General features: G+C 41.8%; 5 protein-coding genes, 1 long non-coding RNA gene and 1 pseudogene across 21 annotated transcripts; 5 read left to right on the top strand and 2 right to left on the bottom strand.

Moving 5' to 3' along the window:
• Positions 1-1367: 1367 nt before the first annotated feature.
• On the top strand, positions 1368-12846 carry LOC121706516 (major histocompatibility complex class I-related gene protein-like). Of its 2 annotated transcripts, none has more exons than XM_042088333.1 (8): positions 1368-1750; positions 5443-5700; positions 7469-7705; positions 8153-8428; positions 10397-10534; positions 10645-10688; positions 11099-11142; positions 11298-12846. In XM_042088333.1, exons 2-8 carry the CDS (start codon positions 5475-5477, stop codon positions 11323-11325), a joined length of 993 nt encoding a protein of 330 aa, XP_041944267.1. In that variant the 5' UTR covers positions 1368-1750; positions 5443-5474; the 3' UTR covers positions 11326-12846. The 2 variants fall into 2 exon arrangements, with proteins under 2 accessions (XP_041944267.1, XP_041944266.1); XM_042088332.1 differs by having other exon boundaries at positions 1395-1750; positions 11096-11142.
• Positions 12847-16118: 3272 nt separating this feature from the next.
• card19 (caspase recruitment domain family, member 19) lies at positions 16119-20962 on the top strand. Of its 2 annotated transcripts, none has more exons than XM_042088356.1 (6): positions 16119-16450; positions 17231-17370; positions 17603-17759; positions 17879-17944; positions 19384-19449; positions 19796-20962. In XM_042088356.1, exons 1-6 carry the CDS (start codon positions 16393-16395, stop codon positions 19906-19908), a joined length of 600 nt encoding a protein of 199 aa, XP_041944290.1. In that variant the 5' UTR covers positions 16119-16392; the 3' UTR covers positions 19909-20962. The 2 variants fall into 2 exon arrangements, with proteins under 2 accessions (XP_041944290.1, XP_041944291.1); XM_042088357.1 differs by having other exon boundaries at positions 16136-16399.
• Positions 20963-22683: 1721 nt separating this feature from the next.
• Positions 22684-35403, bottom strand: ninj1 (ninjurin 1). 3 transcript variants are annotated; one of them, XM_042088360.1, is made up of 5 exons: positions 35039-35403; positions 29999-30236; positions 23463-23615; positions 23173-23187; positions 22684-22763 (listed from the first exon to the last, which is right to left on the bottom strand). In XM_042088360.1, exons 1-3 carry the CDS (start codon positions 35087-35089, stop codon positions 23473-23475), a joined length of 432 nt encoding a protein of 143 aa, XP_041944294.1. In that variant the 5' UTR covers positions 35090-35403; the 3' UTR covers positions 22684-22763; positions 23173-23187; positions 23463-23472. The 3 variants fall into 3 exon arrangements, with proteins under 3 accessions (XP_041944294.1, XP_041944293.1, XP_041944296.1); XM_042088359.1 differs by lacking the exon at positions 23173-23187 and having other exon boundaries at positions 22684-22764; positions 23460-23615; positions 35039-35398; XM_042088362.1 differs by lacking the exons at positions 23173-23187; positions 35039-35403 and adding an exon at positions 32786-32983 and having other exon boundaries at positions 22684-22764; positions 23460-23615.
• A 2852-nt stretch (positions 35404-38255) lies between these two features.
• wnk2 (WNK lysine deficient protein kinase 2) lies at positions 38256-79533 on the top strand. Of its 10 annotated transcripts, XM_042088230.1 has the most exons (30): positions 38256-38314; positions 41409-43107; positions 51357-51529; positions 51779-51999; positions 53676-53833; positions 54984-55072; positions 55551-55770; positions 56926-57196; positions 58380-58795; positions 60828-60980; positions 61251-61289; positions 61786-61953; positions 62421-62849; positions 63251-63538; positions 63976-64025; positions 65469-65631; positions 66132-66248; positions 66448-66618; positions 67123-67171; positions 67617-67805; positions 68277-69130; positions 69319-69376; positions 69494-69555; positions 70508-71118; positions 71485-71732; positions 72698-72904; positions 75331-75429; positions 76198-76239; positions 76760-77055; positions 77375-79533. In XM_042088230.1, the coding sequence occupies exons 2-30, from the start codon at positions 42442-42444 to the stop codon at positions 77669-77671; spliced, it is 6804 nt and encodes a 2267-aa protein (XP_041944164.1). In that variant the 5' UTR covers positions 38256-38314; positions 41409-42441; the 3' UTR covers positions 77672-79533. The 10 variants fall into 10 exon arrangements, with proteins under 10 accessions (XP_041944164.1, XP_041944168.1, XP_041944166.1 ...); XM_042088234.1 differs by lacking the exon at positions 38256-38314 and having other exon boundaries at positions 41428-43107; positions 75331-75405; positions 76198-76236; XM_042088232.1 differs by lacking the exon at positions 38256-38314 and having other exon boundaries at positions 41428-43107; positions 76198-76233.
• Positions 79534-85656: 6123 nt separating this feature from the next.
• On the top strand, positions 85657-101690 carry LOC121706486 (inter-alpha-trypsin inhibitor heavy chain H3-like). Of its 3 annotated transcripts, XM_042088281.1 has the most exons (21): positions 85657-85815; positions 87174-87337; positions 87503-87607; positions 88423-88585; positions 88699-88809; positions 89940-90068; positions 90204-90320; positions 90536-90704; positions 90821-90931; positions 91493-91674; positions 92469-92663; positions 92759-92892; positions 92990-93264; positions 94260-94310; positions 95805-95855; positions 99958-100032; positions 100423-100530; positions 100736-100910; positions 101002-101150; positions 101335-101413; positions 101500-101690. In XM_042088281.1, exons 1-21 carry the CDS (start codon positions 85744-85746, stop codon positions 101612-101614), a joined length of 2730 nt encoding a protein of 909 aa, XP_041944215.1. In that variant the 5' UTR covers positions 85657-85743; the 3' UTR covers positions 101615-101690. The 3 variants fall into 3 exon arrangements, with proteins under 3 accessions (XP_041944215.1, XP_041944216.1, XP_041944217.1); XM_042088282.1 differs by lacking the exon at positions 95805-95855; XM_042088283.1 differs by lacking the exon at positions 99958-100032.
• LOC121706555 lies at positions 100408-100807 on the bottom strand. Its single transcript, XR_006031078.1, has 2 exons — positions 100697-100807; positions 100408-100583 (listed from the first exon to the last, which is right to left on the bottom strand). It is a non-coding gene; the product is annotated as an uncharacterized LOC121706555 (long non-coding RNA).
• A 12945-nt stretch (positions 101691-114635) lies between the features above and the next one.
• The window catches only part of LOC121706475, a 13068-nt pseudogene continuing 5807 nt past the window's right edge, over positions 114636-121896 (top strand).

The raw sequence follows: 121896 nt of genomic DNA, 5'->3' as shown, positions 1-121896 counted from the left end.
ACACAATCATACATACACTCGGACAAAGCACTTCCATCTCCCAGCTAGTAAGCATTGATGTTATAATGCGCGCTTTTAGAGAACGTTTACATTACTGATAAATAGATACGCTTCAACCTCTATACCGCATATCGCGGCTTTGATTCCATGTTTAACTTAAAACCAATTTGTAGTGTTAACTTAACCCCCGTCTTGACACGCCTCAGGTCTGTACCATTCACAACATGTTATCAAACAAATCAACATCGCAACATGATTTAATAGCGCCGTCTTTGTGCAAATGTTTGTAAAGTCATTGTTCCCGTTGCGGCGGCGGGAAAGCCGCCTTTGCCAGTGACAGACACACTGCGCTCTGTCACAAGGCCAGTGACCCAAATTAGACGTTGCAAGCAGAGCTGTGAGTGCCTGACTGTTTGCAGTGTAAACAAGATGACCATTTGGGAGATTATGCTTAACCATTAATCTCATGCTCTTAGTCAGGGTATACAGTCATTTCTTTCAAAGGCATATCAGGTTGGACTGAAATTATTATGCATAATCTATCTTATATGTGGACTATCTGGTGAAGGACTGTACTGAATTTAATGGATAAAAATAATTTGTTATGCTCATGTCAGACAGTCCGAATCGTATCTGATTTAAGCATGGCAGGAACCGGAGTCGGACAGGGAAGGTTTTCTTTGTAGACATTGCACTTGCCATCAAAGGGCATTAGTTGTGGAGGAGACAAGTTGGGATGTTGATGTTTGGTGTGGTCAGACCCATTTACTTTACAGCTCCATACATGTTTTTTTACATATCAGGGTAAATCTTTTAAATGTAAAATCTTTATACCACATGTCCGGAGTACGTTTTTACAGGGATCTGTGATGAGATTAAGATTTTTTACTTTCTGTAACAGGAAAACCTGTTCATAACCATTGAGCAATTAACATTTGCTAGTTTGCATTTGGCTGAATACATTGGGGCCACATGACGGCAATTTCCTGGACTGCTTTTTGTTGACAGTCCACCCATCCACAAGGCGCTAACATACTCTGACCACTTGTGTGCCTTTGTAGACATTGCACTTACCATTCAAAGGCATTAGTTGTGGATGAAACAAGTTGTGATGTTGATGTTTGGTGTGGTCGGACCCAGTTATACAGTTCTTTATTTTCTTTTACATATTGGAGTAATTTTTTATGTAAATTCATACCACATGAGTAAATGGAACCAAACATCTAGAGCATGTGTATCAGTGAAGCCCCTCTTGAAAAAAAAACATTCAAGTCTTAGCAGCAGATATGTTGAACAATGTAAATGTTTCATTGCCTGCACAGTTTCCTAAGTTTTAAAGTCCTCTCTCCAAAAGAATAGCCTGATGTAGATGCTTCTCATCTTTTCTTTAGTGTGTTTCATCTAGTGAGGCAATGTGTGAACTCTGTGATGAGGCAGCATGCACGGAAAATAAACTCAAAACCACACTGACATAACCAGTTTTCACACGAGACTCTGAAAAGTATGTTTCAATTCATGTCTGCCCACCTTCCCTCAATGAACTAGTGAAGGCCTACTATCTCTGCCTTGAATCAGAAAATGGGTGTGTCAAGGTGGGACAGTCAAACGTATTTTAGAGGTAGGCTAAAGGTATATATCAAGTATATCATCGCAGCTGTATAAAGTATATCATCGCAGCTGTCAGTCGAAATGACGCTTAAAACAATCATTATTGTGCTTTTTTTCAGTTATTTACCCTTCTCTTCCCCCGGTGAGTTATATGTTCATTTATTTGTTTGTTTAGTTACGCCGCAACGCTGACCGAAACACTATCCACATAGCCCAGCCTACTTAACATAATCGTGGAAATGTAGGCCTAAATTAAGCATTTAGGTGCAATATGTAGGCTAAGTAAGGGGTAATGTATAGAACGCCGATCATTATTTGGAAAATAAGTCCCGACAGGGCGAACCGGACCCCGACGCGCAGCGGAGTTGTGAAGAGCCGTATAATAATGTAGCCTATAGCATAGGCAACATCAAACTTTTTCAATGAGATTGTAAGATTACTGTGGTGTCTAGAAGTCACTGATGCCAGCTACTTGTGTTTACATTGATAATTACAAAGGCATTCAGATTGCTGGTTGATATTTTACACTTATAACCACCAACCGTCAAGCTGGAAACGTGTCAAAAACAATATGCGTCATAACACACTGAGCACAGAGCTCACAGCAGCATAATGGGGCATTTTTTGTAACTGTATCTTCGCATTTCATTCTTTCCATCGGTTTTAAAAAGTATACTGAGTTGTCTTTGGCTCTGAATGGATTTGTACTTATGGCATCCTTACACCAAACAACTTTGACAAGATTTGGGAAAGATTCTTGAAAGATTGTAGTAGTAAAGATTGAATTGGGGGGGGGGGCATTAGTTAAAAGACTCCAATATTTCAAGAATCTTTCCCAAATCTTGTCAAAGTTGTTTGGTTTAAGGAGGCTATTAGATGTTCAGTGTCTTTGTTTTTATCATAAACTTGTATCATGTGACTTCCTTAAAACCAGTTGACCACCTACCTGTTCATACTTGTCATGTGATCACCTGTTAAAATGGCAACTTTTTTTGTCTTGCTTTGTCATTTTGTCATGCTCTGATGAAGGTAATGCAGAAAGGTGTAGGCATGTTTTAAAAGAATATTCATGTGAAATTAAAGGCTTTTAAAACATAGAACCCTCATGCGAGCCTCAGTCTCAGATGTTCTTCAAAATGTTTTTTAAAATGTTTTGAATCCCCAAACTGAATAGCACCAGAAGAACACCCAGTCTTATACCCTGGCAGAAACTTCCTGCAAATTGTAGTGGCAGATTTGTTATTATAGCTTGGTTTTAACATGTAGGCTACCTGCCTCTGCATTGCCATTTCTCTATTCCTCGGTAGCTCTGTCCTCATTCCATTTGTAGGCCTACCCTACTTCCTCCCTGTTTTTCACTCTCTATTGTAGACTACTGTATCCCTCAGTCAGGCTGTCTTTGCCTTGGCCGCTATTTTTTATAACATAACATCAGACCTTAAACGCAGCGAGAAGAATAAAGCCATAGATTAAGTCTCTGTTGCAAAATAATGTTGTGCTAATCAAACCATGGTAATTAGGACGGCAAGAAAATGTCCTAATCTAAAACAGTAGGCCTATATGTTTTATTTTGTTTATATTTTGGGACACTATTAAACTAACCATGTTTGTATATCATTTATACCTACAATAGATTAGCCAGTCAAAAATATAACCATATCAAGCTTAAACAAAGGCCTATGTCGTTTTTCTTTCATTTGATGATTTTTGGGATCAACACTTTGTGATGCAGCACACCCCCCTACATGATGTCATATGAATTATGTGATTGGCTATGACTTCAGTCACATGCCTCCACAACAAGGTCTTTGAACCAATAGCATTCAGTTACGCTTTTCAGGACAGAAAAAAATGCTGTTTTCTTATGCCGTCCCAACGCTCTTTACCTGCTGTTCCAATATACCTGAATTCACACCAGATAAATAACGATAGAGTAGACAACTGTTTCAATACCACATGTAAATGATACACAGTAGCCTAAAGGATAAAAAAAGCTAATTGAATTAATTCACAAGGTCAGTCTATATGAGCAAATCAATAAACTTGAATAATAAATAATAATAAAAAAGAGATGAAACTAAGGTAGCCCATCATAAGTTTCAGGGTGCATTCGAGATGGGCTTAAGTCTATCTACTTAACGTCTAATGTGATGTGCCGTGTCAGCCAGGAAGAGCAAGAAAAGACAGCAGGCAAGCCTTGACTACTGTACTTTTCTCCTTGCAGTCTACACCTTATATGACTTACAGTTTTTCTCTATCGCTTTTATGCTTGTGTCAACTCTGACATCATCAACTGTCTCCAGTGAAGATCCACAATGCAGAAATTAACCAAGTCACGACCTACAAGTACTTGGGTGTCATCATGATAGACAAAAACCTTTCATGGATCCCTCACATAAAATTTACCTGCAAAAACATACAACAGCGGATTTATTTGCTACGGAGATTTAGATTCTTTGGAGATAGCACCCAAATAATCTCCTTGTTCTTCACATCAGTGATCCAGAGTGTAATGCTTAATTGTAGCACAGTTTGGCTGAGTAGCCTTTTAGTCAAAGATAAAGCAAAGCTGTACCATCAAATTAAAATCTGTTCAAAGATTACCGGGATTACCTGTAGCACACCTCTTCCAGGAAGCCCACAACAAGAGCATGCTCAGATATATTTACACAGACACCTCACATGTTCTACACAGAGAATATCAGCTACTGCCCTCAAACAGGCGCTTTAGAGTTCCTTCTTTCAACCGCAACTGACTCAGATACTCTTTTATACATCAATCAATCATTTTGTTAAACCAGCAACATTAAGATCTAGTGCAATATATATCCATGGATGCAATGTCGAAAGTTTGGATGTATTGATGTAGCCTCTTTGTAATATATTGTCTTCTGTCATGCTTGATACTATCTTTTGTGGCTATGTTTCATGTTTGTCTGTTGATACTGTCATGTGTGGCTAAGTTTCATGTTTGTCTGTCGATGCTTTATGTCCTACATGTATGTATTGTTCCTGTCCTTTGTATACTGTCCTATACTTAAATGAGCTGCCCAGGGATGCAAAAAGAATTTCAGCACAAACTCACAAATAAAGTTGTATCGTAATTTTATCGTATCGTACATCACATTTTTAAAACCATTAATCTGAACAGAAGCACTCTAGCCAAAATGACACATTTCGCTTGCAAAAAGCTGTTGCTCTCTCTCAAATTTTGCCTTCAAACACATCCTGTCGTCAAATTTGTTGATTTGAAATCTGATCACTACGGAGCGCCCCAAAGGGCCATGATGGGAATTTGTTTTTAGAGGTGAAAATTTATTTTTAGAGATCCTTTGGCATTCTCTTGCAGTACTTTTGTCTTTTATGAGGGAACACAAAACTTATTGTGAAAGAATACAACAATTGTTTGAGGGAATGTAAAACTATTGTGAGGGAACTCAATAGGAGCTCCCTCCCTTTGGGGGCCTCGTAGATTCCCACGTACTAAGTTTCTATCTTTTAGTATTTCAAGTAGGATTAAATAAAGTCTTCTTTAATTTGCTAGGCCACATTCACGTCAGCAGCAGCAAATTCACTCATTCTCTCTTTACCTCTCTCTCTCTCTCACACACACACACACACACACACAGAACGGAGCGCACATCAAATTCATTTTCAATGAAATTGTCAAATGTATCACTTTTTGATATGTCTTCTATGTCCTTTTTCAAGCTAAAAATGGGTTTACACGCTTTGCAGAGTCACATTCTATTTTATACAGCATCCCTACTTTTTGAAATTGGGGTTGTATTTTCTTACGACATTCAATGTCTCTCATTTGTATTTTTTTTTTAGAAAACCATACCCTGCTTCATTGTTAAACAGCCATGTCAGGATTTGAAGGCTTTCCAGATTATATGGACATTGAAATGGTTGATGGTCAAGACTGGAGCCTTTATACCAGTATCACGAAGATGAAAGTCCCCTTGGATCCATTCGTGAAGGAACATCTGGATCCAAAGCACTGGGATAATAGCACTGAAGAGTCAGCTAGATTGAAGCTTGTAGTCACCGCCATATTTGATTTTATAAAATTGCACAACAATGAGACTGGTGAGTGGGCATATACAAATGCACTATAAGTACTTTCCATGCACATTACAATAAGTAAGTAACATGTAACATGCGACGTGCTAGCGGAGTGCCTAAAAACCCCCTTAGCTGTTGTAGAATCAGCGTAACCTACGGACTCGAGTGGCTTATTGCTTTTCTAAAACTGTTGCTATAAATACCTGGCTAAGTTTAAAACAACCTACGGCCTCTCGGGGCTTATTGCTTAATTCAATTTCAATTTAATTTCACTTATAGAGCACCAAAACACATGTCTCATGGCGCTTTACAGAGTCTTAAACATTCAGAGAGAGGAGTAACAGGGGTGAGGAAAAACTCCCTAGAATTGGAGATACATATAGGAAGAAACCTTGAGTAGATCCACGACTCAAGGGCCTGACCCATCTGCCTAGGGTCAGTTACAAGGCAGTATGGTCTGTATACATGATAAATGAATAGGTTATTTAGGTGTAGAGAATAGCACATATTGTTTAAAGCCACCTGAGGTATATGTTACAAAGAGGTAGGATGGTTACATAACCAGTATGATAATGCATCCTATTTAGTGTCAGAAAGTTCAAATAGTCCAGTGTAGGGAATGAATTGTCCATAGGGATTAGGAGTTGTTACAGGGCAAGCAGTGGGTGGCTAGGCTATGCGGGCCACGAATCCAGGCAAGGGGACAGCAACAGGCGATGGTAGGGCAGTCATAGGGATGGGACTTCAGGTGTGATGAGGGTCAAACACAAGGATGGATGATGACTGGTAATGGTTTACCTCACAAGTGAACTAAGGGGGAAGAAAGAGATATAGAGTGGGTTAGTATTACTCATGATGGTAAGTATTAATAAGTATATCAATGGTACTATTAAAGTGTTATACTATTGAGAGAAAAGGCAAGAGAGGGAGAGTTGAGAGAGAGAGAGAGGGAGAGAAGAGGGAGTTGAACGGCAAGACTGAGAGAAGAGGTAGGAGGAGAGTTGAGAGAGAGGGGGAGGGGGAGACTACGGCATGGTGAAGAGTAGTCAGCACTTAATCTGTGTTTCATTGAATTAGGCCCACAACACCTCTAGAAGGCTGGTACCCCAACGGTATCATGTCCAAGAGCTCCCACGTACAAGGCCCCAGAGTGTAGCGCTGTAGCTGCCTGGCTGCATTAGCTGCTGTAGCAACTCGAGATGTGAAACCGATTGTTTTCGGGGTTTTTTTGTACCGACAGTACTTGGTGACCTCCATAAACAGAGATCTATGTAAAAACTTGCCGGATTTCTCCTTTAAGTCCTGAGTAATCTCACTGACCAGGTGCTGCTGGGCAGGTTGCAGATCAGTGTGTTAGTGTATTCTCAGAGCATGTGTTTTGTTGACTGCAGCATGAAGGGAACAAATATAAAGTAAAGCAGCATTTATATTTTAAAGTTTTGACACAATAGAATTTCCTTATTTTAGAATAGTATGATATCAAATTCATTCAAGTAAACAGCATTTTTTTTTCAACAAAAGACTACTGTATCAGTGCCAGTGTTCCCTCGAATATATGTTTTGGTATGGTGAATAATTGTAAAGTGAGAACATTAGACCCCACATACGATCACAATGTGAACACAAATCTATGAACGTTTTGAATTCTTTCTCATAAAAATACCCACTGCAGAAACCCGTATAGACAAAACCTTTGTGTATTAGTTTGTCATTCAACTTTGTCAGTCATTTTTCACCCTTTAGTGTACATGATCTACCTTTTAATGTCTCTTTATATGCCTTTAATCTATAGCAGGAGCACATGTATTCCAGATGAGTATTTCCTGTTGGTGGGATGATAAGACTCATGCCACAGGTAGTAGTGAGGCATCTGTGTACGATGGACTAGACTTCGTATGGAGTGGACCAGTGGCTCATGTGTCAAATGGATTATCTGGCAAAGATGAGATAGAGCCAACATACCTGCAGGAGTGCTCTGGGCAGCTAAAGAAATATGTGACGTCTGGGAAGGAATACTTGAACAGGAAAGGTACAGTAGCGCTTACAATAGAGACACTTCATCAACCTATTTTAAAGGATTGTTTTTACTTATAAATGTTTAATAAATAATGACATCAAATATATGTTTGATAACTTAATTAAGTGCATCTAAAAAATGTATAATATCATGGAAAAGTTCATTTTCTGTCCTCTGTCCTCCTCACACAGTGTTGGAGATTTTTGCAAGTTAATTAAATGTATTAATCTATACATAGTTAATTTAATGATTTATGTATTAATATAGCATCATAATATAATATATTGACATGTGATTTGTATGCCAATGTATTAGTTGTGTAATATATAATCAATTAGTGACTTTGTGTATGTAAATATAAATATGCACATTAATAAAAAAATTAATTCAATTACGGTTCTCATGGTGTATGATTTTCTTTCTTTTTTTCATATTTCTCTTCATGTCCTGTTCCTCCAGTCCCCCCAGATGTCTTGCTGTTCTTTAGCTACTCTTCCAACTCTTCAGTGGTGTGCCACGCTACAGGTTTCTACCCTAAGAGAATGGACATCACTTGGAAGAAAGATGGACAGGTGATGAAAGAGGATGTGGGGCCGATACTGCCCAATGGGGATGGAACCTTCCAGATAAGAGCCATGATTACTGTGTCACCTGAGGAGAGGAAGAAGAGCAACTTCACCTGTGAGGTGGAACACGTCAGTGGACTGATCATCAAGACCCTGAGTGAGGAAAATGGTAAGAGAGCACTGGAACCTTGACTACCATACTATATGTTATTTCACACACTTGTCTGGTTTGAATGGACTCTGGCAATAAAGATGATGACTAATGGGCGTAAGGTGCAATGCAACGATCTATGTTAGTTTGTGGCCAATGCAGTTATCATTATCTCGCCAGGGCCAGGGACACATGTTGTCTAAATAGCAAATGAACAGGCGCCCACAGGCGTTACAATGAAAGGCACATCGATCACACATTGCTGTTTTGATGCCACAGAAAATGATAATGCCACTGATTAAGAAAAACCTTATATTATCTAAGTGAAAGACACAGTGTTTGTTATATGAGAGTTACCTGTGATCTAGCTAGTGATGAGACCTTAGTAAGGTGTCAGGATCCCCACCTGGGGCCTATTGCACAAAACTAGGATAAGGGATTAAGCTGGGATATCTTGGCTAAACTAGGGATTAAAATAAGGGATTAAGCCGGGATATCTTGGCTATTCTGGCTCAATTTATCTGTGATCCGGTTGCACAAAAGCGGGATAGGGGGCAGCAGGATATGTTATGGTATAAGTCACCATGGCGATTTATTCTGTGAAGTTCCAGGATCTATTTAATCTCATCCCTTATCTCAGTAAGCAGTCACCACAAACGGCCCACTACACATTGTTATCACATATAACTAGATTCACTGTCATAATTTAAACGTTTGTGATCATGAATTAACTTTTACAGACTCATTCCTGACCGGTCATGTGACAATGATAGATAGATAGATAGATAGATACTTTATTGATCCCCAAATGTGACGTCACGGGAGCACCGTAACCATTTTGCGCTTGGCGGTCGCGACACTAGTTGCAATATTCTCCTAAACAGAGGTGTTGCTGTTTGTTGCTGTTGTGAAAAGCCTATCACTACCTACTTTACACCGTAGAAGAAGCAATGAAGCAGCTCTAGTTGCCATGGTGAATCTATGATCGATGGCGAGTCTATTTGAGGAAGCCATGAGCGTGCACTTATCCAGGATAGGTTTCACCTGGCTTGATGAATCCGTGTCTGCTCATCCTGGCTTGGTCTTTGTGCAACCAATTAAGCCTGTGCGCTCTTGTTTTGGATCTACTGAGCGCAGCTCAGTAACTTATCCTGGATGTCTTAATTCTGCTTTTGTGCAACGGGCCCCAGGTTGTTAGTAAGTTTGTAAATTTGTAAAGTTTGTAGTGTCTTAATAAAGCATGTTTGTTGGAACTTCTGTTCTGTGTGAAGGAGTCTTGCGCTTGGCTCCTCCTGCAAATTCCTGACATAATGTGTCCCTGGCAACACAGTGAAAAGGCTGTGCTGGTGTGCTTGGATGAATGTCCTTAAGATTTTTATTTGAATGATATTGGGATAAGTGTTTTTTTCAGGCTACATGTATGTTTCCAATTGTATGCTCTTGTTAGTCATTGCTATGAAAATAAATAACTAAGTTTAAGACTTTTGTCGTTGCTCTGTCTGTACTCTGCTTGTCACACACTCACCTGTTTTAGCAAAACAAGCTTGATGGTATCCTGCGCTTAATAGACAGTTGCAGATTCCTTCTGCAGAGATGTGTTCACTCAACATCATAATGCCAAAATGCTGTGGTCCAAGTGTTCCATGCTCTTAAAGGGTATGGGTGATGGCACTCTCATTGGTTTAATGGATATTATGCCCAAAATACACCTATGATTACCGGTCATTAAGAAACATAAGAACACCCAAAATGTATTTAAACCACATACTTCAGACCATGCGTTTTAGATAATCAAAATAGGGCCTGTTACAGCACCCTCTCACTTTGGGGTGTACGTAAGTCAGATAGGTCAGAGTGCAGAGTCCTCATGAAAGATACAGTATCAGAATCATTATTTATAGTTTTTTATTTAAAGTACTGTATCAGTTGCATTTTTTATTTGTGAATTTTAATGTTCTTTCTGAAGTGACTTCTGATTTATTCCAGGTTCTTCGATTGTGATTGCGATTTTGGCTGGGATTGGGATTGTGGCTGGAATTGGGATTGTGGCTGGAATTGGGAAATTCTTTTGGACAAGAATGAGGACACAAAATGAGACTAGACTTGCACCACAGAGGAGACAAGGTGGGACTGGACTTTGGTAAACTTTACAATTCTATATTCTATATTGTATGTTTGTTTTCTGACTCTATTGCTGCATCAGTTGTAATGTTAACATATTTTTGTTTTTACAGACCAAGAGGCTGCCTCTAAATGCTGTGTGAAGTTCTCAGATTTGGTAAAACACATCTGTGCTTCTCTCAGTATCTCTCTATCTCTCTCTCTCAGTATCTCTTTTCTCTTTTTTGGTCAGCAAGGGAAAAACACCTGATAACTGGTCATTTAATGGTTCAGCATGTAGTTGTAGTTGTAGCCATGAGAGGGGCTTTAGTGCAAGCGGCAGCATGCATACCACATTCAGGTGTAAGTTCTCCAAACCCAAATTCTCCCCCCATCTTTCTCTCCCACTCCTATAAAAGAATATCTAGTAGACATCCAATGATGTAATTCCAAATGTATGCTTAGAAGGCAGGGGATCCTCTTATATCACTAGACTATAGCAACATATTCAAAAATATATAAATTCTGTTGATGCATGTTGGCAATCATTGAATCTTTGTTTTGGTGTTTTTTTTTGTTCTACAGCAGAATGGTACAAATGTCAGTGGATCTGATACACCTCTGATGACAAAGTATGTTTTTCTGCTTCAAAGTAGACTTATCACAGCTTTCTATCAAGAAGCTAAAGAGATGCTACATTATCCATATTTGTGTAGTCAATAATTAATTTAGTGTTCTCTGATTCTGTGAATTGCTTAGCCTAATGTAGTGTTTTAATTCCTTACAGCCCTGACAATATTCCGTGCTACTCCTGAGAAGACAGGATTTTCATCCACAAACCTGGTCTGAAAATGCCTTTTCACACCAGCCTGGCTGCCATTTTTACATAACACTGCATTTCCTCTGTTTTTCAGTTTTAACAACACAATTTTGTGAGAACTTTAGAGAGTGTGGCTCTTATATTTTTGTGTCTTTGAGCTCTTTGTGTCTGTCAGGATAGTGCTTGTGTCTTTGTGTCTGTCAGGATAGTGCTTTCTCAAAGGGGCCTCCAAACAGAGCATTTACTAGTGCTAGCAATTGATGAAATGGATTTTATAGGGCTGAAGATGGCATATGGCCACCAGCAAAAGGAACGGGCTGAGGGACCCAATTGGACTGCCATTCGATCATGGTTGTTATGGGGAAGTTTCCCTATAATAGGCCTACATGGGTGTATGTCTCTGATATGATGCCTTACGAGGCCCTGTTTTTGCCAAAAATGACAAACAGTGACATCAATAAATGAGAAATTTAGTCAGTCATCGGTTGTGACATCCACGTTTTGTGCCGTTTTAGCTGGGGTCAGTGAAGTAAGTCCCCCCACTCGGTGGCCATCTTGGTAACACACTTTGGGCAGTTATGGGGCAGCTATTCCTATTCAAGTGAATGGGGAGGCATACAGGAAGGGACAGGATATGTGTAGAGACTACTGCCATGTTGGCGTCATGAACTAACCCCATACATTTCTATGGAGGATTCTTCAGATCTGTAGGGAAATAGCTGCAGTAACTGAGAATACCATGAGCTCAGTTTTGGAGCTGAAGGTGCCGATGTTTTCATTCAGACTGAAATATCCAAAATGATAATATGGTTATGAAGATGTTCTGCATAGCTCTGTGCCATTTGCATGTTTTAGCACAAGCAGAAACGTTCACCTGTGCAGTGTCTGCATAGTTGTATGTGAAAATGTTTTATATTTTTTATTTCAATTGAATGCATCTATTTACATATACAACAGTGTATGTAAATAACTAAATATTTAAAATATAGCTATATTGCCCATCAGTATGATGGTTGCAGTGTAGGCCTACTCTGTTTTAATATAATATTTCAGCTATTTCAGCTGGGTTGTTGGGTACTTGAGATTTGGCCACTATTTATCCAATAGCAAGGAATTTGACATCTTTTCCTGTGTATACCAAAGAAAAAATGCAATATACTTAATTGTTTGTCATACACAAAAAAATTTGCTTTTTTTTACAACAAACTGTCTATTCGTTTTTTTGTATCACTTTATCACTGTCAGTGGAAAGACTCGTCCAGTCCTCTGTCTTTGCTTTCCTGTTTTTCACTAGGACATTTACACAATGTTTGTTAAAGTCTGTTGGTAAACAAAAAAAAAAATCCACAACCAAGACATGGTATTACCTGGGAAATACAGACATATATTCATAGCCTATATTTAAATAGTTTCATCACCAGTCATGATATATTACCTGGCAGTGTATTTCAATTTGTATGTTTATCTCATTTGTACTGTAAAGTTGCAAATAAAATATTAATATTTTAAATAGAAATGGGTGTATCTGGCTTTGTTGATTCTAAAAAAATATATAACATTATAAATATAAATTATGATACCACTTCAGAATAAAATATCACTGAATAAAGAATTCAAAGAAACACGTCTGTCTCTGTGTCTGATAACTTGGGAGAAAAACAGTCTGCCCTCTAGTGTCCTATTCTGGTCACTGCACTGACATAAGCTCTGTTTGCAATCACAAAATAAAGTCATAGGGCCCTATCATGACATTCTAAAGTGCATCGTCACTCGTCAAAAGATTGGTGCTGAAAGCGTGAGTGTCACGCCAGATGCGTGAGAGTTGGCAACCCTGATAAACCACAGAATCTTTCTGTGAAGAGCAATGAGGAAATACTGCAGGGTGCTCTACATTCCACTAATAGCCATCTGCTTCAGGCCCAGCATGATTTACACTAGAAATAGAAATTCCCTCCAAGGCTAAAGTAACACAATAGGAAGCAAAGTGCAATACCAGGTGTTTAGGGCATGCAAACTGTAAACCCAAACATGTCAAATAACTCAAAATAATGATTTAACACAACTTCATTGTCATTAATTCACTTCAAAATCATTGAGAAAGGAAACTCATAGCGATCATGTGAAATAATCAAATATAGTTGTCAGGGGAGCACTTTATATTAACATTGCATTTATTAATTTAGCATATATTAATTTAGCAGATATATGTATCCAAAGCGACTTACAGAACAGTTGACTGTGTGGGCTGACTGTACTAAAATGTTGATTCAATGGCCATGGATTGTGTCCTTAGTGAACTTTGACATGTACTAGGAGGGATGCATGTGAATGAAGTATGATAACCCTTATGGAGAGGTCAGTTGACCTACTTGACTATAATTTGTCTGTGCTCTCAATGTGAAACAGAATATTTAACAAAGTAGCATTGATTAGCACACCTGTAGATGTCAACAATTTAGGCTTTATTGTCCACTGTTGTGCAGTATGTCCTCCCAGCTGATGGCAGTTCAATGAACTACTATGTTGCTGTTCTTTGTTCATTTATGAGAAATGAAATATATGTGTGACCGACTTTCACTTCACTTGTGTAGACACTGTACACAACAGAAGAAAGACCCTGACTTTCACTTCACTGCTATACACAACAGAAGAAAGACCCTGACTTTCACTTCACTGCTGTGTAGACACTATACACAACAGAAGAAAGACCCTGACTTTCACTTCAGTTCTGTCTAGCTAGCCCTATACACAACAGAAGAAGGGCCACCACTGACTTTCATGTGGCAATTAATGGTTTGGTGATGTGAGATAGTTCTGACCTTTTTCTTTCAGGCCTCCAAAATAAGTTCAGAGATTAAAGCTCAAGAGATCGATTATATGATATGGTTGCAGAGCTGAGGTAAAGATGCACAGATCTAGAAAGAGGGCTACAGTAACTTGATTAAAGTGCATTAGTCAAAAGCACTGAAAGCAATTAAGCACTTGAGCAATAGCAATTATTACATCAGTGCACTACTACACTCCGGGGGCATGTTCATGAGCCCATGTTCATGCCCCTAGCAGCTCTAGTTGTTGGCTGCAGCAACACTAAGTAGAACTGATTGTTTTCCCGTACCAACAGTAGGCTACTCAGTGACTTTGAGAAACAGAGATTCTCCTTTAAGTTGATCTAAATGCCCGAGAGTGTTGTTGAGACATTGATCAGTGTTAATGTAATGGAGTACAGCATATTTCGGACAAATAAAGCACAATTTTGTTTCCTGTTTTGGTTGATTTGGCCTCTGCACACTAGCCTGGAAAATCCAGACCCTGATAATCTAGAAAGATTAAGGGTCTGGCAAAGAGCAATGCAATGGCCCAACTTGAGGGGCGGCAACAAGCATGCATTTAAAAATCTCACTGCACGCAATTGGATAACACTACCATGTTTACTTTGAATGATTTCGGACTTAAACGCAATGGGATAACACTACCAGACATCCCAACCTGCAAAAAGTCATTTCAGGGAGGTATCACGACCCCCCCCCCCCAAAAAAAAAACAAAAAAAACTAGCCTAGTCAGTCGGCCTACACCAAATAAGGAAGGCCTATAGATAGAAAATATTTAGATTTTGGTAGTCTGGTGTTTTCATGTAGCCTTGGCAACTAGCCTAGGCTATTGGCCTGAATAATATGCACTTAAACTCACCTCAACATGTCTTTTGCAATAATTTCACCTGGCATGGGCAATGCTAAAGTCACTGTTACAAACAGGGCAGCGTGCAAGACTAGGCCTATCATTATTTTTTACTCTTATGAGACAAGGGTAGCCTACATTTTCGTTTTTTTTTAGGCACTGACTCTGCTATGACGCTCTTATTCATACACTGAACTGATTAAGTTCGGGAGAAAAGAGATCAATTAAAGCCCGCCTACACTGAAAACTGATTGGTTGATTTAGCGAAACAGGCCAATCAGGATGCTCTCTCTCTCTTGGATGCGCTCAGGCACACACGCACCCCCCCCCCCCCCTCCCCCCTCTCTCTCTCTCTCTCTCTCTCTGTCTCCCGTCGTGTGCGCGCTACACTCAGATGCACACGCGGTCTCGAATGCTCGCTCTTGATCGCTCACTCTAGATTCCGGGATATTTTATCTAATTTGCGGGCGTCAGGGAGCCGCTATCAATATACGGGAGACTCCCGGAACTTCCGGGAGACTTGGGATGTCTGCACTACGACCAATGTGTACTGTCCTCCAACGTTGCGGCGCTGTCTTCATCAGTTTAGGTGGTTTCCAGGAATGTTGGGGGAAAAGTAACGTGCATCATTGCTCTTTGCCAGAGTGTCTCGCAGAGACAATTCCATTGTGTTCTCGCGGGAACTCTGGATTTCCAAGGTATCTGCACACTGCCACAGAAACGCATTTGTTGGAACAACCTCTGATGTGTGTGTTGTGTATGTTCTGTGTGAGTGTTTTGTGGTTGTGGTGGTGCTGTGTATGAGTGTGTCGGAATGATGTTGTGTATTATAATTTAGATTTTAGCACTTTACAGAACCGAGGGAATCCTGAGACAAGGGCTCTAGGCAAGTTTGAATATGTTGAGGCATTATCTGATTATGTGCTCATTTTCATACATTTTAAGTATGGAAATCTGAAGCATTGGCAGGGCAGCCAACATCAACTGAGGGAAGTGGACAGTAGGCCTAGGCTAAATATTTTTTTAACAAACCTAACTTGGGTGGGCAGCCTCGCTAATATTTCATTAGGCTTATTTGCTTCTGTTGCTTGCTGGTGTGTTTATTTATTTATGAATGCATTTAAATCCAAACTCTTAAACTTGTCAACAGAAAACAATTATATTTTGTCCCAATGTCCCGGAAGTTTGACTGAAGGACCTGAATGCATTTCTGGACTTGAACCATGAACCGATTCGACTGGACAGTCACTCACTTCGAAGACTCGAATCAGCAGCACGACTCTTATTTGCCATCTTGCCGTCTTTGCGTTACTTCCTGTTCGACCCTCCAGGCAGCTTACCATAATGGGAGTGTCAGAACAAAGGGCAGGGTAGAAGGAATCTGCAATGGGAGGTTTGTTTCGAATTTGGTCTCTACGAAAAACAGCGCTTATATTTACTTTGGGTCAGTGTTTATATGGCGACGATATTGGTAGGCTACATTGTGTTACATTTGTATCCTTTGTGCGTGATGTAAGCGTCAGCTAGTTACCCTTGAGCTCTCCTCCCTGCCCCTGTATACTTCAATAGTGTCAGTAGCCTAGCTCAATTTACAGTAAAGGTTAGTTAGGCTAGTAATTGAGTTAGTGGTACTTGTTTGACCAAAGTAGTTTATTGTACGTTGATCTTAAAGAGAAGCGAGAATGTCGACTCTCTTGATGTTTATCAGCCCAGCTGCATTTATGTCTTGCAAAGCAACTAAGCTTTACGTCTCTCCGTTTACGTGGACAACTTGGTCTTGTGGAAGGCAGAACCTCACAAGGGGCGTTTAGTTTGAACAGTTGTCGAGTGAAAGTCTGCGTGTCCGGAACGACCACCTACCTAGCCATGCTATAATTTAGTTGGTTGGTTGGTAGCTAGTAGAAGCAATAATATCAACACAAAGATGTGTCGCCAGATTCTGCGCTCCGAGTCTGCCCTTATTGCCCATATTATTGGATTTAAAAACGGTTGCCATCATCCTTTTGTAGTCTCCTGCTTATGTTATTGTTTATTTTTCATTTTAGAATTGTTGAATTAATTTCTTCTCAAGCCAGACAGGCAGTGTCAAAATCTTTTGCTGCCTCTGGTGATGTTTAATCATAGGTAGCCTACATTACTCACATGACCAATTAATGATTGTTCCACTGTTTGTTCCTGCTGCTATGATATAGCTTAATGTTATTGCATGGCTTATTTGTGTCAGAAACCTTCTTGGAACAGCTGCAAGCTGACAGCCGGTTCTTGAAGGCTGATCGGCGTCTAGATACAGAGGTAGTAGACAGACTCATCCTTCAACTGAACAGGATCTACCCCCAGGTTCTCACCGACAATGAGGCCAAAAAGGTATCACTCATAATCCTGTGAAGGATGTTTTTTTTCTTTCAGGAAGATGTAGCACATCATCAGCAGGTGTTCTTTCGAATTAATGAATGAGCCAGTTACACTGGGGAATGATTAGGGCCCAGACATGAGCCAGGTTGAGATTTTAGATACAGTACATCTGTTATTTCTTTGAGTATAGAATTAAGAGTGTGGCTGGCTGTGGGTCATTGTAACCTTTTCCAAACTGCTGCAGTTCAGGGATCTGGACGTCCCCACCTGCATTCGGCTGGCCGAACTCCTGACACACTTGCAAGTGAAGGGTGAGGAGGCGTGCCGTGAGTTCTACCGAGCGCTACATCTTCACGTGGAGGAGGTGTACTTTGGCCTGCCTACACGCCTCCGCCGTAGAGGTTAGACACTATCATTCTTAACAGGCCTAGTAGTTTGCTTTGTCTGTGTTTGTGTCTTGTATGCTTGTATCAGCTGAGTAACTTGCTTTGATGTAACTATTTGTCTTTGTTTTGTACAGAATCTATAGACCTAGTCATTAGTCCAGCATCCACCCCTAGACAGAGATTTGTGCTAAATGACAGAGGTAAGTACGAGTCATGTTTATTTTTTTATTTATCCTTTTACTACATTGATATTTTTAAAATCCTAACTGCCTCTCTACATCTTTCTAGCTACCATACCATACCAACACTTATTCAGTTGTCTATTTAGTATTTATTTGATCACTCCCTCAGTCTAAGCTACTGTGTTCAATGCATAGACTGTGTGTGCATAACCTGTGTATGTAAACATCTTTCCCCAAGTCTGAAACCTGGGTATTCCAAATATGTGGTTTTGTGATAAACCTGGGTAAAGTTAACTCAAATGAACGTTTTTGATAAAATAAACCCTGGGGTTTCTTTCTCTTGTAAGTCATAGGGCTCTTCTATTAGGAGATAGATTATTATATGTGCCCTCTTATTTACTTATTTACTTACTTTTTTGTTTACTTGAATGTTATGTTTGTCTGTAGACCTAAATTGGTAAAATAAGTCTTGTCTTCACCGTGGGATAGTGAGAAACGTAATTTCGATCTCTTTGTATGTCTGGAACATGTGAAGAAATTGACAATAAAGCTGACTTTGACTTTGACTTTGACTTTAGGAGATGCACCACTTAAAGCCCCCCCTGGTAGGATTAGCTATTTTTTGCGCTCCGCTGGAGAAGTTGTGCGTTTCGCTATTTCAAATTGGTGAAAAAACTAACCATAAAGCAAATGTGGATTTGTTTACAAGCTAGCGAAACAGTTAGCATAAGTTCGGCAGAACAATGTGGACGTTACAAGGGAAGAAACACAATTTAAAATGAGTTTCTTGTTTCTCACTTCTTTTACCAGTCAGTCCCAATGTTGCAAGGTTGGTTATCCGTCTGGGGACGCTAAGGGGAGCGGGGAAAGTCACCATTTTTACCAGAACAGGTTATTTAACCATCCAAATGATTTCTAAATGGTTTTATTACTGTTGAAAAATAGTTAAAATAGTTACCAAGGTCCCCTTTAAATTAGCCTGGGTGTTCCCATGCTGCCTTGCGCGCGATTTGATTCACGCTGCTAAGGCAGCCTGGAAACTACCGCCCTAATTTTTGCCTCAGATAGGGAACCAATCACAGATCAGGGGGGAAAGCAAGACGATGATGAGCTATGCACAGACGCATTTGATAGACATCCGTGGCACCCAATAAACGGATCTGGGCATTTTTTTTCAAATACGAGAAAATGAACGTTTGGTTCCCAGACCACGTCTCATTGAGAAGTGGTGGCGCTAACCAGGCTACCTTTAAATATGAATGACCCAGGTTTATCCCTGAACTACATAAACATCCTGCAATGCCTTACTGTCTACTTCAGACATTGAAAGTGGATTAGTAAGGACGAGGCTACAGTCTAGTAGCCATCTTCCGTTGGCCTTTTAAGAGTGATGTTAACACGGCTTGAGCTGGCTTGAAGCTCATGAATCGCTGAGCATTTGTTTTGATCCTTTCCAGGTCCTTTGTTTTTCCTAAGCTGCTTCAGCGTGGCAGTAGGTGTAGCGCTTCTGTATTACTGTGGAGGTGAGTCATGGCTTTGTGTGATCAATCAATTATGAGGTTTGTTTGGAAACACCCTGTCCAGTCAGTTTTGATTACGCAGAAAGCTGATCGATAAACTCGTGACACACCATATAGTTACCATGCTTTGTAGGTGCTGGCTAGATAAAAAAGCTGATCCCATTCATGGTAGTTGAGGCTGTTCGAGACCTCTTAACAGCAGATAGCTTTGACTTCTTGCTTTTTTTTCATGACTCCATATAAAAAAAGTAATATTTCATGCACAGGTTTTTCATACTGGTCTGCCCATGTATGAGCGCAAGGTCCGGGTTCGTGCAAAATGAAATCTTTCCGTCTCTCCCTTCTGCAGAGTCCAAAGGGGCAGGCGGCACCAGCAGGGCTCTGGGCCTGGCGGCTCTCGGTCTGGGGCGCCGAGTCCGGGAGGTTTTGATATGGTACACAGAGGACCCTATTCCAAAGTAGTCCAACTTCACGTTAACCAACAAAACATCCGATTGCACACAGGACACTTCCAAAACATCTCATGGTGTCAAATTTGTACCGAAATCAGGGGATTCACAACTTTTATGTCATATTTGCAATGCATTATTTGTACACATGCAATACATAGTATACTTTTTTTATGCATGCCTTGGCATTGGCTCCTATGATGGAGGCTCTTGTAGATTAGCACATTTCTGTAAGGTGTATGCCTTTTTCAATGCATAAGGGCTGTATGCATTCTTGGGGCAATTGACCTTTGTTTGCTCGGTTTACATAACTAATTGTAACAGAGAAAATGAATCATAGATTGTCTGCCTCATTATATTTTCCACTACATATTCTTAGTGGGAAGTGTGCTCTTGGGTTTGTTTAATTAGATATCTTTGACATGAAGGGAATGTATTTATTTAGAAATCCTATGGGTTGCATACCTGTTACTTAAACTTGTCTCGGAAAATCATTGGAGCAACAGTCTAACTAGAGAATATATCTCTGCATAACATGCTGCGTATTAAGATGGACTTTAATCTACAGTCCACTAAGTAGCTTAATCCGTCTTCTGCCATTTTGGACACATCAGAGAGAAACCTGAAGATGCCTTTTTATTTTAAATGTAACTTACAACCTTCTTGTACTAGTCTCACAAAGAAATGATCAAGGTCCAGAAAAAAATCTACTTTTTCATACTGTCATAATCCAAACAAATGCATAAACAATGACTGTTCAAGTGCAAACCTAGCCATACAAAAATCTTGCAGTGGAGTTTACTTATGTCAGTATAGTGGCAGGGACATGTCTTCAGTACAAGTTGAAGGCTTCCTTAATTTTCGCAATCAAAGTAGTTGATTCTTATTTATACAGTCTGTACTTCCATAACAGTCCTCTTGACCTGCAGGTGATTGCTCTTCATGGATTACATGCTCCTTGTGGCCTTAACCTTTTTCAGCTCTGGGCTGTCAAATATATATTTTTTATGTGTTTTCTAATATTTTGTTTTCTTGCTGACATTCAGTAAAACTACACACTACGCCTGGCTGGTATTCACATAATCATTATGTTACACCCCCTGTTCTTACAGTAAACTTGTATATGTTTATGTATATGTATAGATTGGGGCCCAAATAGAACGTTCAAGCATTGTTTTTGTTTACCTTGTTGAAAGGGTCCATAGATGACCATCTACAGTTAGCTACCAGACGGGTTACTGTGTGTCAGTATATATATGTACTATATATGTATAGTATATGTCTGGAAGCTGGAGTATTCCAAGAACAAGAAGTAGTCACAAGCCTGGCTGAATTAACTCAAGAGCATGTGGTAAAGCATCTAATAGAAGAGCACCATGGTCCAATTCTACCTGCAAAACAAACCTATAATACTGCTCTACTAGGTTTTCCCACTTACAAGGAGCAGGCGAGCAACTCACGTTTAGTTCACAGAGCATAAAAATAGTTTAAGAAGACTGATCTTATTTTTTTTTTTTCAAATGTGTGCATTGCTTTAACGCCTGGTGTAGCCAGTTTCATTGTCTGTAGTGGAAGCTTAACTGTTTCAGCCTACACTCTGCGAATGGAATGGAAGGCTTGTGACTAATCAACGTTCTGGAATACCCGCCAGCTCTTCTCTGGGCTGTTCTTCATTGTGGGACTTTTCTTTTTCTGCCTTTTGCCAGTGTGACTTCAGAGACAATAAAACACAAATGCTTGTATACATATAGTTTTGAACATGATTGCTTTTTTTACAAACTGTTTTTAACAAGGATAAATAGCCATACAAAAAGAATTTCAAACAATCACAAACATATTGGTGAGGCTGAATAATTTGGTCCATAGTAAAAAATAACTATACAGAAAATGTTATACTGTAAACTGTACAATAGAAAAAAATGACTGCATGATTTGCTTAGATTTGTAACCGGTGGTCTGTTTAAGGACTGTAACTCTGTGTTGCTTGCATGTACCTGGCATACGGTCTTAAAGGTGCAGGAGTACACACACACAGAATGGACAGCAAGGACTATGATGAGCGAAAATTTAAAGGAACCGTATGTAAGTTTGTGGCCAAAACTGGTACTGCAATCACTTTCAAATTACTGTAGAGCGGTGTATCCCCTCCCCCTCCCCTCTGACTGGCAGAACTGGCAACCCGGATGCCGAAACAGTACTGACTTTGTGATCAGTAGATAGGTGGAGGGTGGCGCATCAGGCCAAAACACAACATGACAACATCAACATCAGTTGAAGGCTGCAACTTCACTTTTTAAATGACAAAATCCTGGCTGGACTACTGTTGTCAGTGATATAAGTATTTGAAATAAACATATTTTCTTAATGTCTTGTGGCATATCAGGGCCATTTTATGATTAATTGAAATACATTTCTTACATATGGTTCCTTTAACAAACTTTGACAAACATTTTAGAATCGCAGTCTAAACAGTAGGCACACACTATATACACCGTAGGCTACATCTTTTCCAACAAATATTAATGCACAAATGTACTTGGTAACAGCACCTTAGGCAGTAGTAGTAGTAGAGAAGTCAAAATAAAACAACGTACATAAAAAGAAGGCAGCATTAAAAACTTAATATCTCCAATAGAAAATAAATATTTTCCTTAAAATGTATGTAATCTCAGTCATGCATAGAGGGTAGGGTTGGTAAGTGACAGGAGTTACAGTGTCCATGTAATGGCTATGATGCGATATGGGACAGGGGTATCTTAGGCTCTTCATTGCATTGATGAGTTTTTGCTGTGAGTCTTTGGTCTACAAAATGTTCAGTAAGTGTCCTTCATTCTGTCCGTTTATAGCTTTGTGTTCGTTTTTGTTTTTCCTGTGAGAGATAAATGTGATGGTTAATGTAAATTCTTAGTATATTTTGTATGTCCACCTAAAAACTGCTAATTACATCTATCAGCAAATATGTATAGTAAATTAATCTAAAAGAAATAAGCAGATAAGTGATATAAGATGAAGTGATATATTTAGGAACACTTCAACCTTTTGGGGAAAAAGCTTATTAATAGTCTACTCCAGATACAGATAAGAGAATACATAGGCTCCCCTTCTCGCCTCCCGTTCTCATGTTCCTTTAAATAAATTATTTAAGATTGGAGGCTTTTAAGTAGTATACAACAGTATACATAAAACAAAAATGAATCAATGTCTAAATGCATATTTATTATCCCTCTTTACACGACATACCGAAGACAAACAAGTGTCATGTAGGCTGTTGTGTTTACCTATTCATAGGTGGAACAACAGCCGTGGGAATATCCATGACCAATCCCACGATCACGAGTGCTATATTGCTTTTATACAACAATTCTACCACAAACTAAATAATCTGAAAACACCCCATTATTGTTTAAAAATGTTAATTTCGACATCGTTCTTACGCATCAAAAAATAGTTCCCTTTTCAATAGACAGCGTCTTGGTTGCTAGGTAACCAACATTCCAGACCCCTCGTTACGGGTCATGTGGTTTACATGTCTTCTTGAAAGAAATGTGGAAATCACATTCATACCTAGGGATATGCCTCATGCACTGACGTTAGGGCGCTGGACACCAAATGCCGTTATGAAGACGTTGACTACCACTATGATGAAGACCATTGCTGTGGTGATGTTCTCCAGTATGTTGAGCTTATAGTGCTTGCTCTCATCGTTAAGATTCCACTTCACTGTACGGAAAGACAAAAGGGACATTTCTTGAGGTAAGTGTTCTAGGCAAACACATTTTGATGGTATGTGGTCATGTGAACGTCAAATACAGTGGTCATTCCCACCAGTCATGCAAGCAATGCACTGTGTAGTTCTGTAAAATGGAACACCACTCCAAAATAAGCTTTTACAGCATATTTCCAACCATATCATCAAGAAAAAAGAAAACACTTGTCAGCAAGCTTTTTCAGTGCCAACAGCACTTTACTTGTTAAGTTCCCTTTTTTTAACCAAAACTCCTTACTGTTGTTTTAACACTGTCTTTATACAGTAGTAGATGTGAATTCAAATGTGGGATTTGGGAATTGATTTGAGATAAATTTTGGCTAAAAAATGTTTCATCTTGAGCATGGAGTTGGAAATCAGGGTTCCCCAAAAGTCAAGTTTGGTGACATACTGTAAATGTGTTATTGAGCACCGGACTGACACACAGTAACCCGTCTGGTAGCTAACTGTAGATGGTCATCTATGGACCCTTTCAACAAGGTAAACAAAAACAATGCTTGAACGTTCTATTTGGGCCCCAATCTACTTCCTCTGCATTAAGATAACATATGGAATGTTAAAAAGGAAGTGTTGTGGGGCCAACTATGATGCTGATAATGGAACTCTCTTGAAAGGGTCTATTGGCCTCAGGCCCTCCCATTGGTGGTACACTTTCTGAATGTTCCCCTACCCCCTTGGGGTTCCCACATTTTGAGAGAGAAGAGAGGCCGGTTCTTTTCAGTCGGAAAGTGGTCCTCGCTGTCTGCCCTGAACCCTTCCGTGTGATTGTGTGTGATTGGGGCGGTGGTAGTGTAGTGGTTAAGGAGCTGTGCCAACATATAGTAGGTAGTAGCCTAAAAAGTTGTGGGTTCTATTCCCAACTTTCACCGTTGTGCCCTTTCAGCAAGGCACTTAACCCCAAGTTTTACTGGGGACAATGTAATCCCTTGCAATGTAGTTCACATAGGTAAGTTTGGACGACAGTGTCTGCTAAATGAATACATGTAAATGCACATGTGAAAGACAACTCAAAACTAAAATGCCCGCACTGCCACCTCAAAAGCTGAACACTCCAATTGGCCGCTTTGCCTGCCTACTTCTCATTGAAAATGAATTGAATACTAGAGGGTGTCGCTTCTCATGTGAAAAGCCCTACAGGATTCCCACACATTTTCCAGGACATTTCCAGGAAATGGTCAGTGACAATTTAGCTGGTGGTGGGACAGACAGGAATTGCGCTATGCACTAATGTGTTTCTCTTTGTGGCATGCCTCTGCTCCGACATCCCCATTGCATGCCATCCCGTTTCTTAGACAAAGGAAGGGCTTAGTCATTCCACTAAATCGGAGCCCAGGTCTCCGAGGTGAAAAAACTACAGCCGGGACTGCTGTTTCTATCCACTACACAAGTCAGTGTCTTTCTCCTCAATGCTGCTGACGAGCTCATCCTCACGTTCTCTAGCGGCAGAACACAGCTCTTTTCTCTGTGCTTCTCCCATACTGAAAGGATGCAAGGATCCTCTGGGGACCATAAATCATGTCTAAGATGTAAATGATAACACAGAATACATCTTACAGTTCCAATTACAATATTATCAGAACCTTATTTCATTCACAGATTATTAACTGGTAAACATTTACAGTAGCCTATATAACGCCACTTGACATACCGTGATGTCATCCAATCAGCATGTCTTGTGCCATCATATGATGTGAGCTCGGATGTGTTCACAGCCTTGTTACATAACCGAGAGCAGCCTATTCAAAATTGTCTCATCCATAAACGGCCATTTCGATGTTAAAGAGAAACTATGCAGTTTTGCCAATTTCTTTGCTGTTTTCTTGCTTTTTTCCTCACAGGTTTCTCTGCAGAGCTCCCCCTACAGCTTCAGAGTATATATTTTACGACACTCCTCAATCAGTCTGCCGGGTTGTCTTTCCCTGTTCCTCCGACAATGGTTTACTTGCTTTCTGCTTTTTTTCGCTGGCTCTGCCATGACGAATCTATGAGAAACTCCATCGCTACCTTGTTCTAGCTTGTGCCTATGGTGTATGTGTGTAGTGCAGTACAGCAATTTGTTACATCACAAGGCTGCGAGACTTTCTGTCCGTCAGCCCGCCGGCCCAAAGTTGCAAGGGTGTTTTTTTTTGCTCACAGGCGCTAGGGGGAAGCGAAGCGGTCACCATTCGCCCCAGAAAAACTCATAAAACCATTCCAATGACTCCGAAGCTGTGAAGTTTATATTAAGCTAAACAAACGGCATAGTTCTTCCCCTTTAACATAATGCTGAGCATAATTTACCCTTTCAAATAACATTGTTTTCTGTTTTTGTTGTTTTCTGTTTTTGGGAGCTCTGATGGATAGCCTTGTAGAGTATTCTCAGTGAAAGAAAAAACAGAGGAGTGCAAGTACAGTAAGGATTGTTTTCCAGGTTTTGTAGGATGCGTGGGAACCGTGTAATTTAAAGTCATGTCATACAGTACATGCTAGGCATGCCACATAAACCAAGGTACTGCCGTAGTGTGTAAGTTAGATGCACACATTGCATGCTCTTATCTGCTGTGCATTATAGCAATGGTAGTGTCCTTTTCCATTATCGGGTCATAGAACATTTCAATGTAATTTGAATAAATTTGTGAAAAATGGATCTAGCAACGGCTTTGGAAACAAGATTGAAATGTGAATTTTTGTATACCATACTTGGATTGATTAAATAAATGTTGGAAATAAAAAGATAACAATATCAAAAAGGTATTCTGACTAAAAGTATACCTTGCTTGTTGCTTGCTTGCTGTGCTATTCCTTGCTAGTTTTATACATTATACAAAATTCCTTGCTATTTGTATACATTTCAAAAAAGATTACCTTGCTGAGCATAAAATGTATTCTTGATATGAAAATGTTCATGCTATAAAAATGAAAATGTGTAAACTATAATCATGTTTAAAAGTATAACTCTGCTTAAAGTATAATCATGTTTGAATATAAGAAATATAATCATCCTTGTGCAAAAGAAAGTGCTTGTGTGAACATTTGTGGGTAGACCGTTTGACAAGCTAAATGTCAAACAAACCACAGAAAAACATACTCAGAAATAATGTAGGGGAAATCGTACACAGAAAAAGCAGAACTGTGGCAGACATCAGGGAAACTGTCGGGTCATAGCACGGTCAAATCACCTGACTGTCTGAAAGCTTTGTAAAGAAAAAGGACTGTATAACATACAGTCTTGTGTATCTTATATTTTTGTACTCTTTTTTTTTTTTATTCTTGAAAAATAAAGTAAGAGCTCATGTTTTTCCCTCCTTCTGTCTGACAGAAGGGGGAGCTCCCAGACTGCATTGACAAAAGGGCATTATTGTAACATGTTGGCTGAGGTGTTTTAGCCGTAGGAAATAAACATTTTATTATTCCAACTGGTAGATTAGGTGAATAATAGGCAAATGTTTCTAGGCTAGCCTGTAAGAGTTTTGACGGTTTTATAATTCTAAAACCTTTTGGTGAATAATAACACAGAACCGAAAAAACAAGAATGGGGGCTAACTTTTTAAAAATGGAGTCATTAAGTAGTTGATTTCCCAGCCCTAAACATTTTGTGCATGCCATGTGCATTTTTAGTATATTTTTTGGACCTTTTTTGTCTTTTCTCAAAAACATTAAATAACCCCTCTGCATGAAATTAGCTATAGTTATAAATAAACTTGGCTTGACTTTGTTCAGATAGCCAAGAAACAAGTGTGTGAGACAGAGAGATGGGGTGGGATCGGAAAATGACCACGGGTCAGGTTCGAACCTGGGTCCCCTAGCACGCTTGGACTCGAATGGTACTGTAGCCACTTGCACCTCAGCTTTGAAATATGAAAGCATGGCATTCGATTCAATCGGGATCGATTCGGAGATTTTGTTTTTAGGCCATATCAATCACCCAGCCCTAATCCAGGGCTGGGAAATCAACAATCAATTGGCTTCACAAAATGTCAATTTTGAAATCCCATAAAAAATGTACTCCAGATGTGATGGAATTTAAAGAGAAAATAGATTTTCATAAAAACAAATTGATTTTAATAATAAAAATTAATCTCAGATACTGCATTGCAATTAATCTCAGATACTGATGCAATGCAAATCCTCTGGACAGTGATGAAAATATTTTGGTGAATCCAGGCTAATCTGTTAGCAAAGTGCGTGTCAGTCTGGAAAAGAAATGTATTGACATCTGTTTCCGAAACACTTAAAACCTGTAACAACGTATTATTTCTTTGAAATTGAGTAAACTACTGCATTTAAAATCATCGTTTATAAGAAAGATGTGATTGCTGCTTTTCTGAAACAATTCTGTTAGTTTAATGCACCAATTTCATGCACCTTTTAACTGCACTGCTGCTTATGTCCCTGGAGGTTGGAAAACGGGTGTCAATGGGATCCTTTCCAGACTTGCAGAGCAAATTCAAATTTGATTATACTGTAGAAACTAGGTGCGTCTGGTACACCCAGGCTACTGAGTAGAGCTTGAACTTTTAATAATACAAGATATGTTGCGTAGTGTGAGTGCAGGAAAATGTCTTTGTGCAAGCAGTCTGTTGAGGCCAATGATGACAAACTGACTTTGAGTGACTATTGTTAGTTTGGTGGATCTTCCTGACTTCAAAAGAAAAAAGAGCAGTCAAAGTTCACTCAGGGTCTAACAATGGACCCCTCTGCCTGTGCACTGAGGTGGAACAGGACAGAAAGGGAGACCTGGGCAAAAAAGGAGGTCAGATTTATGGCCTTAAACAATGAGGACTAGTTTCCTAAGCAGTCCAGACGTGTTAAATTCTAAAAGTTGAAATGGACAACTCTATTTAATTCAATCCAAAGTTGCCTCAATCCTTTACATAGAAGGTATTTGACATGATTACAAACAAAACGCATTGATGTGATTTTGACCCAATCCCAAAGTGAGCCCTGAGGACTAAGGACTAAAGACTCACAGACTTAATTGATCTCAGGTGCTAAGTGAGTGAGTGTGTGAGGCCACATGGGCTCAGATTGGTATAAATGGAATTGGGACAGCACTTCACAAGATCACATGTTACCATGGTGACGTTTAATAACAAAGATGTTGCTGATACTTGCACCATGCACGTGTCGTGCTGTTCTTTACCTTTGTAATTTATGGATTTCCCTATGGTCTCCGCGGTAAAAGTCAAAACGCTTTGAACTGTGGGTAATTCCCTTTGGTGAAGTCTGCACTGATGCCGACTCAAGGAAAGGGCTCGGTAAGTGTGTACTCAAACCCTCACGCCCTTTGAAATGCGACACTGGAACAGACCTAAGCCCTTACAAATTTCGCGAGAATGCACAGCAAAGTCTGAGTCTGTGAGTTCGGACTTTGGGATTGGGCCATTGGGTATTCTTAATTTTGTAACCCCTCCCATCACTGTAGGAGTCTTTTCCTCTAGGACATAGCTCATTCCATTAACTGTAAACAGCTGAAAAGTACACACCACTATTGTTCAGGCCAAATCTGTGCCTGTTCCCTCCCCCTCACATTTCAAATATCCACTTATTTTAATCAGAACAGATTCAAGAAGACATTTTCTGTTCTCAGACAGCACCAGTAGGCACAGCCTTATATTGCCACTTTTCCCTAGAAGTCAAAGGGGTTGGTCTGCAGTGAGATGGATGAGACTCTACTGTTTCTATTGGCTGTACTTGTGCACACAATGACCATCATGTTTACAAAACCAGATGGTGAGCGGGGCACATTAAACAAATGTGGTGAGAGGACTTGTGTACACACAGTTTACTTCTGGGACAGAAAAAACACATTCCAAAGCTCCACAGACCTTTCTCACAGTAGCCATTTTAACTACTCGAAATAGTAAGGCAAGCACAGGTGTTACTAATCACACTAATGAAGACTCTCTGATCATTTAAAGTGCTCCGCAAATAGGCACCGACATGAGTGCCATGTCACTTCAACACACATCAACGCCAAAATATGTGCGACACTGGTGTGTGGGGTTGTATTGAAAGCAATCTAATGTAGCCGCATGTCGAAAGGGGACTGTGCCGCATTCATGTCGGTGCCAATGTGCAGAGCGCTTAAGTGTAGCAAGATCAGAACCTTAATTAATGTCATTAGTAACACCCATAGACAGTAAAAGACACCTGGGCCTGCCATTATCGTACATTTCATGTCAAAAATGGCCGCTGTGAAAACACTCCATCCACGCTGATGATGGCCTAGGGCCGAAATACCTATGTTTGCTGAAGACATGGTCCGAAAAAGAATCGTTTGAGAATGCGGTTTTCCACTTTGTTGAACATTAACCCAGTCCCATCCCGGAACCCACCCGCCCACTCACTGACTGACCAATGAAGATGAGTAGCACGCCCACGAAGACCTGTAGGATGAGAGAGATGCTGATGAGGGTGATGAGGGGGACGTAGAAGGTGAAGTCGGGCCCCTGCTCCAGTACGGCCTTGAGCTGGGACGCGTTGGCCATCAGCAGCGCCACGTCCAGCATGCTCTCCGCTGCACTCTTCTTATTTGCGTAGTGGTTCATGTTCAGAGGAGCAGCAGAGCGTGGCCAGCGCCCTGGACGAGGAGGCTGAAAGAGAGAGAGAGAGAGAGAGAGATGGAAAGGGAGAGAGAATTACACAGAGAGAGAAAGAGAGGGGGTATTTCGCTTATTGTAGTTATATTTCTATAACAAGTTTATTATTGATTACCAAAAGTTCTCTACTGTATGAATCAGACATAGAGAGGGCTAATAGTCTGTCAGTAAAACAGCAGTTGTGTTTAACAGTTCTCTACTAGAGCACGATCGATAAATATAGATATTATCTATATTACTGTAGTTATTTGCTGATCTATCGGTATCTGCGTTTATAATGGCCAATTATTATTTTTAAATTACAAAGCTTAATTTACCACAAAAGCGTCTGCCAAATCCCATAACCATAACCATTAAGTAAAGGAAAGCCAAGTACTGATCGGACATCTAAATTTCCAGTATTGTCTTTCCATTGCCATGCTGCGAAATTGTGGCAGCTAGAAATAGAAACAGTGCCTATTTTCCACGCGACACGCAAGCATGTTGGAAGTGTTTCCTGCAGCAGTGCCGCATCAGAGATATTTCTGGTATGAATGCTCACATGAAACGTGACGCAGCAGTGTCACATTGTTTAATGCTACTAACGGTAAAAAACCCCCATCATAAAGCATCAATTACATACCTTGAAAGTTATCATGGCATTGGTCTTTATCAGATTAGACCTGATGCTATTATTCATAATAATTATTTCATAATTTAGCCTTTCATTAGGATACCAGATACTTAGGCCTATTTTAAACACAATGTCCCACCTTGATCAGAACTTTTCAATATTGTAAATATTCAAAATATCTATCATCGTGCTGAATGAGTACAGTAGATGATTTATTGTTTATTGGTTTTTCAAATATCGAAATCGGTATCCGTCTTTAAAATCCCATATTGGTCGGGCTCTATTCTCCACTGTTTGAATCAGACATAGACAGGACTAAGATTGTAAAACAGCAGTTGTGTTGTATGCTGGGATCTGCAATAGATCGTAATGCTTCAGAGGAATAAGCTTAGTCATTATAATAATTTACCTGGGGATATTAATGAAATAGTCCTTGAATTTACAACATTCATATATTCGTAAATTTGCAATTTAGAATTTTTTTTTAATTTGTACTGAAATATACCAAATGTTATCTCAGCCAATCTTAGTCAATAGCACTAATTTACTAGGCGGAACAAAATTCATCTGGCGAGAGTCAGGTTACTAATTTACACCCCAACAACTACTGCCAATGCATCTGTATCAGTGGCAGAAACTCGTCTTTGAAAAAGGGGAAGCTGTAAAAAAAAATTCAATGATTAATTATTTTACAGTATGCTATGTACAAAGACAAATAGAAACTAGCTGCAGGCTATTGCTGACAAATATATCAGAATTTGAGCTGCAGCTTGCCTCTCAATTTCACCTGCCAACGCACCGCAAAGCACTGAACTTGAAAACTCTCCCTCCGATCAAGACATAGTTTTAAGGCTGTCAATCAGAGTCCAGCCACTTTGACAGTTCCTCCTATCATCACCCAGAGGCGCAGCGTCCGGACCATCCTGCCTCATTCACTCCCAGAGACACCGGGCTTCCCTGGAAGTGATGATTTTGGGGTGTTTGTCCAATAAACGCAATGTAATCAGCCCATTCTGAAGTACCATTGAAAGTCCAGTGAAGCTGAGCCTCTATGGGTTTTTAAATGGATCGTGTCGTCTGAGCAATGTATGAGAAAAAATTGCTATAGACTACCGATGTATATTTATTGCTGAACAAGCTAGACATGAACACATTCTAGCATAACCTACACTAGTTGGATTAGTAATATAAATACAGTAGGTTAGTTATTGACAAAAGTTTCTGTGATATCTTAGAGCAGGCAGAGCCCTTGCATCTGTATTATAAATATGGTCCTCAAAAGGGCCACGAAGTGATTTGATCTAGTGTGAAAAGTCCACTGAAATAGCAAGGTCCAAAGAACCGTGGTCTGTCACTTGAGCTTTGACATTATGGGTTTTGTCATCATGTTTTTCCCACTGTGATTTCAGTTATGTGTTATTATGTTATGGCCAAAAGGGAAGTTTGTACTCTATGAATTCCACTGGAAACTTCACTGGGTATTTTTAGAGGAAGTAAGAAAGCGCTGAAGACATCTTTCGCAGGAAGTAGAAGAGCCCCATGACCTAAGAGGAAAAGGGAGGGGTGGATGTGAAAACCTGAGCCTAACTTATTTCCTTCCTTTCTCTGAGAGAAAGGGTTATGGTGGTACCAGCCCTTTTTGGTTTACTTTGAGCTTTACATTACATCTGGAAACTACTATCTCATGACATGCATTCTCAAATGTCCCCAAACAGATAACAGACATCTCATGTAACTAGTTAGCTATTCACTTCAGGGTCATGTTTCATTAATTAGACCTACTCGGGTGTATTTCACTCTACAAAGCAGCTTAAGTCTGCTAATACAAACTGAGGTATACAATTTTATGACACAACCATGCAACCATGCATGTCTGTGACCTTACATAAAATGTCCATGACCTTATAAATACAGCCAACGCAATACATACCAAAAGGAGACCATCAGGTGCTTCATTAGCAGTGAGGCTAAGAGGCTAAACCCACGGTAGGACAAAAATTCTGGTGATGGTGTCACCATTTAAACATTCCTTCAGATCGTTCTCATGTGTTTTTCCTGTTTTTTTCTGTTTCCTCAGAGAGAAGTTGAATGTGCAGACCTAACAACAGGGGCCTTGTGTCAGCCTTGGTAGCAGCAAAAAAAAACGTGGACAGACGGTCCCTCATAATCTCCACAAACACAGGTCCACTCCCTTAGACACTGTCTGTTATCTTGGTCTGGCTCTCCACTTTCTCTCGCTTTCAGCCCTACACTCTTCCTCTCTGTGGTAATTCAACCGCTTGACTTATGCCTCTCTCTCTCTCTCTCTCTCTCACACACACACACACACACACACACACTCTCTCTCTCTCTCTCTCTCACACATACTCTCTTTTATTTAGTCTGTTGTAAAGTTGTTTCTTTTGTTTGACTTGTGTTAGTCAAGTCTATATTACACTACAGCATTTCGCTCCAACACTCCTTCCAAACCACTGCTGATTCTTAACTTAAACAACTAAAATTAAATATTCACAGACTGATAGATTACAAAGGAGTGTGAGTCAAGGGGATTTTCTTTCCGCCACTCAGACCCCCTCTATTATTAACTGAGACGCTGACCTTTTCTCAGTGAGTGAACAATCCATGTTATTTGAAAGGCCACTATGTTCAAACATTGAATGCTTTCTTTAAAATGAATAAAATGGTCTATTACTGTATGAATGCTACATATAATATGTGCATACTGCATAATATTACAACTTTCCTGGAGCATTTATAAAGTAGGACACAGTTGACTTGTGAGCAGCCATCCATTTGTTTATAGAAGAAATGACTGGCCTCTAATAACAGTCTGACTACTTATGATTCATTTTCTACTCATGGATGTTGGTTTACAGCATGCCCCACCACATCCATGTGTTAATTTAAAAAAGTAAGTAAGAAAAAAGTAAGAAGTTGGGCAGCCGTGGCCTACTGGTTAGCACTTCGGACCTGTAACCGGAGGGTCAGTAGGCACGGCTGAAGTGCCCTTGAGTAAGGCACCTAACCCCTCACTGCTCCCCGAGCGCCGCTGTTGATGCAGGCAGCTCACTGCGCCGGGATTAGTGTGTGCTTCACCTCACTGTGTGTTCACTGTGTGCTGTGTCTAATTCACGGATTGGGATAAATGCAGAGACCAAATTTCCCTCACGGGATCAAAAGAGTATATATACTTATATACTTAGTTTATTTACTCTTTTAATGCTTTGTCTAGTGAATAAGTTCATATGCATTTGGGCTGCTTAACCCTCCGTTGGTATTAATGTAAAGCCAAAGGGAAAGACCCAACAGATAAAAAACTAGGCAGCTTGTCTGCTCATGGGTGCACCCGATGGGTTTGGGATTTTCCTGCAGTAGTAACACGTGATTATGACCTCATCACGATTCTGAAACAGGTGGGCTTTGAAAGTAATGAATGCCAACAATGTAACCTCAACGGATCTGAAGTGATTGACCTATTTAATTTCACCTTTAGACCTAGATGACTATGGCATGGGCCTATGAAATGACATGCCACTGGTATACTTCGTAAACGTGTAAAAATAATACACGAACACAAAATAAAGTTAACATTATCCTAACATTAGCCTTAACAGAGCAAGCTGAATAACTGTCCGTCCTAATGCCAACGAATGAAGAGTAAACTCACTGCAGCTATTTAAGAATCTAAACATTTTCAACAGAAGGGATGCTGTTTACGCAGGAATGCGTCGCGATGGGATGAGGCAAATCATTCACAGTCACTCCCATAACCATTAAACAATCCGCCGACTTTTCAGATACGCTGTAGACTAGGTCATTCCAGGCACCTATGCCAGTCTGGCTTAAATAACTATACTAAATTCCGATTCCGAGTGTAGGCCTGTTTCACATGTATCTTTCTTAGCCCGGGGTCCACACTGAGCCCTGGTTCAAGAACTAGAAATCCCGTTCCATAGCGCAATAAAGGGAATAAACGTATGGTAGCCTATGTACGTAGATTGGGCTTTCAGATGGCTACTTATCTGGCTAAATAGCTATAGCTCAAACACTTGCCGGACCCTGAACCGTAGGTTACGATTCCGAAAATCGGGTTACCATGCCGCGGTCGCGCTGCTATACGAGGACATTTCGTCCAAAGTCCCTACGTCCAGATAGCGCTTACAATGCCCAGCTCTTGGCTTACCTCTCCTCCACTGTCATGGTCCGCTCCTCCATTCATTTCCATAGTTTCCATTGTCAGCTTTCGCTGTGGTGTGATTTCTTCTTTGAGGAAAGGTCCTTAGTTTTTCGCCAGATAGCCGCTTTGTTGTTGTGCGTCGTCAGAAGGAGGCGGGGGAAATTAGCCTACTAACTCGCCCGCCAATCCTTGTTAAAAAGCTTCAGTGAGTGAGGGGTGGGTTAGCAAAACGAAAGTAAGCGCAGGTTATCAAGAACTCACGGACCAAGAATGTAAAACTAATTTTGAAGTCTCCTCCTATTAAGATTATAATCTATTCTACAATATTGTTTGCGCTTGCGAGCATGAAGCATGGCCAGCAGCCAGCAACCTCCAAAGTGGTTTTAGTGAAAGGCTAATACCACACTCCACACACACTTCTCAGTTTCGTAAGGTCATGGCGCACAGGGAAACAGAGTTGATGATAGACATGTTCTTAATGTAGACCTACTTTCACATTAATATTGGGCAACATTTTTCATCCGGATATCTTTAATTAACAGTGGGCGACTTTTCACGAGCATCCAATCAGAACACTGGGAACGTCATGTGATATGTGCCCGTTACTTATGTTTTCCTAGGTTCAGGTTTTCCTGATTACTAGGGCCCCAAGGGGGAAGAGGGCCCTTGTAAAGTCTCGAAAAAATATTTTATTTTTCCTGAATATTTCTATTTCCAAATTAAATGGCTTTTTGAATTGAAGACGAAATGTAAAGTTAATTTGTGAAGTGTACTTGCTGAATAACTTGGTTGATTGACTGAATTTTGTATATAAAAACTAGTGAAGACTGTCTAAGGTCATACTCACCACTTGCTAAAGCGCAAAATGGTTTATTCCACCTCCAGGACTGTAGACTATTCACTTTTTTGTTGTTGTCAAATTGATGAAGATGTTCTTTTAAGTTGCTTGTGTTTTGTCTATTTGCAAGTGTTCTGTCGATTTACATGTGTTGTCATAAATTGCAGGTTGTTTGCACCCGTCGGCCAGCATACTGACTTGCCCTGATGAGAATGGCCCTTGTAAGTCACTTTCTGTAGCAGTGGACTAGTCCAGCCTATTTACACACAAATAAGAAGGCTGTGGTTTTATGTTTACTTTCATTTGCATTTGTGAATGTGGTCACATTGTCACATAGTTGTAAGTTAGAGGACTTAGAGGAATAGTGACAAGATATACAGTCTCTTACACACACACACGCGCACGCACGCATGCACACACACACACACACACACACACACACACACACACACACACACACACACACACACACACACACATAGAAAGGCTGCGGTTCTGTGATTGCTTTCATTTTGTGCACATAGTCTATGCATGTAGTCACGTAGGTCTGACATCTAGTTTCATGTTTCTATAGCTTCCTCTCAAGGGTTTTCAGCTTTGGGTGTATTTCAATTCTTCTGCCCTCAGTAGATGTCATGCTGAGGTGAGTTTAACAGGTGTCACTTTTACATTATTCAAAGCTGCTAGCCTTTGCTCAGCAGTTACTCTATTAATGTTGTCTTTATCTATGTGAAGAGATCAAACTAAACCTGCTTAAAATCGTGTTATAAAAAATGTGTAATACCAGTGTAGGTTTTTATTGGCTGTATGCTATAAACAATGAATATTATATATTTTAAGTAGGGCTGTCAAAATAACTGATTAATTTCGATTAATTAATTTGAGAAAAAATAACTGATTAAAAAAATTAGTGCAGATTAATCGATTCCGTATGACCTTTGACCCCGAGTCGTTCTAGTCAGTAAAAAGTAGACTGTAAAATAAAGGAGAGAGAAGAAAATGTGCTGCCTGGATCATTGATTGGAACATTTACTTTTAAAAAATGGCCTGATGGTGTTGATAAAAATAAAGTGTTGAAAATAAAGTCCTCTGCAATGTCTGCAGCAAGGAATTTGCATATCACCGGAGTTCATCAACTCTATAGTCGCACATCAATGCAAAGAAATAAGTGTTGACATTGAGGGGAGTGTTAATTTATTTTCATTGTGTCCCCTAGGTTATATCTGTGCCCTGAAATGCCTTGTATGTGAAAAAAAAACTTCTTCCCGAAGCACTGTTGAATTTATTTCCTCAGCATATTAGGTCATATCATAGATTATTATGGCCATTATTTGAACAGTGAAAATAATAATAAAAGAGTTTTTGAACTTTAATGTCACTAATGCTGATTATTCAATGATTCATTTGAATTTAAATATTTAAAATACTTTCACAGCAAAAATTATATATGTGATTAATTTAGATGAATTAATCACAGAGTATGTAATTAATTAGATTATTTTTTTTAATCGATTGACAGCCCTAATTTTAAGTCTCAATTTATCAAATGCCCCCAGACCCCCTAGCATTTTAGGGGGCCCAGATTTTCTAACAGCGGCCACATTTTCTAACAGCGCCCCTGAAGATGATCAAGTCAATGCTTTATTGCCAGTGCGATGGAACATCGCCTGGAGTTTGGTTTAGTGCTTAGGCTCATACAGTACAGAGAGACAAAACATACAGTAAGACAACATACACAGCACAAGACATCTATGCAGAGGACAGAATAAAATGCAAATGGATAAAATACAGGAGGGTTTGGAGCCCTATAGTTAAATAAACTACTTACACAATAAAACAAAATAAAAAACATAAATAAAACAAAGCAGTGGTGGTAGTACCTTAAAACCGACTCAGAGGAGGACGTAACCAGGTACTGTGCAGATCAGATACTCTGGGATGATGGGTTTTGAGGGCTCTTGCTGTCTGGGGATATGTACTATTGGTGAATCGTGAAGTTCTGGCTGTGATGCTTTTAAACCTTTTCCCTGAAGGAAGAGGGGTGAATAGGGCATTGGCAGGATGGGAGGAGTCCCTGACTATTTTCCCTCCCATTTTAAGCAGTCGGGTGTTATATATGTCCTTGATGTCAGGGGGTCCTGCCCTAAGATTTTTGAAGCTGTTCTGACAACCCTATTTAGCGCCCTCTTGTCGTCGGCTGAGCAGTTACCAAACCAGACTGTGACAGAGAATGTGAGAACACTCTATCACAGCTCTGTATAAGTCCCTCATCCCAGCCTTAGACACCTTGAATTTCCTCAGTTGGTGAAGGAAGAACAGACGCTGGTGAGCCTTCTTCACAATGTGTTTTACAGTAAGGTCCCATTTGAGGTTGGAGGAGATGGTGGTACCCAGGAACTTGAAACTGTTCACCCACTCTACGGCTTGGTCAGTGATGATCAGAGGTGAAAGCCTGTTTCTATTTTTACGGAAGTCTACTACCATTTCCTTGGATTTGGAGATGTTGAAACTTAAGTTACAGTGCACCATTCTCCCAGTAAGAATACCTCTACTCTGTAGGCGGATGATGATGATGATGATATAATATTACTTTTTTTATTTCTTTTTTAATCTGGTCTATAAACAGACCAAATCAGACCTAGCATAGCCAATTATCAGACAGATTTTTTTTATTATGGGGAAAATTAGAATGAGTGATACCTTTGCTTTGGTCCAAGCCAGATAGCAGAGGTGGAAAAAGTACGAAAATATTGTACTCAAGTAAAAGTACCAATACCTTGATGAAATATTACTCAAGTACAAGTTAAAATACCGATCTGAAAATGTACTTAAGTAAAAGTAAAAAGTAGTTCATTTAAAATGTACTTTAAGTAAAAGTTACTTAGTTACTTTTTTTTTTTGGGGGGGGGGGGGGGGGGTGGGTACCAGAACAACCAGTTTTACCAGAGACTTTCTAATGAGGAGATACAGCACTCAAAAAATCCTCCATAGTAATGCATGGGGTTAGTCAGTTGTCTACAAATATCACAACCCTTTCGCGGCAAAACGTTGACATGTGAATACATTGAGCCAATCATGTGGTGTGTTGTAAAATACATTGAGCCAATCATGTGGTGTGCTGTGAAGACATCGTGCCAATCATCTGTTGTGATTTCGCTGCTGGAGCAAGATTGGTGTCGTCAAGCCTTACGCACACGCATTTCTGCCGAAATAGATGCACGATAAGTGCCCAAAAAGTGTTGCAATATGGCCGCCGAGAGGAGGTACTTGCCTGAAAAGGACTTTGGTCCTAGCTCGAGTTGCTGCAGCCAGCAGCTAAGGCAGCCACATTCATGCTCCATATTCAGTTTTGTTCATACCGACAGTACTCGGTGATGTTGAGAAATGGAGATCTATGTGAAAAATCACCGGAGTTCTCCTTTAAGAGCAGTAGTTGATTAAAGTTAGTTGCACTCATCCTTGCGTCGCTTTTCAGTGAACAGTAATCCAGCACAACTGAAAAACCCCTCACAGGCAGCTGAGGCAGGCAGGCCAATGTTGAGTTGCAGAGAGTTTTTTTTATATTTGGAAACGAGCAGAAGGTTCAGCAGATTAAAGGGTGTCAAACTGGGGGGGAGAGTGGGAAGTATAGGGCCCCAATGGAGGAGAGGGCCCTTGAAAAGTGGAATACGGGGGGTACAACATTTTCACCAGGCATTAGTAATAACTCAGGTAATCCACACATAAAAAATCCAAACAACTCCATAAGTAGAGTCATGTGTAATGAAGTGGAATAACACAGGGAAAAAGTATTGAACAAGCTAAGAAAAAGCACGGAAGGCAAGGAAGGCAAGGAAATGGAAGGAACGAGCTGGAATCTGTAAGTAGTTAGAGTAGTTATCCTTTCTATCTGTGCAAATAAGCTTGGTTAGTATAGTGTATATTGTAGTATATATATATATATATATTTTTTTTTTTTTTTTTTTTCCCCCAGTAATTAGCTTAAACTTCCAGTGAGTCTATTCGAAATTTTCACCACACATTATATTAACACACATATAAAAAATCCAAACATAAGAGTTATGTGTATTAAAGTGGAATGACACAGGAAAAAAGTATTGAACGTGCACTGAAATTTCTTCAATACTTTGTGGAAAAGCCTTTGTTTGTAAGGCTTTTTTTGTAATATATATATATATCCACCATATATTTATTTTACCTGAATATTTTAACTTCATAAATGTCAAAATGAATGTCAGACGAAATTTAAAGTTTGACTGACTGGATTTTGTATACAAAACATAGTGAAAACTGTCTAAGGTCACTCTCACTCTCCCTTGCTAAAGAGCTAAATGGTTTAGTCCGCCTGCACGATTCATAAGGTAGTCTATCTTTTGTTTATTTAGTTGAGCATGCTAGTGGACCGCTAATTGTTGTGCTGCTGGTCCAATGTTTTCTCCAAGAAAGCCAAGTCAGGTTACTAAAAAGAGAGACATCAAAATGAGGGGAAACAACTGCTAATAAACTTCTTTCCAAAGAAAGGTGAGCACGAACGTCAAAACACGAAATCCTATGGTGTTTGCTTGAATATCTCCGCTATCATTAGTGCTAAAACGAACTGAGACAACCTATTGAAATAGTGGAAAATACACTTTCATAGGTTAGGCTACACATGTAATCTGATGCATCTCGTGATCCAGCTCCATCTCCATCACTTTCAGAAAGACTGCATGGCGCCAGCTTGATTCATGTCCTGTTGTAGGCTACATGCTGATCATTATCACTAGGCTAGTGGTTTAGGGCGCGATTTTTTCTCTCCCTTTCTGTTTTCTTTAGTCTTAACTTTTTTTTTTTACTCAAGTAACGGATGGGATTTTTTATGTAGCGAATACTTCACTCAAAATGTAATCAAGTAAAATTTAAAATACCGATTTTATAAACTACTTAAAAAATACAAAATACACAGAAAAACTACTCAATACAGTAATGGGTGAGTAAATGTATTTCGTTACTTTCCACCTCTGCCAGATAGTTAGATGACATGACAAAAATACACTACAGTGAGCTGTAGTCTGATAAGACTATATTAATCAGTCAGCTTTACAAATTAATATAATTATTTAGATAACACAGAACAGGTGTTCTCCCAATGGTAATGATGAAAATAGGAAACGTTCAAACTCCTGAATAAGCGCAGGAATAGGTTTAAATGGTGCTATGAAGCCTGATGTCCAGTAGAGGGAGCAGTAGTTCATCCAGAAGGAAGGGTAAAACAGCACCGTCATGTATCATTCATCTGTCCTATACAGAGCATATGCCTTGAAATATTTAACACCCACGTGAACACAATCTCTATAATTATTTTATGTAGCGGACATGTCGTTGGAAATTGTTAAATATGCTATATGACTTTTGCTTAATCAAAATTTGCCAATATTGTAACTGTCATTTTTTAGTCTTATTTCCTCTGAAGAGTACCATCATAGGCTCTTTGATTAAATGACAACCAATCATCTCCCCGTTACCTTTCCCCTGACGCTACACTTCTGTCCTGTGCAGGGATGTCCTGCACGTTGATGCGCGTCCTTCAGCAGCCTTGGCGTCACGCAGGAGCTGGGCGGGACGCTGCGTGTGGTGTGGTCCGTGACGACCCCAGGCTCAGAGGATGAAGGTGCCACTGAAACCTGCGCCTTTATTGGATGCATATTGTTGCTAGGGGCGTGGGGCCTGGTGTTAAAAAGACAACGATAGCAGGACCGTGTGTCATCGTTAGGATTTAGCATATCAACAGAAGAAGTCTTTCTATTTCTAGCAGGGTAGCCTAGTGTCAGAATCGGCAACGGTTTATATTCACCGGGAGAAGCATTGCCGCAGTGAGTGAATAATCTTATCCACGCTTCAGCACCAAACCTCGGATATCAGCCAGATGTACTTGTCTACACAAAGGTTGTGCCTAAGTTTCTGCGATGCGGATTTAGGTGACTGTACGGTAAATAATGATGTTAGGAATTCTGAATTCTTTTGACATTACTAGGTTTATATGAATGCGAGTCGTGTTAGCAACTGAGATTATGTCGGGTCACAGCTGCGCACTTGATAGTTTTATGACGAGCTGTCTGAGGGATTAATGAGCGACGTAACCACCTCTGTCAACTACAATTGTGATAGTGGCAAAGCTAGCCCATGCACGGGAATGGAGGGAAGAGACGGCATTTCTTTGGATGTTTACAAAAATGAAATGTCAAGTATAGGCCTGTCACTTGGACTAGAGGTTGGTAAAATATACCAAAATGTCATTTTAAGATGCTGGCGCAACAGTACTGCGAGGTCATATTAGCTAGCTGTGTGGAATTGTAGGCCAATTGGAAGGAGATGAACGTCGCCCGTCGTTTTTGTCGCTGATGCTGCTTTGGAATGAAAAACACAGCAGGTTAATTGATGTGAATTTGCTGACAGGATAGCCTGCAAATGAAGCCAAACTGCGTCAGAGCAAACGGACATAGCAGGTATCCTCCATTCTTCCGGCTCAGGACGAACCATGATAAAAGCAGTCATTGAGTGTCATAGATAAGTATTTAAAAATTCACATGAGATGGATTCAGGGCCAGGGTCCGGCTCGGAGCCGCCTCTAGGATGCGCATTCTCCTCTGTTCCCAACCTAGACTCTGACATGAACTCGCGCTCTGTTTACGTGAACGGTGATGATTGCAAAGTCAACATGGACCCTGGCGCAGCGCTACGAGTACAGGGGGCAAGTGATCCCAGTGCGTATCCCTTATCGGATTACCATGGACTGGTCCGCCAGAGGTTCATACGGAGGAGTTTGTGGTTCTCCGAATCAGAGGATCAAGCCTTTGATGCGTCAGAATGTGATACCAGCAGTCCGATCGTCAGCGTTCACTTACGCACCATTGTGGATAGGACTAGAGTTGCACGCGTTGGCTTTCATGAAAGCTCGAGCACCGAAAGTCAGGTTGGACAGAGAGGCAGCGCTACAGAAAGTACCAGTGCGGAGGATGATAAAGACAAGGCTCCAGCGGAGCAAAAGACGGAAACTGCATCCCCAGAACAGCTCAGAACCACTGGGAAAGCGGGAAGCGATGAAAATGAGGAGGAAGCCGAGATGAAAGCCGTCTCTACATCACCTGGCGGAAGGTTTCTCAAGTTTGACATAGAGCTGGGACGGGGTTCCTTTAAAACTGTTTACAAGGGCCTAGACACAGAAACATGGGTTGAAGTGGCGTGGTGTGAACTTCAGGTAAGTAACTCTTTTGTAATAGCCTGCTAATCATTAAAAGAACCTATTTGTACAATCATAATGCTCAGGAGTGGAAATCACAAAGTGTCTCACAATATGAAACTAGCTTGAGACGTTGCCCACCACAATGATGTGGTATTACAGTTTAGTGCTCCTGTGAGGCTCACTACATTGCCAGAAAATTATCTACAATATATCATAGTAACTGTGTAACTGAAGAACAACATTTCTAAAAAGGCAAAAAGCGAAAATGATATTCAGCATCACATTGCAACTTCACCAACCTACTATGTAAAGTTATTGTAGGCTACAATTTATAACCTTGAAGCTATCTTATTACGAAGTTTGTAAGATGTCTGAGCTGCTTTTATCCTCAATGTGGATTTGTCCAATCTATTTAAACATGTGAATCAGGCAGGAATATTTACATTACATTTACATGTATTCATTTGGCAGACAACAAGAGAGTAACATCCAAATATCATACAGCAATTTCTGTGCTTAGTTTGTTGGCTTCCAGGTTTCTACTCAGACATAATTCAACTCTGATCAGTTCAAATACATCCGGAATGTGCCACTTAGGTTTGATCAATTATTTATGTGTGTGTGTGTGTGTGTGTGTGTGTGTGTGTGTGTGTCTGAGGCCTCCTAATGAAACAAGCATGCACCACAGTCTCTGCAGTGACAGTTCTTCAGTTACCCTTCAGAGGAGATGAGATCACATCACATGAAAGGTCTCTGAAACCCGAGTCCACCAAATTCAAGCTTAAGGAGAGTAGAACTAAAAGATGGAGCCATTGCATCAGATTTCTTTTTGTGTGCTTGATGCTGCTGATTTCCTCGCCTGACCCAATGTGTTCCCCTGAGGGTCTGGGCCACCAGGATCAGATCAGGACAGTGGTCGAGCCAATAAGACTCAGCATCCCAAACACCACTCACAGTCGCCGACCAATCAGACGCTGCTCTTACAGATGAGATGGGGGAGCAGTGTGGCTTCTGTCCAACCGTGTCTGAGAGCTGAGGGTATTTTTACTTCAGGATGCGGAGACGAGCAGCATGGTTTGTGTCCATCAAGCTGCGATCTGTTCACTCAAAAACACAAACATCTGCATTATGGCTCATCTGTAGTATCCATGACAACCCCAATGACATGCCAGAAAAGCAGTACTAAGCTGATATTATTTGTATTTTTGTCAGGTCTATTGAAGAAGAATTCCAGTCATTTTTCACATAGATATCCGTTTCTGGAGGTCACTGAGTACTGTCTTTAAAAAATGATATCTAGCTGAGTTGCTGCAGCCAACAGCTAGAGCAACAAGGCAGCTACAGTGCCACACTCTGGGGGCATCTTTAAAATCATGGTGAAAAATCGCCTATTTTCCTTTAAGGAAGGAATCATCAACCGGACATGAGCTTTAGTACCATGCCTCCACCAGGATATTACCGGTGACATTTGCAGAGGACAGTTGCTGAGCGAAACTTTCCAAACTAGTTGTCTGGCTCCACACAGGAAGTATGCCGGTTGTTCCTATATGCAATAGCTATTACATGCTGGTTATACCAAGGAGACCCTTATTGGTCAGGGCTCTCTCACTCTCAGTTGTTTTTTATGAGGAGTTTGGTTGAGCATCAGATATGACCTTATAACTGGGAAAGAATTATAGCCTCGCCCTTTTCAGGGGTTCCAGGTTAGGGCAGGGTAAAGCAGAGGAGTGAGCCATGCATCTTAGCCGAGGCAGGGTTGTTGCTGTTGCACTCTGGCTTGGTGTTGTTCCAGCATTCCCTAGAGAAATGTGCAGGGTGTGTGGCTCATGCTTAGTGTGGCTAAAGGAGGGGGAGGGGTACCGGTGCCGCTGTCCATGCAATAGTGTTTTCACAGCATGATAAATATCTACACTTTAATTTTGATAAATGTGGCAATTACATTCCCTTGTACCCATACCCGGTTAAAGTGGTATATGACTAAGATGACTAGATGTAGTTTATCATCAGTGCAGTCTGTGTTGCCATATGTTCCAGTGCTAATTGAATGTAGCCTAGGAGAGTAGAGGAAACTAAATGATATTAGGTTACAACATACATCCCGTTGAGAACACAGGGCTTACATCTGGAAATCTCACAACCTAAGAGTCTTGCTATGTGTATGTATGAAGAAAGATATTGAGGAAGTAGCTATGTTTTTAATCAAGCATGGGCATGAAGCAGGATTTGATATGGTTAATGAATATCGGTTTCTCATTTAATAATTCAGCAGGCAGAATGTGAGGTCCTTATTTCAGGATAATTTCAACCAGTTGTGACACTTGTGCAGCTGACTGAGGTGTTTTGGATACAACACAAAGAGCTGATGGTGTACTTTCTGAGTCCAAAGACCACTCCCGTTTTTGCCGATCAGAGGTTGGGTGGCCTCAACAGCATTCAGGGCTCGTAATGAGTGGCACACCTTCCAGTATGCAGGACTGGAATAGAAAAGCACTGGAGTGACCATTCAATAAGGACACTGGTCTGCATCTGTGTCTGGTCTGTGACACTAATCTGCATCTGTGTCTGGTTTGTGACACTGGTCTGGTCTGTTACTCTGGTCTGTGTCTGGTCTGTGACACTGGTCTGGTCTGTGCCTGTGGTGAATGCCGTCCAGAATAGTCATAAAAGTGATCATTGTTTTTCAAGGAATGAAAATTCATCTTCATAGTGCACACTCAAATCTTGTTCAGGGAATGAATGTTGCAAATGAAAGCAACAATACAAAGAGTTTATCAAACAGCACTTGATAAAGCTTAATGCAGGACAGTACTGTCAATCAGTTTGGGCTTTTGTGATAGACATCAAGGAAATCATAGTCTAGACTTCAGATTAAAGACAGCGTGTCCACAGAGATAATCAAGAATCACTAAGCACCTCCAATAAAAATATCCAGAACCTGGACTAAAAATAAAGTATACATACTGTAGCAGAATTCAAAACAGTAGATATAAATTCTACGTAAACATCAGTAATGTCAGTTGAAAAGGCAAGGTCACAGGATTTCTGAGGCTGTAAACTGGGGGTGATCTTTAGATTCTGGGATTAGGGTGGAGGCTGCAGTTTTTTGAGTGGGGGAGGAGTGCTGGTGTCAGAACTGATGGAGCACCTGACGCCCAGGCTGCCTGTCCCTTGTCCCCAGGGAGGTCTCTGCCGGTGTGAGATCAGGGCCCTCCCCATTTGGCCCAGAGAGGAAGTGTGCCACTGAGTGGGAGAAGGGCTCCAGATGTCGAACAGATTCCTCAGTACACCTTATTTCACTCTTTCATATTCGATTTCTATCTATCACACACAGAGACAAAGGGAAACAGTTATAGTCATTGTCTCACAGTTTTAGCATTATACATTAGATATTATGAATAGATAATGTGGGGACTGGAAACGTGATTTGTTTGAGTCATGGTGTAAAATGCTTTGTGATGGGAAAATACTGTGTCATATAATGGGAAATTATGTACTAATGTAATAATTATTTGCTTATGTACTTTACTTTGGTAAGAAGCTGAGACAGTCATTCACAGAATCAGTTTCGGTGTGCTATTTTGTCATACTGTGAATTTATTATAATTTTTTGGGGGGGTCTTATTTGAATTTCATTTGCACAGATGCCAGATGGTTTGTTTCTGTTCTGCTTCACACTGCATCCAGAGATAGAGTGGCTCCTGAGTCTGTGTACTCCTCTTGTCGTGTAAATGCGGTTGCTAACGGCTTCCTCGCCGCGCGCTCAGCTTCCACCCCCTCCTCCCTCCTGGAGCCCTACAGTACGGATCCACAGCCTCCTCGCGCCTCTGAAATGGAGGTGATGATGAAGTCAGTCTGATGACTCGGCAATACCGGTTTCTATGTAGACAAGGCCTTGTCCTTTGGTGTGTGTGTGTGTGTGTGTGTGTGTGTGTGGAGGGGTTGGGGGGGGTGGAGAATGGGAACTGCACAAGGCTCAACACCCTGCTCGTGGTTTGTAATGTAACTGTGCACACCTCAGCAGTGTATTGAGAGACATGCAACAGATAGATTTATGCAGAAATCTCTGAGAACCCAACATATATAAATTGTGTGGTAAATCAGGCTTCTAAATGAGAATGTGGCTTCTTCATGATCTGCGGCAGTTGTCTGTGATGGTGGATCTGAGCTGGGTGTGAATGATTGCACTCTACATCCTCTGTGTAGGTCTGTCTGGGCGGGGTGGGGTAGGGTGGAGGGACTGCTGACGCAGCCTCCTAAATCTGCAACGAGAAGCGCGCGAGAGAGAAAGAAGGAGAGAGAAAGAAAGAGAGGGAGGGAGGGAGAGAGAGAAAGAGAGGGAGGGAGAGACGAGCACGTGCACACACTCACAGATGCTCCCCGGGAGAGTTGGGGTTGTTTAAGGATAAGGCTGGCTCAGTTTCTTCTTGCTATTGACTGGATGCTGCTTGTCCTCATGTTACACTGGTCTCCTTTAGAATGGAAGCGTGGATAAGGATTACAGTAAAAAAGGGAAATCCTAGTCTGACAGATTACAGACGCCGATTACAGACGCCGGGCCTCCCACCCGGCTCCGTCCGTCCACCCTGTCAGTATGGACGCTGTGCTGCGCTGAGCTAATGAATGCACCAGTCTCCATGGTTGCTGCTGCAGCTCCTGGCGTCCCTCAGACTTTTTTGCGTTATTTGGCTAGAGGCCTGTTCCCTGGGCACGGTGATGCTCCTCTGAAACAGTCGCAGTGGGCTGAAAAGGGAGGGAGAATTATCTGTGCAGAGGCTGCACCTCCATCACCACTATGTGGATACTGTTTTTAGAATTGATTTAGATTAAGTGTTAGTTAGTATAATTTGTATTTTTGTAATTTGTATTTTAGTATATTTTTATATATTGTATTTAAGTTTAGTTAGTATAATTTGTATTTTAGTATATTTAGCATATTCTTTATCTTCTACTGTCCTTATTGCTTAGTTGTGTTTTTATATTATATACTTTAATTACTCTTTCTGCTGTTAAAGAATGTGTTTGTGTTGTATGTATGCTGCTGAGACATTGAATTTCCCCTGGGGATCAATAAAGTATCTATCTATCTATCTATCTATCTATCTATCTATCTATCTACCTCCACCCTGTGCCAGTGAATGATTGTCAAATTGCACTGAGACAAAGGATCAGATATCTTTAAGAAAGCCTATGAGTTTGATCTTAAGATAGGTAGATGGAAGACTTTACACATCTGTAGCGTATTTTATTTTGTGTACTCGTTGTTGTAATTATGGGTTATCTATCTATCTATCTATCTATCTATCTATCTATGCTGAGTGCAGACATAGCTTACACACTCTCTCTGTGTGCCGTTTATATGGATTTGTCAGATTTGTGTCGGTGCCAGCGGCGGAGGTTATGTGAGGCGGCGTGTCTGGCCGAGCTGAGTAATGTGGCTCCTGGTCACCGTGTGCTGGGGCAGGAGTTGGGACAGACCATTGGATTTTGTGTGTGTGTGTGTGTGTGGTGTGTGTCTCTCTCTCTCTCTCTGTGTGTGTGTGTGTGTGTGTGTGTGTGTGTGTGTGTTCTGGGGCAGGAGTCGGGACAGACCATTGGATTGTGTGTGTGTGTGTGTGTGGTGTGTGTGTCTCTCTCTCTCTCTCTCTGTGTGTGTGTGTGTGTGTGTGTGTGTTCTGGGGCAGGAGTCGGGACAGACCATTGGATTGTGTGTGATTTAGTTCAGGAGAAAGCAAGATGTGGCATGTCATCCCGTGACACATGTTCCCGCAGGACATGGGTTTCTTGTCTCAAGTCTTTTTTTAGTTTGAAACATCATGCCGTTTGCTCCAGGCCGATGACGCGGCAGCGGGGTGTGGCCTTTGCTGGGGTCAGGGTAGATGTAAAAAGCTCCCTCCGTCAGCACATTGTATTTATACAACAGCAGTATGGGCACCCTAGGGCTAAGGTATTGATCCGAAGAAACCCAGTCACCTCCAGGAGGAGAGTGGTGACCATCTGATCACACCTCCTGAGGGGTATCAGTAGCGCCCTCTGGTATAACTTGCTAGACCAACCAGAAGAGCAGCATGTGTCTCTGTCCATTCATTTTAGATCTCACCTTAGTGGCCTTTATCCCTTTTTAGGCTAGCATTGCTTGATGATCATTGAAACAGTAGGCTACATCTTTGCCAATTATATTGTCATTGTATACTTGGTCCTTAAAATGTGAAATAACTAAATACATGGAATCAACTCATTAAAACAGTTAAATGAATGAAATCAAATCACTAAGTGATTAGATTATTTGAAATAATTTATTTTCAATTTTGTCATGCTCTGTGAAATAAGTAAATGCTGCTTATGTATTAGCCAGTACCAACTCCGCTATAACTGCTACATCAGTGAGAGTAGGATGCGTCCTCCGATGGGTTTGCTAATACAGTGATAAATCCAGAGTTTAAAACAGAGTTGTCAAAAACTAAAGGGCTAACAAGCCAACAGACTTGCAATATGACAGTAAAGTTGAATCTAATCTAACTAATCTAACAAAACAAATCAAATCTAACAGACTTGCAAGACCAACAGCAAAACCGTCTTTATAATTTGACGATGTTATAAAAAAACCCAGCTATATCCATAAAACATATCATAAAGATTGATACTAGGTCAACATAGCGCTGCTTTAATCATAACCAAGATAAGTTGTCTTAGATTTGTTTGACAAAGCTATATCTGCAGGAAAAACAAAGGCAGTTGACCCAGTGTGCTTTCATCTGCCATATTTCAAGTTATAGAAATAAAAGGACTTGACAAGTTACAAATTATAAAGATTATATATGTTTTTAAAAAGTTTATTTAAAAAAAAAACATAGCATTATGATAGAGGTTCCTCTCAGCCTTTGCCAGTGATAGTCTTCATACCTGCTGTATGTTGTTTACTCTGTAAAGCGGACCTTGGGTGCTTTGAAAGGCGCTATGTAACAAATAAAATGTATTATTATTATTATTATTATTATTATTATTATTATGTGCAGCTATGGGTTCTGCAAGTCTGCAGCATATTGTGTCCATAGCATCCACTGACTGTGCCTTTGACATCTGCTGTGACTTTACTTGGACATTCTGTCTGAAAACACTTATGTTGCATACACAAACCAACAGCATAGCTGTCTTGAGTACCCTATATTCCCCTCGATGAAAATATTATGAGTGACATGTAGATCCCCCTCACAGCTATGAGCAGAATGTCTGGTGTGTTGATGGTGGGTTTTACCAAAGTTTCGGTAGCTGCGGTGACAAATGTGTGCACTAATGACATAGTTTTTCACAGTGTGTTTGATTATGGCTTTTTTTTTTATTGTGTTGACTAATCAACTGTTTTGTTTAGTATATCAAGATGGCTTAGACCCGTAATGCATCCAGTAAAAAGGCTATGTGCTTGACTATCACAACTGATCTTTGTTCACATCCCAAATTTAGTTGGAGCACACCTGCTTCTTGTTTAGTCTATTTCTAGAATATTTGCCAGTTCCAGTAGATGGAGGTGATAAATGTTTCCATTTGCATTCCGTGTGTTAACACTGAACCAACTACTTTCTTTGACAGCTTCCTCTGTCTCGTCCAAATCACACTGAAACTAGATTAGGGGAGAAGAAAGCATTAAAGCAATTTAAAATTCTTATTAAATTTAAGGTTTCGGGACTGAATGGAATTACCCTGGAAATCCAGAGTTCTCGCGAGAGCACAATGGAATTATCTCTGCGAAACACTCTGGCAAAGAGCAATGATGCACGTTACTTTTTCCCCTTGCATTCCGGGGAACCAGCTAAACTGATTAAGATAGCGCTGCAACGTTGGAGGACAGTACACATTGGTCGTAGTGTTATCCGATTGCGTCGAAGTCCGAAATCATTCAGAGTAAACATGGTCTAGTGTTATCCAATTGCGTGCAGTGAGATTTTTAAATGCATGCTTGTTGCCGCCCCTCGAGTTGGGCCATTACATTGCTCTTTGCCAGACCCTTAATCTTTCTAGATTATCAGGGCCTGGATTTTCCAGGCTAGAAAGGAATTGCATACATTGTGAAATGAACGAATGAACAAATTGCACTGACCCTAGACTACTTGGGGTTGGAAGTTCTCGAGGACCTCAATAATGACATTCTGGGAAACTGGGTAATATTCAGAGCAATAGATCCCCTGTTGATATGAAATCATGATCAGTCACATATCAGGAGTCTTACTGTTTGCGTGTGTGTATTCAGTGCATTTTGGCATCTCCTTTAGGATCGCAAGCTGTCCAAAGCAGAGAGACAAAGATTCAAAGAGGAAGCGGAGATGCTCAAGGGACTGCAGCACCCCAACATTGTGCGATTCTATGACTTTTGGGAGTGTCCTGTTAAAGGGAAAAAGTGCATTGTCCTTGTGACAGAGCTCATGACCTCAGGAACACTAAAGACGTGAGTGTCAACATTCTTATGAGCGTTCCTATATTTTTTGCATTTATCGGCAGTTCCAGATTATTTAATAAAAGAGCAACGGAACATTAAGAAACTCTGCAAGTTTGACTACATAAGAAACACATGATACAATAAAATGCATGAAAAGGCAAACTGCACGGTTTATGCAAGAATGGTGTCAAATTCATCTCTTTGATGTTTTGAAGGTGGCTGATGCTGTTTGAAGTGTTGTTCTGCTGTTTTCTGTAGCTATCTGAAGCGGTTCAAGGTGATGAAGCCCAAAGTGCTGAGGAGCTGGTGCAGGCAGATCCTCAAGGGCCTCCACTTCCTCCACACAAGGGGCCCTCCCATCATCCACAGGGACCTCAAGTGTGACAACATCTTCATCACCGGGCCCACTGGCTCGGTGAAGATCGGGGATCTTGGTCTGGCCACGCTCAAGAGAGCTTCGTTTGCCAAGAGCGTCATTGGTAAGGAAGACTGTTCTCTCCTGCACAGACTCACAGTAATTTTTTGCCAATACATTGCATGAAATGGTGATTTCCTTGGTGGGAGAAATCATTAATAGTAAACATGTTGTCAAAATGAGACTCTCAGATAGTTGTTCTATGCTTGAGTTTGGGATTTATGTTTTATGTCACTTTGAAGTAAATATGCCATTTATATGCCTATTATAAATGTAAGTAAATGTGCCTATTATAAATGTAAGTAAATGTGCCTATTATAAATGTAAGTAAATGTGCCTATTATAAATGTAAGTAAATGTGCCTATTATAAATGGATAGTCACAATATTGTGCAGAAATAGCAGATTAAAATGGTGAAATAACAGAGCAGTGTGCAGAGTAAAGCCACCCTGATCAAAGAATAAAGGCCCATTCACTAGTTCGCCCTTCTATATGATTGCTTCAGCTAGACTAGAATGTATGGGAGAAGTGCGTGTTTGGCAAGGTAGCTGTCCGTGGTCCTGGAGTGCCTGGAGCGGATATCGCGATAGAGCGATGACCGCTTGCACCCCCCTGTGTAAGGAGGATGAGTAACAGGGCAATTGGTGAAATGGAGGAGTAGGGGGAGGAGGGGGGATGATTTCGCGAACGTCGGAGCGTGTGACGTATGGAAAAGGAGGTCGGCTTGAATAGGCCTACCCTGCGGCGGCAGTGGGTGAGTTAATTGCTGTCAATCATCCCGAAGGCTCCACCCGAACTTTGTTTATAAAACATCATTTCACACCAAGAACGATAACGATAACTATAACTATAACCATAACGATAAAAGCGTTCACACTGAACAACGATAAACAAAGTCTCTCATTGTGTTAATAAATGTGAGGGCTAAAATTCGATGGGTTCTGATTGGCTATTAGCATTTTATCGTTGTGAAAATCGCTCTGAAAGTGATCCCCAACGATATCGTTCTTCATGTCGTTATCGTTATAGTTTATGTGTGAACGTCGTCATTCATATTAACGAGAACGATATTTATTTATAGTTATCGTTATCGTTATCGTTTTTGGTGTGAATGGGTCTTAACTGCAAGTGAAAGCAGCTATCTGGCAGTGCTGCTTGGCCGTCTCTAAAGTGAGGAAACTGCTCAGATTCTTCCACATAGTTCAGTTGCAGCCCGTTCTACTGGTTTTGCCCATAAACCCTCTACAACAACCATCATATGCCTCTACACACTCTTTCCTATTATTGACTATTGATTATTGTGGTTTTATTGCTTGTTAAAATAAAAGTTTGGTGCCTGAACACTACTTCAAATGCACAATATTGCACATTATATGTGTTGTAAGACATTTGTAATAAATCATAAAATGACCATAATATGTCATCAGAGATTAAAGAAACATGTTATTTTTAAATACTGGCTTCACTGACAACAATGGTGCAGCCAGGATATTCACAATTCAAACTTTGTGTTGAGTTTGTGTTTTGGCCTGCCGCGCCACCCTCCACCAATTCACCAATTGCACAGCTAGTAGCATTTCAACCTTTGGATTGCCAGATCAGCCTTAAAATGTTTGGATTTTGGACTGCAATGCCAACGCTAGTGGTTGTTCTTACATATAGCATCTTTAATGCAGTCTGAGTTATCTCTTCAGCATTATAATGACTTGATTTGTCTGTTCCTTTGTGCACGTATCTCAGGTACTCCTGAGTTCATGGCTCCTGAGATGTATGAGGAGCACTATGATGAGGCTGTGGATGTGTATGCCTTTGGGATGTGCATGCTAGAGATGGCCACATCCGAATACCCGTACTCTGAGTGCCAGAATGCTGCACAGATCTACCGCAAAGTGACCAGTGTGAGTATACCAGACAAGCAACCCAACCAGCTCGTCACTGTTTGTGTGTTAGCTCAATTTAGGCCAGCTCATCATTGTTTGTGTGTTAGTTCAGTTTAGGCCAGCTCGTCATTGTTTGTGTGTTAGTTCAGTTTAGGCCAGCTCGTCATTGTTTGTGTGTTAGTTCAGTTTAGGCCAGCTCGTCACTGTGTGTTAGTCCAGGTTATGCCAGCTCGTCACTGTTTGTGTGTTAGTTCAGATTAGGTTTGGGGAAGGTTTGGGGAAAGATGACTGTTTGGCTATAACGTTAATGGAAACCTATGGACATCAATCAGTTATATTTCTTCATAACCGTTGTGTTAGTAAAAAGATGGAATGTCCTGTGATTAATAACTAGGTGTAACAACATGTGACTACTGGCTATCTTTTCCATTGGAATATAATGCTAGCAGATAAATGTATCTTTATGACGATGCGCCGTTAGTACATGGGGGGAGGGGCGACCTTGCTCCGTTTTGTTTGGTATTTACTTTGAACATGAACAGAAATACTCATAGTGCACCTTTAAGTTGTTTCTCTGGCTTAGACCAATAGGCCTACACAAGTAGACAAGTGGCAGTAATTATTCATAAATTCCAGAATTAGTCTCAACATATATATCTGCCACAGAGAGCATCAAAGCCATTATCTGATTTCTTTTAGAGTTGATAGGTGATTTCTACCTCAGCCTCATATTATTTTTGGAAAGCCTAGCCACCAAGTAAAACCAATACAGTAATCAATTAGAGTGTACTTTAGTTCAGCAATGCTTTCAAGGGAAAGCTTTTCTCTATAGTGACATATTGGAACATGGAGAGCATGCAGAGTTTCTGTAATCGAGAGATTGTGTCATGCTTAATATGAGTTTTAATGCATCAAACCGCATTTTCATGCATCAAACCGAAGAGGCACTTTCTTTTAAGTCTTTATTGTCATGGCTTGGTCATTTTAAACCATTAAAAACTCTGACACCATGTGCAATCTATAACCTGAGGGATTGTTTCATTCTTGGTGTGTGTGTGTGTGTGTGTGTGTTTGTGTGTATACACTTGTGTCAACATGTGCAAAATAGCCTAACAGAGATATCTCACAACATGTTGTGTCGTCCTTGTCACTGCGCTTGTCCCCGCAGGGAGTGAAACCGGCCAGCTACAGCAAGGTTGCTGTCCCAGAAATCAAGGAGATCATTGGCGAGTGTATCCGCCACCACCGAGAGGAGAGGTGAGAGGTGAACAGAGGTTAAAGGTTAAAGAGGTTAAAAAGAGCTGTCTGTGCCCCGGGGCCTTGAATCTCTTCGCCTGCATGATGCTCTGTTGCTATGGCAAATTAGGCACTCGTGTGCATTCTGCCATTAAAATTAGATCAGTGTTAAAGCATTCATTACTGAGTACCTAGGGCTATTTCCTGTTTGTGTGTTTGTTTGTTTGTTTGTCTGTTTGTACACATGAAGTTTGTAGTTGATGTACTTATTAATTTCAGTCTTTGAAATCTGCTTAAGATGAACTGGGCTGTAAAAGATAAACTGGGCTGTGAGCAGTGGAATTTTCACAGTCTGACCCACTTGGCGTTGTAACCGTAACACCAGTATTTACAGTGTGGGTCTGTCGGTGTTGATGTTTTGTGTGTTGTGCAGTTGCCGTGTGCAGTGTTATTCCATCTCCTGCCCACATCCTCTGCTCTTATGTCGTCGTTTTTCTAGGTACTCCATCAAAGACCTCCTCAACCACGCCTTCTTTGCAGAGGATACGGGTGTCAGAGTGGAGCTCGCGGAGGAGGATGATGGGAAAAAGTCATCGATTGCGCTGCGGCTGTGGGTTGAGGACCCCAAGAAGCTGAAGGGGAAATACAAGGACAGTGGGGCGATAGAGTTCACCTTTGACCTAGAAAAAGAAGTCCCCGAGGACGTTGCACAGGAAATGGTGAGAATGGACATTGTGAAATGTCCACCAGTTGTCATTTGATCTTTGTTTTAGTTCTTGTCCAGGAAAACTTTTACCATTATTATATGCAATTATATGCAAATGCATATGACTTCAACAGAGAAAGATCTTTAGCTCTTGAAATTGTAGTGTTTTCAGTGATAATATGTCAACATTTGTGTTTTCACAGTAAAATCTCATCCAATAGCATTCATCCTTATGTAGCTGGCATCACTAGATTGTCTCATCTGTTTTCAGGCATTAAAGACAGATTAACGTTGGCATATGGATGACTCATTAAAAGCACACACAGTCAACTGGTGTATTCTGTGGAAGTGGGTCGTTGATTGGGTGTTATGTAATGTAATGTGAATATCACCAGTGGTCTTATGACAGCAGGGAATAAAAGCTTCAGGGGTCTGTGGAGGATCAATTTTTTACCAGCCCACTGGGGCGTCTGACCTTTTATTCATAATGAGACACTTTGGTGCGGATGTATTTCAAACAAAAGAGCTTAGAAGCGTAGAGAACATAATCTCATCATCGATGACAAGCCCAGGAGATGATACAGTGTTCTGTTGTGCACATGGGCATGAGTCTGGTCCTGTGCCAGTAGTTCCTGAAAAGAGAATCACCGTAGCCACAATCATTTCTAGTTCCTGAAAGGAGAATCACCATAGTTCCATTCATTTCTAGTTCCTGAAAGGAGAATCACCATAGTTCCATTCATTTCTAGTTCCTGAAAGGAGAATCACCATAGTTCCATTCATTTCTAATTCTACCAGAGAGACTCAAGAGACAGAAATGTAATGAATTAATTTAATCCTGAATAGGATATACGGAACAATAGAAAGAAACATGAGATGAAGAACAATCTGAATATTTAAGCAGTCTTTGGCTTAGGTCCCCATCACCATAGCCCCATTCTAGTTCCTGAAAGGATAATCACCATTGCCCCATTCATTCCTAGTCGCATGAATTTTAGACTCAAGAAAACAGATAATCCTCCCTGCTGTTTAAAGAAGATATTGACGTACCACTGTGGCCAACTTGTGAGTCGAGATATGTCGTTAGTAACTGCAATTAGTTGAATAAAAGCATAGATGGATCAGGGTGGAGACGGAGTAGTTTGTGACCTTCCCCATCCTGTGGCAGGTGGAATCGGGCTTCTTCCTGGACAGTGACGTGAAGGTGGTGGGGAAGTCCATCCGCGACCGCGTGGCCCTGATCAAGTGGAGACGTGAGCGGATCATCTCGGTGGCAGCCACTGCTGAGGAGGAGTCCGGGGAGAAGGGAGCGGAGGGAGCAGCCAGCCTGCTGCAGGTGCCTGGGGCCAGCCCGGCACAGACCGCCCCCTCGACAGCTCCCTCAGACACGGACGAGACCGTGTCAGAGCAGGACCCGGCCTCTGCTACCACAGCTACATGTGAGGAGCCAAACCAGCAGCCACGAAACAATGCGTGTGTGTGTGTGTATGTGTGTGTGTGTGTGGGTGTGTGTGAGGGAATGGATGTGTGTGTGAAAGAGAAAGTGAGTGTGTGTGTGAGTGTGAGTTAAGTAAGCTGCCAAACCAGCAGCCATGAAAGGAAGTGTGTGTGTCATGAACATCTGAATCCACTGATAATTGTGTAAATGGTTAATAAAATGACACATATTAAAATTCTTACATATAACAAAATAAGGCCCTATATTTCTGAATCTATCCCTCAAACTGAAAATATTGCTATACATATTGTATATATATACCTAAGTACTGATGTATACAAGTCCAAACAGTAATATGAGAGTGAGACTGATCGAGAGCAGAACTCAGCATGTTCCTGTAGAAGATATTTTCATGAGCGTGTACAAAGTCTGGCTGAGAATACTGATCCCTTTTGGGCTACCAGTGCAGGTCCTGTGTAGTATTGTGACTGCAAATACCACCTCTCCAGCAGATACAGCAGCTGCTCTCCTCCCCTGTCGCCACAGTGCACTCACCATAGAGGATTTTGACCTTTCCAATATGGCACCAATACATACCACTGTAGCGGATTTTGACCTTTCCAATATGGCACCCATACGTACCACTATAGCGGATTTTGACCTTGGCACCCATAAGTACCACCTCAGAATCACCGCAGAAGTCAAAATTCGCTGAATGTTGTCTTTTGATTATACCTTCAACATTTCACATCCAAACACTGTCACAGTTCACACTGCACTCACTTGGGTGCCCAGCCATACATCCTCCAACTAAAGCCAATAGGACAAATGGATCTAACCTGGAGATATATGACAGGATAGGTCATATACTCTCACCTGCAGTTCCAACCATTTTGTCCTTTATCTTGTCTTTAATGTACAATGTCCCCTGTGTTTGAAATGTCTGTCTGTATGTACTGTTTAACATCCATAACCTTTTAATTGTACAGTGTCATTGGGTGACTTGAAAGGCCCTGATAAATAAAATTATTATTATTATTATTATATTATTATTATTATTATTATTATTGTCCGTATTCAGTGTGACAGTGCAGAATGCAGTGCAGAATGGTGCTTGTTTTTTTATTGTTTGTTTGTGTTTTTTGTTGGTTTGTTGATGTCCTCTTCCTTCTCTTGTTACCTAGCTGACAGTGGTGTTGGGTCTGCAGTCATCTCAGATGTGTTGAGCCACCAGCACAGTATCCCCTATCATTCTCTCCCGGAGCCCATCGCCACTACCCAGAGGGCGTATGGGGCCCCCATGCAGCCAGGGACCTACCAGCAGCAGACTGCTCAACCACTACAAGGGATCCAACAGCAGCACACCACACAGCTGCACCAGGGGGCCCAACAGGAGCCCATGATGCAGCTGCACCCAGGGGCCCAACAGCAGCAGACCACACAGCTGCAACAGGGGGCCCAACAACAACAACAACAACAACAGCCTACTGCACAGCTCAATCAGGGGGTCTACCAGCAAGCCGCTGCACAACTGCACCAGGGGGCCTACCAGCAACCTTCTCTGCAGTTGCATCAGGGGACCTATCAGCAGTCTCCTCCAGTAAGGCTGTTTAGCATATTCCTCCATTTTCCTTCTCATTATTCATTCTGTCATTCTCTCCTCCTTTTATGTTTGGGCATCATTTGTGAAACTAATTTGAAAGAACCCTTCATCCAATTTTATTTTGAAATAATCCTTCTCTCCTACATAACGTGACGCAAACAGAGGCACTCAAGTGTTCCTTGTCAGATCAAGGAGTACCTGTCGTTGTATCAGTGGGCAGAGGGGCACGACCACAGTGCCAGACGTGGCAGCACCTCCATCATTGACGTGCTGAGGAGCAGCATGCAGCTGTGTCCTCCTCGGAGTCCTCGGTGCTCCTGCCGCTTCATGGGAGAGCTCTCGGCCCCTCCCCCCGGTGTGGGAGTGCTCCCAGGCCCGCCCCAGTCTGACCCTTCCCACAACGCCCCCAGTCTGCAGCCTCAGTCTAGCTCATCAGCCTCGGCCCAGCTTCCGTACCGCCCTGCCGGTCCAGCCGGCCAGACTCGCGGCGGCAGCGCAGCACCTTGTCCTCACAGGCCGGCAGAGCCTCCCGCTCACTTCTGCCCCAGCTGCCTGGCCCTGCTGCTGGCGCCCGTCGTGGACGGCACTCTCCGCAGCCGCCGCCCGTCGCATTTAGGTCTCCTCTCACCCGTCCCTCAGTTGTCCCCGAACGGCACCCACTTGGTCCCCCCTGCGGCCGCTCCCCCCCCCCACCACCACCACCACCACCAGCAGTACCGCATGGCTGCGCGCAGCTGCCCGGTCTCCCCCAGGACTCCCCTCTCCCCTCAGAGCCCACCCCTGCCCTCCTCCCCTACCTCCCCGCTGCCCCGCGCGGCTCTCCCGAGCTCCAGGAGCCTGAGCGACTGCTCGGACCTCTCCCTGCTGCACCAGCAGCTGCAGCACATCATCCAGCGCCGTACCAGCTCCCCCATGCTGCCCCGTCAAGGGCTGGCAGGGCTGCTGGGCTTGCAGATGAGCTCCGCCGACAGCCCTATCTACTCCAGGGCTACTCCAGGGCCCCAGGGCTCCTCCGACGGCCCCGTCTACTCGCTGCCCGTGCCTCAGGGGCACGTCACGCCACGGCAGCCGTCACCTTTGCCCAGCCCTCCTTCGCCACCTAGAGGCCAGGGCATGTCAGGGCACCTGGTAAGGTTGTTGGTACTAGGAGGGGTACTGTTTGTAAAGCTGCCAACGTCCCCTAGATACTGCTGTATCCTCCTGTAGACACCTTAGCCTGAACCTGAGCCAGAGCAGTTCAACTCGCCTCCCTCCAAACTCCAACTTGCCTCCCTCCAAACTCACTTGTTTCTGCACCCCTGTCATTTGTACCTCAACAAGAGTCCTACTCTCCAGGATCAACTGCACCCTCTCTGCTTTGCCATCATGTCTAGACGCCGTAGGGCTTTGTCCATAAATGGAGAGGCTGAAGAGTATGAAAGGAATGTCTGCCTTTTGTGATGCTGAATGATGATGACAGGCGTGTAAGCATGACTCCCACGTAGATGCTGGCCTTCGAACAATATTATCCGCTCTCAGAATTACCTTCCTGTTTGATGTCCGTTTTAGACCCGAGTTTGCAGATAAATATTCCTTTAATGTTCCATTTGTAGTTCCTCTTCTGCTTCTAGTGTCAGAATGGCTGCTTGGCCTCCATTGATGTCTGCTTACTGTTGAATGAATGCTATCACATGTCTTTAAACTTCGTTAGATCTCGACTCCTCCTTTAAATCAATGTGGATCCCAAGTACAGAACATAAGTCCTGGTCTTGTTTTTTCCAGGCATAATGTAATGACTAATTAGGGTTTTACATTTTATTTTAGTTATCTTTTTCTAATGTTCTAATAGCTATTTTAAACTATTTAACCACACGTTTTGTCCAGGAGAAACAGTGTTTTATTTTTTGATTGATAAAATGACTTCCTCACACTTCCTCATCATTAATATAGCCTTGTGGATTAGCATTGGAAAATCAGCAGTGCTTCTGTGGTCTTCTGTGTGTGTGGCCTTGCGTGTCTGTGTGGCTAAGTTGTCTGATGTCTTTCCCAGCCGAGCGTCGCCTTGGCTTCCTCTGTTTCGGCCGCTCCGGTCCTGAGCATGCCGCACGGCCAGCAGAGTGTCCCCAGCTTCCCGCCTCCCTCTCAACCAGCACAACTAGTGCAGCTGAGCCAGCAGCCACCGCCGCAGCAGCTACCACAGGAGGTGAGTCACCGTGGTGATGCACAGGAAGCTTAGCTCTTCCATAACACTCTCAGCCCCCTTTTGGCCCGCTAATAGTGCGTGTGCATGATTGTGTATTTATAACTGTGTGTGTGTGTGTGTGTGAGAGAGAGAGAGAGAGAGAGAGAGAGAGAGAGAAGGATAGAGCAAGGGAAAAAATCAGCTAGAGACTGTCTTTGTGTGATAGAGTTGATATGTGGTTTAATTTAGGCTGATTTCTTCCCTGTGTTTTTGATTTTTTATTTCTCTCAGTTCCATCTCTATCTCCACCCTGCCGTTTTCCAGGCCCAGGTAGACCCACCGCCTCAGACTAATCCAAACACTGAAAGCAATGTCTTAACTGGGCAGCCCCATGTCCTAGTCTTGTCTGAGGCAGCTGAAATGCATGCAGTCAGCCTAATGCTCAGTCCTTCTGTTTTGTCTGATCAAGTGGTACCAAATCCAAATCCAAAAGCCAAACCCCACATGTAGCAGCATCTATTAATCCCTGGCTGTATGGGAGACTCCGTCTGCTCAGAGGAGTCATTATTCTCAGATTATTTTTCAAGAGTCTCATGTCCACAACCATGTACAGGGTGATGTGCTGTATGTGTTACGAATGACCTCTCTCTTCCTCTCACTCTCTTCTGGTCTCCCTCCCTCTCTCTCTCTCTATCTCTCTCTTTCTATCTATCTTTCTCTCTGCCCGCCCCCTCTCTGACTCTCTCTCTGTCTCTCTCTCTCTCTATCTGACTCTCACTGCCCCCCTCTCTCACTCTCTCTCTGTCTCTCTCTCTCTCTTCGTTAGCCATTTTCTACTGCTCCACCTCTATCGCAGGCTGGCTCAGATGGACACCCCTTTCCTACACTGCTGCTCCAGACGTCCACCACCATGCCGGGCACCATCCAGTCCCTGCCCCCACAGCAGCCAGCCCACGCCACGCCCCTTCTCCAGCCCCTGCAGATCACCACGCAGGTCTGTGTGGAGGCTTTACTCTAATCCCCCTCCTCTCTCTCCTCTATCTCTGTGTCTCTCTCTCCCACATACACTCTAATATGCTAATATGTACTGTATGTCAACTGTATGTTTGTATACTTACAGTACCTATATGTTTGTATATATGTTACCGATACTTACAGTACCTATATGTTTGTATATATGTTACCGATATCTATGTATGTATGTATGTATGTATGTATGTATGTATGTATGCATGTTACCTATATCTATGTATGTATGTTACCGATACCGATACATGTGTATGTATATATGTACAGTATCTGTGTATGGGAATCTCAGGTCTTTTATATCCTCTCCCCCTCAGTTCATATTGATTATTCTGTCCTCTTTCTGCATAGGGTTGTCTGACTTAAATATGATTTACTCGTCTTTGGTTTTTATTATATATTCTTTTTTTTTCCTTTTTCTATCTACCTCCTCAGTTCCCTTCTGCATACTCTGTGCTACCAGCAGGGGGCACACCAGCTGGATGTGAAGCAATGTCTTATTCCCCCGCTCCCCTGTCGTCTGCTTACCCCACCAGTGTTGCCCCCGTGCCCTCTCCCTACTACTCCCCTGCCCCTGCTCACCCCTGCCTCCCCCTGGCGTCCACCCAGTCCGTGCCCTCTGGCCTGGGCACCCCCCAAACCCCCAGCTCCATGCCCCAGCAAATGTTGGCGCCCCCTATTCCTCTCCTGGCCATGGCGGTGTCACCCTCCATGGCCACTACGCACCAGCAACCAGCTTACTCTCCCATTCCCCAACCTGAAGCCCCGCCCATCGTCTACCCCACCCAATCTGCTCCCGTCCCTAGCTTAAAGCCTGCCTCCCTCCCTCAGCAAGAACAAAGTTTGGCTGAGACAGCAGTGCAGGTAAATGTTGCACCAGCACTCCTACCAAACTGCAAACTGCCAACGCATATCTGCTGAGTTTTCACTTATGTATAGGTGTGGCATGACATTTGTGAAAATTCTTTAATACACTTAATTCACGGAGACGCTGCCAATACCAGTTTTTTGTTATATCTTTGAACTCTGTACACCATGGTTCTACAAGCACTAGCATTCCACAACGGTTCACAATATGTATAGTTTCATCTGATGATCATATTGGGCTTTGGCCCATTTCTGGAGTGCCACAGACAGCAGGGCGGGACACAAATGTGATTTGTCATGCTGATGCTGTATATCCCCCACGGCAGTCTAATGCGGCACCTACTCTCCCCTCCCCTCCTCCCCTTCCTCTTCATCATCTTCCTCCTCCTCTTCCCCAGCCGCAGGAGTGCAGCAGCGCCTCGGCCCAGGAGGAGGCTCCTCTCCTGGCTCCCGTCCACGCTGGTGTCCCCACTTCCTTCGTCCAGTCTCTTCCGGTCAGAGCCGATCAGGAGGCCGATCCCTCTACTGCTGTATCCCAGCGCTGCCACCCAGAGAGTCCTGCGCCCACGCCACTGATTGCTGGTGCCCTGGCACCAGGTGCGCCCGAGGGTGCCAATGTTAGCTCTGGGTCTGTGCCCGCCCCAGCGTTGGTCTCCACCCAGCATCCAGCAGAGCTTCTTCAGGAGGTAATGTTAATGTCCACTCAGCAGCAGCCCTGCAGTCCCCCTGTAGCATCATACAGAAACTCTGAGACCCTAACTGTGCCGCCTCACACATAACAGAAGTGTTTTATTGTCCCATTCAGTTGGACAATGTTAAAAATCATATTTTGTACAATACGGCTTATTAGTTATTCTGTAATCAATTGCAACATTCTGTAATCATATTTCACTCTATTTCCTTTTCATACATACATAGTTTTAGCCTAACTATCTAAATGATTTATTGAAATGTCCTCTTTGTACAACCTCTAATGTGCACTCTCTTTCTGACAATATAATATATGCACATATTCTGTACTGCATGTTGCGCTTAATATGGCTAATCATTCCTGGCTTTGGTGTAGGCTCTTGTGTTGTCGTGCTGGCTTGAGTCTGAAACACTTTTTTTTTTTTTTTGTCAGGAGCCGATGCCAGATAGACAGGCGGCCTTCCTCAGCTATGCCTACGACAGGTGGGTAGCCATGCTGGAAAATGATTCATTAATGCGTCTGCCCCTCCTGGCTGGCTCGCCAGCTGTCCACGCTCACAGACATTCCTCTGGTCCAGTGTAACTTGGTAATCCTGTTAGGCCCCTGGCCGACCTCCAATATCTGAGATTGAATATTTTCTGGTGCCGAAGGGATTTACCCCCAAAATGGAGGCTATGCAAAACTATGAAAAATTACCTCTCAAGTATTGTTTTGTGAATTCTTTGTGAAAATATGAAAATGCTGTAAATTCTTATGTAGAGCAAATACAGGATTACTTTTAATCCATTATTATTTCTAATCTGTTATTAACTATCTTAATAAGAAACACAAGGCAAGAAAGTTGTCCAATTGAAATTCAGATAGATACTGGGCATATTTCCTCAGTCTTAGTCAGGATTTAGGCAAACAAAACAAAATTGTACACATGCTGACCTGCTCATGTGAAATCACCATCTCCATGGAATTAGAGATTATAGAGATTTGAACAGCAATGGACCATTACATGGTCTGTTTCTAATGCCATGACATATATTGCCTGGCCATATATTGGGAGGTAGTTCAAACTATTGCAACACATCTAACAAGCTAACACACCTAACATGCACTTATTATGCTCTTCTTTTCTTCCTTCCTTCTACCTCCTCCTTCCTCTACCAATACCTCCATCAACTACACTTTGATTAATACTTAAACTTCTGCACCTCTCATCCTCTGGTAGTGATATTTATTGTGGTAGTATTTATTGTTACTCAAGGTCTCCTTTGCATTGTAGCTTGATTGTTAATTCTTATTCTGTAAGTGCCTTTGGATAAAAGCATCTGCACAATTAATACATGTACTTGTAAATGTGAACCACATATGCAGGGAATTCTTGGCAATTGAGGTCAGTTGTCAAACATGGGCATGACCGCACAATTATTAGTCCATCCGATAAGTCTGTCTGGTTGTTTAAGCTGTTCTCATTCAGAGGATAACCCAGTCTTAGAACAAAATGGCACATCAAACAGTGAAACGGTAGGGCACGCTAAATGGATACATTTAAGAGCTAAAAACGAAATAATATTTGCCCCATTCAATGTCTTCCTTTTATATTTCAAACATTTTCAAATATTTTATTTTGTTGGGATCATTGAAAATATATCAGCATCATTGAACATGAGGTCTACCCTGAATTTCCCAGAATTAAATAAACGCTGACTGAATGATAAAATACATCTTTCTTCAGTGTTGCTTAAATACAAAATTATGTCTGAGTTACCATGAGCTACAGCATCATGTTCTGCACTGACAAGCTTGAAGTTTAGTTGTGGCTTCAGTGAAACAGACCATCTGTAGTGTTATCAGTTGAAACTGACCACAATGTCTGACTGGCCAGTCATAGCTAATTCTCTTTTCTAACTTAACACAATCCTGTGGCATCACAGTGTCAACTCGGACGCGGCGTCAGGCAAAGAGATGAGCGACAGCTATGAAGGCGCCACCATTGGAGGCAAAGGAGATGGGAAACCACGGAAACACCACCGCAAGTCGGCTCGCACTCGCTCCCGCCAGGAGAAGACCAGCAAACCCAAACTGAACATGCTTAATGTGAGCCACACCTCACACACAACACACACCTCTCTCTCTCTCTCTCTCTCTCTCTCTCTCTCTCTCTCTCTCTCTCTCTCTCTCTCTCTCTCTCTCTCTCTCTCTCTCTCTCTCTCTCTCTCTCTCTCTCTCTCTCTCTCTCTCACACACACACACACACACACACACACACACACACACACACACACACACACAGGACAAGGTACCTTATATCGGCTTCTGGAGCCAGAGCAAGAGGTGGAGTGGGGCATCCCAGGTTATCTGGCAACTGCAGGCAAAGACTGTTATCACACACATTTTAATAAAATAAAAGGACATTACAGAGTAATAACTATATTTCTGATATGTTATTTTTACTCATTACTTTAGTACTAATAGTAGTAATAGTGGCATGCGGTATTTAAAAGGGAATGGGTGTGTTCACATGTGGTTTCTTCATACAGTAGTTCATATTCCTGATGCTAAGAACAGTGGCTTTATTGCGTTGGTCTTGCCCACAGGTTTGTGATACCGGTGACAAGATGGTGGAATGTCAGCTGGAGACTCATAACCATAAAATGGTGACCTTCAAGTTTGATCTAGACGGGGATGCTCCCGAGGAGATAGCTACATACATGGTAAAGCATCTTCCCACGCAAAATGAAGACAAGATAAATATTAAGCAATCCCAAACTGTTAATGCTGGTCAAGCTCAAGCATGCAGTTACAAATGTGGTATTATATAGAAAATCTGAGCAGCACAGCTCCATTTATGGGACAAAATTATATCACAATTAATGTGGCGAGTGTGGTGTAATGACCGTGTTTGACCTGCAGGTGGACAATGGCTTTATCCTGCCCATTGAGAAGGAGGTGTTTATTGACCAGTTGAAGGACATTGTGGACAAGGCTGAGGACATGCTGAGTGAGGACACGGAGGGGGAGCGGGTGTCCAGCAGGGGGAGCAGTCCTCAGCAGAGCCACAGCGGCAGCCTGACCGGGGGCGAGGTGAGGCAGGGAGCACACACATACACACCTATATGCACAACACACACACACTCACACTCACACACACAGCCTGCATATGCATACACACGCACACACACGCTCACACAAACACACACACACATACACACCTATACGCACATAACACACACACACACACACACACACACATACACTCACACATATGCCTGCATATGCACACACACGCACAAACACACATACACACACACATGTTCGCATATGTGCACACACGCACACGCACACACACACACACACACGCACACATGCACAAACACAGATACGCACACACACACATACACGTGCACAATGCACATGCACCCATACACACACACATGCATGCACCTGTTCACATTATTTCCACACCTGTCAGCATCCTCCCCTCTCTCTCATTCCCACTCCAGCTCTTTCTCTCTCTCCCCATGTCATGCTGTGGACCTGCTCCTGTGTTGTGTTTAGTTCTCTCTGTGCTGTTCTGTTTTTCATCAGGGTCTGAGTGGTTCTTCTGGAGTACCCCAGCCGGTCTATCAGCAGAATGGTCAGTGAATGGTATTCTGCGTCAGACGTACTTCACCCTTTCTGATCATGGGTACAGGGACTGTATTTCAAAGAAGCTGCAACATTTTCTTTTAAACCACATGTATATTTTTTATTTGACATATGTATTGTTGTGTTAAAGCCAACAAATGTGGTGTTACATTCCAGAATGTATTCCAATGGAGTTTTTAGACCAAGCCACACATAACCCCCAAGGTCTACAGTTGTTTGCATTACTACAAAGCTGACCTCTTTTACAAGTTTACAATGCCTTGTTATGATGTCCTAGTGACATGGGTCCTAAAGTGCCCCACATAGACAAAACGTGCCCCCTTTTCCTACACAACAATATATGAGAGTCTATTTTCACACAGAAAGACCACACACACAAAAATGTAGATGCACCCCCCAAATAAACTGTTCCATGTCTTGCCTGTTGCCCTCAGTTCTACACACCGGTAAGAGATGGTTCATCATCTGTCCGGTGGAGGAGGTTCCCCTGGGCAGCCGAGACGCCCCATCTGATGGCACAGCGTCCACACACTCCTCACTCACTGGCACTGTGACTGTGAAGCCTGATGGGATGAGTGGCCAGCCAGCAGGGGGCAGTGTGGCCTCATCCACATTCTCTAAAGGTACCACTGACAGCATTAAACATCATCATACAGCACACTCCCCGTTTATTGGCAGCCCATGTAGTTGGGTGAAAAGAGGTATTCATCTTGCCAAATTTATGTTGTTTTCACTATGAACTATGAGCTATTATGTTGTTTTCACTCCATCCTTGTAAGCATATCTAATCAGAGAAAATAAATATTTTTAACAAAAACACATGTGCTATAATTATCTGCAGCCTTAGACAATTTCTCCCAATATAAATGTTGAGGGGGTTGTTTACATGTTTCTATGTGTCATGTCATTTTGTAATCTATCTGCATTGTTTGTGACCTATTTGTTTGTAAAATTTTGTCCTCCCTGCTTTTACTTACTACTGCGTGTTATTCTCTGATGGTGTAAAGCACATTGAATTGCCTTTGTGTATGAAATCCACTATATAAATAAACTTGCCTTGCCTTGCCTACGATGATTATTATTTGTGTCTCTAGACTCTGATGGCTCCACCTCGGCGCCACCCTCAGCAGGCAGTGATGTGACCGGCGTGTGCAGCCCTCTCCCCCATCCTCTGACCGACCCGCTGGCTTTCTCTCTCTCCTCCACGGCCCTGCCAGCCCAGCCTCCGCCCCTGCACTGCCCCCCTGAGGACGGCCTGAGCGGTGCGGCTAGCTCAGCCCAGACGCGCATGGTGCTGGCCCACCCACCGGCCGGGACAGGGCTACGCAACTCCCTGTCTGTGGACGAGAGTCAGCTGAGTGGACGCCTGGCGTCGCTCTCCCCGATCCACGCCGCGCAGCAGGTGGCAGAGATGGCCTGCGCCAGCTCCCTGGTCGAGGAGGTGCCCTGCTGCCCCCTGGCCATGCCCCTCTCTCTGGACGTGAGCATGCCGCCGTCCCTGACCCACTCCGCCCCACCCACGGACCTGAGTTCCGGCCGAGAGGCCGTCCAGATGCAGACGGAGCGGGGGGGTGGCGGTGGCGGTGGCGGCCACGCCTCGGTGGTGATGCAGCAGCCCTTCGCCAGCGTCGGCGGTGCCAAAGCCCCGTCGCTGCCCCAGAGTCCGGCGCTGCCCCAGCCCTCGGCCACAGCGGAGTCGGACGGGGAGGGCGGGCGCGGCCGTGGGGGCTTCGTGGACAGCACCATCAAAACGCTGGACGAGAAGCTGCGGAACCTGCTGTATCAGGAGTACGCGCCCATGTACCCGTCGGGCAGCGCGGCCGAGACGCCCGGCTCGGGCACCGAGTATGTGCAGTCTCCGCCGGGACCCGAGAGCGCCGTGGAGGGGTCGGGGACCAGCACGCCTGGACCTCTGGGCGACGGACGTCTCAGGGCTGGAGAACAGCTGGTAATCACACAGGATTGGGATTGGGGATTGGGATTGACAGATAATCCCAATTGTCAGCTGGGATTGACAAACAATTCCGCCACTCTAGTCTGCCTTCTGATTCTGTTGAAATATCATCTCCATGTCTGACATTTCTAATCTGATTTGTATTCTCACCCTGCACCCTCTTTGCCCTTCCCTGCTCTCAGCCTCAGATTCCCGAGCGGATGGACAGTTTGAGCATTCACAGCGACTCAGGCGTAGGAGGTGAGGAAAGCAGTAAAGCACATTTATGAGTGGCCACCAACACAGACAGTGAACGGAATGCATTATCCACCCCAAATAATCCCAAACTCCTTAACTGATAACTGTCTCTGTCTGCAGTTGCCAGAAGACCTGGGATGCCCCACTCCACCTCTTGCTCTGGGTCCAGAAGCCGATATAAGGTACATTGTCCTGTGTGTGTGTGTGTTTGTGTGTGTGACCGGTGAGTGTGACCTGTGTGAACTGTGCCCCAGAAGCCGATATAAGGTAGTTGTCCTGCATCATGTCATTGTCCTGTGTCATTGCTACAGTAAGTAAATATCTGGTCAGAGGAGAACAGTTCAGGTTTTATGGTGAGGCCAAGAAAGACATTGTCCTGTGTCATTGCAGTAAGTTACTATCTGGTCAGAGGAGAACAGTTCAGGTGGTATTGTGAGGCCAAGACAGACATTGTCCTGTGTCATTGCTACAGTGAGTTAATATCTAGCCAGAGGAGAACAGTTCAGGTGTTATGGTGAGGGTAACAGACAGGACTCTTTATTAGACTTACTGTGACTTGTGAGAGTGGTTTGGTTATGAGTGTGCGTGAACTAGGGCTGGGCCATATCATTTTGTCTATGGTGTGTTGTGATAATCCATCCCCAAGAATACACTAATACAAAGTTTATGTTAATAGTTAACATCAATGAGGACAGTTTCCATGGGCAGGGTGCTGAAATAGGCCTACGTGTTACAGTAGTTAATTAGTTGAGTATGTGTCTGTGACCTGTGTGTGTGTGCTGTGTGTGGTGGTGTGTGTGTGTGTGTGTGTGTGTGTGTGTGCATGGTGGTGAGAGTGTGTGGTGGTGAGTGTGTGTGCTGTGTATGCTTTCTGTGGTGGTATGTGTGTGTGTGTGTGTGTGTGTGTGTGTGTGTGTGTGTGTGTGTGTGTGTGTGTATGGTGGTGAGTGTTTGTGGTGGTGTGTGTGTGTGTGTGTGTGTGTGTGTATGGTGGTGAGTGTGTGTGGTGAGTGTGTGTGTGTGTGTGTGTGTGTGTGTGTATGGTGGTGAGTGTTTGTGGTGGTGTGTGTGTGTGTGTGTGTGTGTGTGTGGTGGTGTGTGACCTGTGTGTGTGTGTGTGTGTGTGTGCTGCAGATGATGGGCGTTCCGCCGGGCGCTCTGTGCGAGAGGAAGCAGCGTAGCTGGAGCAGCGGCGGGGCCGGCGTGTCCGCTGGCGTGGAGGAGTCCCCTTGCTCGCCGTCCGGCGGCGTCCTGACCGTGGGCCGCTTCTCGGTGGTGAGTGCGGAGAACGGGGCCACGCGCCGCAAGCACGGCAGCCACTCGTCCACATCCTCCCGCTACTCGGCGCCACCGGACTTTTGCCTGGAAGCGCCGCCGCCCGCCCTGATCGCCAAGCGTGGCTCACTGCCCCGCGCCATTACCGCTGTGCCCGTGGACATGGCGATGCACCCCCGCTTCATGTCGTCCGACTCGGGGGCAGAGAGCAGCCCCGCCCGCCTGGCTCCGACCACGCCCAGTCGCCACGGCCGCTCCGAGCGGAGGGGAAGTGACCTCATGAAGAGGGCAGTGGCCTTCCTGCGGCGCTCTGGTCGCAGCAGCAGCGTGCAGAGCTCTGATTCGCCCAGCCGGGCAGCCAGCGGTGTGCCTTGCAGTCCCGTCCATCAATCCTCCTACTTCAGCAGTGACAACGACTCCGAAATGGAGGACTCAGACATCAAGAAGGAGCTACAGCGACTACGGGAGAAGTAAGTGACCAATATGCATTTGTTCCCTAATCAGGGAACCCCTAATGCTAGTATGCCTGTCTAGGCTAAATGTTTGTCTATTTATCTATACTGGATAAGTTTGCATGTCTTTATAGAAGGCAAAAAGTTTGTGTACAACACAACACATTGCAATTATATAGCGCTTTTCAAAACACCCGAAGCGCTTCACAGTGAACCACCACCAATGTGTATAACCCACCTGGGATCAGAAGCATCTGTCAGAATCAGTCTGTGTCCTTGGGAGGGGATAATTCATCTGATTCTGCATTTTTGCAAAATTCTGATTCTGAGTGTGCATTGTTTCCAGCCCTTGTCCTGTCTCAGCGTTGTTATTTTTGTGTGCAGGCACATGAAGGAGATCTCAGAGCTGCAGGCGAACCAGCGCGGGGAGATCGAGCTGTTGTACCGGCGCCTGGGCAAGCCACTGCCGCCCACCCTGGGCCTCAGCTCCACACTGCCCCCTGGTGGCCGGCGCCGCCGCGCCAGCAAGCACAAGCTCAAGGCTGGCAAACTCCTCAGCCCTCTGGTCCAGCAGCTGCGAGGCGTGGCCAAAACCAGTGACCCCAGCAAAGCCACAGAGGTCACCAAGAGCAGTGAGTGGGACTGTACTCAATTGATATTAGCATGTCACATTACTGAACTGGATGAACTGAGTAAGGGAGTAATTTAGAGCTTATAATGAATTTGTCCCGTACTGATACGGTGTTTACAGCATTTATATAGCTCTGGTATTTAGAGCTTATAATGAACTTGTCCCATACTTATACAGTGTTTACAGCATTTATATAGCTCTGGTATTTAGAGCTTATAATGAACTTGTTCCATACTGATACGTGTTTACAGCATTTATATAGCTCTGGTATTTAGAGCTTATAATGATCTTGTTCCATACTGATAAGGTGTTTACAGCATTTATATAGCTCTGGTATTTAGAGCTTATAATGATCTTGTTCCATACTGATAAGGTGTTTACAACATTTATATAGTTCTGGTATTTAGAGCTTATAATGAACTTGTTCCATACTGATACGTGTTTACAGCATTTATATAGCTCTGGTATTTAGAGCTTATAATGATCTTGTTCCATACTGATAAGGTGTTTACAACATTTATATAGTTCTGGTATTTAGAGCTTATAATGAACTTGTCCCATACTTATGCGGTGTTGACAGTATTTATATAGCTCTGGTATTTAGAGCTTATAATGAACTTGTTCCATACTGATATGGTGTTTACAGCATTTATATAGCTCTGGTATTTAGAGCTTATAATGATCTTGTTCCATACTGATAAGGTGTTTACAGCATTTATATAGCTCTGGTATTTAGAGCTTATAATGAATTTGTCCCGTACTGATACGGTGTTTACAGCATTTATATAGCTCTGGTATTTAGAGCTTATAATGAACTTGTCCCATACTTATACAGTGTTTACAGCATTTATATAGCTCTGGTATTTAGAGCTTGCTGTATGGGGAGAAGTAGCAGGAAGTCTTACACTTGCAGCTCTGAATGACCTCTACTTGTGCCCTTGTTTGTTGCTGTGGTTCTCTCTGAAGGTGACCATGCCCCTAGTTTGAATGGCTCTCCAGCGAGAGGTCCACTCCTGTATGATGGCAGAGGTCCGGCTGGGACCATGCCGGACTCCGGCTCAGAACCGGTCCAAACCCAGCAGCCCTGCTCACTCAAAGGCTCCCTGTCCTCCGACAACATCTACTCCAGCCTCCAGGGGGAAGCTCCAGCAATGCCCGGCGGGCCAGGTCAAGGTGCGTCTGCCCACCCCCCTGCCCTCAACACACACACACACACACACACACACACACATGTGCCCCCTACCGCCCCACTCTCATCTGCATCTCCCAGCATGCCACTGTCCTACAGTCACACTCTGTCACAGCCCTAGGCTTAATTAGTTTATTACATGGACACATCACATGGCACTACATGTGAAGTAGATGATATGTTCTATTCTGTGAGGAGCTGTTGTAAGGTGGGCTTGTAGTAATCGGCGGGATATGCTGTATTAATCCTCTGCTACATTCAGTAACACAATGCTCTTGTGTTCCGAAACTGCATTCACAAGAATGGCGTTGAATATAGGTAGGTGGTTGTAAGAGTGGTGGTAAGCTAGTGAAGAAATATCATCAGATTTAGATTAGATGTGTGGTTAGTAAACTATCCATGATACTTGTGAGCCAACAATGGGCATCGATTCGCCATGACACTTCAGTATTCAGAAATCCGTTTTTCTATTTCTGGCTGAAGCTGTGTTGTATTAATTTTAATGTGATAGTAGACAGTACAAGGATACAAGGATACAAGGAAGTTTATTGTCACATGCATATAGTTACTGGAAGTAAGAAATGCAGTGAAATTATGTCTGGTGTCAGCCTATTTGTGCATTAATGGGGGGGGGGGAGGTAAAAAGTGCAGTAGAAGAGGGGTTTAGTAGATTAAGTGGCAAGGGCTGCATAAAAAAGGTGGGGGAGGATTGGGATTGGGTGGGGGGCACCAACAAGGAGCACCCAAGAGCAACAGGGGCAAGGAAAAACTCCCTTACCAAGGAAGAAACCTTGGGCAGATCCACGGCTCAAACCCGCGACCTTGCCGTTATCAGCACCAGTGCCTGACGCATCCTAAGCCATGTAACAGTAAACTTTTTGTTTGGTATAGAATATTCACATTTAATGTAGAATCGTCAACATTTTGAAATAAATATAAGTTGAAGCACATTCTAGTTAGCCTGCTGAGACTGCACTAAGTTATTATGTTAACAGAATGGACGGAAGGTGAAAACCGGACAGAAGTAGAGTTTCACGAATAAGGTGGATACTGATTATACTCAGATACTGTATCATCTTCAGTTGCAATCAATGGAAAATTCACAAATATATTTACATACACTTAACCCTGTTCTCCCATACATTGCCCTAACCATTGAAATGGATATATTCACCAGAATGGTAGAATGCATGCTCTGTGTAACATTTGCTTATTAACAATTTTGACACCTTCATTTTCCCATTGTCTAATGTGTGCTGCAAGTGTATTCAAGTACAAATGTTTATAGTTCTTAGTTCTTAGTTACTGCCTTTAGCAGATGTAACATCAACAGTTAAGGTGTCACACATGGCTAATAATACCATATCTTTTGGGGAGACACACAGAAGAGTTGTATTTAATAGGGGTATAAAGGTACACGCATTTGTACCAAACCGTTTAGGTACAGGATGTTGGGTTCAATACAGATGTACTGAATGTACTGAATGCAGTCTCTAACAGTAGAGTTTTTTCCATGTGGACCAAGTTTCAAATTTTCAGCAATATTGTCACTGAATTTTAGGCTAGCAGTACCTACAGGCTTACTGTATAAAAAATTAACCAAACAGTAACATCAACACCAAGGTACCGAATCATGATTTTTGTGTACCGTAACACCCGTAGTATTTAACATGCTGCTCTAATATGCATGGTTTAACATGGAGGGACTTAAACAATGACCCCCACACATCATCGCCGACATGAGTGCAGCGCACTCTACTTTCGACATTCAATTTTTGTTTTCGATACAACCCTGCACATCATCGCCGAACTCTTTCGCAGCTGTCATTTAGATTACGATTCAGTGTCGCTCAATAAAGTGCATCACACCTAGGCGCTGAAACTTTCTGTCACTTACCCACTCACACCAGTGCCGAAATGTTTAACTGACAAGCACTTGACGAACAATGGATTTTATGGCAGGCACGGACAAAAATCCAAAATCGTAATCTATAAAGTGGCTACAAAAAGGTTTGATGGTGGTGCAGGGCTCTATCCAAAACAATGGAATCTAATGTAACAGACCAGCGAAAGCAGAGTGCACCACACTCATGTCGGCGCCTGTGCGGACCTGAGGCCTTCAAATCCATTGTTTATCAAATGTTTGTCAGTTGAAACCATCAGCACTGTTGTGCAGAGGCAGAAAGTGTCGAGACACTCATGTCGACTCAGCGCCTATACGCGGTGCGCTTGAGAATACTGTTGAATGGGGACTCTCTTGCCTTTGGGGCTAGGCCTACTTCCTGTGACTCCCTGATTCCTGCCCGCTGTGATCTCTCTCTCCTGCCGTCGGTCAGTCAGTCACTACTCAGGCTGCAACTCTTGTGTGTTCTCTCTCCTCTCTCCTTCCTGTTTGTGTTGGTCTCTGCAGGCTGGCCCACCTATCCCCAAACACCTGAGAGGGTCACCTATAAAGGCAGTAGCAAACCCCGCGCTAGATTCCTCAGTGGGCCTGTTTCTCTGTCCATCTGTTTGTATCTATTCGTCTCCTCCATTTCTCACTTCTGTTGTGATCCTTCTATTTGATTTGATTTGATTAGTTGATCTTCGTTTCACCTCGGTTTTATTTCTCTGCCTCTTGGATCTCTCCCCTCTTCTCTGTCTCTAAGCCACTGTCTCCCCATCGCTCCTCACTGTCTTCCCTCCTTTTCTCTTTGTCCTGTGACAGGTTTTGTTTGTTTGTTTTTTGTTTCTTTGTTTGTTTGATTGTTTTCAGTTATTTCTTTGTGTTGCAGAGTCTCTCCTTTGCAAACACACACCTACAGTATGCATGAGTATTGCATGGCTCATGGTTGATGTCCAGTATGCCTGCTGCAGATGCACTGCAGTTGTATTTTTTCTAATGTTGTCAGAGTGGGAGTGCTGTTTCTTCTGTTGCACTGTCCACCAATTGAGCTTGACCGCATGGTTGTTTAGATGCATGCGCTCCATGTGTGAAGTAGAGTCACCCCCATTAGAGCCGATGTCGCCTATTAGTTCAGAAGTGCTGTATATTTGTGGATGTTTTTGGTCTTTTGTGATACATGCCAAATTGTACACAATTTAATATAATCAGTCCATAACAGATTAGATGTAACTGCATTTAATTGCATGTGGTTATATTATGTAGAGAATTATTGCTTATTGTGCCTAATCAGTTTTGTGGTACACTTTGCTACAAGCTTGTGAAGCAACATTTGTGTTTATGTGTATTTTGTGAATTTGCACAAGCCTTCATCAAACTGTATTTATCTTTCAGGGTCAACCTTGAAGCGGCTGTGCCTCGGCAAAGAACGTGGTAGTAGTAACTATTCTGTTTGTTCCTCCTGTTCCACTCAGTATCTGTCCACAGTTCTCATCCTTTCCTCTCTTGCTTCATATTTCATTTACTTAACGTGCCTGTCAAATACTGTCAAAATATTTGCTATTCCCCTATCGTTAACATTTCATAACTCCTGGTTTATCATTACATTTGCACTGTAAACAATCTATCTAACAGCTATCCTTACTTAAAATGTTTAGAAAGTATAACTCAGTTTTTGTCTTGTTGATTTTGTTTTTTGAGATTACTTGCCTAAAATGAGTGTAATTTGATGTTGAGGTGGAAAAGTAAACATGATAATTTAAATCAAGTAAAGTATACTTGAATTGCTATGTTTTGCTACACTGTTAGATAGTTAAGCTAACTTCTGTGATGCTACAAATTAGACTTCCTTTCAAACACAACAAGTATGTGATTTAGTTTCATTAAATACCCTGTGTAGTATATGACATGACGCCGACTGTGAGATGCTGTCTGAAGTGCAGACATGTTTTGACAGGGTCCGGTGCGAGCTCAGCGGCCTCCTACCAGCCTCAGACGGCGGGCTCAACCCCTCCGCCACACCAGCCTATAGTGGGTCTCGCCCAGACCAACAACAGCAACAACACGGGTGCTGGCGTGCAGCAGCTGCACTGGCTGGTGGAGGACTGGGCCGGGGAGCTAACGCCCATCGTGGCGACGAGCCCCTCGGACAGTCCCCAGCACCAGGCCACCCCAAGCACGAGCGCCGACTGGCAGGAGAGTCGCGCCAGAGCCCGGGCTCGGGTCAGAGCCAGGAGAGCACTGACCCTAGAGGTGTGTGTGCAGGTGGACAGGCGTCAGACAGAGGGATAGTGGTGCATGTGTAACCTGCATTGTGTTGACCGCACGGCTCAGCCCTGCACTCACCCTGATAGGCCTGGTATAGTCCTGCGTCTGTGTTCCGTGAACGTGACACGTGGCGAAACAGTCCGATCAGTTAGTCTGTCAGTCAGTGTAAGGGAGTGAATATGTGCAAGGCAATAGTTGAAAGGAGTCTGTGATACTCTGAGTCTGTGAAAGTGAGAGTGTGATGTGTGGTGAGTGTGCAGTTGGATGCTGTCTGACTGCAATGTGTGCTTACCATCTGTCCCAGGTGACCTCCACCCCACCAGAGGGTGCTGTGGCTCAGCAGCTGCCGCTCTCCTGGCCCATGATTGACAGCTGTCCGTCAGGCACCGGTCTGGACCCTGCTACGTTGCTTAGCGGAGGCAACGTCATGCCACCCGTAGCGCTTGGAGGACTGCCGACCTCACCCCTCTACCCGGCTCAGTGGGCGGAGCTGACCTCACCGACTGGCACACGGGTCTTCGTCTTCCCTGCCACCTCACCGCCATGGACCGCCCCCACATCTCCTCAGCAGGCCCCCAATCCTAGAACCAGTACTCTCTAGACTCGAACTATATTCAAACTCAAGCAGAGTGTTTTTGGTTTGTACAGTGTAGCCAGAATATCCCAACACCATGCCTACAAGAGCTCTCTTGTATATTTCATGATTTGGAATAGGTCCTAGAACCCAAAGTGTGTTATTTAATCTATTTGAGAATGTAAATATCGGAATACATGTAGACTTGAGCTCTTCCATCATTTTCTGTACATATGCTATGGGCATTATCCAGGTGGCTGTATATAATCGTTTTTGGTCGTTCATTTGTTGGTTTGAAAGACACCATGTGTGTACATAATTTATCCTAGTTAAGACACATTTGTACCTAGCTGAGTGTATGTGTGTGTGCTTGAAGTCTACCACCCAGCCAAGTACTGTAGCTATGTATATAGGTATATATATACGTACAAACTTCTGTACATAAGACCACTTCTCCACACATATGTACACAATGCAGTATACATGATGACTGTATGTATGGGGGCCATTGCTGTGTGTACATTAAGATGCTGTGCATAGATATATGGATATATCTGGATATATCGGTGTGTATAGGGCAGGTTTTAAGGATGAGGGGGTGTAGAATTTAACTGTTGCCACTCTATACATTACAATGGTTAAGAAAGGAGGAGCACAGCTATTAGAAACATCACATCACTGTGAACCCCTCCCCGTCCAGGTCACCTGTGCCAATCGCTTCTGCCTGCAAGCCTTCGTCCTCCTGCACCCGGACCCTTTGCTGTTAACGTCACTGCTTTAAACTAGAACTTGAACCGGAACTTGAACGCCAGCTGTATACTTGAGATGAAATGCTCCCCCTTGTGGGTGTGCCTTGAACTGCCGTTTTCTCTAATCACTCTGGAAGGATGCACACGAAGCACTTAAGTTTGTCGCAGCATGAGTGGCCTTTCTGAGCAGGTTTGCATATGTGATGAATGTGTTTGGTGTAGAGTGCACCTATTAACTTTTTTTGTTTGTTTGTTTTGTTTTTGCTGTGGAAATGCCATTGACTGGAGTGAGAACAGTAGGTCTATGCCATTTGTGGGAGGAAGATTGAACATGAATAGATGGATTAGGTTTTTAGTTTAACCTGAAGTATATCTGAAGTATGTTGTTTGGACACAGTTTCCTTGATGTACTTTTAATCTAGTCACTGTTCATATTAAGAATATGTGGAGAGGCTTAGGCAATATGTGTGATTATCAGAATTGAAAAGGAAGCTTTATACATTTTTAAGGTACCAGATATAACGGGATATGAATCACATTGATAGCAGAATTTTGCTGACAGCATTTCTGGTATAAAAAACACATGGAACCAACATGTAAAGACGATCACGTTGAAATGCAAAAAGAAGGCAATGAGTTCCTTATTTACTGTAGGGGTTGGGTGATAATTCAGTGTGGGTTGTACAGCCAGATGAAGATTAACAGCACACAGAACTCTGCCGTGAAACACAGCCCAACCATATTTTCAACCAAGAAGAGCTCAGAAACCCTGGATTTGGCATTATGCCCCTACACCAGGAAACCAACATTGAAAAGCGGTAAGCTGTGAGTAGATTATATATTTTATTTTTTTTTTCTGGGCCAGGTTGATGATCACCATTGACAGCATTCAAAGGTGTAGTATATATGCAATGATCTCTGTAAAGGGAGTCCCTCGCTCACTTCAGAGACGTGATGTAAGTTGAAAGGAAGGAGAATTAAGCCTCGCAGCTTTTCTGAAGTTTCTTTCCATCTGATCCACCCTCCTCTGAGCACCATAAGCAAGGAATGCACAGCTCCATCCCTGGACATCTTTATGTCACATGTGCAAATTTTAAGTGACCAACAATTACAAAATTAATAAAATTTGGCTTGAGCATATTTCAGAGTTCTCTCTTCTCAGATGACAAATGTAGTAGGCATACTACTGTAAGCCGCTTCAACATCACACACTGGTACAGAATGCTTCTGGATTTGTCAATTATTTTTCACAGCATCTCATCACCACCAGAAAATGCAATGGACACGCACAGGAATGTTTAAGTATTTAAAAGTAAATTAAGGCCTTTTTTGATAAATGTTTACAAACTGATGAAATTATGCAAGGACAGAGAAATGGCTGTTTTATAATGTTTCTTGGAATTTATGGATATTTATCAACATCTCTGAGCAGAGAATTAGAATGCAACACAGGGCATAGGCATTTTTGATATTATGTCAAAATGGTTATTTCTTCACATTCAGTTATATATCTAGGTAACATTTGAACGTTTAACAACAAAAAAAACCTACTGAACGAGTGAAGTGAGTTTCTCCAGTTTGAAGGTACAATAAGTAGGCCTAGCTCCAACTGTTAAGTGGACTTTAACAGAATGTTTTTATCTTTTCTGTAATTAGGCCTATCCCATCAATTTCACCAATTCCATTCAAGTTGTTGTCACTAAAACCTTATCCAGCTGAGAAAACCCTTCAAATCCAAGTCTCTGGCTGCAAGAATCCATCTCAGAGGCTTAGACAAGGCTAGGCCACTACACACATCAAAGGCGGCTTGAAGATGTGGACTGTACTCCTGTAGTTTTTCGTAAAGTCCCTCCTACGAACGTCTTACTGTAAGATTTGCAGGTAGGCCTACTTCTCACTGAGGTCACCAGCAGGACAAACGGAAATTACAACTAATCTTCAAACGTCTTCTTCATTGACACCCCAAAACGTCTGGGTTACAGATGTGGGACTTGATCGCCAGATCAGGTAATCCAATCGAAACTCTACAATCAGGCCAAATGGCTGATGGACACGTCAGCACACGCAGAGCCCGCCCCCAAGGCGAGGCTATAAACCACACTGATGCACATCCATCTTCCTCTTTCGCTGCTGAGCACCTCAGCAGAGACACACTGTGCTTAAGTAGTAATAGATCTGGTCCCTACTCAGAGAAATCGGTGTTACATCTGTAACCCAGATGTTCCCTGCGACCTGTTACTCGATGGGACCGCATCCATACACGCACAGAGCTGTGTCGATGCAGAGGGATCCCTTCATCTAACATGCTGTCATAACACAGTACCAAAGACATAACAGACCCCCGACCACCCGTGCTATAAGGGGGAGGGTGTAACCAGGGATCAAACAAGATATTATCCTGTATATCCTAACATGGGTGGAAATGGCCACATGCGATATACATCAAGGTGCTTATGCAACATCAGAGCTCAGGCCTCAGTGCCACTAGCACCCAAAACTGCTTGTGAGACCAAAGATCCTGACACATCCAGCATGTAGAACCATACAAAAGTATGGACGGAGCTCCACCCAGCTGCTTTACAGATGTCACTCACAGACAGGCCTCTGTGAAGAGCCCACGACGATGACACAACCCTTGTTGAGTGTGCATGTAACCCCTTGTTGAGTGTGCATGTTGAGTGTGCATGTAACCCCTTGTTGAGTGTGCATGTAACCCCTTGTTGAGTGTGCATGTTGAGTGTGCATGTAACCCCTTGTTGAGTGTGCATGTAACCCCTTGTTGAGTGTGCATGTTGAGTGTGCATGTAACCCCTTGTTGAGTGTGCATGTTGAGTGTGCATGTAACCCCTTGTTGAGTGTGCATGTAACCCCTTGTTGAGTGTGCATGTTGAGTGTGCATGTAACCCCTTGTTGAGTGTGCATGTAACCCCTTGTTGAGTGTGCATGTTGAGTGTGCATGTAACCCCTTGTTGAGTGTGCATGTTGAGTGTGCATGTAACCCCTTGTTGAGTGTGCATGTAACCCCACCGGCGGCTCCATATCGAGGCTCTTGTAGGCAATTTCAATGGCCTCTACTATCCAGTGTGCAAGCCTGTCCTTAGATAGAGCTTTACCCTTTGAAGCTGCTCCGTAACACACAAACAGCTGATTACAGCGCCTGAACCCCTTTGCCATCCAAGTAATGGCACAGGGCACGCACTGGACATAACTTATTCATCCTCTATTCCTCTGCCAAAGCGAAAGGCGGCGGCGAGAAACTACACAGTTCAATTAACTGGATTTGAAAGGGAGTCGTGACGACTTTTGGGGTGAAAGTAGCATTAGGGCACAAAACTACTCTTTCACCACCAGCTGAAAAGCGCAGACAGGACGAATGTACTGAAAGAGTGTGTATCTCACCCACCCGCTTTGCAGATGCCAATGCCAGCAACAAAGCAGCCTTAAGCGAGAGCATTTTAATATCTATGGACTGTAGAGGCTCAAAGGGAGGCTCTGACAGTGCACATAACACCACCAACAGGTCCCAGGCTGGAAAGAGAGTGGGGTGGGAAATCCTGATAATTCACACTCCTGCCATAAACCGAGAAGCCTGGGCTCGCACCACTGATGGCAAAATGACACGCGGATATGGCTGCCAGATACACCTTGATAGTGGAGGCAGCCTTCCCCTGTTCAAGTAGATCTTGAAGAAAGGACAAGACTACACTGACCGAGCACTGAAAAGGGTCATGACTCCTTGAAGAACACCACTGTGCAAAAACACGCCACTTCAACGTGTACAAGGAGCGTGTAGACGGGGCCCTAGCGCTTTAGATGGTCTCCACCACAGCATCAGACAGACCCGCCACTGAGAACCTCACCCTTTCAGCTGCCAGGCTGCCAATCTCCACAACGCCAGCCGGGGGTGCCACACCAGGCCGTGCGCAGGTCAGCAGGTCTCGCCGATGAGGGAGTACCCATGGAGTCCCCACTGACAGACTGCGTAAGTCTGAGAACCAGGGCTGGTTGGGCCATATCGGGGCAGCCAGGATGAGAGACTTGTGCTCCTCCCTCACTCTGGCCAGTGTGTGGGGGAGAAGAGCTATTGGAGGGAAGGCATACAGGTGTGCCCTCGGCCATGGGTGGGCCAACGCGTCCACCCCCAGGGGCGGCTCGTCCCCCCCCCCCCCCCCCCCGCCCAGCGAGAACCACATGGGGCACTGTGTGTTCTCCCGCGACGCAAAGAGATCTACATCGGCCTTACATCGGCCGAAGCGAGCCCAGATCTCTTCCACCACCTGAGGATGTAGACGTCAGTGACCTGAAAATGGAGGCGGGACCGTATCCCGCCCTGGTGGTTGATGTAAGCAATTGCCGTGGTGTTGTCCGTTCTGACAAGAACAGTCAGTCAGCTTGAGCGGACGGTGGGTAGTCCTCACTCACTGAATCTGCAAATTCTTCGTAGTCTGACTCATATCCGAAGTGGAAGACGTCTTCCGACTCCGGAGGGAAGCTGCGTGGGAGGATCATGGGGGCACATGGTCGGCCGTGGTGGCTCCGGTGGGTGTAACAGTGGCTAGGGAAGCGGGACGACTCAACTCCATAGCTTCCTCTTGCGAGTGGAGCTCCGGCTCAGCGAGGCGGAGGACGGTGGGTCGGCGTCTGCTGGAGGTACCGTTGCTTTGTCCCAATGACGCAAGTGCTGTTTCAGCGCGGGCCCTTCCGAGGCAGTCGACGCTCAGACGATGCTGGTCGTCCTTGACCCTATAAGGTGGCCGCAGTCCGGGTAGGCGCGGGACATTTTCTTTGTTTTCAAGAAAAAATTATTCACAGGTACTCAGTATTAGTTTTGAGGAACACAAACACAATTGAGTTGGTAGCCTTACGAAAGTGCTTGTAGGAAAAAATATTCCACGAGAGCTTTGTATGGGATGAGCAACGCGAAGCAAGAAAGTATTGGATGCGTCAGTGGCGTTTATAGCCTCGCTTTGGGGGCGGGCTCTGCGTGTGCTGACGCATCCATCAGCCATTCGGCATGATTATAGAGTTTTGATTGGATGACCTGATCTGGCGATCAAGTCCCATCTGTAACCCAGACGTTTTGGGGTGTCAATGAAGAAGACGTTTGAAGATTAGTTGTAATTTCCCTGTATGTCCTGCTGGTGGCCTCAGTGAGAAGTAGGCCTACCTGCAATTGGCGATCAAGTCCCATTGAGTAATAGGTCGCAGTTTCTGCGACAGGGAACACTATTTCGCAGGCAGCACCCACAGTGGTAAAGTAGCAAAGAACAGGCATGACAGATGTAGCCTACTGAGTATAGCCTAAGCCTCATTCATACATCTTGCAACAAATATAAAAATGGTGCAACAATCTAATCTTAAAACTAGATGTACCGCGTGTGTGTGTGTGTCTGCTTGCCTGCATGTTTTCTGTGTGTGTGGGTGTGTTTATGTGTGTAGGCGCACGTGCATGTGTTTGTGCGTGGCTGTGTGTGTGTGTGTGTCCGTGCATGTGAGTCTGTGTGTGCGTGCCTGTGTGTGTGCATGCGTGTGCATGCGTGTGTGCCTGCATGTCAACTGTGTGTGTGTGTGTTATTGTGTCTTTATGAGGGCGTGTGTGTGTTTATGTGTGTGTGGGTGTACGTGTGTGTGAGAGTGTGCGTACCTGTGTGTATGTGTCTCTGTGTGTCTGTGTGTGTGTGTGTGTGTGCATGTGTGTGCATGTATCTTTATGTGTGTGTGTGTGTGTGTGTTCATGAGTGTGTGTGTGCACAATCTGTGCATGCATAGTGTACAGTCACTAAATGTACACATATATTCATTTATTATATGGCCCCCCATGAACGGAATTCCACAAAACTTGGCATGCATTCCGAGGGTTTCATAATGATCCTAAACTTCAAATGTAATGCATTTTGAACCTGTCCGCCTTCAAATGTCATGCAGTTTTGAACCTGTCTGCATAAGATACCTGCAATTACAATGCCTCGTTTTTGCTTTTTCTTTTGGCGCTATACATGAAATGAGTGGATACGGGATGGGTTGACATGGCCCCTGGAGGCCAACATACAAAACTAATTGGTCACCCTAGGCCCTACGGTTCTTGAGATATTCACAAAAAACTGTGTCCAGGCCAGTTGGTGTACAGTCACTAAATGTACATATAAATGAATTTATTATATGGTCCCTATGAACGGAATTCCATGAAACTTGGCATGCATTCAGAGGGTGTAATAATGATCATAAACATCCACGTTTGTGCAGTTTTGAGCATGTCAGCCAGAGATACCTCAATTTCATTTTTAATTAGGTGGCAGTATACACCAAATGAGTGGTTATGGGATGGGTTGACATGGCCCTTTAAGACCAATATACAAAAAAAATTGGTCCTCCTAGGTCTAGGTTTTTGAGATATTCACAGAAAACTGTGTCCGCCCTACTCTCCTTTTGGGGGTTCAGTCCAGCGGGGGAGCGATGGATAAAAAAAAAAAAAATGGTTCCGTGTCATCCTTGTGGGGCTACATGCCCATCAAGTTTTGTGCACCCAGCCTGGTCTTTCAGTGTCCCGAAATTGTTGACACAAAATTACTGAAGAAAATAAAAATCCGGAAGAAAAACTCTGTAAACCGCTGTGCGGCGGTCATAATAATTACTATTATTGTGTGTGGTAGGCTATAGCTTACTGGGGATGCTTACATGCAGATGTCAAAGTTTTTTTTTTTTTCATATTGAAGTCAATGAATGTGTAGATCCGAAGTTTAAACGGTAGCTAATGTCACCTGACATCACCAAATTAGAGGATATTTCAGAACTATTAACGTGGACAGCTCCCTAAAGAGCATCTTAAGAGCAGTGCACGTGCGTTCATGTCATGTTACAAGCATGTTCGGGAAACAGTCAGAAAAAAACAAACTATCTTAAGAAGCATCATAGAAAACTCCATGTATCTATCACATTGTTAACTGAGCCCAGGGCTATTTCAGAGTAGCTGTGTAACTGGTGGTAATGGTGGGGCAACTACAGATTCTGGGGCCCATGTGTCCACCCATCCACCCACCCAACACACACACACACTCACACACACACACACACACACACACACACACACTGATTAGTCGTTATGTGAGGGCTCCCAGTCCCTGTTAAATAATAGTGTGTGCGGGCAACATAGGCAGCTTAGCCTCTTTAAACCTTCCTCTTATAGTAATCCATTCATTGGAATTCAACATTGAAAAAGTTTGGCAAAGAGTCTGCTGATTTATGGTCACTACCCACCCCCAAACAAACAGTTCAATAGTAGCCTGCACAAGGAGATATAAGGAGCCTGGAGCTGGAAGTGGTGTAGTTAGTACTGTATCTCTGTTGAGCACCATGGGTAGATCAGCTGCTATTCTGATCATTTTTGCCAGTTTTTTGCATACCACAGCAGGTCAAAGCCAAAAGGTAAGGACATGATTCATTATTTATCAATTCAGAGACATGTGTGAGGAAATTCAGTTGGCTTAACTTGAATTTTGGGGTCAAATAACTAATGAAATACAGCCAATATGCATATAGGGCACTTGTGTTGCTTGGGAAAGGTGAATGAATGTAAATCCATTGAATCATTTGCATGTAGGCTAATGCCTTATACCTAAATGGCTTAGCCTACATTAAGTTACATTCTTACCTGATTATGATAAGGAATTCCATACGTTCATCAAACAGTTATTGTGTGCACATCCCACCTCTGGCAGGTGCAGGACAAAAGAAAAACTTACTCAATTGAAAAAATATATAATGTCCGCAACACTGCTTTTGACTCCCATATATTTAATGCACAACAGGCAAACGTTGCTTGTTGTTCGTTAAATATATGGGAGTTAAAAGCAGCGTTGCGGACATTATATATTTTTTCAATTGAGTAATTCCATACGGCCATCACTTCCACTTTTTTCGAAGTTTTATTTGTGGAGCTGATTAAGCTCTTCATTTATCCTGATTTGAGTTATCTTTTAGGCTACACCAGCATGTAATACATTTCAGCTACAAAATGACCTTCGGTTTGTTTACAGAAGTTGGTGGAAGGTATATTTGCAACCCACTATTTACCTTGTGTTGAAATAGTGTTTGCCTGCTGATTGCAGGGGTCTGAGAAAAATTGAAACACTGACTGAACAACAGCACAAGAATGCAGTGGGGTGGGACTATATAGAGCCTGGTAGGATTTGGCAGAGAAATAAAACCATGGTGTGATTAAAAACTGATTGCAATGTTTAGAGATGAACTAAAACATGTGAATTAATGCTGATGAATCCTTCTAAGCCACATATTCCATATAAAGTTGAATGTATGACTTTACAAGGACAAGGAGAGACACCTGACTGAAATGAAACATACAGTATGTAGCCTATTAGCCATCATTAAGATTTCATTAAGATTGTGTTCCATGTTCAAGCACATTAAACCCCAACATTTCAGCCTGGGGGAATCCAGACGAACCAGGTACCAGGTAGACGAACCCTTTGAGCTAGTTTGGGGTATGTTTACCAAAGCCCTCTTACGCTCTGATATTCAAAAGGTATATTTACACTTTACCTTTTCAAGGTGCGTTTCAAGGTGTTTAGAACACTGAGCATCATCTCATATTTATCTAGGATCTAGTTACAGGCATTCAGGCTCACTATGAGTAAACACAGTGTCCCAGTCAGTAGCCTTCTTTCTGTCATACAATAATGATGTCAGTTTGTACACTGTGTCTGCGGCTCTGCAGAGGTCAAGTCAAGTCACTTTTATTTATATACTGTAGCACATTTTTTCAGATGAGCAACTGGGATATCTACAGTTTTCACATCAATTCCACTGTGACGAGTCGTTATGCCATCACAGTCATCACCAGCCGTGTGGCCAATCGCCATGACAACTCCACCGAGATCTACTTCCATGTGAAGATCCCTAAAACTGCTTTCATCAGCAAATTCAGAATGTAGGTGTGCTACTATAAACATTGCCAACTAGAACAGAGACATACAGTACATAGTGATACAAATTTGTCATTTTCATAATTATTTTATAATACATAGGCTATTTAATTATGCGTATTTATGTTTTGGTTTCTCTTGTACAATTTTGTTATTTTGATGTTCGTAAGGACAATTGATGGGCAGATTTACGACGGGGTGGTTAAGCAAAAAGAGGAAGCCAAGCGGCAGTACAATGTGGCTGTATCACAAGGCCAAAGCGCTGGACTTGTAAGGTATGAAAAGCCCATGTTCATTTTAACAACAACAACAACAACATGTTACATTTATATAGCGCTTTTCTCAACACTCAAAGCGCTTCACAGGGAAGGGGGGACCTCACTAACCACCACCAATGCGTGGCACCCACCTATTTTAGTCAAATGTTCTCTGTTCTATATGTCTGAAATCTTTGTAGTTTTGTGGTAACACATACCCTTGTATTAAGCCTAATTTATTACATAACACATTATTTGAAAGGTTGTGAAAAGTTACATCAACATGACACTTGCTAAGAATATGAAGAAGCCTTCATGAATGTTTATGACTGTCATCATAGTGTCAAGTGTTGTTTCGTTTTTTAATGTCATTTTTAATTATGGCATAAAATGTGTTTTCAAACAATCTGCCCAAATACAATTTGTGTAAAGATTCTGGAATGACAAAAAGTGGACTATAGTGGATAAAGCCTCCTAAGAACTTACAAACTTGATTTTGCAATGTAGTTAAGCTCCTGCCTTAAGATAGTGAATATAAATATCAAAACTGCTATGTAAAATCCAAAAATGTTCTAAAGAGCAGACACCAGGCCCTTCCTCCACAGGCTTATCACAGGGAAATGTTCTGCAGTTATGTAATGCCATCAGTATATGATCATCATTTATCAGTAGATGAAATAATAACCGTTGCCATGACAAAAATGTTCTTGAATGTTCTTAAAAATGTTTAGTTTGATGGTTTATTATGTTGAGCATATGTGTATAGTTATCCATGGTATTATTATGTTTGTGTGAATTTGAAGTTGCCACTGTACTGTCACTGTCATCCTCAGTGCTGTAGGCAGAACTTTGGAGGACTTCAAAACATCTGTGACTGTCGCCGCTCACAAGAAGGTGACCTTTGAACTCACCTATGAGGAACTGCTGCAGCGTCGTCTTGGCAAATACGAGCTGCTGATCAATGCCCAGCCTGGCCAACCTGTTAAGGACTTCAAGGTGAAAAAGAAAGAGAGAGAGAGAGATCAAAAATGTGTCATGTTCAAATGTTAATGCATGGTATAGTGTAAAATGGACACGCACAATTTGAATAGTCTTTTATTCTATTTCAGATTGATGTTAGTGTGTATGAAAAGCCTGGAATAAACTCCCTAGAGGTGGAAGGTTCTTTGGCTTCGAAAGACCTGGCCAATGCCATTAAGAAAACACATGCAGATAAAGAGGTAATATGCAGAATAACGTCCTTCACAAAGTCAAAACATTTGCATTTGCGTTGAAATCCTGTTACATTTGAAACAAACATTTGTATATACTGGTTCACAGAGGACCTCTCCTTTGCCATGGAACAAAACTGTACTACTTGTATGTTAGTATGATGAGAGTCAAGAAAATAAGGTAACACTTTACTTGACGGGTGAGTTCTTAACACATTCATAGCAGCTGTCATGAACTGCACATAAAGCATTCATGACTGTTTCATGAGACATGACTCAACATTCATACCAAACCTTTCATGAATGTGGAAGACAGAACGACGACAACTTGTCAAAATAAAAGTCCATCAAACGCAAAGCAGCATTGATGTTTTTGTTCCAAACCTCTTACCTGACCATGTCACATCTGAGTCAATGGGCTAGTCCAGTGCCAAAAAGACAGAACATGGTCAAGCAAATAATTTTTGTTTCATAAAAATGTATTTGTTTTATGATGTAACCTTTGCAGATAATTTATCATCTTTTGCTACTGGGAATATCCAAACATTCCAGGTTACACAAATACAAGTCAGCTGAATGTAGGCTAGTTTACCTTCCAGTGTTAAACTCAGTGATTACAAACTTGTATAGTAAAGTGACATTTGATGTAGACTTCATAAGATATTCATGAAATATTTACAAAAACGGCAATGCTGCTTTGCGATTGATGGACTTTTTTTTTGACAAGTTGTCATCGTTCTGTCTTCCACATTCATGAAAGGATTGGTATGAATGTTGAGTCATGTCTCATGAAACAGTCATGAATGCTTTATGTGCAGTTTATGACAGCTGCTATGAATGTGTTATGAACTCACCCGTCAAGTAAAGTGTTACCGAATAAGAACACTATAATCATATTGACTGCCATTTTTGTTAATGGTTGCAATTGGATAGCTACTTTTGAGTCTGATGAGGACTTTTCTCATTTTATCTGATAATTTAAAAATCCCACCCTATATTTTATTTGGCACAATGACATCACTCTTCTGATACCACTGAATGCACAAGTCTCCTAGCAATGTGTCTTGGATACAAAACATAACACCTGTGGATGTACACCATAACACCAGTGCATGTCAATTTTAACTTTTCTGTTGTAGGCATGGGTAAATTTCTACCCCACACAGCAACAACAGATGACATGTGAGGGCTGTGGAGAGAATGGATTCAACGGTGAACTTAAAATTATCTATGATGTTGAGAGGCCACAATCTCAGGGAGATATAATGGTATGTGACATGTATGTCAAGCTGATATAATTCCATTATACTGTTGTAGATATTACATTTTATTTCAGTCATAGCAAGATGTCATTTCACCAATAGTGACATGTTGTGTTCTCACTGTCTGTGTGTATCCTGAAGGAGCATGGTGGGTTTTTTGTCCATTATTTTGCCCCTTCTGGTCTTCCTCGCATTCCAAAAAATGTGGTCTTCATTATTGATCAAAGTGGCTCCATGCATGGCAAGAAAATCCAGCAGGTATGTGTTCTACCTGAGACTGTCACTGTCTCTTTTTCAACTAACTAACAATACAGGTAAGCTGGATATGTTTTTGTTGACTGCTTTTGGTTGCAAAAAATTGAATAAATGGCTCCTGAAAAAGTAAAACATACAATGACCAGGGTAACAGAAAAACAGAGGAACTCTGTACAGCATTCAAATGTTATATTTACAACTCTTGGATGTTATTACAGACTCGATCAGCTTTACTGAGGATTTTGGAGGATCTGGGTGAGGATGATCATTTTGGCCTGATCTGTTTTGATGATAGAATATCACCATGGAAACGTGAACTCCTCAGAGCAACCCAACAGAACCTGGAAAATGCGAAAGCATTTGTTAGATCAATACAAAATAGAGGAAGTAAGATGGATTCCAACAGGCCACAAAACACTGCTGAGTCCTTTTCAAAATGTTAAGACTGTGTACAGGGCATAATCCTACATGCCTAAAAGAGATACCTATTCAATCCTCTGCAGGTACAGACATAAATGCCGCTGTATTGAAAGGTGTGGAAATGATCAAAAGATATCACAAAGAAGGCTCAGCTTCCGTCCTTATACTGCTGACTGATGGAGATCCCACCTCAGGTCTCAACACACACACACACACACACACGCACACGCGCACATGCACACACATTATAATTAACAGTCAGTAAGTCAGATATTTTTGATCTGCTTTATCTTCTCTAAATCCCTTATGATTCTCCTTTAATCATAACTGAAATCTGAATTGAAGTCTTGAGATCTATATTTTGAGATGATAATGGAAATACTCATTATAATCAAATAGACCCTAGATTCTTGTTGGACTGGATTTTCCCTCTGAATGAAGAGTTCAGATTCAAAACCCTCTAAATCTGTCTGACCACTTTCTTTTAAATGAGCATTTATTATCAGGCTATTATCAGGTGTTTGCCTACATATCGATATACAGTATCAGGCCAGGAAGAGAGTGGTATTTAACAGGTTCTGAGGCAAAATTATTTGATTAACGTATACTATGTGTGGAGAGCATTCACTCACCATCCTTATCTCATTTTTGACGGAGGGTTTTGCATCTGAACTCTTCAAATCTACTCACTGTTTTAAGGTAAACAGATTGTGCTTGGTACATCTTATGTTGATGATGTATTGTTGTCATGGAAGGTGTGACCGACCTGAGTAGAATCCAATCTAACGTGAGAGAGGCCATTGGGAAGAAGTTCCCTCTGTACTGCCTTGGATTTGGTTTTGATGTGAACTTTGAGTTCCTGCAGAAGATGGCCCGGGAGAACAGTGGTCTGGCACGCAGGATCTACGAGGACTCAGACGCAGCTCTACAGCTCAAGGTACAGATGACTCTCACCACAAATGAAGGCTGACCACTAAATATATAGGGGATCTACAGTATGGGTCAGTCTTGAGCCAAGGAAGGGAACTTGGTTTTTAGTCCTGCTAACTGCAGTATATTAAACTACATGCAGTTAAATATGAAACATTAGTGTGTAAAGATAGCAAACACCTAACAGCAGGCTACAGATGGACAGAAGGTCATGCTAGTCTTTGCCGTGTTTCTTGGTGTTTTATGCCCCCAATGTTATCTTCAAGGCAGCGCTGCCTGGAAGGCACTATGGTTAGGCGTGGGTTAAGGTTAGGGTTAGGGTTGGGGTTAGGTGCCTTTAAGTCAGCAGTGGCAGTGCTGCCTGGAAGATGACGTTGGGGGCATAAAACACCATCGAGTGTTTGCCGTTTGGAATCAAACTTCTCTTATTATACATGGACAGTCTCCCTTTCAGTGATGTTTTTTTTTAAACTTCAGTTTCTTGAAACTGTAGCTGGTTTTAGAAACTGATTCAGAACTATAATTCCTCATTGTATTATGTGGTAGTCTTTGTAGATTGCCACTATGTTGGTGAGTGAGAACTGAATATAGGCCTATACAGCTTGCTAAAAGATCTGTGAAACCATGTGAAACTACGGCAGAAACAAATAGAAACAAATTCAGTGTACACATACTCCAGGTTTTCCTGTATGAGATAAATATATAATATAATAACACAATATTCTGCATGTTATGCAATTCCAGTTTGTATCTCAGGCCGTAATGATACATCTTTTTACCACTATCCTGATTCCTGAACAGGGTTTTTATGAAGAAGTTGCCATTCCTCTCTTAACCAGTGTAGAGATGAACTACACGGGTGCTACAAACCTGACCCAAACCACCTTCAGTTATTATTACAATGGCTCGGAGATTGTAGTCGCTGGAAAAATCCTTAACAATAACATAGATGACTTCAGTACAGAAGAAATAATCTGCGAAATCATAGCAACATCGGTAAGACTTCTATTTTCTAGGTTTCTCATCACAGTTAATGTTTCTAAATATCCTCATACTTCCCGAGAAGAACAATGCAAATGTCTCAATGGCAGAAAAACAGCAAGGTGAAGTACAGTGATATCAAGGCCTCTAAAGATGACAAACTGCCTGCAGTGATGAGTGGGTTTGAGAACTTCCTCCAGAGACTATGGGCCTGCCTCACCGTGAAACAGCTTCTGGAGAAGGAGTAAGTGGACTGTACTGTGAAATACTGTACATGTGGTCTGCTAAATGAATAAATATCTGCTGTGTGAGAAGCTGAACTCCTGCTGTACGTGTTTTAGGTTGATACTGACCGGCGAGGAGAAGGAGGCAGTGAAGAAGGAGGCCCTTGATCTCTCTCTCAAGTACAGTTTTGTGACCCCACTCACCTCTATGGTGGTCACCAAACCCGAGGGCGAGGACTCTCAGGTGGCCAACAAACCCAAAGAAGGAGAGAAGCCTCCTCCTCAATTTCCATTCATAATGGGACCACCTGGACCACCTGGACCACCTAGACATCCTGGACTTCCTGGAATTCCTGTTAGTGCTGGAACTGGTTTTCGAGGTGCTGCTGGAGGTGAGTTTCAGTCTGGAATATTCATTTCTCTGTGGATGGGAAAAATCTAGAAACATTTTTCCAAAAACAACATTTGTGCTGAATGACACTTTATTATGTGCATTAAAGACATCAATTATTTATTTTATTCAAAACCTGTGAATGTAGGGATTGGCAACTATTTATAAAGATAGAAAAGGAAAGAAAGTTGTAATAGACGTACAAAAATAGTGTGTGTGTGTGTGTGTGTGTGTTGTGTGTAAGTGCAGTTTGTCAAGTCCATGTAGTGTAGTAGTAGATATGACCTCAGTGATCTAAGCAGGTCATTGTCAGGGTGTGAAATGTCTTTTAAAGGCATCCTTTGCAAGTTTGTACCTTAACAAACAAAAAGCTCACAATATTTATCAGGAATCGAACCCGCGCAAGAATTAAATTTAATCATTGATCTTGCATCTTACCCACTAAACTAACTTATATCTTCAAAAAATGGTTCTAAGATAATTTCTGAGAGATGCAATTTGATCCCATGTCAACTAGTTTCAGGGATACATTTCAACATGCCATGATTCAGTTTTGACATAGCTTTTTGTTTGTTCTCTCTTATTTTCTCAATGATTTGTTCATACATCGACTCATGTGACCAGGATAATGTATTGTACTACAAGGACATATTTGACATTTAAATATGTCATGCATTGTAGGCCTATTTGTACGTCTCCAGTTTATATCAGTGACAAATCTGCAAGCAGCTGGATCTGTCGAAGAAACGTCATCAATTGTGAAACGTAACACCGGCAGTGCCACCGCTAGCTTAACTTAGCATAGTGAATAGAATCTTTTGTCGCCAGGGCCTGTCACTCATGTGTTACGTGATCTCTGCGCCCTTTTACTCATTAATTGCTCTCTATAGCTCATCAGCTATCAGACTAGCTCACATTGAGCAATAGCCAGTTAGTCGTAAGTAAAAGTAGTGATGGTGTATTGCATTTATTCCGAATTTTTCTTTTATGCTGCAGGGGCTTTTTTGATTCCACAGATGGGCAGCAGGGCCTATGATGATCTGAGTGGTTCGTATCTAGGTTCTTATTTAAAGTAATATCTCAATCCATGTTTCCTCATTGTGTATCTTGTATCCTCTTAAAATAAGGTGTGATCAGTTCAGAAGGAAACTGAGACTTAGGTGGTGGCAAAAATGTGCCATCAAATTGTATATATGCAAATATATGTAATATAATATATGCTGTAATATATGCAAACATACAAACTGATCAGTTGATTTGAATTGACCACTTTTAATGGCCTTATTCACTTTTCATTGTAACAGCACCTTTGATGAATTTATTGAACAGACTGATAGATGATTTAATATCAGTACAAGTAGCCTAATGTGTGCTTCTACGTACGCTTCTACTTCTACTCTAATGCTGTGGGCCATATGAATGCAAAGTGCACCCCAAATCACACCCATTCCTCTTGGTTAAATTTGATTACAGAGTAAGCCTATTCATCCCACACATATATCACATGAAACAGCACGACTTGAGCTATCTAACACTGTGAAGATTGAACAGCTATTGAATTTAACAATGTGAAGATTGAACAGCTATTGAATTTATTATGTGCATTAAAGACATCAATTATTTATTTTATTCAAAACCTGTGAATGTAGGGATTGGCAACTATTTATAAAGATAGAAAAGGAAAGAAAGTTGTAATAGACGTACAAAAATAGTGTGTGTGTGTGTGTGTGTGTGTGTGTGTGTGTGTGTGTGTGTGTGTGTGTGTGTGTGTGTGTGTGTGTTGTGTGTAAGTGCAGTTTGTCAAGTCCATGTAGTGTAGTAGTAGATATGACCTCAGTGATCTAAGCAGGTCATTGTCAGGATGTGAAATGTCTTTTAAAGGCATCCTTTGCAAGTTTGTACCTTAACAAACAAAAAGCTCACAATATTTATCAGGAATCGAACCCGCGCAAGAATTAAATTTAATCATTGATCTTACCCACTAAACTAACTTATATCTTCAAAAAAGGGTTCTAAGATAATTTCGGAGAGATGCAATTTGATCCCATGTCAACTAGTTTCAGGGATACATTTCAACATGCCATGATTCAGTTTTGACATAGCTTTTTGTTTGTTCTCTCTTATATTCTCAATGATTTGTTCATACATCGACTCATGTGACCAGGATAATGTATTGTACTACAAGGACATATTTGACATTTAAATATGTCATGCATTGTAGGCCTACTGTATTTGTACGTCTCCAGTTTATATCAGTGACAAATCTGCAAGCAGCTGGATCTGTCGAAGAAACGTCATCAATCGTGAAACTTAACACCGGCAGTGCCACCGCTAGCTTAACTTAGCATAGTGAATAGAATCTTTTGTCGCCAGGGCCTGTCACTCATGTGTTGCGTGATCTCTGCGCCCTTTTACTCATGAATTGCTATCTATAGCTCATCAGCTATCAGACTAGCTCACATTGAGCAATAGCCAGTTAGTCGTAAGTAAAAGTAGTGATGGTGTATTGCATTTATTCCGAATTTTTCTTTTATGCTGCAGGGGCTTTTTTGATTCCACAGATGGGCAGCAGGGCCTATGATGATCTGAGTGGTTCGTATCTAGGTTCTTATTTAAAGTAATATCTCAATCCATGTTTCCTCATTGTGTATCTTGTATCCTCTTAAAATAAGGTGTGATCAGTTCAGAAGGAAACTGAGACTTAGGTGGTGGCAAAAATGTGCCATCAAATTGTATATATGCAAATATATGTAATATAATATATGCTGTAATATATGCAAACATACAAACTGATCAGTTGATTTGAATTGACCACTTTTAATGGCCTTATTCACTTTTCATTGTAACAGCACCTTTGATGAATTTATTGAACAGACTGATAGATGATTTAATATCAGTACAAGTAGCCTAATGTGTGCTTCTACGTACGCTTCTACTTCTACTCTAATGCTGTGGGCCATATGAATGCAAAGTGCACCCCAAATCACACCCATTCCTCTTGGTTAAATTTGATTACAGAGTAAGCCTATTCATCCCACACATATATCACGTAAAACAGCGCGACTTGAGCTATCTAACACTGCTAGTTGCTAATTGCTTTGATAAACAGTTCACAAGGAAATCAACTTTTAATTTACAGCAAATTTTATTTAATTTACTGTCTGCATACCACTCTGCATACATCTCCACAAATCGCTCTAATATAACATGGTATACCCTGGAAATTCCAGAGTTCTCGTGAAAGTACAATTACATTGTCACTCTGGCAATGAGTAATGATGCACATTACTTTTACCCCTTGCATCATGAGGAACCAATCACATCGGTGTATCTGATAGGCGGGCCATGAGGCGAGCTAAACAGATGACGACAGCGCTGCAACTAATCAGTCAGTAAACATTGGTCGTAGTGTTATCCAATTACGTCGAAGTCAGCTGATTTTTAATGAACTTTACTGTTCCTTGTATCAGCACCTTTGTTGAATTTATTAAACAGACTGAAATATGCTTTAAAGTGCTTTCCAATGGTGCTAGTCGCTAGTTGCTGTGATAATCTCAAATCAACTTGACATCAAATTTAATCATATTTACTGTCTGCAGCTCTGCATATATCACCGCACTGATTCTTCTTGCCGCAATACCTCACACACTTCAGTCACCACATGACAAACCATATATCAAACTAAACCAGGAGAACATGTCCATAACATGTTCGTCAGTTTTTGAAATCATCTGATATACACATCTTCATATACAGCTCTCGAAAAAAATAAAAGACCACTGCACATTTTTCTGATGTCATCCTATTCCTACGGTTACTGAGTGACATTCGAATGAGTTGATGGTCATATTCATAATTAAGAGACCACTGCCAATTTTAATATGACCGTCAACTCATTTGAATGTCACTCAGCAACCATAGGATGACATCAGAAAAATTTGCAGTGGTTTCTTAATTTTTCATATATATATATATATATATATATATATATATATATATATATATATATACATGTATGTCTGGAAAAGAAGCTATATATAAATAGAATACATTTTGATCAACATGACATAAGCAATTGATAATGTAGGAAACAGCAGAGAATTGTAATCATTTGCATGGATGTACCAAAGCGTTTGCAACTTGCTCAAAGAAAAGAGAAACTGCTTTTTTGATGTGCACAAGTGATACAATGATGTGAAGATTGAACAGGTAGTTTTGAGAATTTCAATTCTGATTTAAGAAATGTACCAAAGTGACTGAGAAAAACTGTAAGTCAAAACCCTGGCAATGGTTTCCTGAGCCTTTAATCTCTGTCTATACAATGGGCAATGGACTTTTCCACAATATTGTAATATTTTAAGATGCACCTGAATAATGAGCCAGATGAAGGCTCAATTAGAATTAATCAGGCCATTGAGTCATAGTGTGTACATTTCATTTCCCACATGATGGGAAAAACACTAGAACAAAAACAAGGATCCTTACAACAGCATATGACATTTCCGAAGTCGGAATGAAATCATGTGAATCATGTCACAGCAGGCACATTAAATATGGGAGTTTAAAGCAGTGTCGCGGACATTACATTACAAGTGTCATTTGTCCTGCACCTGCCAGAAGGTGGGACATGCACACAATTACTTTGTGACTTTACTTGTGTAGCACTCCTTTTGTCTCCATGAGTCACAGCACGCTCCCATCAACTAGATCGTTAGATGTAAGGTGCCAATCTTAGAGGCTTTAAGTCATTCCAAGTCAGTCTTGTCCCAGAAGTGTCCTATTGGCTCGTCTTTACATGAAAAAAAAAAATGTTTCAATACCCTCTAGAGTGCCACTTCAAACAAGGGCATGTGAATGGCATGTGTCCATCAATCGCATTTTGTGTGCCGATGGCGGCTATTTTCTATACAAATCCTATGAAGTTCAGCGTTCACAGTGCTCAGCGCCCTCGGTGGATAAAAGATTTCGCAGCACTCAGAGCGCAGAAAGTTCAAATCTGTTAAACTTTTAGAACAGTGCTGGGCTCGTCAATGTCACTTCTCTCTTGGTTTTTGGTAACCTAGCAACAAACACTTGACTGGAGTGCTCTGAAAATAAGGTTGAGGGCCTATACGTTTGAAGAACATGTCTTAATGAGTGGGCTTCTAGTGTTGCAAACATAATGCAACACCCTATAAGATGCCCCTTAAAATGGTCTATATTTACTTCCGTTCCCTACGTGTGCCCTTCCATTGGAAAAGGGTGACATTATGGAGTGCACTCTATGCTGGCCCTACATGTATTCCAAAGGGTTTCATTTTAGTAGAGAAATCAGTGGAATGTAGCCCTATAAATTGTACTACATCTGAGAAAGAAGTGCCAACGTAGGTGCTCCTCTAGTGGATAAAATGTGATGCAGTGCCACCAAATACTTTTTCTGTATTTCTGCAAGGGTGCAGATTAGTTAGGCTAATACCTAGCTGACATTTTGATATTATCTCATGTGCACTGTCCATATTTTTGTTTTCATTGGTCACTTCAGGCCAGGGCATTTGGCATTACAACAATATCACAAGCAGTCATGTCACTGCAGACGTTCACCCCTATCTTTCCTTAACGGAAAAGAAAGTGAGGCCAAATTCCAAAATATGGATCCTGATATGTCTAAATAATCATGTAGGAGGACTGATATATGGGGTCCATACCTGTCAACACTCCCGTTTTTCCCGGGTTCTCCCGTATTTCAAGGTCATCTCCCATCTCCCAGCTGGTGTCCCCCTGGACAATATGAATTACAAATGTAAAAGACTTCACCATACCAACAATACGAATTGCAAATGTAAAGGGAGTTGCTAACTGCTCCTGAGACTTCATAGTCACATGGTTTCTATGGTCAGATATGGTCAATTGATCTGATCTGAACTCCATAGAAAACAGTGGGTGAGCTAAAAAAGAGAATGCATGAGAAGACCCAGGAATCTGGATGATCTGGAGAAATTCTGTCAAGAGGAATGGCCTCAAACTACCTTAATTTGTATATTCTCGGGATATCATAGCCTATTAGCAGAAGACTAAGAGCTGTTTTATTCGCAAATGTTGTAGAACAATTTCTTTAGGTATTTATTTCCTCAGAATTAATTTGGTTCTCTTCAAGGTTGGATTTTTCCTTAATGTTTTCATTTTGAGACATAGGGTCTGTTTACATTTGTTTTTAGAGTGTATCATCTTGGGGAATCTGATCACGCTTAGCTTTTACACTGCAAAAAATATGTGATCAAATGCATTTCAGACCACCTTGGCAAGTTGAGCGAATCACAATGTGTCTTCTTGATTGTTTACACTTGTATTCAGAACTGACCACTTGTGATCGGTTCACCCAAGACACATTTTAAAAACAAATGTAAACAAGGTCTAAGATAAATTGCCAAAAGATGAAATTGTAACTGCAGAATAGATTTGTGATTGAAAGACATAGTAACCCTACCGTTTGTACCGGTAGAATGTAGACTTATCCTATGATAGCATGCATTTCATATTACAACACTAAAATCAAAAGTAGAATAAGAAATGTTCTACGCTGCCAAATATTGCTATATAAAGTTATTTGTATTGTATACATATTATATTTAATTGAATATCCTATTCATCTAGTAATGCAGAACTTTTGATGCCACCTACTGTACCTCCATCCCTTGCTTTGCTTTGCTCTCACCAGCATCTCATCCAGATGCTCCTTTGGTCTTTGCTACTTCTACAGCATTATTATTACCAGAAACGACTCCAATACCAGGTACCCAACCAATACAGTTTGTAACCTGTAACACTTTTTGTCACATTCAGCTAAATATTATCTGCTAGCTGTCCATTCTGTAAGTCTTTATATATATCCCTGACTCTGAAAATTGGAAACAAACAAAGTGGAGCAAGCCTGTCCCGGCTAAGACTATAACAAAATTGTTTCAGCCAATCACAGAAAGGGAGGGGTGGGAGTTTGGGGGAATAGAAAGGGCAATTTGGGGAGGGAAGGAGTGAGTTTCCTCTCTGGGGTTTTGTATGGTGTTTGGTTCAAACATCAATGGACATGATTGGACGTCTTCCAGAATAACTTACCGTACCTTTAAGTCTTATTGCCCCCTGTACCTCGCACACTCTCTGTCTCTGTCTCTTTGTCTCTGCGTAGTACGGAAGCCTGTGAGGTTCTTGATGGCTGCCGAGGGCCAGTCTCTGCCGCTCTGCTTTGACCTCCCAGCAGGCCATTCTGTCAAACTGCTGCAGGACTCTGCATCTGGTAGGGCGGCGCCATGTTCAGACTTTTCACCTGTTGATCCTTATCCATGCAGACTTTAAAAAAAAAAAAAAGCTCTACAGATATATTTATGTTTATAATTATTGGTCATTGGCAGTAAAGTCAGCTTGACCTATTTCCCTGACTGTGAAAATGGCTCTGATCCTACCTCACCTGGTTGTTGGGGTGGATATTTGTATCACCTCAGGGCTGTCTATGAATGGTGAGTTGACGTCTAGGGAAGGTAAGGGCTTCCAGAGGGTCATCATTCATGTTGACACCACCGAACATATTGAGTGTGCCACCGATAAAATAACTCTGACGGATGAACGGGGAACTGTCTCTTTCCTGTGGACACAGACACAGACGCACAGAACACACAGGTATGGTGGTTATTTTGGTGTTCAGTTGCAGACGTCTGAGTCACCTCCACCCGGCATGGCTCAATTTGTGCCTGTATCTTTGTTCTTCCAGCATGATTTTAAGTCTCAGGGAAAATGAGATGGAGGTCTCCTCTGGATCCTTACTTATCATCATCTTTCTTCACCAAAAGGACGGGGACAGATTCCTGTGGCCTGCTGTTAAACAACGGCCATCAAATACTGCCTTAGTGGGCATTATGGGTAATTAAGCAAACAGCTCACTAATTCAGTGTGGTTTATGTCAACAGCATGTACCATATTGATTATCAACCAACAACTGATGATTGTCATTTGATTATCAACTATTTGATGAGACGATCAATAAACTATGACACTATCATGAGTGCCTTGATGCAAATAAGTAACGTTAATAATGCATCTACAGGGAAAGAATTGGTCACATATGAAGAAAACCAGTCTACATCAAAACTGAGGATTAAAGATGAGGAAGTGAAAGCATCAAAGTGAGTCACATTTAAATTATAAACTGGTTATACTGTATGTGTTGATAAACATACCTATACTTTGTTATATCTGTGCCATATTGCAGGGTTTCTGCTCAGGACTTCAGTATCAAGACTGCACCCATAGTGTCATGCTGGCTTGTGGAGGTGAAGTTTGCCCTACAGGGAGAGCTGTCTGATTTTACAGTTCCCAAGCTGTAAATTCTAACATATGGACCTCCTTTGAATTGTTCAGCATTGACTCCCAGGTCATTAATAAATCCTTTTTATAAGCATATTTTTTGGTCTTTTTGCCTTTATTCCAACAGGACAGTGAAGATAGACAGGAAGTGAGTGGGAGAGAGAGATGGGGCGGGATCGGGACATGACCGCAGGTCTGATTTGAACCTGGGTCCCTGTGGGCCCGTTCATGGTACGGGCGTTGTAGCCTGTTGCACCACAGCGCCCCCTCATTAATGAATCCTAACAGAGAGATCAGTCAACTTCTAGACATTTTTAAGTTGTATTTCTTAATATCATATTTGACATTTAAATGCTGCAGAAGATAAGACAATGCTAGCCTGGCGGGCCATCCTATTGAAATGTATAGTCTGGAATCGAACCATTCACCTCGCTTAATCCAAGGGGCGTGCAGAGAATTGTCTTTCAAACTGCCTAGGCATGCAATAGGCCAGCGCTACGACCATATCCGTATCCGGTCGGCAAAACAGCAAATACATCCTTCTTCGAAAGGAATGATTCAAACAACCGCTCTTCGTTCGCCATAGCCACCTTCCTTGTTGTTCACCGTCGCAGGACTGTCGTTAATCCTGTTAAGCCCGCCTTAAGACTCTCTAACAAAATAGAGCGCTGTGATTGGATGACGTCCACGGCGTCAGCCAATAGAAATCCCTATGGTTTGATACTAAATGTACAGGCTGAGCAAATTAATTTGCCGCCGCTAGGGTGCGTCTAGATTTCTAGGCTAAGACAATGCTTCATTGGAAATAAATTGGAAATTATTTAGGAAACTGCAGGTGGAGTTCAAATTATTATTAATTATTATTATTAATTATTTGAAATTATTAATCGGGGTCTGTAACTACAGTAAAAAGCTCCACCAAAATCCACCATTTATCATTTCCTGTGAATTCATAGTTATGGACGATAGAGAATTAACAGTCAACATTTTTTTTTTTTTTAAGACTTCATTCTTTGTTAATCCTTCATCAAAAGGGATCATTGTAATTGTTTGAGATTCAATTAACAAACAATAAAGTGCATATTTCACGACACATCAGCACAGGTTTCTATTGCAGCGTGTATTGCAGGTTACTTTTGTGGAACAAGTTTTATGAAGTTGATCTAAGGTAAAAAGTTTGGTCAATACAAATTCAAAATAATCAGTACCACTTTATATGTTGCTAAGTTTATGACAACTTGAGTTGACTCAACACAACTAGGTTAGTTGATATGATATAATAATTTAAGTTGCATTCACTAAATAGAATGTTGTGTTAACAATGACTCCTTAGTTGATGGAACAGGTCATATTAGTCAGATCGGTAACACTTTACTTGACGGGTGAGTTCATAACACATTCATAGCAGCTGTCATAAACTGCACATAAGGCATTCATGACTGTTTCACAGGGCTCCAGAGTGCGACCAATTTGGTCGCATATGCGACCTAATTTTTCAAAAGTGCGACTAAAAAAAATCGGAGGTCGCACCGGTGCGACCAGCTATTCGAGAAAGGAAAAAGTGTCCGCATTGAAACTCTACCTTTGGTTCAATAACAGACACATATTTGGCCAAACAAATTTTTGGTTTAAACAAATCACAGATAGGCCTAGTGAAGGGTGGGACCTCCCCTCTGATTGGCCGTGGCCCAGTGCCTGTGTGTAAATTTGAAGATGCGTGTGCTGCAGAGAGAGAGAGAGAGGTCAGAGACCCGTCAGATAAACAGAGTGGATGTAGTTGCATTACAGTGTGGTCACATAGGCCGAGATAAATGTCCCCTCTCCCCACTGCCTTTCGGCGGCTGGCAGTAGCAAACCGATCAGACGAGCCTGAGATGATGATCAAGTTTATCGTTGCCTACGATAGGCCTATTGAAACTTCCCTTCACCAAGTTCAGTCCGAAATAATTATTCACCAGAAAAATAGTTTGAACGTAAACCCGACGTACAAGAATGCCACTTGCGCCAAATTTATAGGAGTCATTGCAGATGAAAAGACGTCTTAAAATTGCTAACAATGCATACAAGGCCTTCCTGAACGACAGAGATACAGATATGGCCGAAAAGGAGTGCGTCATTGACCGCAGTTACATGCAGAGAGTAACCCGGTTTTCAACAGCAATATTAGTATGTAAGTATAGTATGTAAGACATTGAGCCATGAGATGCAGTTTGAAGCCCTTAAAAGACGTGCACTGATAATTTACTCACTGTTATTTTTATTTAATTAATCTTGAGATGTTTTAAGTTTAAATTTCAGCTCAGTGAAGCGCTTAAAGCACCAACACTTCATTAAGTTACTTTTCTTGTATAATTGTAAATCATAAGTCATAGGACAACCTATATAGGACAGTAACTAAGGAAGAAAAGTGAACCTGCTGTGGTGTTAAATGCGATGTGGTTGAAAATTTGGGTGCACCTAACTTTTGTGCTGGTGCACCTAAGAAAAAAAAGTTAGGCGCACCAGTGCAACCAGTGCAAAAAGTTAGTCTGGAGCCCTGTTTCATGAGACTTGACTTAACATTCATACCAAACCTTTCATGAATGTGGAAGACAGAACGATGACAATTTATCAAAATAAAAGTCCATCAATTGCAAAGCAGCAAATGTCTCATGAAACAGTCATGAATGCTTTATGTGCTGTTTATGACAGCTGCTATGAATGTGTTATGAACTCACCCGTCAAGTAAAGTGTTACCGTCAGATCAACCATCTTGAGTTGACACAACTTAATCGCCTCATTTAGATAACTTATTGTATTATGTTAAATCAACTCAAAATTCCAAGGCAACCAGGTTACACACATTTTTAAAGGTGCTCTAAGCGATGCCACACGTTTTTTTAGGCTAAAACATTTTATGTCACTTACTGCAAACATCACCTCATCATCCACTAGCTGTCAGTGTCCTGAATACACTGTAAAAAAACGTGACCTCTGTGGACAGCCCAGGCTCCAAAAACAGCAACAAAAACAGCCTGGGCAAACCTAGCCCATAAAAACATAACAAACTGTTCCAGCAAATCACAGACGAGATGCGGGTTTAGTAGAGTTTCAATTGAATCAGAGCAGCACGGGAGGGAGAGGAAGTAGCGAGCTAGCTATTTGTTTTGTTTGAATGTCAACAGAAGTGACGTGACCCAGCATTGCTTAGAGCGCCTTTAAGCTGAATCAACTAATCATTTTTTACAGTGTGTGTTGCACTGTTTTTTTTTAGTTGTTGATTTAAAAACAAAAAATCCATGCCATCTGTTTGGGGAACATTCTATTCCAATCAAGTCCACTCGAGAATCTTTAATCAGAATAATCCTTGCTGCTTTGCTTTTGCTTGAGAAGCTCACGTTACAGCGGGCAACGGGCTGGTTGATATAGATGAGGAACAGAGGAACACTGTGTGAGCAATTATTTTTAACCTACTAAACAGGGGCATCGAACGGGGGGAAAAGGAGGACTGATTACCTGGGCCCCAAGGGTGGAGAGGGCCCTTGAAAAGTCTTGAATATAAGGGAAGGACATGGAGGCCCATCAGGACTGTCTATGCATAGGGCCTAGTATACGCCCCTTCTACTAAATAATCTTTTTTAAGCAACAGTTAGCTTGTAATGTCAACTCGAACATGTTCTAGCACTAGCACTAGCCTACTACAATGTTACAATCTATTCTCGTTAGGATAACACCCTCTCAACCTACTGTGTGACGTCACGCTCTGCCACTCCGTTGCTTCCGCTGGAGTGCCCAGAGTACATGCTGTGACGCTCTGAATAAACAAACGATAATTCTATCCACGCACCAAATTTACGAACGCTTAAAAAGTTTCAGAGTGTGCTCAGCCTCAGCACGCTCAGAGTGACAATTTACGAATGCACCCAGTGTCATGCTTGTCCCCCGCCTTCTGGCTTCTATGCCATTCTGACTTACTGAGAGTGGTCACTGGTCAGGCAGGAAGAGTCACTGTGTATCTATTAGTAGTATGGTGTGTGTGCTGGCAATGGGGATTAAGCCTGCCTGGAATTCTTTTTTTTTAATAGGCTATGCATCTGTACCAGTCTCTGAGACCACTTCATGACTATCGAGGTAAATGTGTTGTGGAGGAAATCATGCTGGCTCTTAGTGGAAGAGAGGATCCATTAAACGCCCATTTAATTAAAATATTACAAATGTTTCAATTCAATTCAATTCAATGAAACTCAACAACAAAAATAAAAGTTCCATACATAGATAACTACATGAGTGTATTCTTTTATTGAAAGTCATCACTACGAGGTTGAAATATGTGACAGGTTAGACAGTGGTGAAGTGGCTGACTGCCTTATACTGTAGCTGTGAAACATTAACGTTTTTACAATGAAATCCACTGGAAAATGCTGCAAATACACTGATATACAAACAACAACAATATATTTTCATGTCAGTAGTAGAAGTGAGCAGTGTTACACCAAAGAACATCAAGAATCAGGCCTGATGTGCTCAGGTCTAATCATGCTGTGCACAGCAGCAGCAACACTGCAGGCTGAGTAGTGACAGCAGTCACCCCACAACAGGGGCCATGACAACACCGCTAAGCACACAGCTGGTCCATGTCCAGTATGTGGAGGCTGCTGGACAACTGCTCGCCTCCTGACAGATACTGCCGGCAAAGCGCTTAGCAAGCATTTATATGTTTATTTTGTCCAAATAAGAACATGTACCACTGTATGAGATATCACATTCATTGCCAAAAGGAGATTCATTTTAATCCAGGAATAAAATATAAAAAATTATGTTATAACATTAACATTTCATAGTAGAACACTAGATGTAATTGCTCTATGTGGAGTGGGGGCATAATGCATGCTCCTGCTGGCTTTAGACTTGCATAGAAATTAAAATAATATTCTTTATGGGAAAAAATAATTTACCTTTTCTCTAACAACATGTGTAGACATAGCTTTGAAGTTTGAGGTTTGAGTTTATAACGACACACACACGCACATACACACACACACACATATACCATAACATAATTAATCTCTCAAACATTATAATATTTGTATATCTAATTACTAGCATATGTAGCAAGTATTTGTTGTTTAACTTTCTCTGTACACGACTAAGCACATCATCTGCTGGCAGTGTAGCATGATATCTATAACATCTTTAAAGGAGAAATCCGGTGATTTTTCACATAGATCTCCATTTCTCAAGTTCACGAGTACTGTTGGTACGAAAAAAAATAAATAAAAAGAATTGGTTATACCTAGCTTGAGTTGCTGCAGCCAAGAATTAGAGCTTCCAGGCAGCTACAGTGCTATACACTGGGGGCATGTTCATGAGCCCCCATGTTCATGCCCCCAGAGTGTAGAACTGTAGCAGCCTGTGTGAAATTGTTTCCTTTAAGGCAGCAATACCTCAGACTTGAATGTGTTAACCCCTAATACATTTTATACATTGATGTTTATGGTTATGTTATTTGACAGATGCTTTTGCCCAAAGCATTTGTTCCCTGTACTTTAAAGAACAGAGAAGACTGTGCTATAAAGTCAACATGCTTGAAATCATTGGGCAAAAGCACTGATCATTGGTCACTGATCATTTGACTCACTGGCTGACTTTCAAATGATTCCACGATGAGTCCTACCTTTATGAGTTTTTAGGAATGCAAGTCTTGCGAGGCACTTGTAACAGGACCCCAGTGATATTTCCTCACTTCACCATGCCTAAAAGAGCCCTACTAAAGTGGCTGCTAGATGTCACATGTGAAGGGTACACTGGTCTATATTTAGCAACACAAAATTATACGCATCTAGTTTACTAAATTATAACGTTATCAGGCCATAAGGCCTAGAGACTCTCCTTAGTACAACAGGGAACACAGCCATCATTCTGTCACTGGAAAGGTATGAGCAAAAGGCTTAATCCTTACCCAGTTATATCCAAATGAGTAATCTGACCAAATTATAATTTAACCAAATCATTAAGTGAAATGATCAGTAATTGAAGTTAGGTAAACAGGTACTAACTGAGGAGTGTGTGCAATGGTGTCTCCTCGGTTGATAACTTTAAGCACAACTAACTCCTCAAACAGTGTTGCATTCAGTCCAGCAAAGGAAAATAAATGCTCTGCTGGAGCAGAAGACAGAATGATGGTATTGAACCTTACAAAAAGGTTTTTGATGAGAGGATACTGGTCCAAGGATGGCAAGTCCTTCCTTTGGTCCTCTAAAAAATGAAGTGACTCTAGCTCAGCCTTGCTGTGAGTTGACTTCAGGAAAACCTCCACGTCTTCTGTGAAGATGAAAAAGTCCAAGTACCCACAAAGCACCAAGTACCTATTTTAGGACTCAATCCAATCAGCAGCACCGTTGTCTTGTGTTGTGATGACTAGTGCAATGTGCATGCCAATAGCAGGTGTAAAAACAGCACCAGAATGCACCCTAGTGGCCGAGAGCGGTATCACAAGGGCTTGACCATGCGAGGGTGCCACAGACAGACAGACAGAGATTTCTCGCTTTATAGATAGGAAAGTGACACAGACTGCTTGCTCTCTGCTCTGTCTTGCTCACTATACTGGAGAAGGCCATTCTGCTCTTTGGTCTCTCTCGCTCCCTTTCTCGTTTATTTGGATTTGTTTTGATTTCTTTATGTTTGACACATTATTGGTTAATCTGTTTTATTTGGCATCTAACTTCTTTTGGGTTATTATGACCGCCGTGCAGCGAACCGTCGACCATATAGGTTTTGTCAGAGTTTTTTTTTTAGTAATTTTTTGTCAGCGATTTCCAGGACTGAGACCAGGGTGCACGAAACTTAGGATGACACGGAACCATTGTTTTTTGTTTTGATCCCCCCAACGCCGGACTGGACCCCCGAAAGGAGGGTAGGGCAGACGGTTTTTTGTGAATATCTCGAGAACCGTACGCCCCAGAAAGACCAATTGTTTTGTATGTTGGCCTCCAGGGGCCATGTAACCCATCCCATATCCACTCATTTGATGTATAGCACCACCTAGTTAAAAAAGAAAAAGCAAAAACAAGGCATTGAAATCGCAGGTATCTTCGGCTGACAGGTTCAAAACTGCACGGAATTTGAAGTGAAGGATCATTATGACACCCTCTGAATGCATGCCAAATTTTGTGAAATTCCGTTCATGGGGGACCAATAAATGAATATATGTGTACATTCAGTGACTACACTATGCATGCACACACACTGTAACAATCCTGTGTTCCCTGTCCCTCCTTTGTTTACCTCCTGTGCCATGTGCTCCTGTGTTTACTTCCTGTCCCTGTGTTTTAGTTCCTGTCAGCCATGTGCTCCTTTGTTTGTCTTGCCATGTCTTAGTTCCCTGTGTCTCTGCCCCTCACCTGTTCCTCATTATTAGTCTGCTAGTTTAATTATGATTTCCAGCCCTGTGTTCACCTGTCTCTTGTTTCTTGTCCACTTGTGCCTTGTTAGCCTTGTTTAACCCCTGTGTATTTAAACCCTCTGTCTCCCTCAGTCCCCTGTCGGTCATTGATGTTGTTTCGTGGTTGTAGTGTGCATTTGCATTAAAGATTCCTGGTTTCAAGTTTAAGTGTGCCTCGTTCTCGACTTGCCCTGCGCCTTGGTCCAGTTCTCCATACTGCAACCCTGACACACGCACTCATGAACACAAGCAATATATTTCATATAATATATTTGTTGGCTTTATAAAGAAAGTGATAAAGACTGCTTTCTCTCTGCTCTGCCTTGCTCACTCTTCTGGAGAAGGCCATTCTGCTCTTTGGTCTCTCTAGCAATTCATGATTGCAACATTAACCTATTATGTCAATGCCAACACAAAGTAGCCTTCTAGAGAGATAAAATTGAGCTTAAAAGGGACACCAGGCAACGTTTTCGTGTTAATTAATCATCTTCGTAAGTCTTCGTAAGAAGAATATCCCACTTGCAAGTTCGGTGTATCCTACCCGCCGACTGAAGCAGGATCAGTTTACAGCACAGAGGCAGGCTAACGAAACGCTAGAGATTGTTGCAAACGTGGCGGAGCCGGCGAAGAAGCAGCGAAAACCCTTGACTGAAGATGCAAAGAAAAGGAAAAGAGCTTCAGACGAGCGAGGGGGAGTTTCGTAGAGAAAAATATCAGTGTCCCTTTAACCTGGCAGTCACCCGCGAGATATCACCAAGTCCCTGCAGTAGGCTAGTCTTCAGTAGATAGCACTCAGTTAAGCATTCAGGGTAGACCACGTCTTTTTGCTACCCGAATACCTTCCTCCTGACTACTGTAGTGAAGAGGAAATTTGAGATGGCATGAAGTGGCGAGAAACAACGATGCTTGTAGCAAAATCCTCACCCAGATGCTTTCAGCAAAATGTAACCAGAAGCTATATTTGTGTTTTGTCCAAATAAGAACATGTATCACTGATTATTACACGGCTCTTCACAAGGGAAGTAGAATGCTCCATTGACTTAAATGGGATTTCCCAAAGTTCTAGCGGTCATTATTTCTGAGGAAAGGACCTCTGAAAAAAATAATGACCACTGTCAATGGCAACGGAGTTTGTGCGCTTCTAATTCAGGTATTTCATATCACTACGCAAGGACTGGAACTTCATTCAAAAGTGAAAGCAGACCAGAGAGGGTTAAAGCGGAGCTAGTAATCAAGGATCTTTGAGCAGACCATTGATCAGCTGTGTTCTAAAGAATGTTTGATTCAAGTTCAGCGTGTGTTGTTGCGAACTATTTGTTTCTCAGCAAATGCCACGATGAACGGTAACAAATAGGCTCAAAAACAAAAAGACAAAAAGTCATATCGTGGGTAGTATATTATTTGGTTTTGTCAAGTAGCCGTGTAATAAGCAGGATAATGTATAGAACGCTGGTCATTATTGGGAAAATAAGTCCCTTCAGGGCGGAACAAGACCCCTCCTCTGCGCTTCGGGGTCCGGTTCGCCCTGTCGGGACTTATTTTCCCAATAATGACCGGCGTTCTATACATTATCCCTTACAGTACATAACATTTTATTGGTTTTATTAAGCAACAGTTTATCACATATAGATAGATACAGTAGATAGATAGATAGATAGATAGATACTTTATTGATCCCCAAGGGGAAATTCAATATGAACACCCTTGTCAGGTCTCTTCCAACATGTCCTTGTCCATGTCTAGAAATAGATTCACATCCAAGACATAGGTCCCAAATATAAATATAGGATGTAATCACTACAGTATGTCTAGAGAGCTTTCTAAAGAGCCTTTGCAATCGTCGTTTGTCTCTCCTAAGTAACACACAGTCTCAACAAACACACACACAAACACACACACACACACAGACACAGCTGGTACAAGTAGTATAATTAATCACACAAACAAACACACACACACACACACACACACACACACACACACACACACACACACACATGGTCCATACAAACCTAGTATAATTACTCTCACAAGCATCATGTTCTTTGTAGATATAGTTCAGGAACATTGGACTCACACACATGGAAGAAAAAAGAAATTCACACTGTTGACGGGGAATGGATTTTACATTTTTAAATTATTATTATTATTATTTTTAAATTATTATTAGTATTATTTTTTAAATTATTTTTTAAATTATTAAAACCTTTAAAATTATTATTATTTTTTAAACACTGCAGGGTTGCACAGACAGTCAGGGTCAATTCTAGCTCTTGGGATCCCAAGATAAAACCAGGTGTTGAACACCCATTAGCCTATGCAGTGAAGGGGGACCTCACTAACCACCACCAATGTGTAGCACCCACCTGGGTGATGCATGGCAGCAAATTATGAGCTAGAACGCTCACCACATACCAGCTTGAGGTGGAGAGAGAGGGAATGAATAAATGAGCCAATTACACTGGGGGATGATTAGGGGCCATACTCAATGAGGCAGCTTGGGAATTTAGCTTAGCTTCAGTAATTCAGTAGACATGGTATCCATTGCTTTGTCTGCTGGCTACAAAGTCTAATAAAATGTTGCTGGCACTGGAGGGCACTCATAGTCTAATTCAGTTATGTTTTTTGCCCATTTGCTTACACACTAAAAACAAATGCTTACTTAGACCAAACCCTCAATACTTAAAGTTCTTGTAGCATACATTAAACACTGTGTAACCACAGCTTACACAGTTTCTGCTTTGTTGCACATTGTTTGCAATTCTAATTCAAAAAATTAAATCTCCTGTTATCATTGGAAAAACACTTCCATTAAAAATGCAAGCACATCTGGTAATTGGTAATACCCACACACATGCCTGAAAACACTTACAGAGAAAACTAAACACCAATCAGTCTGAGGCTTAGACTCCAGGTAAATTATTTTGTACCTGTTCAATTCTGTACTTTTACATTGAGTACCATTACATTAATACACAGGATTAGATGTTATAATCCCTTGTGCCAAAATCCAAGGTAAAAACACATTCAGAAGGCCCTACCCAAATTAACTTAAAAAAGCATGCTAACCACCAATCTGCCAACCAATGGTCACACACACAAGACAAATGGCCCATCTAACAGCAGTATCAGTTAGTCCCACGAGTTAGGCTCATGACACCTCATGAAGGCTTAACAGTGAAACCAGCGTCCTGGAGACACTCCCCTCCATGCTGCCACCATATTACCACATTGAAATATCCAATACCCCAAATACTCTTAACCTATAGGCATGGTTGGTTAGGTTGGTCCGTCCTGTTGATGTGGACTGAACCATAACCATAAAAACCCTAAACCTAGGCACAGTCCGTCACAAACACAAAACAAATGAGCCTACCTTAGCTTGCGCCCCAGGAAGGGTAACTTCTCCTTACCCACAACCATTCGCTTGCTCGTTCTGCTGCCAAGGACATGTTACTAACCACCTGCCTTAGACTTCGTCCACAAATGCCCAATTCAGACAGCAAGCATAGCAGATCTGGCCACAAACCCTTGTGCGCCGATTCCAATAGGCCTTAATCATGCACTCTAACCTTGCTTGGCTGCCTCCTCTGCTATTTCAGTGTATTTCGTTCTCTTCAGCTCATTAACCTCTTCCACTCTGTCTTCCCAAGGAATTAAATAAACTATCCAGCTAGCAAATATGTAGCCTAACAGTGATGCCATGTTATTGGTTTCATTGACCTATTTCATAAGAGAGGCTATACTTGTCTTTCGACCAAATAAGTACTTATATTTCAGCTAAGCATATCAGTTATCACATTTTATTGGTTTTATTGACCTAATTTAGAACTTATGACCACATAGTTAGGTTTTTGCCAACATGATTGTGCCAAAAGAGGATTGACTTTCAAACTCAGCATAAACACAAGATGCAAAATAATAAATCTTCAATTATAGGATTTATGAGATATATTAGGTAAAGGCCTTATGCCAAAGCACATAGTGAAGCGATGATGTAGAAGCCATGTATAAAAGTGAATGGCTCTGTGATCTGGTGTACTGTCATACCATGTAAAGGTCAAAAGCTTTATTTCTTTCTTTGGCAATTCTAATAAGCAAGTAGGCCTACATTTTATTCAGAAAGTGTTTTCCACAGACGAACGCCAAGGGATGCCCAAAAGGGAAGTACAAAAGGGTGGTTTACAAGGGATGGAAAATATAATATACAATATACGTGAAGTTACGCAAGACACAATGTTCAAACACACAAGACACACTACACATTAGAAGTGCATAATAAAAACATACAAATACAGACTACAAATGAAGATGCAAATATCAAATGGATCTGGTAAACATGATAAATGGAGGTAGGCCATTCCAGAGTTGGGGCACGATGTGTCTTGAAAAATGTTTGGGTGACATGTGTCTTGAATAGCATGTGTTGGATATCAGTCAGATAAGCAGGAGAATGAGTTTTAAACTGGATCCTGCGTGAGCAACTTTATCTTTTGAGATAAAGTTATCACCATTTATTATTATTTTTCAATATTTGTCATTTAGGTGATGCTCTTATCCTGACTGAATTACAGTGAAGTAACTAGGCTACAGTATTTGCTCTAAGGCATTTCCCGACTGCACATGATTATCAAATGCATATGTGTCAACACTATAACTCTTGCATCCAGTTAAATCTTCAAAGCACCTTTATTTTACTGTTGCCATGGGTGAATTGCCAACACAATATTACAAAGCAAATTCCAGTACATGTAGTTATCCAGTATGTAGGTTACACACTACAGACTTCAGTTGAGTTCAGTCATCTTACAGGCCGCAACAATGTAAGAATTGAAAAATTGAAAACAGCCTGGCAAATGTATGGATTACAGACCTATTAAACAGGTTGCTGTACTGGTATACTAACCTTTACTTTACACATATTTTGACTACTTAATGTGAATTTCTTATCTCTGAATTATGTAGATAATTGTGAAAAAAGGACCAGAATATGTCTATATGTAATTTACATTAAACTCAAAAATTAAACGATGCAAGACTAAATCTAAAAAGGTGGTTTTGTTTATTCTTGGACCACCAAGTTAAAAAAGAATGCCTCTCATGTTTTTCTCAGGATTACAAGCATTGTGACTATTGCAACAAGATCCTTCTGACATTTCAGTTAATCTCCACAGCTAAAAGAGGCCACAGTTCACTGCTTCACAAAACCTCTCAGCAACATAAAACCTGAAAAAGAGCACACTGTTGTGGAGAATGACAAATTGCATCAAAGAAGAATATCACTAGCCATTGTTACCTCAGCAAACGTCATTTAAACAATAAACATTTGTTTCAGACCAATCAACACAATCAAACATCTTGAATTAATTTGAATGAAATACATGCCTATATGTTTTTTAACATAGGCATTAATCAACAGTGGTACATTTTGGGTAAATATTTATTGTAATGCCAACTTTGGTGACATTGTGGAGAAATGGTTGTCTGTATTTCGTATTGATGAAACCAGATATATTGAGGAGCCAAACATTTATTGATGTAAGTGTGTTGTCATGATAAAAATAATTACAGTGTAAATATCAGGCACTATGATAGTATCAAGTAGTGCATGACCATATCTAGAGTCAGTGTTTTGCTGACTGGCCACAGGGATGTCTATATAAACCTGCAGCTCTGGGCTTCCCCAAGGACTGACCCAGACACACTGAAGGTGAGTGGCACTTCTCTGGACTACTTCAGCTCATTATGCACCATTAACGAAAAATGGACATCTCTAATTTGGACCTCTCCTGTCATAAATGCACACTGTAATCTTTTAATACATATATGTTTTGCAGATCTTCTCTACCTGTCATTGCTGACTGACAACTACTTGACTGCACTCTTGACAAGAGCAAAGGTACACTAGGAGTGGGGGCTATTCCAATAGGATTAAACTGAGATTTCAATGAGCCTCATTTAATAGATGCTTAAGATGAACTTTGATATATTTGGCAAAGGAGTGCATGAACCCATACTTTGCTAGATGTTCATAGCCTGGGTGTTCCCATGCTGCCTTGCGCGCGATTTGATTCACGCTGCTAAGGCAGCCTGGAGACCATGGAACAAATTTTCGCCTGAGATAGGGAACCAATCACAGAACAGGTGGGAAAGCAAGACGATGATGAGCTATGCACAGACGCATTTGATAGACATCCGTGGCACCCAATAAACGGATCTGGGCATTTTTTTCAAATACGAGAAAATGAACGTTTGGTTTCAAGACCACGTCTCATTGAGAAGTGGTGGCGCTAGCCAGGCTAAGATGTTCATACAATACCAAAAGAAAAACATATGCGTATACATCTGGGAGTGGGGAGAGCAGGACATTTTGATGCCAAAGGAAATATCTGGAAAACATTGCAGTGTGAGAATGATGAGCAACTCCAGTAAAGAAGCATAGGCTATTTGAAGTAACAAAAAGAAGCATAGGCTATATGTTATTTGAAGTAACAAAAAGAAGCATAGGCTATATGTTATTTGAAGTAACAAGAATTAACAAACACTTTATTTCTATCTCCTTCCCTTAGAATTGTCACCATGGGGGACTCTGAAATGGAGTGCTTTGGCCCGGCAGCCATCTATCTCCGGAAACCGGAGAGGGAGCGCATTGAGGCCCAGAACACACCCTTTGATGCCAAGACGGCTTTCTTTGTAGCTGAAAAGGATTAGATGTACCTCAAAGGGGTGCTTGAGAAAAGAGAGGGTGGCAAAGCCACTGTCAAAACTCTGTGTGGGAAAGTAAGTGATTCTAAAAAAAATCTGCTTTAGCTGAATCTTACTCCTTCCACAATGACATGGAAAACTGATGTGTTTTTTATTAATCTGAAAATATTGTCTGGATTTCCAGATGAAATGTGTACGTGTGTTGTGTACATGGCTTTCATCACTTCATTAATCTCTGAAAATCAATATCACTGTTGATTAATGTGAAGTCCACTATATGCATAATTTAACATCATATGCATATTGATCACTTTTAGACTCTCACTGTCAAGGAGGATGAAATCCATCCCATGAATCCACCAAAGTATGACAAAATTGAGGACATGGCCATGATGACCCACCTCAGTGAACCAACTGTGCTGTACAACCTCAAAGAGCGTTATGCAGCATGGATGATCTATGTAAGATTCACACTGAAGAACTTTCACACTGGTTCAATAATGATTGATACGTTGAATGATGTTAATGAAACTGCTTCTAATATAATCATTTTATGTGTTTATCTTTCATTCTCATTCAGACCTACTCTGGGCTGTTCTGCGTCACTGTGAACCCCTACAAGTGGCTCCCAGTGTACGATGCTGTGGTTGTAGCTGGGTACAGAGGCAAGAAGAGAGTTGAAGCTCCACCCCACATCTTCTCCATCTCTGATAATGCCTATCAGTTCATGCTTCAAGGTGGGATATTAAAGTTATCAATACAGTATTCCTGAATGTACTAATAAAAGGAAGAATTGCAGTATGGCAACACAGCATTTCTTTTTCTTTTCAGATCGTGAAAATCAGTCCATCCTTATCACGTATGTAACCATGATTGCATAAGAGCAATGTAAATCACATGCTTAAGTAATTTCTAATTTACAGTAAGAATACACTTTTCTCACCTGTTTATCCCCAGTGGAGAATCTGGTGCTGGGAAGACTGTCAACACCAAGCGTGTCATCCAGTACTTTGCAACAATTGCAGTGGCTGGAGGACCAAAGAAAGCTGAACCAGTCTCCGGTAAAATGCAGGTGAGAAAGGAAAATTTAGCTCACGGTAAAGGTGCTAAAGATGCAGCAACTTCCTAAAATTGCCTGATGTTCTCTCTAGGGGTCACTGGAGGATCAGATCATTGCAGCCAACCCTCTGCTGGAGGCCTATGGCAATGCCAAGACTGTGAGGAATGACAACTCCTCCCGTTTCGTAAGTGTTTACTTTATAGACAGATCTATTCAGTGAATTACTAAGTCACACTGAGATGTGCCACAGTGCTGAAAGAGGAAAATAATATATTTTCCAATACATATTACTCAGGGTAAATTCATCAGGATTCATTTCGGTACAACTGGCAAACTGGCTTCAGCTGATATTGAGACCTGTAAGTATCCCAACTCACTGATGAAAATAATATAATCAAAATAATAATGTTTCATCATGGGAAAATCACATCACAGATCTGCTGGAGAAGTCAAGAGTGACATTCCAGCTGTCTGCTGAGAGGAGCTACCACATCTTCTACCAGCTTCAGACTGGACACAAGGCTGAGCTGATTGGTAGGATATCACATAAATTAGTCAAGTCAAGTCAATTGAAAATCATGAAATTAATAGGAACATGATAATTATATTTAACCTGTGTGTGTTTATGTGTTTTTAGAGGCACTTCTCATCACCACCAACCCATATGATTTCCCTATGATCAGCCAAGGTGAAATCACCGTCAAGAGCATCGATGATGTGGAAGAGTTCATTGCCACAGATGTAAGATATCCACATAAATACTCATTTTTACATTGAAGTTGATTATGAGTCATTCGTCCTCATTCCAACTCGATCTCCTTAGACGGCCATTGATATTTTGGGCTTCACTGCTGAGGAGAAAATAGGCATCTACAAGCTTACTGGTTCTGTGATGCATCATGGGAACATGAAGTTCAAGCAGAAGCAAAGAGAAGAGCAGGCTGAGCCTGATGGCACTGAGGGTGAGATCTAAATTTTCAAGGGCTGAATTTGTGAGAATTCCAGTCTTATGAACTCGGAACATATGGATTCAATAGATAGCACATGTTGAAATTATTAAAGGCTACTGAAAGCTATTAGTTTTTCAAATGGTTTTGTTAACAATAATAATAATAATACAAATAAATATAATAGAGTTAATTGGTATAGCGCTTTTTGAAGACAATCAAATAAGCTTTAAATAATAGTAAGCAATGTGTTACTTTCTGTACATTTATCCGTTTTTTTTTTTAACTGTTAAATGTGTCGGACAGAAATACACTTATTTAATTATTGTTCTCAATCAGTGGCTGATAAAATCGCCTACCTCTTGGGCCTGAACTCTGCTGACATGCTGAAGGCTCTGTGCTACCCCAGAGTGAAGGTTGGAAATGAGTTTGTGACCAAGGGCCAGACTGTACCACAGGTTGGTAATTCTGCATATTTTTGCATCAAGTAAATGTGATACTGTTTATACATTAAGGCTTACTACATGAGTTGTTATTTGCTTAGGTCAACAATTCAGTCATGGCTCTGTGCAAGTCAATCTATGAAAAGATGTTCTTGTGGATGGTCATCCGTATCAATGAGATGTTGGACACAAAACAGCCAAGGCAGTTCTTCATTGGTGTGCTGGACATTGCTGGATTTGAGATCTTTGATGTGAGTGTCTATTTATTGGCATACTATTATTTATTGTCATATTATTGCTAGATTTTATTCACTGGCTTGTAAGTCTAACGTTTCTGTTTTTCCAACAACAGTTCAACAGTATGGAACAGCTGTGTATCAACTTTACCAATGAGAAACTGCAACAGTTCTTCAATCACCACATGTTTGTGCTGGAGCAAGAGGAATACAAGAAAGAAGGAATTGAGTGGGAGTTCATTGACTTTGGTATGGACCTGGCTGCCTGCATTGAGCTTATTGAGAAGGTGAAGTAACATATATTATATATATATATATATATATATATGTTGATTTGGAATCATAAACATTAATAAAACATGATTTTTTACAGCCGTTAGGCATCTTCTCCATCCTTGAAGAGGAGTGCATGTTCCCCAAGGCCTCAGACACTACCTTCAAGAACAAGCTGTATGACCAGCATCTTGGTAAAACCAAGTCCTTTCAAAAACCCAAACCAGTAAAGGGCAGACCAGAGGCCCACTTCTCCCTGGTGCACTATGCCGGCACTGTGGACTACAACATCAATGGCTGGCTGGACAAGAACAAGGACCCACTGAACGACTCAGTTGTGCAGCTGTACCAGAAGTCTTCAGTGAAACTGCTGGCCCTCCTGTATGCCGCTCATGCCGGTGCTGATGGTATACTATTTTCTTTTCTTATTTATTGTTTTTGTCAAAACCATATCTTTAGTATGACATTAGATCCAGTGGAAAATATCACAGCCTAATAATAACCAATTAAAGGGCTTTTGTTAATATATTAATTTGTCACTTACACATTACACAGACTTAGCCCACAACATTTGGTTCCATAAAATGTTACCACTGCTTCATAAAACAAAATATTTTTAGATGGTGGTGGCGGCAAGAAGGGAGGCAAGAAGAAGGGTGGTTCCTTCCAGACGGTGTCTGCTCTGTTCAGGGTGACTTTATGGTTGATTTATATAAATTATCAAAAAATGTTTTGGAACAGCTTTTGACTAAAAGATTGTTGATGTGTTTAATTACTTGTTTGACTTGTTCTAAATTGTCTATACATAATCACAGGAAAACTTGGGCAAGCTGATGACCAACTTGAGGAGCACTCATCCTCACTTTGTGCGCTGCTTGATTCCCAATGAGTCAAAGACTCCAGGTATTACATATAGGTTTGGAATATGTATATGTATATAATACTACCTACCCTCTACAAAGTTATTAAAAATATTCCCTCCACCTTATAGGTTTGATGGAAAATTTCCTTGTCATCCACCAACTGAGGTGTAATGGTGTGCTGGAGGGTATCAGAATCTGCAGAAAGGGCTTCCCCAGCAGAATCCTTTATGCTGACTTCAAGCAGAGGTAATGGAATGTACTTATCTCTTAAACTCATCTACTATCAATCTATGATTGCAGAAACAATGATAAAGCAACTGATAGATTTCCAAATGGATTACTAATAAAATGAATATAAATTAATACTAATTTAAGATATCTAGTTGCAGATACAATGATAGCTTGGATGAATAAAGCCAATATCACAAATTTTACTTCTTTTAAATGATATGAGTTCCATTGTTGAACACTGAATATATACATATAATCCATTGAAACTGTTCTGTCTTGATATTTCAAGATACAAAGTATTGAATGCCAGTGTCATCCCCGAGGGACAGTTCATTGATAACAAGAAGGCTTCAGAGAAACTCTTAGGCTCCATTGATGTTGACCACACTCAGTACAAGTTTGGACACACCAAGGTATTTTTAAGCAGATTTTAACTGTCACAAAGACCGCTAGCACTTCTATGTGAGATTGTCTTTCAAGGAATATTTTCTGTGGCAAAATATTCAAAAAATATCTATAGGTGTTCTTCAAAGCTGGTCTGCTGGGTACCCTTGAGGAGATGCGAGATGAGAAATTGGCAACTCTGGTGACAATGACTCAGGCTCTCTGCCGTGGATATCTGATGAGGAGAGAGTTTGTCAAGATGATGGAGAGGAGGTGAATTTGAATTAAAAGTGAATTATCTTGATCTGAATTTTACACAATTATTCCTGTTTTTAAGAAAAGAATGTAATGGCAATGTATTTTCTGTTGAACAGAGAATCCATCTACACTATCCAGTACAATATTCGCTCATTCATGAATGTGAAACACTGGCCATGGATGAAGGTGTACTTCAGGATCAAGCCTCTTCTAAAGAGTGCTGAAACTGAGAAAGAACTTGCTAACATGAAAGAGAACTATGACAAAATGAAGTCAGATCTGGAAAAAGCCCTTTCGAGGAAGAAAGAGCTTGAGGAGAAGATGGTTTCTCTGCTGCAAGAAAAGAATGATTTGCAGTTAGCAGTAGCTTCTGTGAGTAGTTCTAATTTTGTTGTGTAATGTACTGTATATAATTGTACTATATGAAAATACTTCACACCAGGAATCTGAGGGCCTCATCACTTCATCACTTTTCAGGAACAAATTCCATAGGTTGATAACCTACTTCTACAACTTTTGTCAACTACATTAGGAAACTGAAAGCCTATCAGATGCTGAGGAGAGATGTGAGGGTCTCATTAAGAGCAAAATCCAGCTGGAGGCCAAACACAAAGAGACGACCGAGAGGCTGGAGGATGAGGAGGAGATCAACGCTGAGTTGACTGCCAAGAAGAGGAAACTGGAGGATGAGTGCTCTGAGCTGAAGAAAGACATTGATGACTTGGAGCTCACCCTGGCTAAAGTGGAGAAGGAGAAACATGCTACAGAAAATAAGGTCCTTTTCATAAAATGTTGTACTGTTTGTTTCAATGACTTGAGAAGTCAATTAGTATGGTATTTTCTTGTTTTGGTTTATTGACAGAGCAGTAGAGAACAGACAGTAGTTGTACTACAGAGTCGAATACACATCATGGTGAATGCACATGTTCTTACCGTATCCTACGCTAGGTTAAAAACCTGACAGAGGAGATGGCCTCTCAAGATGAAGCCATTGCTAAATTAACTAAGGAGAAGAAAGCCCTCCAAGAGGCACACCAGCAGACTCTGGATGATCTCCAAGCAGAGGAAGACAAAGTCAACACTCTGACCAAAGCAAAGACCAAACTTGAACAACAAGTGGATGATGTGAGGGACCTGCATACATTGAACACTGTACTCTTAGTTGTATAGTAAATGGCTATAATAAAACAATAATCAAAATATTTCCATGACAGCTGGAGGGTTCCTTGGAGCAAGAGAAGAAGCTTCGAATGGATCTTGAAAGAGCCAAGAGAAAGTTTGAGGGCGACCTGAAACTGGCCCAGGAATCCATAATGGATCTGGAAAATGACAAGCAGCAATCTGAAGAGAAAATCAAGAAGTATGAATGCTGCGTATTAGCCTGGTTACATTTACATACGTACTCAATTAGCAGACACTTTTATCTAAAGTGACTTCCATATGACAATTACAATACAAGGGCCATTCTCCCCAGAGCCACAC

This window comes from Alosa sapidissima, chromosome 4 (assembly GCF_018492685.1).
Source record: "Alosa sapidissima isolate fAloSap1 chromosome 4, fAloSap1.pri, whole genome shotgun sequence".
Taxonomy (NCBI): domain Eukaryota; kingdom Metazoa; phylum Chordata; class Actinopteri; order Clupeiformes; family Clupeidae; genus Alosa; species Alosa sapidissima.
This window is presented reverse-complemented; position numbering and strand designations above follow the sequence as displayed.

Coding starts and splice junctions, on each gene's coding strand:
- wnk2 (XM_042088230.1), top strand. CDS start 42,442: ATGGATTCAGGGCCAGGGTCCGGCTCGGAGCCGCCTCTAGGATGCGCA. Junction 51,530..51,778: donor ACCTCAGGAACACTAAAGAC/GTGAGTGTCAAC, acceptor TGTTTTCTGTAG/CTATCTGAAGCGGTTCAAGG. Junction 72,905..75,330: donor GCCCGGCGGGCCAGGTCAAG/GTGCGTCTGCCC, acceptor TGGTCTCTGCAG/GCTGGCCCACCTATCCCCAA.
- LOC121706486 (XM_042088281.1), top strand. CDS start 85,744: ATGGGTAGATCAGCTGCTATTCTGATCATTTTTGCCAGTTTTTTGCAT. Junction 85,816..87,173: donor CAGCAGGTCAAAGCCAAAAG/GTAAGGACATGA, acceptor ACATTTTTTCAG/ATGAGCAACTGGGATATCTA. Junction 87,608..88,422: donor CAAAGCGCTGGACTTGTAAG/GTATGAAAAGCC, acceptor TGTCATCCTCAG/TGCTGTAGGCAGAACTTTGG.
- LOC121706516 (XM_042088332.1), top strand. CDS start 5,475: ATGTCAGGATTTGAAGGCTTTCCAGATTATATGGACATTGAAATGGTT. Junction 5,701..7,468: donor ATTGCACAACAATGAGACTG/GTGAGTGGGCAT, acceptor TTTAATCTATAG/CAGGAGCACATGTATTCCAG. Junction 10,689..11,095: donor GTGTGAAGTTCTCAGATTTG/GTAAAACACATC, acceptor TTTGTTCTACAG/CAGAATGGTACAAATGTCAG.
- card19 (XM_042088356.1), top strand. CDS start 16,393: ATGGGAGGTTTGTTTCGAATTTGGTCTCTACGAAAAACAGCGCTTATA. Junction 16,451..17,230: donor AGCGCTTATATTTACTTTGG/GTCAGTGTTTAT, acceptor TATTTGTGTCAG/AAACCTTCTTGGAACAGCTG. Junction 17,371..17,602: donor CCGACAATGAGGCCAAAAAG/GTATCACTCATA, acceptor AAACTGCTGCAG/TTCAGGGATCTGGACGTCCC.
- ninj1 (XM_042088360.1), bottom strand. CDS start 35,089: ATGGAAACTATGGAAATGAATGGAGGAGCGGACCATGACAGTGGAGGA. Junction 30,237..35,038: donor ACCATGACAGTGGAGGAGAG/GTAAGCCAAGAG, acceptor TCTCTCTTTCAG/CCTCCTCGTCCAGGGCGCTG. Junction 23,616..29,998: donor CGTGCTACTCATCTTCATTG/GTCAGTCAGTGA, acceptor CTTTCCGTACAG/TGAAGTGGAATCTTAACGAT.